Consider the following 144,179-nt stretch of genomic DNA (forward strand, 5'->3'; position numbering starts at 1 on the left):
TGAAAATTCTTCTAAGCTTTCGAAGGTCCCACTCGGGTTGTAAGCCGATGCCTTTACTTAGGGATTCCTAAGAATTCCACTAAGCGTTTGGAGGTCCCACTCGGGTTTTAAACCAATGCCTCTACTTAAAGAATCCTGAAAATTCTTCTAAGCTTTCGAAGGTCCCACTCGGGTTGTAAGCCGATGCCTTTACTTATGGATTCCTAAGAATTCCACTAAGCGTTTGGAGGTCCCACTCGGGTTTTAAACCGATGCCTCTTGAAGGTCTCACTCAGGTTTTAAACCGAAGCCTTTTGATTCATCATCATCGTTCAGGTACTGTATGTAGTGGTAGCCCCCAATCAAAAGCTTTGTTGTTTGAAACTTGAAATTGCATTGAATGAGCAAAATACTACATCTGAAACGAAAATGGTAAATCTTTAAGGATAATACTTCTTCAAGTGCCTCGCATTCCACGATCGGCCAAGTTCATGCCCGGTGGCCATATTCTTTAGTTTGTATGCTCCCGAACCGAGTGGCTTAACTATCATATATGGTCCTTCCCACGAAGGACCTAGCTTCTTTTGGTTGCGACGATCTGAAACCAAAGTGTTCCGTAGAACCAAATCTCCCGATCGGTACTGGCGACGCCTAACTCAAGAGTTATAATGCGATGCTATTCTTCATTGGTACTGCTGAGTTTGGGCAATTGCTTTTGTTTGGACTTCCTCCAATAAGTCAAGATTGTCTAATAGCCCTAGTTCATTCGCTTTTTCCTCGAACTCCCTTTCTCGTATCGTCCCCGCCATTACTTCCACAGGTGCTAGTGCCTCAAATTCATACGCCAATTTGAATGGAGTTTCTCCCGTTGGGGTTCAAACTATGGTTTGATATGCCCAAAGAATATTTTGCAGCTCTTCAACCCACAAAGCTTTGTCCGATTCGAGTCTCTTTTTTATTTCGTCTAACAATGTTCGGTTCGTGACTTCTACCTAGCCATTGCTCTGTGGGTATGCCACCAATAACATTCGGTGCTCGATCTGATAGGTGCTGCAGAATTGCTCGAACTAGGGATTGTCAAATTGTGTTCCATGATCGGTAACAATGACTTTTGGCATCCCGAACCTATAGATTATAGACTCCAGAACGAACTTCTCCACCTTCTTCTTAGTGATTGTTGCTAGAGCGCTTGCCTCTACCCATTTTGTAAAATAAACGATTGCCACGATAAGATATTCCCGTCCGCCAGAGGCCTTGCTGAATTTTCCCATAATATCAATTCCCCACATTGCAAATGGGATAGGATCAAGAATTGACGTTGGGGTTTCTGCCGGCCTCTTTGATACCGTCGCATGAATTTGACAATTGTTGCAAGCGCGAACATACTCTATTGCAGCTTCTTGTAACTTTGGCCAGTATAGCCCAAACCTGAGGATTTTGTGAGCTAGGGCCCGACCGCCCATGTGTGCCCCACAAATCCCTTCATGAACTTCTGCCAAAGCGGTTCTCGATCCTTCGAGACCTAAGCATTTGAGGAGAGGGCCAGCATAAGATCTTCTGTATAATCTTCCGTTTTGCATAGTAAATCTTGACGCTTGTACCCGAATCATCCGGGCCTCCCTAGCATCTTCTGGTAATTTGTCGCCCCGAAGATACTCCATGATCGGGTCCATCCAGCAGCGCTTGGCTTCGATATAAGATATCTCATTTCCTTGATTGCTCAGAAGGGCTAACTCCTTTATATAGACTGAAGGGTCTAGCATCTTTTCCTTGGCGTTAGCCAATCTTGAGAGTTCGTCCGCCATTGTAATCTCCTTCCTCGGGATCTGACACACCTTCAGATCTTTGAATTCTTTTTGTAATGCCCGCACAATTTCTTGATACTTTTGTAATCGGGGCTCCTTTACGCCGTACTCTCCTTGCACCTAATTAACTATAAGCTGCGAATCACTGTAAATAGTGACATGAGCTATTGCCAGGGCTTTTGCCAAGCGGAGTCCGGCTATCAAGGCTTCATATTCGGCATCATTGTTGCTTGCTTCAAATGCGAATCTTAATGCATATCGAATGAGAAAACCTGCTGGACTCTTGAGTAGAATACTTGCTCCAGCTCCATGTTTATTGCTCGAACTGTCAACATATACCTCCCACATGGTTGGAGTATTCGGTTCAGTTTCTTCTTCCATTGGAGTCGTGGTTTCCACGACAAAATCTGCTAACGCCTGAGCCTTGATTGTTGTACGAGACTTGAAATTCACTTGGAATTCACCAAGCTCTACTGACCATGCTATCATCCTTCCAGACAAATCAGGCTTATGAAGAACTTTTTTAAAGGAAAATTTGTTAATACCTCTATCGGGTGTGCCTGGAAGTATGGTCGCAGTTTCCTGGCCGCCATCATAAGAGCCAAAGCCTACTTTTCTATCTAGGAATACCGCATTTCGGCATCAAGGACCACATGACTAACATAATAGATAGGACATTTTTTTCTTTCCTTCTCCCGAACTAGAACTGCGCTTACAGCTAAGGGTGAAGTAGCTAAATAGACCTACAAAGTTTCTCCTTTTTCCGATCGGGACAATAGAGGTGGCTTACCGAGAGTTTCTTTCGAATTCTTGAATTCCTTTTGGCATTCGTCCGTCCATCGAGCTTCCTTGCTTCCCCTTAAATCCTTCAAGGCTTTGAAGAAAGGTAGACACTTTTCTCCCGACAACAAGATGAAGCGGTTCAACGCAGCTACTCTTCCTGTCAAGCATTGCACATCCCGAATGGTATTTGGGGGTTCCATGTTAATCAAAGCTTGTATTTTGGCTGGATTAGCCTCTATTACCTCTTTGAGATATCATGAAACAAGAACTTTCCCGAGGATACGCCAAACGCACATTTCTCCGGGTTCAGCTTCATTTGGTATTTCTGTAGCACCGAAAATACCTCTGCAAGTCAGCAATGTGCCCTGAACGTGCTATGCCCTTGACTAACATACCATCTGTCACATCCACCCAACCGGTACCCCATTTGGAATACCCGGGATGTGATCCACAGTCCAAGGATCAATGATCTGAGGTCCATGCCTCCCACATACATGGTCACACAATCATGAACAGTAATAATCAATGGTAAAAACAGTTAATACTAAATATCATGAATAAGATAAGACTAAATAAATCAGAGTGCGGAAGGCAATAACATTAAAGCATAATCATAAGGGTGAGAGAAGGTATGATAACCACTCTCTCAGAACACCGGAAAAGAAGTGTGATAACGTCAAATACATGTCTAAGTGTCAAAAGATAAACTCAAAGATAAGTTAGTTACAAGACCAATGGTTCCACAAATACACCAGGGGAATGGGGCACTATGCTAGGGTTTCTTCTATACTAATAGTAGTCTCCTCAACAGTACGGATGAAGTAAACCCAGCGCTGCCGCTCCCACACAACTGTGGGGCTAACCCTGGTGCGAATAATAATCCTCCTCGGCTCCAATATACGAATCCTCACCGACGCCACTACCCGGAGGGTAGTATGTGGAATCATAGTCCGCCTCATAGGAGGTGCCATCGTAATCTTCGGTTCCTAGAATGTAATCTAAAACATTTGCACAAAAGGAATGAGTTCGAAGAACTCAGCAAGGAAGTTATTCCATAATTAGAAATCATACACATTCAGAACATATAATAATGCAATGTGATATGGAACATATGATGCAGATATGAGCCTAACTCTATGAATGTTGGTCTCTAAGGTAGACATGCTTTAAGTCATAGCACCGTACTTCTCTGGGTCGTCAGTCACTCTCCCATTTCCATATCTTGGGAATGCCCGGGGAAGATCGGTAAAGTCATCAAAACCATGGTAAGGGGAATCGGTCACCGCTCTCTCACATCACCATTTGGTCAAGTATTTGGCGCATGTCACGGTAAAGCCTAGCCCAATGCAAGTCATCTACTCAGTCGGTCAAGTCAGATTTAGATACGTCCATTCCTCGCCCCCGGCGATCCTTTCCGGTATCCTTCACACTAGAGTCAGCGAAATCCCGGATTTTGGACTCATCAACCCTATTGGTCATCCACATATAGTAAACGGGAAGCTCTCACGTCCTCTCACGGATTGGTTACCGGTCTTGAGCGCCCGTGAGCCCAAGTCTATCCATATGCAACTCTACCAATAAATGGCCCCTTTCGGGTATCCGTAGCATGGTTTATGTCCCCTATCGGATTGGCTACCGGCCTAGAGCGCCCATCCAACCATACACTACCACGGGTTGTTCGGTCTCAATGCCCTTCCGATTCGGGTCTGACACGACAAGGATGAACCTAGCCACACAACTAGACACTCCTATGTATATCATCCAATAACTCGGGAGAGTGTCGATAGGCACCATCGGAGAATATCCCATACTATTCCCTCCGATGCCCAAGGACAGATGTGTCAGTAGGACACCCTCCAATCCCAAGTCATACGTAAGCAATCACACATCGGATCTCATCATTTCTCATGCATCCAATGCATATTCATAATAGTACTCAAATCATGATATTGAAACGAATCATTATAAACATAAGTAAATCAAAATGATAGAGTAACACAACAATTGTATAAAGATTTAAATATTACTGTTCCAACACATATGTATCAGTATCATAATGATTGAAAGAAATTTAGGGACTTCATTCTTGAATAAAGCATAGTTCAATATTTGATGACTTATATGTTTATGGATATAACCATCCTTACCTTGGATGAGTTGATGATGAATTGAGAATACCAAGAATAGTCCAATAGAAGTGTTAAGGCCCTAAACAAACATCAATAATAAGTTAGAAAAGAAGTCGGGAAGATCGGATGTCATTTGAGTCAAAACTGACCAAGGTTGCTTTCAGCAACAACTTTGGTCGATGGTTTTGGTCGATGGTATCGACCAAAATGATCGACCAAAATAGTCCTCGGGCAGAATAGTGGATTTTGGGGATTTTGGTCCGAAATGAGTCTTCCGGTGTTCGGATCAATCTGGAACTTGGAGGCATACTTAGCAACAGTAGTAGGACACTATAAATCAAGGAATTAACCCAATCCAATGGTCTAATTAAAAAGCCCCAATTTGAGCTATCAAGTTCAAGTGATAAACATCATGACATGAGTTGGAATTGATTGCATTGATGAGGAATAGCATGCAATAGCTAGAGGAACTAATAGAAATTCGATTGGAATCATATGGCAATGTTAAACATGAACATAACACACTTTATTGCTCAGTTTGATATCAAATGGTATGATGTTAATAGGTAAAGCATGGAATACATATGCTAGGCATGAGATATAAGCATTAGCATCAATGAATGGCTAAGGGAATCATGGATTGAGCATGAGTAGGCACTTGGAGTGGTGGTTGCAAGGTTGCAGCACCATTCCAAATGTCCCATCAGCAAGATGACAATAGAAAGGAGTAGAAAATGGTAGGGTAGAGAGTGGAATGAAGAGTCTTACCTTAGTGTAGAAGATGAATGCAAGAATCAATGATAAACTAAGTGTCTTTGATGAGATACCCTTCACACTAACCAAGGAGCTGCTTTGGGAAGCTCTCCCCACGTTCCCAGGTGAGAAAAATGATTGCAAAAGGCTCAAGGCTCGAGGTCATATTAAATAGAAAAGGAATATTCCATGGAATCATTAACTTGGCAGACTGGGACATTTTGGTCAATGCTTTTGGTCGATGGTATCGACCAAAATGATCGACCAAGATGATTTCAGCAGAAAACTCAGGTTTAGAACAGCAACTTCAAGTAGGGATTTGAAAGGCTATACAAGGTCAAATTGAGTGAGGTTTTCTTCCACAATTCAATCAAGAAGTCTAGTTTCGGGGAATACCTTCGGATTGTGTACCGGAGGTCATTTGGTACATCAACCATATTAATCTTCTCCGATGCGCAGACTTTCCTTAAACACTGACAATGCATTTAAGCAAGGGGTATCATTGTCAATGTCCATGGGCTCGGTCTCCGAATCATGATCATCAATCAGGATGGTCCATAGATCTCTTCTTCCACCGCTTCGGGTCCTCGGACCCTAATACAACAGTGGATCCGGGTCAGGGTCAAGGTTAGAATAGGGCTGGATATTACACCATCTACATAAGCCTCCATATTCTTCCCGATCAGGTCTTTAAAAATCTTGTTCACTGCTCTCTGATAGGTTGCTCCAGCGTTCTTTAAGCCAAACGACATAACCTTGTAATAGAAACTTTCACGATCGGTCATGAAAGCAGTAAACTTTTCATCCTCCTGATTCATAAGAATTTGGTTGTATCCCGAATAAGCATCCATGAAACTCAAAGTCTCATATTCTGCTGTAGCGTCTATCAAAAGATCTATCTAGGGGATGGATAACAGTCTTTTGGGCAAGATTTGTCTATCGACCAATGGTGTGTTAAATCCGAGAAAATCTTCGATTTAGGGTTTTTCACTCTCTATTTAAACCTACTTCGAGTTTCTTAGTTACGGCTGCCTCCTAAACACCCAGAGAACGTGGGAAGACTTTCCAAAACTCTTTTCGGTGATTTCAAAGATTCCTCTGCAGATCTAAAGCCTCTCATCTCTGATATGCCAATTAAAGGTTTGTATTTCTTCTGTATTATAGATTATTCTTTCTCCAATCTTGTTCTTGATTGAGATTAGGAAAAAGATGCTGCATTTTTGCAACCATCTATTCCATGATCTCATTCTATTCCTTGAGATCTATGATCATCATTGTGATCTTAACCCTAACCCGGAACTTTTCTTGAAACCCTAACCCTTGTTCGATCTTTTTGGAAACCTTTGGTAACCTCCCATGTGAGGGTAACCACATAAGTTATATTTATGTTAATCTAAACTCTCTTTCAATGATTTTCTTGATAGCAATTATTTCCCTTTCATCTTGTAACCCTAGCCTGTTCATGAGAGCCATAAAATTGAAACCCTAATTTCTTGGTTCAAATCAAGAACCTACCTTTTGACCTTGACTTGATGATTTTACCTTCCTATATAGTTCTAATACATTCTAGGAAGTCCCCCTTCGAATTTCGGATCAATCCGACTTCAAATGAAGAAGTTATGACCAATCTAGTTTCTGCAATTCCATACTGACTCGGTTGGTCGATTGCTTGGTCGATTGGGTCAGTAGACCAAGCACTCGACCAATGATGTCAATAGCTTCATTTTTCACTTAGTTTGATTTGTTTGCTCTCTGATCTTTTAGGTATCTTTCCTAATGTTGTATCTATGATTGTTAGGGGTTTATTTGCTAAGTTTGGAGTTGCTCTCTTTGATCTTTGGATTATCTTCGTCGATAATCAAGGTAAGGACAGTTATTTCATAATAACATAGATCACATACTCTCTGGTTTCTATTTTAAGAAACTCTGAGTTTATTTACTGTTCTTGTATTTTATACTTCTGATGTACTACTGTAAGTACAGTAGCACTTCACTTATGTTTTCTTTTTCATTATTCAAGCTTATATGAATTGCTTATTACTATATTGTTTAATGATTAGATTATGCTTTTATATTCTCTTTTATATGATGAAGTGTTGATTGGATATGATATGATTGATCTGAGAATGTGTTTGATTAAGTATGGTTTGGGATTGAGAGGTGTCCTTTTGACACTTCTGTCCTTGGACATTATCGGAAATAGTATGGGATGTTTCCAGGGTTGCCCATTGACTCTTTCCTGAATCATTGATTGTCATACCTAGGACTGTCTAGCAGTGTTTGGCTAGGATGTCCCCGTTATATCAGACCCGAATCGGAAGGGTATTGAGACCGAACGACCCATGGCAGCAATGGGGATGCATGGGCGCTCAAGACAGGTAACCAACTCGTGAGAGGATGGGAATCACATTGTGGGGGACATTTATTGGAGGGTTGCATATGGATAGACTTGGGGTCATCGGCGCTCAAGACCGGTAACCAACCCGTGAGGGGACATGAGAGCTTCCCGTTTACCATATGTGGATAACCAATAGGGTTGATGAGTCCGTAGTCAGGGACTATTAGGACTCTAGTGGAAAGGATACCGGAAAGGATCGCCAGGGGCAAGGAATGGACGTATCTGGATCTGACTTGATGTAACTGAGTAGATGACTTGCATTGGGCTAGGCTTAACCCTGACATGCGCCAGTACTTAGACCAATGGTGATGTGAGAGAGCGGTGACTTAACCCCCTGCCATGGAATGTCCCGAGGGATGCCGGACCCATTACCAACAGATGATGAGCGATTTGAGACCTACCCAAAGAAGTATGGTTCTATGACTTAAAGCATGTCTACCAATAGAGACCAGCATACATAGAGTTTAGATGCTTACATACATTATCCGTTTCATATTGCATTGCATCTTGTTATGTTCTGCCGCATGTTATTTATGTTGTTATGAGTTAACTTGCCTTACTGGGTTTCTTTCGAAACTCACTCCTTTGTACAATATATGTTGTTAGACTTCTCTGCAGGTTTGGAATACTATGATGGTCCATATAAGGAAGCGCAAGGTGAAGAAGATGAAGACTGAAGAAGAAGAAGAAGAGCCGACTGAAGATGTGAAATAGTTTTCTCTACATTCTTCTAGACTTTTACTTTACTTGTATTAGCTTAGAGCTTAACCTTAGATGTCGATCTACCTTCCGCATATGTTTGTGGAGTATATTTCCGCCATACTCTATAGTTGTCTTTTGATTTGATATCTTGTTAATTCGCACTCTAATATTCTTAGTGATCCTTCTAAGATCTTTTCTTGAATTTTATTATTAACTTATTAGAATACAATGATTTGTTCTTGCTTTTGATTATGTTATTGTGCTAAATGGATATGATCGTTCCTAAACTTGATCTTTTGGGCTGTGGATCACTCCCCCGGGTAATCCAGCTAGGGTATAGGCTGGGTGGATTTGGGCGGGATGTGACAGTAAGAAAACTAAGACAACAGTAGTATGATCATGCAAATCCGAATAAAAAACCAAAGATCATGCATTCTAGATTATTAGAGAATCAATCATCCTTACCTTAAATAACTTCGACTAATTCCGGAGGATCAAAGAGGATAGGTCCGAGGTTAGCAACCAAACCCTAAACATGCATAATTCAATCATTAAGAACAAACCCTCTGTCACATCCACCCAGCCGGTACCCTACCTGGCATACCCGAGTGTGTGATCCACAGCCCCGAAGATCAAGTATCGAGGTAATCAACCTCCCACATAGACAATAACATAATCATGAACATAAATAATCAATGTGCAAAAGATAAACAAAAGATCCAAATAAGGAAATAATAAATCATATGAAATCAGAGTACAAAAGACAATCAGAATGTCTAAATCAATAAAGTAAAGTGAGGCGGAATCTCACTCCACAAACAGCGGAAAAGTAGTTCTAAAAAGAAAAGGAAAAGGAATAAAAACTAATCCCAATTACAGGTATAATAAGTAACTAAATTGTTCTCAATCTTATAGACAACATCTCTATAAGTATAAATATCAAAAATGGCACAAGGGCGCTTCCACTCTATGGTCGGACTAAGCATCGTACGCAGCATAACCACCCGCGGAATCTTTAGTGTAATTGTCGTAACCGCAATCACCTTCCTGGAGATATGCCTCTTCTCCTTGCGCTTCTTCATACAAGTAGTCATGATACTCAGAACCTGTAGGGAAATCTAACAATACATTGTACAAAAGAATGAATTTCAAAGAAACCCAGTAAGGCAGTTAATCCATAACAACATAAATAGCAGGATTTCAAAGCAGAGTAAAATGCTATATGATATGAAACACATGATGCAATATGATTCTAACTCTATGTATGCTGGTCTCTATTGGCAGACATGCTTTAAGTCATAGCACCGTACTTCTTTAGGAAGGTCTCATCACACAACGCTTTTTGGTAGTGGGTCCGGCATCCCTCGGGACATTCCATGGTTGGGGGTTAAGTCACCACTCTCTCACATCACCATTGGTCTAAGTACTGGCGCATGTCAAGGTCAAAGCCTAGCCAAATGCAAGTCTCCTACTTAGTTACATCAAGTCAGATCTAGATACGTCCATTCCTCGCCCCTGGCGATCCTTTCCGGCATCCTTCACACTAGAGTCCTCATAGTCCCTGACTACGGACTCATCAACCCTATAGGTCATCCACATATGGTAAACGGGAAGCTCTCACGAGTTGGTTACCGGTCTTGAGCGCCCATGAGCCCAAGTCTATCCATATGCAACCCTACTGATAAATGGCCTCTTTCGAGTATCCACAATGTGATTCCTGTCCTCTCACGGGTTGGTTACCGGTCTTGAGCGCCCATGAATCTCCATTGCTACCACGGGTCATTCGGTCTCAATACCCCCTCCGATTAGGGTCTGACATAACAAGACATCCTAGCCAAACACTACTAGACAGCCCTAAATATGTCATCCAACAGTTTAGGAAGGTGTCCAAAGGGCATCTCCGGAAACATCCCATAATATTCCCGTAGTTGTCCAAGGACAGAAGTGTCAAAATGACACCTCTCCTTTCCAAACCATACTTAATCATACACAAACATAATTCCATAACATCACATATATGGTAACTTCTTATATGGAAAGAAATCAATAATAACATCCAACTTGCATATATTTGGTAAGTAAATCATACATGAATCAATTAACATAAACAAGTAATGCTACTGTAATCAAGATAGTGCATCAGTAGTATATCATTGTAAAAATCTAATTAAGGAAATAAACCAAAGATTCAAATATAGAAACTAGATTCATGCCATCTATGTAATTAAGGAAATAACCATCCTTACCTTATATAACTCGCAAAGGATCTTGGGGAATCAAGTAAGACCTTGACTAAACTTGGGAAGAAAGTCCTAAACAAGTATATATAACATATTAGGAAAGATACCTAGAAGGAAAGATATCAAAACATCAAAAACAGACCAAATATGAGGTTGCTGTACTCATTGGTCGATTGGATTGGTCTACTGCCTCAGTCAACCAATGAGTCGACCAATAGAGACAGTGGCCTTCAAAAATCAGAGTTTCTAGAATATGAAACCGAATTTGGTGGTTCAAAAGGGTACTAAACAAGGGGGAAACTACAATGGAAGTATACTAGTATATAGAGGACTCCAAAACACTAATCAAATCAAGTCTTCAAGTTACAAATTAGGAAACAAAAAGTTACCATAATTAGATCAATCATGGTTCTTGAAGAATTCGTAGTAAAATCATGGACAAGAACAATAAGATGATGGATCACTGTTTGTGATAAAGGAATCATGAAAAACATACATAAATCTTCAAGAAAATTAGATCTAAGACTGAAGAACATCAATCTAAATAAGGAAAGTGAATGAATACAAGCTTTCCTTCAAAAGCGAGTGATGATCTTGATGAAGATCATCCACCAAGCTTTAGATCCTTAGGAAAAGAGAGGGAAAGAGTATAGTGATGGTTGCAACAGAGATACAACATCACTACTATTGTCCTCAATTAGAAAAGGAAAGAAAAAGAATGAAGAATCAAAGATGAAACATAGAAGAGGATGATCACATACCTTTTTGTGTAAAAGCACGAGTTTTGACGAAGATCCGTCAAGATAATCACCAAGGACGCGTAGGAGATGACTTGCAGAGGGCTCTGGTATGTTCCAAAGAGTTTGGAGGCAGAAAATACGAAGTAGACTCGAGATTGGACTTAAATAGAGCAAGCAAAGACCTAATTAGCAAAATCAGATCCCATTGGTCGATTGGATTGGTCGATTGGACTTAGTTATATCAACTTAGATCCAGATATTTCCATTCCTCCCCTCTCAGGATCCTTTTTGGTATCCTTCTCCCTAGAGTCAGCATATCCTATGGCTACAACCAACTTGGACTATGGACTCATCAACCCTATTGGTCGTCCACAAATAGTAAACAGGTTGCTCTCATGTCCTCTCACAGGTTGGATACCAGTCTTGAGCGCCCATGAGCCCACGTCTACCACTGCAACCCTACCAATGAGTGGCCCCCACAATGTGATCTATGTCCTCTCACAGGTTGGTTACCAGTTTTGAGTGCCCACAAATCCCCATTGCTTCCACAGGATGCTCGGTCTCAATACCCTTCCGATCGGGTTTGATATAACAGGGACATCCTAGCCAAACACTTCTAGACGTTCCCTAGGTATGTCAACCAGTAATTAGGGAAACGCCAAGGGGCACCATAGGAAAATGTCCCATACCACCTCCACTGGTGTCCAAAAACAGAAACGCCGAAAGGGCATTCCCCATTCCCCAATCACAACCTAAGCAATCACAATCATAAATCATTCATTCACAAGCACAACTGATAATACAAAACATAAGTAAATAATCATTCATACATGACTGAAATAATAATTGAATCACATAAACAAGTACTACTGTAGTTGAAGAAACTACAGCAGTAATATAATTATAAGAAAGCTAATACAACAGTAGTATGATCATGTAATCCAATTCAGTTACAAGTAGACATGTATATTAGGTTTCTAGGGATCAACCATCCTTACCTTAAACAATCTTCGAAGAATTTTTGAGAATAAAGAAGAGAGGTCCAAGACTAGCAAACAAACCCTAAACAAGCATATAACAGTCATTAGGAATAAGCCCAAAAAGATTAGAAGTCAAATGGATCAAATTGGATGAAGAAACAAGCTACTGTCAGCATTGGCAGCTTGGTTGGCAGCCTGGTCCAGTCAACCAATGGAATAGTACGGGGCAGAAAACCTAAATTGATCATAACTTCTTCATTTGAAGTCTGAATGCTTCGAAATTCGAAGGGGAGTTCCCTACTAAGACTATCTATGAAGGTCTAAGCATCAAGTAAGGTCAAAAAGATAGAATCCTAATTGAACCATAGAATTAGGGTTTCGTCGTATACAGTCCATGGATCTCATGGAAAGACTGGAGAGAATAATGAATCACTCTAGGGAAAGAAGAATAGAAATTCATAATCAAGAAAGGTGTTGGGGAGGATCCAACAAATAAAAGATAAATCATGGTTATCAATTGGTTACCCTTTCATGAGAGTTACCCAAAATTAACTCTCAAAATAACCCAAGGTAGGTTCACAGAGAGAAATAGAAAAATAGAGATCAACCCAACAATCATGGGGATAAAGGGAAAGGTTGTAACAATGGTGTGAGACCTTCCCCACAATCATAAAGATAGGTAGAAAATTAAGGAAAGAGAAATCAAGATCATGTGTAAGATCAAATACAAGGAACATCACCATATGGCTTCAAGAACATAGAGTGAATGGGGGATTCACTCTAAGGCTAAGAGGATTAGAGAAGAGGCCATTACAGTAGTGTAATACCTTCCTCATAATCAAAAGATTAAAAGAATAGAAGAGAGAATAGATCAAAGAAGAAACAATTCGATTACTAACCTTTGTAGAAGAAGATTCGATGAAGAAACTCAAACAGATACTTGGGGATCTTCCTTGGCTTTGAAGAGGAGGTTCTAGGGTTCTTCCCACGTTCTCTAGAGGTTTAGAATTGATAATGAGTGAAAAACACGGAGTTCCCTTTTAAATAGAACAAAAACCCTTTAAAAAAAATCAGAGTTTTACATTTTTTACCTTATTGTCACTGTTGGTCGATTGGCCCAGTCGACCAATGTTGACAGTAAGCCCAAAATAGGGAATTCAAGGTCCAAACCTCAATATTTTTGAATGGGATTCTCACAACTCATCAAACAACTTACCTAGCATGGAGGGATGCCTTCAAACCATGTTCAACTAGGCTTTAGGTCCAACAACCAAGCTTTCCTTCATCAATGTGCAGTTTCTTCTCCAACTCACACAAAGCTTCCAAGTATGGAACACCATCATCAATTTCCATGGGTTTTGGGTCAAACACCATGTCTTCCATTGAGATGGCCCATAGTTGCCTTCTTCCTTCACTTTGGGCCTTCGGACATACAGACAACAGGGTTTCTAGGTTAGGGCTATGGCTGGATTTCACATTAACCCTCTTGGTCATCCACACATAGTAAATGGGAAGCTCTTATGTCCTCTCACGAGTTGGTTACCGATCTTAAGTGTCCATAAGCCCAAGTCTACCACATGCAACCCTACCAATGAATACCCCCCACAATGTGATTCATGTCCTCTCACGGGTTGGTTATCGATCTTGAACACCCACAAATCTCCATTGTTGCCATGGGTAACTCGATCTCAATTCCCCTTCCGATAGGGTCAGATATGACAAGGGTTTCCTAGCCAAATACTTTTAGACATGCCCTAGGTATGTCAACCAGTAGTTAGGGAAAGAGTCAAGGGGCACCATAGGAAAGTGTCTCATACCACCTCCACTAGTGTCCAAAGACAGAACAGCCAAAAGGGCGTTCCCCATTCCACAACTACAACCTAGGCATTCATATCATGATTTCATACATATCACATTCACATTAACATTCACATCATAGTCCAAAATCACATTCACTGTCGCATCCACCCAGCCGGTACCCTACTAGGCATACCCGGGTATGTGATCCACAATCCCAAGGATTAAGTATCGAGTAACCATGCCTCCCACATATGCGATAGCACAATCATGAACAATAATAATCAAGGGTAAAGCATATAATAAAAGAAATCATGAATAAGATAAGAACAGATAATCAGAGTGTGGAATAAAATGATACCAAATATAGTCAAAAGGAAGGAAGTGAGCGGAAGTCACTCCTTCAGTACACAGCGGAAAGTAGATCGATCAAAGTTTACATATCCAAGACTTCAAAAGAGTATAACAATAAAAAAGCCTAAGCTAAGGTCTCCTCGGTCTTATACAAGATATCCTCATAGTTATAAACATAGGAGACCAATCACAACGTTTCCCACACTAAGGTCGAGCTAATCCTGGTATGGAGGGTAACCACCCTCGGGATCTTCACCATGACTTTCATAGTAGCCAAGACCTCCAGAGTAGTATGAGGAATCCGGGTCCGTCTCCGAGGAAGGAGCCATCAGCTTCTTCGATACCTGCAGAGTAATCTAACTAAAAAATTGCACAAAAAGGAATGAGTTTGAGAGAACTTAGCAAGGCAGTTATTCCATAATACATAAGTCATATGATACATAACATAACATGATGCAAAATGATATGAAACAAATGATGCAAATATGATTCCAACTCTACATATGCTAGTCTCTATGGTAGACATGCTTTAAGTCATAGCACCATACTTCTTTGGGTAAGTCTTAGTCACTCAGCACCGGTTGGTAATGGGTCCTGCATCCATCTCGGACAATCCATGGCTGGGGTTTCGGTCACTGCTCTCTCACACCTCCATTTGGTCTAAGTATTGGTGCATGTCAAGGTAAAGCCTAGCCCAATGCAAGTCATCTACTTAGTCGTATCATGTCAGATCTGGATACGTCCATTCTTCCCATCCCGGGATCCTTTCTAGTATCCTTCACACTAGAGTCAGCGTATCCGACTCTCTCAAATACAGACTCATCAACCTTATTGGTCATCCACAAATAGTAGACGGGAAGCTCTCACGTAATCTCACGGATATGACTCACCGATCTCGAGCGCCCGTGAGCCCAAGTCTAGCTATTTGCAACCCTACCAATGAATGGCCCCTTTTGGGTATCCGCAATGTGATTTATGTCCTTTTAGGGATATAACTCACCGGTCTTGAGCACCCATCAAATCACACTACTACCATGGGTCGTTCAGTCTCAATGCCCTTCCGATTCGGGTATGATACAACAAGGACATCGTAGCCAACACATCTAGACAAGTCCTATGTATGTCATCCAATAATCCGGGAAAGCGTCGATGGGCACCTTCAGAGAACATCACATACTATTCCCTCCGATGTCCAAGGACATAAATGTCAAAAGGACATTCCCCAATCCCAAATCATACTTATCCAATCACATTCTTCAGTTTTATCATATCATACATACATAATACTTCATCATATTGAAAAATAAGTGATAACATCACATGATCAATCATATATGAAATTTGACAAGAAATAATAATCATGATAAGTAAGAGTATATAAACATGATACTACTGTTATAAAGTACTTACAGCAATCACATGATGTTTAAAATACTTCAAGGAATGTAAATCTACCACATTTCCAACATAGTGGCAAGATTCACACAAATCATTTAATCGAATCGAAACTAATACCAAGGTCAGTTAGAATAGTCCCCAAATAGTGCTTGTACCCTAGACAACATATTTGCAACATTAGAGAAAGAAACAATCAAATCGGAGTTCAAATGGAGCAAATTGAGCAAATACAAGGTTGCAGTACTCAGCTGGTCGATTGATTGGTAGACTAACTCAGTCGACCAAGCAATCAACCAAGTGAACAGTGTGGGGTTGAATAGTGAAATTTGATCCAAAACCTAGCTTCCGGGGCTCGCATCGATCTGAAACTTGGAGGGATTGATTGCAACAGTATAAGAACACTATCTAACAAGAAATTAACATAATCTAATGGTCTAATTAGGAATACCCAAATTGAAACCCTATGTTCTATATGCTAAACATCAAGAATTGAAATAAAATTGGTTGCAATAGCAAGGAACAATGGGGAATCAACTAAGGGGATGATAAGAAGTAGATTAGAATCATAAACTAACAACAAATCAGACCTAGCATACATATACAAATCAGTTTAGGTCAAAGAAACAAGTTGGAATGAAGAGAATCATGGAAATGCAATGCTAATGATTAAAATGGTAGCATAGCATAGCAATAATGGAAAGAAACTAATGTAAATAAAAGGGGAAACACATGACTAGGTGTTTGCAAGGTCGCAGCACCTTAGTCATGGTCTCAACAGCAAGAAAGATGAGAGAAAAGGAGTAGAATAGAGGATGAGAGAGAGTAAACATACCAAAGAGAGGAAGTTGGAGATGAAATGCAATGATTCTTCACAACTACCAAGAAATGGCTTTGGGAAGCTCCCTCCTCATTCTCTGGAGTCCAAATGATTAGGGTAGGGTTCTATTCATGAGGTCCCAATAAGTAGGCTTAAAATAATCAAGAAATTTGTAATTTTCGTCTTTAATAACCAGTTGGTCGACTGACTGGTCGATTGGGTCAGTCGACCAAGCAGTGACAACAACTTCAAACAGGGAATTGGAAGGCTAGAATGATCCAAATTGAGTTGGGTTTTCTCCTACAAGACCATCAACAAGTCTAGATTAGAGAAATACTTTCGAAACAAGACTGGAAGCACATCAAGTACTTCAACTAAGCTTCCCTTCTTCTAAGTGCAGTTTCTCACTGAACACTAACAATGTATCCAAGGAAGGGGCATCACTGTCAATGTCCATGGACTCAGAATCTAGGACCAAATTTTCAACTGAGAGGGCCCACAAGTCTCTCCTTCTTCCACTCCGGGTCTTCGGACCTACAAACATCAAAGGTTCCGGGTCAGGGTCAGGGTTAGGATAGGGCTGGGTTTCACATTCACACCATTCAATAATCAATTCTAATATGTAGATCTCATTATGAACATGCTACTGTAGTTACAGAAGTAATATAATGTTAAGAAAGTAAAACAACATTAGTTAATTCATGCATTCGAATCATATCATAACAAGCATGTAAATATGCATATCATGAATGAATGTACTCACCTTGAATTCCAAATCTATAACCTTCAAGTGAGAGAATAGAAGACAAATCCCAAATCACCTAAACAAGCTTGAACAAACATGTATAGACCATAAGAAGTAATTCCAAAAAATTGGAGTCGAAACGGAGTCAAAATAGGGAATTTTGCTGTCAGCAACTCCTTTGGTCGATGGTCCTTTGGTCTATGGCATCGACCAAGTAGACAGTGTACGGACAGAATCTCCAATTTTTTATTGGAAACTCGACGAAACACATCAAAACACTCCGAAATTATCAAGAAAATTCTAAAACAATATACTAAGACTATCTATGAAGGTCTAAACATCTAAAAATGTCAATGTAATAGAATTCTAATAAAACCCTTATTAGGTTGAAACCGCGGATCATCACGGAAAGGCTAGAATGAAAGGGGACTCATTCAAAAGGAATAAGAATAGTAGATCATGCATAGAAAATAAGTAAGGAGAAGGTCTAACACAATTAAGAATATAAAACTATTGAAAGGGTAGATCATGTTAATAAAACTAAATCAAATACATGGAGAATCACCATATGGCTTCAAGGGAGAACATAAAGTGAATGGTGATTCACTCTAAGACATAGAGATCAGAGGTGGGGTCATTATAGTAGTGTAACATCTTCCTCATAATCCAAACGACAAGAGAGAACAGTAGCGAGAGTAGGTTAGAGAAGAAAGAAACAGAATACCAACCTTGTAGAAGAGTAATCAAAGAGAGACTTTGGTTGAATGCTTGGGGATCTTACTTGGCTTGAGGAGGAGGCTCTAGGGTTCTTCCCATGTTCTCCAATAGTTAAAAGGCAAAAGAATTAGGTTTAGACCGAGGTTACAATTTATAGGGGATCCAAAATCCAAAACTTCAAAAAATAACAAATTCTGTTTCCGAAGTTCCTTTGGTCGATGGTGCTTGGTCAATGGTATCGACCAAAGGGTCTCCTTTGTCAACTTGCTGAATTTTGGATTTGCAGGGTCAAAACCAACTTAGGGAAAGGTCTGACCTGACTTCTTAGGATCTTCCAATGATATCCATACCGAACTCAGGGTCCCACTTCAAAGTTAAACATCATTCAAGTCACTTCTTCATCCAAAACAGACAAGGTGTCCAGGTTAGGGTTTGGGCTCTCTCTCTCTCTCTCTCTCTCTCTCTCTCTCTCTCTCTCTCTCTCTCTCTCTCTCTCTCTCTCTCTCTCTCTCTCTCTCTCTCTCTCTCTCTCTCTCCTTAATTGTAATTGTTGTGTGACTAAGGTAACATATCTACTGTTTGACTACAGGCAACTAGATGACGAGTTTTTATTTCTCAAGAAGCCATGGGGATAGAAGCGACCTCCTCACAACCATTTTCACCCACACATTTCCTCTATTGCTGAGGTTACAGATGGGGAGACAATCAGAGTTGAGATGGTCGATTGGATTGGGAGACATATTGGATACGATGATACTACCCTGGATTGGCCATAAATCTCTTTGAAGTAAGTAGCCTTTTTCCTTCTCCTTTTTAAGAAAATTTAAATTTTCACATCACCCAAATGAAGATTAGATACATTGAGCTTGATCATACTAGACAACTTTTGAATGAAAAATCAAATGATGGATAACCAAGTCTCTTCCAAACTTATATCACCCCACTCAGACTGATTAAAATAGTAAGTAGGCACATGCATATTGGTGAGGGTTGTTCTGAGAAGTACGACATTATATAGCTACATGAGAGACAATCGCCTCTAAGCTTCAGCCTATGCAAGAAAAAAATCTCTAGAATAGTATGGAATCTAATCTTTGTTCCTATTTTTTCGTGACACTTTATGCTTTTATGCTTAAAAGTACTTCACATCTGGATGGTGATATTACAATGTCGCTCCAACTCAGCTGCCAAGTGGAAGATTTCATGGTATTGTTACATATCTTTGCTAAAGGATCTACCACTAGAGCAATTTGTGGCACCATCTTCCAGGTTTGATTATAGGCAATGCATTGAGTTAAAAGAAAAACAAAATTTCCACAATGCATCTAATAGACTCCAACTTGCCTGCTTTGTGCTTGATCATTGCGGAATACGGATTATGCAAAAATAAAAAATCACTTTAATTATATTACTGTGAATGCTTATCAAGTTTTGTCATAGCTATTAAACATTTAAACCTATTAAGATGTTTTCAATTCTTGTCTTTCTCTTTCAATTCTCTAGCTGTATCAGGTTGAGCATGAAGACACTGGGGAACGACTGAAAGTGGTTTTTTTTTTTGGTAATTAAAAGAGGGGATGCAGTAGCGGCAACCTAGCGCCCCCCGCTACCCCCCTACATAATGTTTGGACTTTTTATCGAGTGCGACCTATGCAAGCATTAGCCTTGTGCACTACCAGCGCAAGCATTGGCCCCATCCAGGAGCCCCACTCACGCCCAGGCCAAAGAGCACACAACTGTTCAATGCAAGAAACAGAGGAGCAGAGGGGATTCGAACCTGGAACATGAGGTTTACCAAACCACTTGGGAGTGAGCTTGGGACCACTAGACCACCACCCCCGGTGGTGGGAACGACTGAAAGTGGTTCAGTGATAAAAAAAATTAGGGATAAGCTTCTGGAATGAACTGGTGTAGATTAGTCTAAGGTCTATATGTTACATCGCTTTTATTTTATTAGGTTAGGAATGTTTGTTAAACCTAAATAAAATTAGGTCAAGATTGCGGAGTTTGGACTGGCATTGGCAGCTGATGAGCAATGTTAATGGGAGCAGTAAACCATTTTCCTCATTTCTTTGTTTTTGTAACATCCACTGTTTGTACATATATTAGAAACTTTTTCTGTACATGCATACCTTACCTTAAAAATTGTTCTAAGCATTAAAGAATCAAACCTTCCAATTTAGAACTTGAGAGAACTTCCATTCTTGGATCTAGTGCTTCACCAGACAAAATTTAAACCAAATTAGGTGGGTTATTCAAAATCCAACCTACCCTCTTGCTTTAATAATTACCAATCTTATTGGTTTTCCTATCTGGGTTATAAATGCTATTGTATGTTGATGTCTCCGTTATGAAGTCAATTTGGTATCTATATCTTTCTTACGCATATTTATTTTTGGGATTTCTTCCTTATTTCTAATATTCTGTTGTTGTTTATGAAAAATAACAAAATGCAACTCACTAATTATCATATTTGTTGGCAAGCATGTATAATCGATATACATTTAACAAGGGAAACTAGGTAGACTTTTATATAGAATTATCAATATGAGTGCATGTGGAATAATTCATTTTTGAAGTTCAACTGCATACATGTGTACAGTCCTTATGTTGTGGGACTTTGACCTTATTTTTGTTCATAGGTGGACAACTGAGTGAATGTTTCCGACCCTATTATCTCCATGGGTCATTCAATTGTCATAGAATTTAGATGTATGTTTCTTTATGAGGTGAAGCTCTATAACCTCTATAAATCAATGATTTCAGATGTAAATCTCTTATTATCATCATAATACTATTATAAAAGCATGAAATCATCAAATGTAAACCTCTTGTTATTATCATACCACTATTATAGAAGCATGAAATAAAAGGGCGTGGCTACATTGTAGTTTCCTTAAATAACCATATTTGTTTAATCAATTAGACCTTTAAGTCGCCAATAAATGATGCAAACAATTGTAATTTTCATTCATTAGTCACGAATAATGGTTACATTTTTTTCTCTCTCAAAAATACCCTTAAATCATTAACTAATTGAATGTCATAATGATTCGTCTAGAAATTGTTAAGCCTCTAGACCTATAAGATAATATGCAAAATAGTATTAGACGTGGCCCGACCGCTGGGGTCGGGAGGCCACTTCCGAAGCTTAAGTCAGTTGCTGAACTGATCACAAAAGGCTCTGGTCAGTTGCAGAGCATAAACTAGAATGGAAAATAGTAGGGAAACGATTCAAATACCTCTGGGGTGAATAGATCGTCTGTTTATATAGATTTTACCTCCAGTTTTCGACCGTTGAGTGAATTCTCGATCTCTTCAGACCGTTCGATCGTAGGGTTTTGCCCTAGATATTCGGGGGGTGATGGGTGTTACCGATCCCCGCACGATTCCTCTCTTGCCTTGATAGTAGTTGCTTCCTACAAGTTAACTTTGCCAACTTCAAGATTCGGGGGATCGCTCGTGACTGGTAACACAGGTGCGACGCCCTCTCGATCATTTAAAATTAGGTTAAGGTAAGTTCCAATCGTGGTCCAATCAGAACAAAGGGTGTGAACCCAATTCAATGGGTTCGGTGCAATTTTCCGTATCACATAAATATATCTATAATTGTAATATGACTTATATTATTTGATAATTAATTAGTATTAAATATTAATCACATATTTATTATTTAATTACACATAATTTAACAATAGGATCTAAACGTAATCAACTTAGACTACATGGTTGTTCACCTTACCAAATAAAACCATCCTGCACTAAGGCTGTGAGGCATACAATATAACAATAAATAACGAATTAAGATTTCTTTCAAAATAATTTTACCGATTTTTAATTTATAGACCTCTTCCCTTACTGTAACCTTTTCTATTTTACCATTAAATTTCTAGCTCAGTCAAAGGATTTTGCCGTTTTCTTTAAAATTCTCACGGAGTTCTGCATGAATGCTCAATGAAGTATGGCATGTCCGCTAAAATTTAAGTAAATCAAAATTTGAATCAGACCATTTCCATTGCTTGCCGAGACTTTGGTTTTACAACTCTTAAAATTCTTGATTCGTACTTAAAATCAGTTTATATTGAAAGATCACAAAACACGCGGATTTGTACGTGAGGGGTTTTGTTGGTACAAAGACACTTTTTATATATATAAAGATACGGAGGTTACGTATGCCGCATTTTTACCTGTAAATAATAAAGAAGTGAGAAAAAATTGAGACTTATTCGGGGATAATTCGGGTTTAAATCGGACCGGAATCCGGGCGTGTGCACCAAAGTTTTCCCCGAGAGCTTGTAAAGTTGTAATGCTCTCTGAGCTTACGCACACCTCAACAAGGAAACGTGAAAATTAAATTCACCGCGATCACACTGTATCTCATAATCTTCCAGTTTCCTTCCAAAGGAAGGCTTTGCGAAGGTTTCAGCTCTACCAATGGCGGAGAAACAGTTGATCGTGGCCGTCGAAGGTACTGCTGCCATGGGTCCTTTCTGGCAGTCTATTTTCACTGATTACCTTGAGAAGATCGTCAGGTTCGTCTTAGTTTCTTTCTCTGGCCCTTTAATTCGTCTTCTGCTCTTCAATTTTATAGTTAGGTTTACATTATGCTTGGTCACTCTGGTTTGCGTAATTGCTGGGTTACCTTGATTTGGAGAAAACGGCTTTATATGTCTCTTTTTCCTCATGATTTCTGTGAAATTGGGATTTCTTGACAATATGTCATCATCCAAGCATCCGAGGATTGAAGATATGATTTCATTTTTTAATGACACTGGAATTATTATTCATAGAGTTTTGGCTAGTGGCAACAATGGCTGGTGTTTGAAACAATATTTGGTTATTAAAACCATAGCATTCTGTGGTGCTGACTCGCTCGGCTTTGGCTTTTGTCTGAGAAAGTATTGAATCTCTTCTGAGAATGTTATAGATGTTGAAATCAGTGTTTTTCCGTGTGCAAAAGTTTCAAGGTTGTGTGTTTTTGGGGGACACACAAGGTTGTGCTTATTTGAATGCTGATTGATTTATTGTCAGCGTTGGGACCAGGCTTTTTACAACATATTGTTCATCCATAGGTTTTAACCTGTGAGTTTTCATATATTATTTTTATAGCATGTGGTTCCAAAATTTCGTTTTGGGTTGAGAATAACTGAGGTAGAATTTATCTAGTGTTACTCATTGATTCAAGAGCGAGCATTACTCCAATCTATTTCACCAATTGAGTGATGAAATGCTGCCACTTATTATATCACCGCGTTTTACTGATCTATTGATGTAACCCAACTCTAGGATTAAGGATACTTTGATGTAGCACCCTAGAATTTAGGGTTAGCCTATAATCTTCTAATTGAAACAGCAAATAATCACCAAAATTCTAATGGGTTGCCTTCAGGTAACAAGGAATCCTGTAGGAAGAGCTATGGAAGGGTTTGAGAGTTATTAGGATTTTAACAATATCACATGGGATGATTTGGGGAGACTAAAAATTATCCTAGGGTTGATGGGGGAAGAAGAATGAGATAATTTGGATCGATGTGGGTGGGTTTGAGATACCTAAAATTATCTGAGAAGGGAAAGGAAGCTTGCGGTTGGGTATGGAGTGTTCAAGGGATGATTTTGGGTAGGTTCCTGGAGATCTTGGATCTTGGGCAATCTTTCTTGAATCTTGTTGTTCTTTCTTTTTTCTTTTCGTTTTTGCTTTTCAGACCTGCCGCAAGTTAGAGAAGGGGAAAGGTTGTGGGGTGTGGGGGGGGGGGGGGTGAGGGAGAAAGAAGGGGGAGAGGGGGTGCTGAAGGGGTTGGGGATGGGTCTAGAGGTGTCAGTCTGAAGGGCTACGAAGTGCTTGGCTGCCAGGGGGTGGGGAGAGGGGGCTTCCTAGGCTGCGGAAAAAAAGGGAAGAGGAGGGGGAGGGCTGTGATGGAGAGAAATGTATGAGGAAGGGGGCGGGGGTGGAACTTACTTGGTAGGCTGCTGTTGATGATGAACTGCTGCTGGAGCTTGAAGATGGGAGGGAGAAATCTTGAATTCTGCTGTGGCCTTCTCAAGAAAGCCACGACTTGTTTCCACAAGAGTATTTATTCATTATTCAATTCAGTCTTAACTTTTACAATGAAGGGTATGACTTATTTATAGCCTTACAAAAAGAAAGAGAGAGTTAGACTCTATTTGGGAAATAGAAATAGACTCAACAAGGGTTTCCTTTATAAATTAGGATACGCTTTCCACTTAAGTAAATAACAACCACATAAACAAAGGAACTTAACTTGAAATAAAAGACCTAATTAGCCACAAGGATTCTTGTAATTAAAATAGATTCCAAGTGTTACTAGAACTCAACCGACTAACTCGAACAAAGAAATAAAGATAGATCAGGACTCTAACAATTACAAATAGAAGTCTGAAATCAAAATATTCAACCAACTAAAAAGGGAAAATGATCAAATTGGCCCTAGAGGTGTTTCCAGCCCTAATGGCACCATCTTGGTTGGGCCTTGCGGCCCAAAGAGGGTGGGCTTGGCCAGGGGGAGGGTTTGTGCTTACATCATTAATAGTTCATCCTTCTTACCATAATTGAATTAATGCATTCAGTGTTGGTACTTCTGCAGGTGCTTTTGTGGCAATGAATTGGCAGGGCAGGTATTTTTCAGTACTGAAGATATTCTGTACAACTTTTGCAATGATATTAGTAATACTCTTTGAGTTTTCGAGTGGGCAACATAGTCTTTTTAGTCAAATGAATTTACTGGTTTGTTACTTCCTGATTAATAAATTATGTTATCTGCTTTTAAAATTCTAGGAACAATGTTTTGAACACAAATAGCAAAACAGCTATGGTGTAGGCATGAGTACCATATGCTTGGATATAATTCTAGTGCAATTCACAGATAATTGGCACAAGTTTCATATGAGCATGCATGAATTATTTTGTTTCTTATTCATGTAAAATTTAAAAACAGTATTATAAAAATTCAGCATAATTTGAGAGATGCAATTCAGTGTATGAATTTTGACTGAAATTTTGCAAATATCGTCGAAATCTTGGGTTTTCAAAAAACCGAGACGAAACATATGGGTAGAGATATTATTACCCGGTTTCAACGAGTCTTGGTTGAAATTTCAACCTAGACGGGTTGAAAGCTGGTTTTGACCCAAACTTGCTGGGCCACAACCTTATATTCCCTTTTTTCGATCGAGTTCTGCAAGTTTTAACCCCCAACTCCCTTTTTTTGTGATTTTTTCTGTTTTTAAGCCCTTTCTCACTTGACCTGTAAATGGATAGCAGAATCCGCTTCCAAATTTGCATTCGTATTTGTTTAAGGGTGTCTGAATCCGGAAATTTTCTTACCGAAGATATCCATATATGTTCAATAAGCAATCGGATTTGGAGTCGGATAATTGCTTATCGGATCGGATAATATGTGGATAAAAATTTCTCCGGTTAGAGTAAAGAATTAAACATTTTTTTCTTTGAAAATGACTGATAATTGAATTTGGAAACCGGAAAATCGAAAATCAGAAATTATCCGGTTAGAGTAAAGTCTTAAACATTTTTTTCTCTAAGAAGTGTTGATAATTGGATTCGGAAACCGGTAATCGGTAACTGGAAAATCATAAATCGGAAACTAGAAATTAACAAAGATGACAATTAACAGGCAATAATCGCAAAGTTTATTGTATTAGATTATCTTCGGATATCCGATAAAGTTCCAGATTTGAATTCAGATACCTTCTGAAAATTTCCAATGGATTCGGGTTCCGATAGTGGATTTACTAATCGGATTTGGATTCGGATAGTGATGTATCCGAGCTGAATATGGTTTGTTTACATAATTACATGTCTATTTCTCACCCATTTCCTATCACTCCTCTCATGTATACTAACACTTGAATGATAACTTTTTGTTGTTTTTTCTTTTTTAAGCAAAATAACAGTTCCATTGTGTTCAGTATGCTTTAGATAGGTTAGGCAAGAAATTAGATGAAAAAACCATTAAAAATGGCTGAAACTTGTTGTCAAAACTACCTGCGAAAATTCCCTGATTTTGACTGAAATTTCGTGAATTTTGACCATATCTCGGTTTCAAGGCTGGTGGAAACCTGCATTGAAATTTGAAACCGAGATTTCGAATTGCTGAAGTCATAAAATCTTTGAGTTTGGGATCGAGTAGAGCCAAGGACTTACCGAAAGAGAATCACAAACACCAGACAAAGCTAAACAAACAAAAAAAGGAACTTGCTGAATCCGCTGATTCTTGGAGAAAATGAGTCGCCAAGGTTTGATCTCCCATTAGGGAATGGGAGAATTGCTGATTCTTGAAGAAAAGAACTCAGACAAATATTAATCTCCAATTAGGGCTTGAGAAATGGGGGTTTGGGATCAGGTAGAGTTAGGGACTTCATTTTGTAAATTTGTAAAACATTAAATCCTTGAATGTAAGAATAAAAAGTCATACTTATAAATATACTCCCGCCATTTGATTGTACACTGTTGCATAATTTTTCGAATACGTGGTACAATCCTGACGGTCGGCTGCAGGCTGCAGCAAATACAAATCCGGTTGAAACCTGCCTTGAAACTAAGATCTCGAACCTTGGTGAAGTAATAAAATCTTTGAGTTTTTTCTCCGCCTAAGAAGAATTTATTTGTTTAAGATAAGATGTATATATATACTATAAGCATAGTTGTCACGGCGACGAGGCGATGCAAGGCGGTTTAGGCTAATTGAGGCGATGAGTCGACGAGGCGCCCTCCGAGGCACTTTTGAGGCGATTGAGGCGTTTTAAGTGAAATTTTTAGTGTACATCTCATTCACTCTAAATCTATCATATCTTATACAATAAAAAAACTAATATCAGACTACCTCAAGTCATCCAACATACTACAAACCACACATAATAGGTCCTAAATAAAAAGTCGCAAGAAGAAAGGAAGAGAAGAAGTTGCTTGTCACTGGCCACTGCTTGCCGGAGTGTCGCTGCGGGAATGGAAGAGAAGAAGAGAGGAAGAGAGAAAGAGATATACTTTCCTCGTTTAATTCCATAGAGACTTGTCTATATGTTAATAATGTTGCTGAAAAACTTAAAAGAATATACTAACAAATCCAACACCGGCTATGTGGATTTTCAGTAGTGTGCTTAAACTCCCCTTCTACTTACTAGAAGCTACATTAACAATGGGAAAGAAGTAGAAACCCATTTTAATTCAAATTTCTATATTTCTGTGCACAAAGTGGAAACAAGTTTTTACATGGTAGATGCTGCACCTATTGACTTCTGTACATTTTATTTTTCTTCAGAAGTATATCTATGCTTGTCACTTGTTCTGGTAGACCGTGATCCATAGTTTCCTTTCTGTTAATTCTTTTTTGAGAAATGATTCTGGCATTCTCCATTTCAAGAAAAGCTTGACCTATCAGATTGATGCTTCCCCATCAAGAAATTCTGCTGAAATTATGTTCTAATCATTTTCATTCAGTTACTCTAATATTTTTCTGAATACTCCGTGGAGTGTCTTAGGGCCATTGATGAAGAGCAGCCAGGGTTTCAGATTCCTCGCAAGCTTCAACAGATGGAGCTAGGATGGGATTAGTCTCTGCTGATCCTGATCTGAATTGAGCAGGATTGGCCAATACAACTCAACTGACTTTTGTCCCAACAATCTTGCCTACATTAATCCTTTTTCTTTGATCAACTTCATTTAAAGCTGTACATGTTCCTTTCTAAAAGGGTGGGCCTTGGTGCAATGGTCGGTGGACTATAGTTGTAGCTAGAGGTCAAGGTACCGAAACAGCATCTCTGCAAAATTTGCCAGGGTAAGGCTGTATAGGAAAATGCCCCTCACCCCCAGGGCAGACTCCGCTTGTGTGAAAGCCTTCAGCAACGGCTTCGCCCTTTTTCTTGTTAGTGGTTCTAAACTATGCGTGTCTTTCCTCACCTCTTTTCCTACAGTAATTAGTGGCCTATGGCCTACCCCTTGCCCTTTAGCTCCTTCAATCTATACCAAATTTCCCATCATTGTGGAACATTCAGAAGCCTCTGTTGCAGATGTCCATGCAACCTGACTTCCTGTCTTCCTCTTGTCATTTGTTGAGATATTCCACAAGGGTTGTTGGTTTTCCCACTGACATTTCCTGCCATGCGAAATCCTAGCAATAGAGTTGGCTTAGTATGTTGTTTTATTTTATTTCTTAATTAAAGTGGATTGTTTATTTTCTTAGTTTGATTAGGTAAGTTGTTTGGTCTTTCATTTTTTTGCAAGAACTGAGGAAGTCCTTGCCTTATTTTTCTATTGGAATTACATTGTAGACTATTTGATGCAGAACCAGCCCCTAATTAGAGCTGAGATTTGGTACTCAGCATTTAAAAGACCAATTGAAAACCAGCAGCACCACAAGTCATACTCCATTTTTATATGTAGTCTTTTAGCCTATTAGTAATTTCAGTTTAGCAGTTGCAAACTTGTGATTTGCTCAAACATTAGATGGTGTCAAGTTGTATTCAGCCAACAGTCAGTCAGGCGTATACTTCACATTTGTGTTGCCTGTTATTCCCCCCCTTCTAGTTACAATACTCTTGTAAGTAGCCCATGATTTGGCTGATTAAATCCTATTATGAATTCTTAGTTTGTTGAGCCTTTAGAGGAGTAGTTGTTGAGCCCTTTTGGGGATCAGTTCTAGGTTCTATTCTCATTAGAATTTCAGTTGTAACCTATTTAAACCACACAACTTAAAGGGAAGATTTACAGTTGAATTCAGTTTGTATCAGCATTGGTTGACTACAGTTTAGGCTTACCCTTGGAATCGAAGCTCCAAGGTAGGAAGACTATTAGGGTTCTTTGTGAAGTCAAGCCAGATCCTGCTGTGGCTGAAGATTCAGCCTTCAAGTCTCATCTGGATCCTCTATTATCAATTACAAGTCTCCACGGCTCTGCATGGGGTAATCTTGGAGCCTATACCCCATCCCTTCTCCTATAATATTTTTTTTTTGATTTTTTTGGGGACATTAAAGCACTGATTCAATCTCATTGTCTTCCACAAACCGAAAACCACCATAACTCATCACCCAACCATTAATCACCTTCCTTTCTGCATACCACTTCAATCTGAACCCAAGCTTCATGTCTCCATTAAAATACCGATGACCTTGCATACCTACTGTCACGACCCTAGTTTCTAGGGCTCGGTGGGCCCAATATCACCTTAACCATATCAGGGCACGTGGCAGTTTACTTTACCTGATAAACCTATCATCAGATTATTACCATAACAATATAGGAACAGGAACATGGGTAGAAAGGAGGAAACTGAAACACTCTTAACTGATGGCACTTGTCCTACACTTACGCAATATATGCAAAGTGCTAAAGTGTTAGTTTGAATTACCACTATCCTTGTACGTTCCTTAGAGCTGGATATAAACATACATCACAAGATAAGCTTCATATTTTACAAAACTACGTAAGAAACCACAAAAAAGAAACCATCACCTTTGTGTCAACTCCGCTGCTGTTATTCTAGACTTGGGCATCTGTTGGCATTAATAATAATGAGCTTCACAAGTCCAATAAGCAATATGCACAACTATAAAAGCAACACGGTTGGACTGTGGCATGGATTGTAGGATTTGCACCATACGGGGGTTACGGATATTGATGTGGCGGAGTTGGGGGGTCATTTGTTGATTCTAGTAGTCTGTCTGCTATGGAATAAATTTTGATTGAAACGGTCGACTGAAATCACTGCATTTTTGGAAATCGAACCAAACCTTCAAGATTTCGACCGAAATTTCATTAGTTTCAACACTCCAATTTTTTTTCCTTGGTTTTTTTTGATTTCTATCCCATTTTTACCTAATTTTCACAACTCCTTTGCCTTCAAACACCTTTTGCTCATCTTTTGCCTCCAAACACCTCTTAAGCCACAACAACTACAAAGGAAACTTCGGCGGCAGTAGAATGTGATGCTTGAACCATACCCAATAGTTTCAAACTTCCATTTTTTTTATTTTTGTTTTGTTCATGCCTTAAATGATCTTGTATTGCCTTGAAGCTAATATTTATTTAGTCTAGGACTATAACCTATAATTGATGTTGTTAAACTTTTTTTTTTTTTTTTTTTGGTGATTTTAAAAATTATTCTTTAAATCATGTATTTTGAAAACATACATATGTATACGTGATATATGGGCTTCAATTTAATATATGTGAGACACTATCATTTGATCTAGTTGGTCATTTTATTTTGTTAACTTGTTGTATATGTAATCATTCTATTAAACAATTCATATATGCTGATGATTTTATACTTGTATAAAATATAGTTTTTATTTGTCGGAACCAATTATTTGTTACTATACTTGAATGATAAATTTTCAATAGTTATTTTTGGCAAAATACTAGTTCCATTGTGTTTATTATGCTTTAAATAGGTAGGAGGCAAGGAATCAGTACTAGGATGGAAACTTAGGTTTTGGTGTAGGACAACCTAGACTAGGGCATTCTACAAGACAAAGGATCCTAAATCATGAAGGGAGAGGGTTTGCACAGCACACATTGGATTCCACACTTTGAGAACTATAAGAAATTAAAATTCCAGCAAAGAAAAATATAACTACCATGCCAAAAAAAAAAAAAAAAAAAAAAAAAATCAAACGTAAAGCAATAGGAAAGAACAAAGTAAATCTATTCATTCAATCCTCAAGACTATATGATTGGAAGAGGGCATTGCATCCAAAGTGTGAAATAAAATTTCAGCAACAAATGATACGCTTTATTAATCCAATGGAGTTCAAGATACATAAACAATATTAATTTCCCCTAAACCGAAACTAAGCCCAACCCCAAACACCAATAAGACTGACAAATAAATCTGAGGAGAAGGGGGAAAAAAAAGAGAAAAAAAAAAAAAAAACTGTAACCAGCAGCAGGTATAGAATGGCAGAAATAAGAATGACGTAGGACAGCAAGGCAGCAAATTAATATACTAGGAACTATAGCTGTTGTGCTAGAAACAGAACATCAGTACTATTTAGCAGCAGACAATAAGGAGGCATGGAAAACAGGGAAAGAATAGCAGCAAAGCTGGGATGTCGTGGGAGATTTTTCAGAGAAAGAAACAGAAAGGGCTAAGATAACTGTCGATTCTATAAGAAGAGGTGAAACAGAAGGAGCAAAGAAGTAACGAGAAGAGAGGGAAGAAGAAGAAAGAAAGAAAACTTTCCTGCAGAGACAGAGCTGCCGTGGGGATAGGGAAGTAGGAAAGAAACATTTTCCAGGACAGAAAATATGGCTTCTTTGGAGAAAATAAGAGTAGATCTTTGTAGAAGAGAGAGGGGTAATTTTCTAGTGGGCAACAAGGGTGAAAGGAAGAAAGATAACTTACCTGGAGAGAGAGAGAGGGAAGAACTGGTTCTGCCAGGGGGGAGAGAGAGCGCGTGAGTTTCTTCTTCTTCTAATTCTTTTCATTCCTCCATTCCTCTTGTGGATGGTTACATACTTAAATGAAATAAAAAAATGCAACTATCACAATTACCGCCAATAGAATAAAAGCTAATAACTCTAAACTGTCGAAAGAAAGTCTAAATTACCCTTACAAAATAAAATCTGAAAGAATATGGATACTAATATATATATATATATACTAGTAAAGTAAGACACGTGCAAATGAACATGGCCATATGAGAGAGAAAAGATATCGAGTCAAAAAAACAGAAAGAAAATTTTTATATTAAGAAAGAAAATTGAAATAAACAATCAAGTAACTGTAGTCAGCCCAGTTTCTAGTTTCTACTGGTTTGATCAACCCCACCATGTTACTCTTAGTTGCATGTTTAAGGTTGCCATCATGATTTCAACAAAAGGATCCATTAGAGAATTTTCCATCTACTGCCTCCATGGGCCTTTTGGTTAAATTCCAAATGTTTCTTTTCCCTTTCTGTTGCCATTTTGATACCCTTACATCGGCAGCAACAGTTGCAGTCTGGTCAAGCTCCTCACTGCTCATGCTTTCTGAATGACCTTGAACTCGAAAACCATCAGTGCTCCTGTATCTACCAGAACTCGGTTCCATGGGTTGTACTTGAGTATTAGTACCTGAATATACAGTTGTCTCTCCGTCTGGGACCATAGTTGTCAAGGCGTCGCTTAAGCGTCGCCTAGGCGTCCGGGCACCTTCAAAGCGCCTCAAATCAGTGTTGCCTCATTTTCAGGCAATAAGGCGACTGCCTTGGGGTATGAAGCATTGCCTAGGCATCGCCTCAATAGCCTCGGACACGTTATACCCCAAGGCGTCCGCTTTTTTTTCTTTTTCAAATCACATGAAAGATGCCAAATCGAAGGCATATATTGAATTACTTATTATATTCCAATTGTAAAGTATCTATTGTTTGAACCTATATGCACATTTAGAATGACGCTACATGTGATCAAATGTTAAAAAAAGAAAAAAAATAAACAAACTCGGAAGAGAATAAGCTTTTGACTCGAGTCTCACACTCTCACTCTAATCAATAATCTCTTTCTCTCGTCCTCTCTTCCTCTCTTCTTCTCTTCCATTCCCGCGATGACACTTTGGCAAGTAGTGGCTAGCGAAGATGACTTCTTCTCTTCCTTTCTTCCTGCGACTTTTTTATTTTTTTTTGGATGAATAAATAATTATATTAAAGACAACAAGCAATACAAAGCCACAGACCAAGTAGCACAAAGTACTCAAGCAGGGGAGGTAAAAGATGAGCGGAGATCCTAGAAACTAACAATTAATCTATTTCGGGGGAGTCTTCCACCAGGGGGATGGGGGATAGACAACAATCTGGAAGATACATCAAAGCAGATGGCGTTCCAAATCAGCTCCGGAGAACGAGATTTGGAGGTCCATCTTCTAATGTTACGCTCCCACCAAAGATGGTGGATGGTGGCACCGAAGACTAGCCTGTCAAGGCGATCGCAAATAGAGTGACCGGCAAAGTTCCTCAAAATCCATGACCAATCCCTAGCAAACCCAAGAGATTGACGAACGCGAGGCCAAATGGAGGAGAGGGCTCTGTTCCAAATGGAACGGGAAAGGGGGCAGGAGAAGAAAATGTGCTCAATGTCCTCAGAGGCAATCCAACAAAGGGAACATGGAGGGTTGGCGGGAATATGGCGGCTAATGAGAAAAGATTGGGTAGGGAGGGCAAGATTGAGGGCCCTCCAAAGGGTGAGAGCATGGCGGGGAATGTGACCTTTGAACCAAACCAACCGGGACCAGGGGACAGGGGTGTGATGGGATCGAAGGAGGTTCCAGGCGGAGGCCGTGGTGAATGATTTGGTGGGAGAGGGGGACCAAATAGTGATGTCCGAGGGGTGGCTGGAGATAGGTGGAAGGGTACTCCAAACTAGAGAGGCTGGGATGAGGGAGCGGGATCCACGAACCGTTGGAGATGAAACTATCCAGGGTGCAAGTTTTGGGGATACGGGTCTCGAAGGCAGCACGAGGACCCAGGAGGGTATAGAGAACGCCCATCGGATGCCAGGGGTCTAGCCAAAAGAGGGTGGAAGATCCACTAGAGACTTGGATAGAAATAGCAGAGAGAATGCGGGGGCGGAGGAGAAGGATTTTCCTGCGACTTTTTATTTAGGACCTACAATGTGTGGTTTGTAGTATGTTGGATGACTTAAGGTAGGCTAATATTAGTTTTTTTATTATATAAGATATGATAGATTTATAATGAATTTGAGTGAATGAAATGTACACTAAAAATTTCACTTAAAAAGCCTTAAAAGCGCCTCGAAGGGCGCCTCATCGACTCATTGCCTCAACTAGCCTAAACCGCCTTGCATCGCCTCATCGCTGTGACAACTATGTCTGGGACAGGTTCCAGGTAATTCCCCCCAGGATTGTCAGATTCCACATCTTCCATTGATTCATCAGAAGTGCTTCCTGTTAGGGTTAGGGTTTAAGCATGAGGTTGCTTAAAGCATTACACCTTGAGTATCTAGTTTTTAATACCCAGACCGCTGCTTCCAGCTAGTATTTATAGAATAAATACTGAATTCTATTGGTAATTGGACTCTCCTACAAAGGCCCATTACATCGTTAGATCGTAACTAATCTGATGGCTCATATTAGAACATAAGTTGATTATGACCCAAATACCTCAGCAATAAGTTGGGTATAACTTGAGTACCTCAACCTAAGTTGGGTATGACTCAAATACCTTAACACTTCCTTCTAGCAAAGAACCAGGGGGAGGGTGACAATTATCCATTCCAAACTGTGTCTGTGACATTTGTTGCATCTGGTATGGAGAAGGGTGACAAAGAATCATTGCTTCTCTAAGGTTTGTGAATCGGTTGCAAAAGGAAGAACGATCACTATGAGAAATCAGAAACCCTAAAATATATGATAAGTTAACCTAAAAAGAGATTGAGAGAGATTGAGAGAGGAGATTGAGAGAGATTAATACCTTGAAAACACTTGACAGCCCGCTTTCTTTTCTTGGCACATCCTTTGCAATGCATGTCGACCTTCAAACTCGCCATTATCAATCCATCTTCCTTCTTCCCCCCATCGTCCTTCTTCTCACCATCGTTTGGCTTCTCTGTAATGAGAGAACAAATACATAGATTCAGAGAGATCGAGAGGGATTCAGAGCGAGATCCAGAGAGAGTTCGAGAGGGAGAGGGATATAGGGAGCGAGAGACTGAGATTGAGAGAGGTCGTCAGAGAGAGTGGTGATTTAGAGAGAGATTCAGAGAGAGTTCGAGAGGGAGAGGGATATAGAGAGCGACAGACTTTGAAATAGATTGAAAGAGGTCGAGGGAGAAATCTGGATTAAAATTAAGGATATATTAATAATAATTCATGACTACAATGTCCAAATTGTCCTTGCAAAAATAACTAAAGACATAACAAATAGTACAACATTATTGGTATTTAGAAAAATAATAAGGACAGAACAGGACAGAAAAAGATTTGCGAAAAAGGTAGAGTACATGCTTTTATTATAGTAGTATGTGTATATATATATATATATATATATATATATATATAAATATATATATATAAAGTGCATGTGGACCAGCGTCGTAAGGGTCCAGATGACCCTCTCTAGTAGCTGAACCACATGGAAAGATTCCCCTGCCTCTACTCTGGTAGTAACGAGTGGTGGGCGGTCATGGTGTGATGTCCACATCAATCCTCCCTGCCTGCGAAGAGTTCACCTCTGGTGAATGAGAGCTTTGGTAGTACTTCAAGAAGTCGGGGTCCAATCGCTGAAACTCCTCTTATGTGATCCAAGAATCATTGCTCGCCGATTGTTTGCGCCATCTAATCAAAAACTCGTGTCGTCCTCCATGGGTGGTGGGAATGACTTTCTCATCTAGCACATCCTAAATCTCCTCAGGTAAGGTGGTAAATTGGGGTAATGGAGGGGAAGTTGTAATGAGGCCAAAAGGGGCTTGCTGGTCAATATCAAAAGGGGACTCTCCAACTGCGGGTGGGTATGGTGAAGGGTAGTGGGCTGGTCATGGTAAGGTCTTCAACATTGAAGATGTTACTTATCCCCATATCAGATGGTAGTCAATCATATAAGCACTTGTGCCAATCCTCTTAATTACCTTGGATGGGCTTGCTTCACGAGCATGAAGCTTGCTCGCTTTTCCTCTCACAAACCTAGCCGGGTGGATCCGAACCATTACCAAGTCATCTACTTTGAACTCCTGTAGTCTTCTGTGAACATTTGCACTATACTTATATTCCTCATTGTGGATTGTCGTATCTGTATCCACTGTGCAAAAGACTCGACTGACTCACTAACTCTAGTGCTGACTAGGGCAGGTGTAAGATCTATGGGAGCTTCTAGGTAGAAAACCTAAGCAAATCTCAAAAGGAGACAGACCAATGGACTGGTTCTTAGACATATTATAGGGAAACTCGACATGGGACAAAATATGATCTCATGTACCCAGACTCTTACCAACTAGACATCTGAGAAGACTACCTAAACTCCTGTGAACAACCTCGGTCTGACCATCGGCCTAAAGATGGAATGCTGTGGAAAATCGGAGTTTGGTGCCTAACATGCGCCACAAGGTGCGCTAAAAGTAACTAGTAAACTTTACATCTCTGTCAGAAAATATGGTGAGGGGAAGGCCATTGTACTTGAAGACATTATGAAAGAACAACTTTGTCACTGCAAAGGCATCCGATGTCTTTGAGCACGGGATGAAGTGGGCCATCTTTGAGAAGCGATCTACTACCACAAAGGTAGAGTCATTGCTTCTCAAGGTCCTCGGTAAGCCTAACACAAAGTCCATGCTAAGGTCCTACCATGGGGAGTGAGGAATGGGTAAAGGGGTATACAAACCCGTGTTCTGCTTGTGCTATTTTGACAGGCACGACACTGGCAAATGACACTTGCTACATCTCTCTGCAAGCCAGGCCAATAAAATCGGTCCTCTACAAAAGGAATGGTCCTATCTCCACCAAAGTGTCCAACGGCTCCGTTGCTGTGCATTTTCCGAATCAGATGGTTCTCCAAATGAAGTCCTAGGATTAGATGGTCTCCCAATAAAGTCCTTGGAATGCATAATCTGTGACCTCTAAATAAGAATTTGTCTCTCACATAGAAAAAAATTCGAGGGAAACTTAAGTTTCAACCAGGTGAAAATGGGAAACCTAGGTGGGAAACTGGGAAATTTCGAGGAAACTTATGACTTTTTCGTGCGAGTTTTGATAGGTTGTAGGGAGTATTTTAGGGTGGGACTTTGCATTTAAGCTAATTAGAGTATAAGAACACATTGGCACATGCATTTTGCTAAAAATATCAATGTAGATATGTCATTCAATGTACATAACATCAATGTAGAGTTGTTCGAGAAGTACACTATAAACTTAACTAGTTAAGTACATAACATTCAATATATAATTTCTAACTTCAAAACATCAAATACAAAGTAACTGGCAATAGAAGGAAAGTACAATTTAGTGCTAAGAGGAGTGCCTCAGTGGATCCATCCTATGAGCTAAGTAGTACTATGCCTGTAACATCTTCTCCTCCAACCAAAGAACATAGACATCCCATGACATTTTATTCCTATGGGTGTCAAAGTAATCAACAACTGTTACTTTATAAGTCTGGCCATCAACATGCCTAAGATAACCAGTCTAAGGGAATACACAATTTGGATAGGGTAGTCTTAATGGAGGGCGTATTTGTCGTGATATTTGGGGACACATGAAAGAAATAAAAAAATTGAAAATTTGTGAAAGCTACGAAATTTGCAGGAAAAAGTCCCAAGTTTCCATGAAATTTCCCATGTTTCCCATGAAATTTGGGGATTTTTTTTCTTCTTATGAACAAGGTTTTGACATGTTTCGACGAAATTTCGACGATTTCGATCGAAACTTGGAAATTTTTTCCAGTCCCCTAGTTTCGTTTCGAGGTACCCAAAATGGGAATGAAATTTCCTAGGTTTCCACGAAATTTGGGAATTTTTTTCCTTCTCATGAACAAGGTTTTGACATGTTTCGACGAAATTTCGATCAAAACTTGGGAATTTTTTTGGGTCCCCTAGTTTTCATTTTGAGGTACCCTAAATGGGAAATTTTGGTTGAAAATTTGCAAGTTTCGACTGAATTTTGTTCTATGGTCTCAAGGTATAATGAAGATGTGGCTCGGGTGGGTCATTGCTAAAAGTAGTGAAGATCAGTCCAAAAATAGGGCAAACATGATACTGATCCTTCATATGCTCAAACCCAACAACTTGCACACTTAGACTGTGCAATAGGGACTTCACATGACTATAGCCACTATGCTGCCACAATAAGGCATTCACTTGACTAAAGGCATCGGTGGCTTTGTTTTTTGTTCTTGGCTTGTGCTTAAGTATGAAGGTGTACTCCTGTAGAAACTCAACCCACTTGGCATGCTTAGGGTTTAATTTCTTCTGGGAGCTCAAGTATTTGAGAGCCTGGTGATAAAAAAATAAGACGAATTCTTGCGGTAGCGGATAATGACACCAGTAGCTCAAAGCCTGTACTACCGCGTAAAACTCTTTATCATATGTCAAATACCATAGCTTGGCTTCATTTAGCTTATCGCTTAAATAGGCATCAAGGTCGGACTCTTGACTAAGAACTCCTCATATACCTACCCCTGATGTATCACAAGCTACCTCAAAGACCTTGGAGAAATCTGGTAAGCGCAAGACTGGGGACTCAGACATCAGTCTCTTGATCTCCTGAAAGGCTGTAGTAGCACTCTTAGTCCATTTAAACTCCCCTTTCCCAATGCACTCTGTGATGGAAGCCATAGTGGTACTAAACCTATGGATGAACTGCCTATAGAAAGTAGCCAAACCGTGGAAGCTCCTAACCTCATGAATATTGGTTGGTTCTGGCCATTATACTATTGCCCTAACTTTCTCGGCATCAGCTGATACTCTATTGTCTGACACAACAAAACCTAAGAACACCACCTGGTCACTGAAGAAGGTACACTTCTTAATATTAACATAAAGCTTCTCTTTCAGAAGCGTCTGGAATACCTGATGTAGGTGATCAAGGTGAGCTTCTTGGGTCTTACTATATATAAGGATGTCATTCGAGTAGACCACCAAGAACTTATCTATAAAGGGCCTCAACACCTCTGCAATGATCCTTATAAAGGTACTAGGAGCGTTAGACAGCCCGAAAGGCATGACCAGCCACTTATAAAGGCCATCTTTAATCTTGAAGGCCATTTTCCACTCGTCCCCTAGTCTCATCCGTATCTAGTGTTACCCATCTTTAGGTCAACCTTAGAGAATATGCTAGCACTAGTCATCATGTCAAGCATATTGTTGAGTCTAGGTATGGGAAACCTATACTAAACGGTGATTTTATTTATGGCTTGGCTATCCACACACACACGCCTAAGTATCATATTTCTTTGGCGTGAGCAAAGCGAGCACAACTCATGGATTGAGACTCTCTTGGATGAAACCCTTTAGGAGAAGGTCATCAACTTGACGCTTCAATTCAGCATGCTCTTTAGGGTTCATACAATAGTGAGGTAGATTTGGCAGGGATGAGCCTAGAACTAGATCGATGGCATGCTTAATGTCGCGCATAGTTGGTAGCTCATCCGGAAGTTCCTCTAGGAACAACTACTCGAATACCCTCAATAAAGGTTGCACTTCCCTGGGTGCCTTAGTGATTAGACGTGATGTCTCTGTATTACTCTGTTTGGCAACTAGGACATAGATTACCCGTGTTTCTTTACACTCCCTTTCAAAGTTCTTCTGACTTAGTTGAGCGTTTTCTTGGGTGTTTGTTTTATAGTGCTTCCTTTGTTCTCTGGGACTTTAATCTCTTTAGGGGCGCAAGGGGTCAACTTAGTTTTCTTCCCATTGAACTCAAACACACAGATATTGAATCTTCCATAATTAGTGACATCTAAATCATAGATCCAAGGTCTCCTTAAAATGATGTGGGCGACATCCATGTCTAAGACTTCACACCAAACTTTATCCTTATAGCCTACAAAGTGTAAGGGGACTAAATATCTCAACCTAATGGGATGGAGGACTAATCAACTTAGTCAACCTTATAAGGCTTTGGGTGAGCCTTGGGTTTAAGCCCCATGTGAGACATAACATGTTGTGCCACCAACATTCGTATGACTCCCACCATCAGTAGCAACTCGACAGTTCTTTCCTCGGTGGCAAGTATAGGTGATAAAAATATTAGTATGCAATAGTCTTCTTCACTACCCTTGGGTTGCGAAATCATACAATGCACTGCACCCAGACGAAACATGTCAATAGCCTCAAGGTCGTCTTTTGATGGGGGTTTGTGGGGTCATATGTCTCACTAGTCCAAATTTAGAGGTGGAGACCTCTCTGTCAGTCTACTCATAAGAAATATCCTTCTGGAGATGATGATCCTCATATTCACCACTCTGACCATCTTGAGGTCCGCAATCCTCATGATCCCCATGTAATGATTCGGTTGGGGCACTCTCTGGTAATGTGTCCAGTACCTTGGCACTTGAAACACCTCACTAGGCTAGCTCCCAAAATACCCTTACCCTACTGTTAAATGGCTTGGGCAGGTTAATGGGTGCTTTGGGGGCGTTTGTGGAAGGTTGAGGCCTCCTGTAGCTCGCATCCCCTGTCAAGGTGTTCCTTATTTGGAAGGGGAGTTTCAAGGCCTTCTCAACCTCCAAGGCTATCCTAAAGGCTTGGGGAACATCACATACCACGTGGGGTGCTATGTGTAATTGGAACTCAGTGTGGAGTCCAGTTAGGAATCTAGACAAAGTTTGCTCTTGATCCTCACGAGTATGGCTCCTAATCTTCAATTCATTGAATTTACTAATGTACTTAGTGGTTGATGACCTCCCTTGCTTAAGGGCATTCATCTCATTCAAGAGTTGTAACCTATAGGTCATAGGTAAGAACTCTGCCTTGAGCCTTTCTTGCATTTCAACCCAGGTAGACACTAGTTCTTGTCCCAAGTCATATGCCTGAGATTCTAGATGGGTCCAAAAGTCCTGTGCCGCTCTAGTTAACTTCATGTTAGCAAACCTGAAATGGACCTCTTCTGGCATATCATAAAAGTCAAAGAACTTATCCATCTGCCTAATCCAATCAAGTAGGATTTTGGCATTGATCTGACCATCATAGGATGGTGCACCTACCTTAATCAGTCTCCTGGAGTCGAATCCTTTATCATAGGGTTCAAAGTCATCATCACTCCTCTATGGAGGGGGATTCCGAACAGCTCGCTGCCATCGGGATTCATGAACTCTACCTCTTCCTCACCTCGGAAATTCCCAAAGACAAGGTTTCCTTCTAAATGGTGATCCTGTAAGTCATGGTCGGTGTGAGGGTGCTCAACGGGGGTAGTCTGCGTAGTGATCTGAGGGAGGGTCGTCTCCATAATAGTAAGCTGTTACTGAGGGTCGGCTTATTGGACTGGAGGTTGTTACTCTGTGCTTCTCGAGCTTCTCTGCTAGCTTTCAATTCAGCCTGTGTCTCCCTAATTATAGTTGCTAGGTCCAATGTGGGGTCCATGTTGCGATATGACTTACCACTGCTAGTGGTCATGCACAAGGTACCAAATACGGGAGAAAACCACAGCAAGGACAACCTATGGTTCCTAAAATATGCACTTTTTTTGGGGGAGTGGGGTGGGGGTAAGAACTAGAATACTAACTTGATTTAAAGGTTCCTAGACACTCTAAGACGCAGAATAAAGAAAATTCAGAATATTCTAACCATGCTCAGATACCAGATTGGTGTAGGACAGCCTTAGACTAGGGTATTCTACAAGACAAATGATCCTAAATCATGAAGGGAGGGGGTTTGCACAGCACATATTGGATTTCACACTTAGAGAACTATAAGAAATTAAAATTCCTGCAAAGAAAAATATAACTACCATGCAAAAAAAAAAAAAAAAAAAAAAAAAAAAAAAAACAAATGTAAGGCTTTAGGAAAGAACAAAGTAAATCTATTCATTCAATCCTCAAGACTATATGATGGGAAGAGGGCATTGCATCCAAAGTGTGAAATAAGATTTCTGCAACAAATGATACGCTTTATTAATCCAATGGAGTTCAAGATACATAAACAATATTAATTTCACCTAAACCGAAACTAAGCCCAACCCCAAACACCAATAAGACTGACAAATAAATCTAAGGAGAAGGGGGAAAAAAAAGAGAAAAAAAAAAAAATGTAACCAGCAGCAGGTATAGAATGGCAGAAATAAGAATGATGTAGGACAGCAAGGCAGCAAATTAATATACTAGGAACTATAGCTGTTGTGCTAGAAACAGAACATCAGTACTATTTAGCAGCAGACAATAAGGAGGCATGGAAAACAGGGGAAAGAATAGCAGCAAAGCTGGGATGTCGTGGGAGATTTTTCAGAGAAAGAAACAGAAAGGGCTAAGATAACTGTCGATTCTATAAGAAGAGGTGAAACAGAAGGAGCAAAGAAGTAACGAGAAGAGAGGGAAGAAGAAGAAAGAAAGAAAACTTTCCTGCAGAAACAGAGCTGCCGTGGGGATAGGGAAGAAGGAAAGAAAAAATTTCCAGGACAGAAAATATGGCTTCTTTGGAGAAAAAAGAGTAGATCTTTGAAGAGGAGAGAGGGGAATTTTTCTAGTGGGAAACAAGGGTGAAAGGAGGGAAGACAACTTACCTGGAGAGAGAGAGGGAAGAACTGGTTTTGCCAGGGGAGAGAGAGAGTAGCATGAGTTTCTTCTTCTAATTCTTTTCATTCCTCCATTCCTCTTGTGGCTGGTTACATAAAAGAAATAAAAAATGCAACCACCACAAATACCTCCAATAAAATAAAACATAGTAACTCTAAATTGTTGAAAGAAAGTCTAAATTACCCTTACAAAATAAAATTCTGAAAGAATACGGATACTACCAGATATATAAAGTGGCATGTGGACCACTGTCCTAAGGGTCCAAATGACCCTGTCTAGTAGCTGAACCACATGGAAAGGTTCCGTCGCCTCCGCCTCTTGGAGTAACGAGTGGTGGGTGATCGTGGTGTGATGTCCCCATCAGGTTTCGACCAAAATTTGTACCATGATGTTTGCATGTGGGTACGGGGATGGATCAGGTGCATCATCTGTAGACTCTTCTTTGGGTATGCAGCAAGGCCATCAGACCCAGTTATGCCTGTTCAGCTGTTATTGTCGGGTTACAGTCAATGGCCTAGGCTGAAATGTCTAGCTTATGTTAACAATGCCACCTAGAGAAGGGTAGTGGCGGAGTACTTGGAGAAGTATAGGCATAGCATCACATGGGCTGCTTTTGTCCAATATTCAGAGTACTGCGCATCTCAAGGGATGGATCCACCAAGGCACTCAATTTGGAATTGAGTGAAGATGTCAGCTGGGAGTTCTTTTTGGTTATTGTAATTTTGTGTCAAACATTTAAAGTATGCAATACAATTTGTTCAATTTTAGATTCTTTTAGTAAAATACCTGTACCATTGTATTCCTTATGCTTTAAATAGGTAGTATGCAATAAACCAGATAAAAAACCCTGTAAAAACCCCGCAAAACCAAGCATTGGATCTATCTAGGAAAATTCCCAGGTTTCAACCGATATGGTCTAAATTTCAACGCTAAATCGGTTTTGAGGCAAGTCGAAACCGGCTTCAAAACTGAGAATTCAAACCTGGCTTGGAAGTGGCATATTGTTCCCTACACCTTGAAGATTAATGGCCTGGGAGATTCGCAGGCATACCCTGGAGTTCTTAGGATGGTTGTTGGTAAAGCCAATATCTGACCCTGTCCTGACCTTCTTCAGGTCAAGATGAACTGACTTGCCTGTTGTTGAAAAACCCCAATAACAGCCTGTTGAAATGCACCAATTATTGCATATAAACACAGTGTGTAGGCTTCCAAGATCTTGTGTTCTGATCCTTCCATTTGGTGCCTTTTGTGTCTGGTTACAAATGATTTTGCAATTTCTGTTTACAATTTGCTCCTTACTGGCAATTAAATCTCCTTATAGTGTAACTTGAGTTATTCCTTGATTTGATGCTTATTGATATATACTATTTCTCAAATGAAAAGTAATTTGCATTTTCAGTGGGTGATTTTTCCGCCACCAATGAAACATCTATAAAACTTGACTGATTTAATGCTTCAATTTTTTCTTATAGAAACTAACTTAGTTCCTGATAAACATTTTTTTTTTAATTCCAAAAATAAGATATATGAGAAACTATTGTTTTTCAAGTCACTGATATTCTTCTTATGCTCTTAACTGCAGAAGCTTTCTGGTACAACTTTTGAGCTGTCAATGGTCGTGTTGAATACGCATGGTTCATATAGTGGTATGTCTTCGGCCAAGTCTTCTGGACTTAAGCCTTAAAATTCTCTTCTCCTTAAATGTCAGTTGTATGAATAATGGTAGGTTGCTTCCTTTTGTGCACTGAAGTTCTACTTTTTTTCTGAAGTGCCTCCCCCCCTCCTCAATCCTAAATGCTATATTTCTTGAATTTGTCCTTATTAGTACAGGCAGCTGCAAAATTACATCTCCCCCTTTTGCATATCATAGTTCTGTCAGCCAAGGTTGTCAAGGTGGCAAGGCAACCAAAGCGGTTGGGCTCTGCCTAGGCAATTAGGCGACAAAGCTGCACCTAGCCGGCAATAAGGCGACCAAAGCGGTTGGGTCAATTTTTTTCAATATGACTATTTTTATGCTAATAAATTTCTATTATAAACTGAAGAAACATTCAAGAATCACATTCATCTAAAAAAAACAAGCATTAAGAATCATAATTATGGAAGATTATTAAAAAAAAAGCACAAACATAAGTTCATCTCATCAAACATCATAACATATGACTATACGGCTTTGTAAAATAAAATTTGATTTTTAAAAAATAAAGAAAAAAATATTATCATGTGCAAAATGTCAAAAATGTGACTGTTTTGGTGTTTAGGTGGCAATAAGGCGTATAAGGCGACAAAGTGGTAGCAATTAGGTGAAAAAGCAAAAAAAAAGCTGCATGTTAACAAAGCGGTTCAAAACAAGGTGGTTGAAAAACCGCATGCCTAGGCAAACGCTTTGACAACCATGTTGTCAGCTGAGGCCAAAATAATTTTCTTGAAAGAGCAAGAAATTTTGCCACATAGAAGGTTGATTAGGCAATTCGTAGTGTTGATACTTAAATAATGGTCTGAATTGCCCATGTCTGAAAATTTCAGACCCAAATTCTATCATTTACCCTCCATTGTAATGGTGTCCACCATGGTTGTCAAAACTTTCACCTAGTTGCGCCTTGACGGCCGCTTAGGCCCATCTTTGGATCAAGGCTACCCGCCAAGGCGCCCAGAGCCATCTTTGGATCAAGGCAACTTGGTGTCGTCTTGTTGCATTGCTTGCTGTCACCTTGGTTTTCATTGCCCTTTGTCGCCTTACCTCGCCTCGCCTTGTCGCATTGATAACCATGATGTTTATGCATCCTTCAATGGTCCTCGCTACCTCTTTGTGGTCTTCAATTTTTCAATGCATTGTTTTGCAACTTGGTGAACTCAATCTGGGTTGAAATTTGAGATGTGTGCAGGGAAGAAAGTTTCTAAATGTTGAATCCAAAATATCAGTCTCTTAGTATTTACGTTAGTCTTTCTTAGTTTATTTCTTACAAAATGTTTGACAGTTGTATTCATAAGAATCACATGCGGTATTCGGAATTTGAAGTTTTACGCTTAAAAGTTCACAAAAGGTTGTATTCACTACCTAATACACAAGGCTACCACGTTTAGCAGGTTTTATGCTTTAAGTGTGTAATTCAAAATGGCAATTTCCTTAATCCTTTTGATATGGGCATCTGACATTTAGATGAAATGTTCTATTATATGCATGGTGGGAGATCCCGCTCTTGAGCGAGATCTCGCCATCTCGGTCGAGATATACCATTTTTTTAGCGTAAACTTGGTGGCCCCATCTTAGTGGGTTTTATGGCCCTTGTTGGGCTGAAACTTGGTATTTAGCCTATTTAAGGCCTTTTGAACAATTGGTGGCATTGGGTTTGTTAGAAAATAACTCTAACTATGTCTTCTAAGTCCACCCTATGTGTAAAATCGAAATGCTGTGAAATGTAAAGGTTAAACAACATTTGATGTAGAGATATCAAGTGATTCAAGTTATCAATTATCAAGTACCAAATACATTATACATCAAACTATCAAAGAACTTAAATGTCTTCAAAATTTTACAACCATAAGAAGTTTTAGTAAGTTATAAATCATAATTCATAAGTTCATAAGACTGCAAGAGTATCTCACTCAGCATTCTGCATCAATTGATTCTGAATGGTGGCCACATATGACTCCCAAGTCAACTCATCATTGTAGTATGTCGCATATTGGTTTATATGGGATCAATATGTCTCAATGTCAGAATACTGGAGGAATAACACTTTGGTGTAACAGTCAATCGTGGGTGGGTGAAAGAGCCATTGCTGCTCTTGTTGTTTGTGCTGCTGTTGAACATATAGGTAGGGGTTTCTAAACCAATTAGTTAAGAACCCACCTTCACTCCCATATGTGTACTCTCTAGGTAGTAGGGTCTTGAGGAATAACATGATCTCCATAAGAAGAATACCAAGTGTAATCTAACCATAGTTGTCACGGCGACGAGGCGATGCAAGGCGGTTTAGGCTAATTGAGGCGATGAGTCGACGAGGCGCCCTCCGAGGCGCTTTTGAGGCGGTTGAGGCGTTTTAAGTGAAATTTTTAGTGTACATCTCATTCACTCAAAATCTATCATATCTTATATAATAAAAAGACTAATATCAGACTACCTCAAGTCATCCAACATACTACAAACCACACATAATAGGTCCTAAATAAAAAGTCGCAAGAAAAAAGGAAGAGAAGAAGTTGCTTGTCACTAACCACTGCTTGCCGGAGTGTCGCTGCGGGAATGGAAGAGAAGAAGAGAGAAAGAGATTAGGGATTAGAGTGAGAGTGAGAGTGTGAGACTTGAGTCAAGAACTTAATCTCTTTCAATTTTGTTTGTTTTTATTTTTATTTTAACATTTGATCACATGTAGCGTCATTATACATATGCATATAGGTTCAAACAATAGATACTTTACAATCGGAATCTAATAAGTATTTCAATATAAGCCTTCGATTAGGCATCTTTCTCGTGATTTAAAAAAGAAAGAAAAAAAAGCGGACGCCTTATTGCCTAAAAATAAGGTGACGCCAATTTGAGGCGCTCCGAAGGAGCCCAGACGCCGAGGCGAAGATTAAGCGACGCCTAGGCAACGCCTTGACAACTATGAATCTAACTTGGTGCTGTGATCCCCGTATAGGTACTCCAATGACTACCAACTAGCCAAACTCTACTGTTGTGAACCACTGTGACCATGATCTAGGCTCATAAATTCCATGTTCAATTCAAGATCCTACATGCTCGCATCATCATTCGTTTGTCCCTGGTTTGATTTGCTTTTCCTACTCCTACTATAAGTCTGGGTGATAGGGGAACCACGGCTTGCATGTGTTGGATAACTCGAACGTGGTGGAGGTGACTCCCTTTTGTTGACCTTGACTTCCATCCGCAACGCCACTAGCCTGACTGCCTCCATGACTTGATGGCTGACTTGGAGGGATGGTATCATCGGCATCATCTGGACTCCCACTACTAGACACTATGATGTAGACTTGAATACATATTTAAGAAAGAAGAAGCCCATTGGGTCAGGCCCATCAAAGTCCTAAAGCTATCACCCAAATCAGCCCATGGCTTTCATGGGCTAGTAACGAAATAGAAATTGAAGTGTTTGATTCTTCTGTATATTATTCAGAACTTTACAATCAATTTATATGCAGCTGCCATCTATGAAATAGGAAAGAAGCTATACAGCTGCCATCTATAGAATAGGAAGATATACCTAGAAGATTAGAATAAATGAGAAATCTACCTAGAATAGAAGATTGCAATAAATGAGTAATCTACCTAGAATAGAAAAATACAATAAGAAAAATACCTATAATAGAATATTACAATATGATTTACTTAGATTAAAGATACTAATAAAATATTATGATATGATTCTAAGATTTTCCACACTCCCCCTCAAGCTGATGAATAGGCATTCTCCATTCCCAGCTTGGATATGCAATTCTGAAATGCTAAGCTGCTCAATCCTTTAGTAAGTACATCAACAAGTTGACTATGTGTAGGCACATACGGCGTACAAATCAGTCCGATATCCAGCTTCTCTTTGATGAAGTGTCTGTCAATCTCAATGTGCTTGGTTCGGTCATGTTGAACAAGGTTATGTGCTATACTGATTGCTGATTTGTTGCCACAGTGGAGTCTCATTGGTCCACCCCATTCAACCTTTAGATCTTCTAGGATAATCTTCAACCAAAGTAATTCACATATTCCTTGAGCCATTGCACGGAATTCGGCTTTTGCACTTGACTGGGCCACAACATTCTGCTTCTTGTCACAAGATTACCACCAAGAAAGGTGCAATATCCTGTGGTTGACTTTCTATCTACAGTTGACCCTGCATAATCAGCATCAATGTATGCTTCTAGTATCATTCCTTTATTCCTTCTAAATAAAAGGTCTCTCCCTAGCGTCCCTTTTAAATATTGTAGCACACGGTGAGCTGCATGCAAGTGAATTTCCTTTGGACAGTGCATGAATTGGCTGATTACACTAATTGCATATGCTATGTTTGGCCTTGTGTGAGACAAGTAGATTAGTCTTCCTATTAGTCTTTGATGCATCTCTCGGTCCACAACAACATCTTCTTCTGCATTCCCAAGTTTACTGTTGGGATCTATTGGAGTGCTTACTAGTTTACACGCGGTCATTCTTGCTTTATAAGGAGATCAGTGATATACTTTTGTTGAGAGATGAAAATGCCTTGTTGAGAGTGAGCAACTTCAATGCCAAGGAAGTATTTTAATCTTCCTAAAGTCTTGATCTCAAATTCCTTAGCCAAGTATTTAGTCAAATTTTGCTTCTCTTTTTCTTCATTTCCTGTCACTATTATGTCATCAACATACACAAGTAGTGCCGTGACTCTCCCTGATGATGAGTGCTTGATGAACAATGTATGGTCTCCTTGACTTTGCTTGTAACCCATACTAATCATGACTTTAGTAAATCTGCCAAACCATGCTCGCGGTGACTGTTTGAGTCCATATAAGGCCTTTTTTAACTTGCATACAGTATTAGCAGCTAAATCCTTCTCATAACCCGGTGGATCCTCCATGTAAATTTCTTCCTTTAGTTCACCATGCAAGAATGCATTTTTAACATCAAACTGTTGCAAGTCCCAACCATAATTTGCCGCCAAGGATAGTAAGATTCTGTCAGTATTTGTTTTTGCAACTGGAGCAAATGTTTCAAGCTAGTCAATCTCGTAAGTCTGGGTATAGCCCTTGGCTACCAACCTTGCTTTGTACCTTTCTAAAGATCCATCTGCTTGATACTTCAATGTATAGACCCGTTTGCACCCCACAAGTTTCTTCCCTTTTGGTAACCTTACAAGTTCCCAGGTTTCATTGCTTTCTAATGCTTCCATCTCCACATTCATAGCTTGCTTCCACTCCTTATTGGATAAAGCCTCGGATAAGGTGTAAGGAAGGGCAATGGTGTTTAGACTTATCAGAAAGGCTCTATAAGATGGGGAAAAATGTTTAAAGGACAAGAATTGGGCAAGAGGGTACATGGGTTTCATTGTGCATTCTCTAGTGCCTTTCCTAATGGCAATAGGAAGGTCTAGTTCATTACTATCTGTGGGCACATCAGATTTGGTTTGTAGTGAAGGATTAGTCATTTGCACCTCATTTCAGAATTTGGGTTGGAGTCTTGAACTTGCACTGATTTTGGAACAAGATTCTTCTTCCTTGAGAACACCTTTCCTTTGCCAAATCTCACATGCTCAATATCAGAAATAGGCTCTTTCATTTCAAAGTTTGACATATGTTCATGTTGTTCACAGTTTGACACAGGTGAGTCTGACACAAGTTTAGGTTGTTTATAGTTTGACTCAGGTGACATAGTGAAGTATTTGGGAGTGAACTCTAAGTCAAGTAAGAAATTCCCATTCTTATCTTCCATTATTGAATGCTCCCCCTGAAGATGAGATGTGGAAAAATAAGACTTATTTTCGTGAAAAGTGACATCAATGGAAACATAGAACCTTTTTGAAGGAGGGTGATAGCACTTGTAGCCCTTTTGAGTGGAGGAATATCCTATAAATAAACATTTGAGTGCTCTAGGATCTAATTTACCCCGATGTGGTCCATGAATATGAACAAATGAGAGACACCCAAAAATTCGAGGAACAAGGTTATTTGTCGTTTGTAGGTTTGGGTAAAACTGGGAAAGGACATCCATTGGACTCTTGAATCCTAAGACTCTTGAAGGCAGCCGATTTATGAGATGAGTTGCTGTGAGGACTGCTTCCCCCCAAAATGACTTAGGCACATTGTATTGGAATAGGGAGGCTCTAGTTACATCAAGAAGGTGGCCATTTTTCCGTTCAGCTACTCCGTTTTGTTGTGGGGTATCAATGCACGATGACTCATGTATAATTCCCTCCCTCTGAAAGAATGGAGTTAGAATTTGATTGAAATAGTCTTTGGTATTATCAGATCTAAATCTTTTTATACTAACTCCAAATTGGTTTTTAACCATAGAATGGAAGTTGGGAAGAACACAACTAACGTCGGATTTGTTTTTGAGTAGAAAAATCCATGAGACACGAGTGCAATCATCAATGAATGACACGAACCACCTAGCCCCATACACATTAGGAACTTTAGAAGAACCCCAAATATCACTATAAATGAGATAAAATGGGATGGAACTTCTTTTCTTGCTTAAAGGAAGTGGTACACGTTTGTGTTTAGCAAGCTCACACACATCACAATGAAACTCATCAACATGTATGCCTTGAAACAAAGAAGGAAACAAAAGACTGATTACCCTAAAGGAAGGATGTCCAAGTTTGTGATGGTAAAGCCATATTTTTTCTTTATTGGTTTGAGAAGGACTACCATTAGTAGCATGTGATTGGCTTGGTGCCTCAATGTAGCAGAGTCCATCCCTTTCTTTAGCATGTCCAATCGTCCTCCCCGAATCCTTATCCTGAAATACACAATGACTATGGTGAAAGACTACATTACAATGTAAATCTTGCGTGAGTTTCTTCATAGAAACTAGATTTGTAGATAGTTTAGGAACATGTAGGACATTTTTCAAGGTGAGGGATGAGTTGAGCTTAATATTTCCAGTTCCAGCCATAGTAGTTAATGTGCCATCAGAAGTAGCTATCTTTCTATTGCTTGGACAGGGAGAATATGTGGTGAACAGATTTGGTGAGTGTGTCATGTGGTCAGTTTCACCTGAATCTATGATCCAGGGGCTTGGAAGAAAATTACTAGAGACATTTAATCCAATTGAAAGTGGAAACTCACCTGAATATGCCAAAGAACATGTACCTGGTTTTTTGTTAAGGTTGCTCAAAAGAGTTTTTACACGCTCTATGTCCTCCTGATTAAGGCTAGCAACCTCTTTATTAGTGGCTTCAGGTTGCTGTGCAGATGTAACATGTGCCTAACCAGTATTTCCAGATTGCTCTCCTTTGTGCCCCCACTCTTGGCTAGGAGGTTTACCATGAAGTTTCTAGCATCTTTCCCGTGTGTGATGAGCTTTCTTGCAGTAGGTACACCATAGATTGTCTCTGTTTTGCTGTTTGGATTGTGCCCAGTTTTTCCACTTTCAGTAGCAAATGCCTTGTCGGTTGTGGGAGTTGAATGCTCTCCTCCTTGAGATACCATTGCTGAACTATCAACACTTGTAGGCTCTAACATCAGTCCTCTTCTACTCTCTTCCCCTCGAACCAATGCTACAACTTCATTGAAACACGGCACGTCTGGTTTTCCGAGAATCTAAACCCTTATTTGGTCAAACTTAGGATTTAACCCTACCAAAAAATCATAGACTCTATCTTGCTCAATATATTGCTTTACTACTGGTAGCATCCTCAGAGCACTTTGTCTTGATGACTCGGTAATGATCCTACTCTTGCCACAAAGCTTTCAGCTGGTTGGCATATTCTGTAACTGTCTTATTTCCTTGTTTGGCTGCTACTGTTTTACCCTTGACCTCATAGACTTGGGCCGCATCTCTTGCCTTAGAATACGTCTGTTGGATAGCCTCCCAGATGTCTTTGGCAGTTGCCAAGAACATGCATGTATCACTGATTTCTGGAATCATAGAATTCCACATCCATGCCATAATCATAGAATCTTCTTCGTCCCATGCTTCATATTTTGGATCTCCTGGTTTCGGTCCAACTCCAGTCAGGTGGTTCGTCTTTCCTTTGCCCTTCAGAATGGTCCGAATGAGTTTGGACCATTTTAAATAATTTTTTTCATCGAGCCTGTAGGCAGATTGAACATTCTGCAATTCTCCATTCTGCAGATTTTTGATTGTCTGATCAAATGCAGTCCCAGAAGTAACCTCTCTTGGTTCTGACATACTCTTTGTAGTTGCTTAGAAATAGTATGTGAAACAGTACCAAAGATGTAGTAGAACGACAGATAAGACGGAGAAAGAAAAAAACTGTTTTTCAGGTAAAGGAAAAAAAAAAAAAAAAAAGAAAAGAAAAAAAAAAAAAAAACAGAACAGAGCAGAATAAAGAATGGCAATAAAGGCCAAAGGAAGAATAATCTCTATGTGGCGGAAACACCCAGAGATTAAAGGCAATGAAGGCCTGAAAGCTGGACAGCAATCCCAAGATTGGTTGGCTCTGATGCCATGACGAAATAGGAATTGAAGTTTTTGATTCTTATGTATATTATTCAGAAATTTTACAATCAATATATACACAATTGCTATCTATGAAATAGGAAAGAAGCTATACAACTGCCATCTAGAGAATAGGAAGATATACCTAGAAGATTAGAATAAATGAGAGATCTACCTAGAATAGAAGATTGCAATAAATGAGTAATCTACCTAGAATAGAAAAATACAATAAGAAAAATACTTATAATAGAATATTACAATATGATCTATTTAGATTAAATATACTAATAAAATATTATGATATGGTTCTAAGATTTTCCACAGCTAGGACTATTTTAGTGGGTTAAAGTTAGCCACATATTTTGATCTCCATGGTCTAGACCTAAGCCCAAGTTTAGTCCTTGAAAAGTTAATAAAATGGGTTTTGCTTTGAAAATAAAAGAACTCATTGTCAAAGAAGTTTTTCTTTGTCAAGAGTTAGAGTAGTAGTTAAGTTATTAATAGGTAGGTGGTGTTAGCTAGTGGTTGGATGTTACCATTAATGTTTATGTCTCTTTAGAATGCGATATAAGGAGACTTATGTAAGAGGTGAGGAGATAACTCATCAATTGAAATCAAATTGCTCTGTTAGCATTCCTTCTCTATGGAGAATCCTTCTGTTTGATTAAGGTAGGTTGGTGTCCGATCCAATCACTCCACTTTGCGGTGTGATGTCTGGGTGTTACATTGTTATTCTCAATTCCCTCATATTGTCCCTTCAATTTCTTCATCACAGTTTTGCCCATGTTTTGAAGATCTATTTAGCCCGTATTGTTATACTATTATCCTTATAATACCACTTTAGTTTCAACCCTCTTTCACTTCTGAATTCTGTTTCATCTTTAAGTTTATCAAATCTAAAATTGATTCCCTGTGAAAGGTCCTATTTGGCTACTGTTTTGATCAATCAAATACAGTACTACATTACATCACCTCAGGTGATGCAACTACTTGGTCCTGCTGATGCAACTACAACAGGCTGACTCTCATCAGAAGACATGTGGTCAGCCACATCATCTGGGCCCATGGCAGCAGGCCAGCAGCAATAGTAGGATCCGGCTGCTCCTAGCCCGTCCAACACTGGGCCACCTTGATCCCTAACCCACTGATATATAACATCATCTTCCTCATTCTCTGCGGGGGGCTCATGGAATATATCAGTTAACTCAATTGGTTCCTGATTTTTGTCATCGATATTGTATGTTCTCTACTCTCAACCTCATGTTGTAATGCACATACACTAAGTCCTCGAGCATTTTACTCCCCAATCTGTTCCTTAACTTACTATGGATGAGCGAGAAGGTGCTCCAGTTCCTCTCGCAACCAGAGGATGAGCAACTCTGTGAGAGTACTTTAATTGATATGCCCTTGAGATTTGGCGAACTAGTTCCATATAACACCCACCAGTCAGCTACATAACCAAATATAAGAATGCATTAAGCAAGTATATCTTCATACTTATATAACTTATATGTTATAGTCTTATGGACTTATCAGTTATCACTTAGAGAGTCATAGTAATGGACTATTTATCAAGATCATTTTTTGGCCTAGTTGCAACCGTAGAAGGCTTTCCAAACCAGAGGCATCCCTGAACTCCCTGATCTATACACTAATTGTTCAATTATTGTACTTTTACTACTATATATGTACTAATGCAAGAAGTTGAAGAAACAATTGAATAAGTAATCACCTCTCCATTGATTGTCCCTTGCATGACGGGATTTGGCACAAGCTTCTCCACCACGTCTTGCACTGCATTCATCAACCTTACATTAAGTCCCATATCATTCTTGTAATGGTACTTTGGGTTGAGGTAGTAAGCTTGTATTGTGGAAATAAAAAAATTTATTAGGCTGCGTTTGTTTGCAAAGGTGTGGTGGAAAAAAAAACATGTGGACCCCATGTGTAGTGGGGTGAGGGAAAAGAAAAGGAAAGGAAAGGGTTTTGTGGAAAAGTGATAGTGGTGGGTCCCACTTTTTACTTTTTCCAACTTTCCCACAAAATCCCATCAAATATGTGGGGTTTTAAAATGACTTGGGGTGGGAAAGTTGGGCTGCCACATCAGCAGACAAGTTTCCTTGATTCAAAGAAACTTGTCTCTCACTTTCCACCCCAAGCAACCAAACAATCTACCATCTTGGGATTTAATGGAAAAGTAAGAAATCTACACTTCTTTCAAGAATTTTTCCACCCCACCTTTATTCCAGCAAACAAACGCAGCCTTAGTGATTTGGTTGTTTACTTGTTTATAAATTATAAGTTGTAACAAATTAACAATGTAAGTTGAAGTATACCAAAAAAAAACTTAAAGACTTAAAAGTGACTAACCAACCAAGTGCAAAGGATGCATCAAGTGCGTCTCCCATCTATCATCGATGATCCTTTTGTAGGATTTGAAGGAGGCAGGGGCAGCAGCTCTAACCAACTCTTTCATTTGCTGAAGGGCAGCATATATGTGGGGGCATTGTGGGCTTCTTCTCCGAATCCAGCATCCTTAAAACAAACACAATAGGCTCTAAAACGCCCACTGTCCTATTCAGCTGCCTCCAAAAGGAATCATCAGCAATGGTTTATTTGACTACTACTACATCAGGATGGCTAGATCCACGCCAATTATACCATTCCTCACTTGCAAGCATGTGCCGTAGACCCACCACTTTCTTCTGGAAGCTTTTTAGAACTACATAGTTGGTGGAGAATCTAGTCAATCTAGGCTTGACTAGATCACCCTTACAGTGGTTCCTCATCATCTTCAGCATATAACCATGGTTATAAATTAAATTGCTGACCCTTCTAGCCCTCTCAATTACAACATTGATTGGCTTTCTCTTCCCCAAGTCATTCAACAAAAGATCAATCGAGTGTGCTGCACATGGTGTCCAAAAGAGGTGTATCTTGCTGCTCTTCTTCTTCACCAACATTTCACCAGCTTTCTTGAAATTAGCACCTCTATCTATGACAATTTGGACAACATTGCTTGGCCCTACCTCGAGTACCGCTTGCCTAAAAAGTTTGTAAAGTTAGTTAGCATCTTCGATTTTATTTGAGGCATCCACTGATTGAAGTAAGGATGTCTTTCCATTGCAGCTCAATATGAAATTAATGATGGATTGTATAGTAGGACCAGTCCATCCATTAGCCATCACAGTAACACCATATGTTGTCCATCTTTCCTTCAATGAACCAATGTATTCCTCCACCTCTTGCTTCACCTTTGGTAGATATTTATTCATTACTTCCTAAGCTGTTGGGCCTTTAACCCCATTACACCTGTCATAGCAATTGAATGATCATCCCCTGATAGTATGGTGTTTTGGTTACATTGGCTGCCTTCTTGTTGTAAAGCATGAATTTGCTAATCGCCAACCTAGCTTCCTCCTCCCTACTGCCTTCTCTACCTCTAGCAAACATATATGGAATGCTTCTTTGATAGGTGTCTTGATGCCTAAAGAGGGAGGGGTCTTGGTCAAATGTGGCATCATAATGTGCAGTCTTCCTCCTCCTTTCAGTCCTCTCACTTCCCTCACATCCATGAAAACTGTGTCTAGGTGGCATGGATGCCCTTGATCCTGAACCACCTGCTCCTCTTGTTTGTTCATATTGCTTCACATTCTCAAAATGTAAGGATTATTTGCTAGCTTCCATTGCAGCCTTTATCTGTCTCCACTCGGCTTGTGACTCAATACCCATACGCTTGCTTCTCTCCTCATCATCGTCTGAATCCTCATCAACATCAACATAAGGTTTGTGTAGCACTGTATCCTCAAATTTCCTTTGCTTTTGTGCCATCTCATCCTTTCATTGTCTCCCTCCCTTTAAAGTTGCTGCAATTGCTTGTTGCACTTCATAAGGAACCTTGGGACACTTGGCAACATCTTTGTAGCCCCCAGCCAGGTGTTGCTTTAATCTCGCTGAACCACCAGAATTCAAGGTCTTGAGGCAATACTTGCATTGGGATTTTTTCTTGTCGGCAGTAAGTGGATCCCCATGTTGCCAAGCAATGTCATGAGTCCCACTACTAGTGCCGCTACTCCTACTAGTTGCCATTTAAGCTACAAGTCTACAACACTCAAACACATACATGAATTTTCCCAAATAATCATGTTCCCAAATAATCATTAGAATAATTTGTAGATAATAAAAAACATGTAAAAACAATGTATAAAACAACAAAACACACTTTGTTCTGAGATAACATATATATACAATGCTCAAACAGACATGTTTGTATTTTTAAAATAAACTACATAATATGAACATCATTTAAAAAAAAGAAAAAGATAAATTTTGAATAAAATATTATTTTTATAATAAAATATTAATTTTTATAATTAATTTATTTAATTATAAAAAAATACAGCATGCATGATAATCAAAATATGACTACATCGAGTTGTAGCCCTCTCAATGTAGTTTAACATAAGTGATAATCACATTCATATCATAAGTATTTTCTTATATTTTTTAATTTTAATTTTTTGGATATTAAAATTTTTAAATACAAAAATTCTAAAAATAAATTAGTAGCAGAAAATTAAATTTGTTTCCATGAAAGTGTAGATCAAAGCTAGTAGATCAACATATATTTATACTAGACTCATACACCCATTGTAGAACATTCTATTTGAAAAATTCAAATTTGGGGAATAATCTTACTTTTGTTAAAGATCTAGTTGAAATTGGCTTGAATGATGATAATTTGATGTTGTAGATGTGTTAAGGATGTTTGGAAGTTGAAATCTAGTTGAATCCCCAAAAAATTCCTGCCAAAAATCAATTTTCTGGCGAGATTGGAGAGTTCAGCGAGAGAGAGGTGAGAGCTGCCTCTCTCGCACGAGATAAGGGGTTTTAAAATCCCCTAAAGCATGTGGTTGGGCCCATGCTAGAGAGATCTCACCATCTTGAGGCTAGATCTCGCGTCTTGTTGGGCCAAAATAACGAGATATCTTGCGAGATCTCCCACCATGATTATATGTGTGATGACATAGAACCTAAATTAGTGCGTTGTCGTAAGGAAGAATGAACAAAAAAGAGAAGAAAGAAGCTGAAGAGAAGAAGACGGGACATGCATTAGAGATGAAAATACAAGATACCGACCATCACAATTAGTGATGGGGTCATGCTTCTAGAGATATGAAACTAAAGCAAAGTACAATGAATTTTTAACCAATGGGATAGACTTGGGTTCAAAGAGGGTTGGAGGATTCCCTTTGTGCTTCTAGAGGAGGGAGTTTGAAGGTCGTCTCATTGCCTTGGGAAGCTAATCCGAACCTCCTAAGGATATCACCTCATTGTAGTATTCCAAAATTAATACAGAAGTGGCTCTAGTTAAGAATGAAGCAGTAGAATTCCAAAGGCTCAGTTGGGGACCTTTCTCAATTTGAGAGAGAGGGTATTTAGGATCGTCCACCAGGTGTTGTATAATAGGTTTGATGTGAACATGGATTGACCCCCCGGGCCGAACCGTAAAGTGGGCCCCAAGAACTACCTAAGCATGCTGGCCAATCCACCCCAGGGGTATATTGGTCATTTTCTTGCCCACTATGTATCTAGCTGGAATCCCCTCAATCCAGGTTATAGATCTGTTTTTATTTATTTATTTAGGTTAGTTGTTTGAGAGTTAATAGTCCATTTTAATTTCTTGAGTTTTGTTTGACTTGGTCAATTGTGGATAAGATAAGACTCTTTATCCAAGAGGGTTCTTATCATTTAGGAGTTTGTTTTGATTTGTCTTTTATTTATAGAGTCCAATTCAAGGAGGCCATGTAATGAGGTGGGATCCTAATCTATAAGGGAACCCTGCCTATAGTCCAAGTCTTTAATTATTTAGATTCCAATCTAAGGTGGTAGGTCAGTAGTTGGATCCTTATCAATTAAGGATTCCCAATTTGAGTCCAGTTCTGTCCAAAAGGCTATAAATTGCCTAGTAGTCTTATGTAGTTTTTCAGTTATGATGATTAATAAAGTTGATTGTGTTGAGGATTTGGTCTCCTTGTTGGGTGGCCCTGGTTGAGTAATATTGTTCAAGTTTTAGCATCGTCTTCTTCAATTCAGCAGCTTTCAAGTGATCATCAAGCAGCCATTCAAGCAATCACAGCATTCAAGTAAGTAAAAGAGACCCCCCACTCCATTCCCTGCCCCCTTTCTTCTCTGCAGTCCCTCCCCACCCATCCCCTCTCTTGTGTGGCCCAATTGGACACCCCCACCCCCATCGTAACTCCTCTCACTCTCTTCCCCTTCTGTTCCAGCAAGCCCCACCCTCCCCTTTGCATTGGAAGGCCCCTCCCTCTTCCCCCTTCTTCCTGCTACAGCAGCAGCCCTACCCCCTGTTAGATCCTCCTCCCCAGCTCCTTAGACCCCTTTCCGCTCCCCTACAATTGCACCTAACCCTAGCATGTAGTCCTATCATTAATTTCACAATTGAACCTGATTCCTTTAGTCCAGAAAATTTCTGCACTTCATCTTCTTCCTTGGGAATTCTGCAGAATTTCTAAAACCCTGAAATCTGGACCAGTTTGCACATCTGGCCTTACTTTACGGTTCAGATTTATAGACACCAGTAATAAATTAGAAAACCAGCAAGGACAGAACGTGCTCCACCCCAGCTGAGGCTTCCCCAAAACCCTAAATTCTGAATTCTGAGAAAATCCAGAACCCTGTTCACACTGTAACAGAGTTTTGAGAGTGTGAAAACCCCTCTGAAACCCTAGAATTTTCACTTTTCTTTGCTGTAACTTCCTGGGCAAAGCTAAATCTAGGGAAATTACTTCAATTTCCTTAGCCGTAGATCCTGGTTTACATCAAGGCTCAGCCTTGTCCTTATATTTTAGGATTTTTCTCCATACCAGCAAGCAATTGCAAGCCTCTCACCTTCCAAATAGAAGCTTTAGGTGCTTATTATAAATTAATTGCACCCACACACTGTTTTTTCTTTTTTGAGTTATTAACTAAATTTGTTAAATTAAACCAGTCATGTTCGAAAAAAGTTGCTTGTGTGTCTTGTACTTTTCAATCAACTAACTTATGCTTGACCTTTAGGATCCACTTGATCATAATGCCCTTACGCATAGGGCTGAAAGGTTGATGATCAGCTATAGTTGATAAATACTCGTAAGACTTGTCTAATCTTCCATTATAGCTTGCTACATTTCCTTAGCTAAAAAGGAGTTTCAGTTACAGAAGCTGGCTTTTCCTCATCTCTTGGAGCATAAAGGAGAGCATCCCCTTCAATCTCAAAATGACGATGGGGAGAAATTGACGTGCTTCTTTGGGCAGAGTCTTAACAATCTAATGGTATACTCCCACAAGACCAAATGAGTCTCACCCTATTTGTCAATTACAGGATGAGTTGTAATCCCCACCCTTTCTAAGAGTAGGTGAGATGCACTTATTATCCTCTGCTTCAAAGAGGTGAAGATTCCTTCAACCTCTTTCTTAGGCTAATAAATCAGTCTTATGAAAGCTTGACATTCTGACACTATATTTCTGTCAATCCTCCATCTTACTGTGTACATATTTAATGCATCCAAGTGGTTGCATATCACCCAAACTAGGCAATTGTGCCTATTCACAATAAGTGGATAAAACTGACTGTGGAGGCACTAGTTAAGGATGGAGGCTGCATCAAAAGAGTATCCCCTTAGGAAGATATTGAGAGATTGATGTACACCGATGGTTTGACAACACGATCTGGTTAGCCATCTCGGTTGGCTAGAAAACCGAGATCTTGTGCCCTTAGGAAGATATTGAGAGGTTGATGTATGCCCATGGTTCAACAACTTGACCTAGTTAACCATCTCGGTGGGCCAGAAAATTGAGATTTCCCAAGATCTTGGTGAGATCTCACTGAAATGAAATAAAATTTCTAGACCAACTCGAGCCAACTCGGTGGCCCATCTTGGTGGGTTTTAGGGCTCTGTTTGGGTTGGGAATTGGTATCCAGCCTAATTTAGGCCTTCTAAACACAGTGGTGACCTTGGATTTATGAGAAAACAAATGTAAAAGTGAGTTTGTTCTGACCTTGAGTGTGAAATTGATGAGCTGAAGAAGTGAAAATGCAGACTTAATAACACAAAGTACACAACCATGACATAAAGGTCTAATTCCAGACAATGTATCAAACATTTTCACATGACAAGGTCGGTGTCGTTATAAGTTACACCATGAAAGTACAAGACTAACAAGGCTAAAATCAATGAGGCACTAAACAACTCATCTAACACTTGCTCTACTAGCACCAGCATCAGCACCACCTTCTAGGTCTTGCAGTTCCTTTACGTCATTGAGCTCTTGTCAACTGCAAATAATGTAAGTTTTCAACCATAGCCTCTTGTACCTTAGGAGGGATTCGGTGACACTTGGGTATATCTGCTTAAAAGTCCAATCAAGTGTAGCTTGAACCTTTCTTCAAGATTTGCTTGAAAACCACTTGAATCATTGCCGTAGATGCTGTAGGAAGGTTCCTTACGAAGATCAGGAGGTGTTCTGACCATTCAACCAAGACTTCAATGGAAATTCTGGCAAAAATGACTTTTCCAGCAAGGGAGGAGAGTGCAGTCGCAAGGGGGATGGGATCTCATCAAAAGTCGAGTCAGGCTGACTCATTCTCGATTGAGATCTGTTTATTATATAAAATAGGTTTGATCGGGATTTTGTATGTATTTCTCAGGTTTTACACTAAATCTCGTTCCAGATTTGTGAAAAAACGAGATGTCTCGTGAGATCTTGGCAAAACTTAGTAGAGATTGGGACGATATCGGTTGAGATCAAGTAGAATATCGGTCTTGACTGAGATTTGGGTCTTGTTTTCCTATTTTTCTTTGCTTTCTATCTCATCTCGGTTTGTTAAACCGAGATATGATATTTCACGAGTTCTTGAATCATGATAATTACATTTGTCCAATCATTTACAACTTGTGCCTACTGCACAATCTACTGAATAGTGGGCACCACACTTTCCATCACATACAAAGATTACCTCTAATGCACATACATAGGAACATGTGCACTCCACTTACAAGTGCCAATCATTAGCTCCATCCCTTAATACATACATCGTTAAAATTTCCTTGGTGGATGTCAATTGACCATGCCTCCCAACTAATGGAGTGAACCAATGGTTTATACTACCTTGGGAAGATACAATTGAATGCCGATCTACATAAATGCTGCAAACAATATTAAAGCAGTAATGTGACAGAAATAATATTTGATAAATTTAAATATCAACATGCAACCATATATATGCATTAACATTATTTCATTTTAAAATGACGATAGAAGACTGGTGGCTAAGCCTCATTGCCTACTGCCCAGTGAATTGCTTAGGGAGAGTGGTCTAACACAGCAAAGCTACCAACTCAATCATGCATCCTTAATCAAAATAGTGGAAAGGTTCTTGGCTTTTAATCTACTAATAGATACACAATCAAACATGCATTTACTCTTATTACAGAGAAAGCAATCCAGCAATTACAATTTGAGCATTGCATTAGCATACGTGGGACTGGGTGTCACATGGTTTTATCCACCATCTCATGGTGACAAAACCCATCTAAATCCAAAAGAAGCATTGTCCCTTTTTGGCATTATTATAAAAATAAATATTAAAGGGATAATTACTGTTGCCCCCCTATAGTTTGATTTTATTACTAATAAAACCCTGTTCTTTATGAAATTACTATTGCCCCCTTCCTTATAACGCTGTTAAGTAGCCGTTAAGTTTGAATATGTAATGTCTAATTTGCCCTTCATTAAAATTAAGAAATCAAAAGACGATGCTACCCCATTTATAAAAATCAGATTAAATGTCAATTTTACCCTAAACTTCATTTATTTTGAATTAATGAAATGGGTAAAATCCAAATCCGATTTGGTTTCCCACCTTCACTAAAACTTCATTTATTTTGAAAATATTTTAGGTGATATTCAGTTTCCAATTTGAGTTGAATTCGATTTTCCTTCCTCTTCGGTTTCTATTTGAGTTTTATTCAATCATTCTTTCTTTATTTGGTGGTTTTTTTTTTTTTTTTGAGAATAAAACAGATTATAGTTTTTTTTGTCCACAGTTAATTAAGGGTATTACTGTAACTTGACAAAAGGGTAAATAAGTAAAGAGATAAGTATAAGGGTATTTTAGGATTTTTGAGAAAATATAAAGATGCCACATCATCAGTAAACTAACGGAACTTAACGGTAGGGGGGCAATAGTAATTATAGACAAAGTTGAAGGTTGGATCAGTAATTTTGAAAAGTCCAGGGGATATAGCAGTAATAAAATCAAAGTCCAGGGGGCCAATAGTAATTATCCCAATATTAAATTATTTTTATACCTGGAAATCAAGGGGAGTAATATAATATCTTCAGCAGATATGGTGATGTAAGCAGGAATCCTCCCCCTACCGATCTCCTAATTGGGCCCTAAGGTCCAGCTAAAGTGGCACACCTACTGGGCTGGCCAAACCCTACGAGGGGCATAATGGTCATTTTCCCACTTCTTTATTAGTTAAGCCAGTAATTTTTGTGAGTCCAAATTTGATTTTACTAGTCTAATTGAGCTGGTTATGAGAGTTATGAGAGTCCTAACTATAGACCCAATTGGAATCTATTTTAAATTAAGTTTCCCTTTGGATAATTAGCTATTACTATGCAAGTTATTTTCTTTTATTTGTGGCTGTTATTTAATTGAGTTGTAACTTGTAAGGGGGATCTTATTCTATAAACGATTGTCTAGTTCAGTCAAGTTTTGCTTCCTACTTAGAGTCTAAGTCTTTCCATCCAATTGGAAGGGTATCCATAGCCCACCCTATTCCATTGTAAAACAAGTCTAATTGAATACAAGTACCGGAATTTGAGGGAGTTGAGTCGTGGTCTTCTTGGGAGGGCCACGATGTGATTAGTGTATTGCTCCTTTTCAAGCTTCTTCAAAGTCCTTGCAGTAGTTCAACAACTCCACAGCCCTAAACCAGTAAATCCTGCCCCCATCTCTGCCTTCTTTCTTACCTGCAACCCCCCCCCCCCCCCAAAAAAAAAAAAAAAAAACCCCTCTTTCTTGCGCAAGCCTCCCCAGCTTCCCCGACCCTTGTGGCAACCCTAGGAACAACCCCCACCCTCCCTCCATTTGGTGCCCTTTTTTCCCCTTTTGTTTCTTGTGGCAGATCTGAAAATTCAGAAAAAAGAAAAGAAAAGAAAAGAAAAGGTAAAGTAAAAAGAAGAAAGAAAAGAGAGAGAAAGAAAGGAGAAAGAAAAGAAGAAAACAGAGAAAGAAAAGATAGAGAAAAGAAAATGCCTAAGAATTTACCTAGAATCCAAGAAACCAACCCAAGATCCAGATCTACACCTAATAACCAACCCATCCCATCCTAAAACCGTTCCAAAACCACCCAGAACCTTTCTTTCAGCCGTAGGGTAATTTTGGGTATCTCAAAACCATCCCATAGGGATTTGTTAAAACCTTATTCATCTCAAAACCAACTTGTATCAAATCAGCTAAAACCTAACTTGTCCCTAGGATCTTCCCAGGACCCTAAAAAATCCTATAGTTCTTTGTAAAATCCTAAACTCATTACCATCTCAATTCCTACGACCCATTTAGATTTTTGTTAATCTCAATCTTCTTCCCAAAACCCTAATTTTCCCAAAATTAACCATCCCATCTAGGTTTGCTAAAATCTCCCATTCCCAGATTTGATAATTACTTTGCTGGTTCACAAACGAAAGGATTCTGGGCTAACCCTAATTCTGGGGAATCAATCACAAAACCCCTTACCCTAGAATCATGGTTTCATCATGTGCATATGCTGTTATAACATATAAATCAATTATATTTGAACCACTTAACATAGTTTTTTAATGTTAATTTTGCTTCCATGGTACATGTGTCCGATATGATTGCATCCAAGTCTCCACTGTAATAGAAACTAGGGTTTTTTATTACAGAATATACAAGAACAACCCACATTCATGAACATACTTATGCCTAGGCCAGATAAAGGTCACAACAGGGGAAGTAGCAGCATTCACACTGATGTATTTAGCAATTTGTGGCATCATAGAAATCAACATTAAGGCACTTCAAGTCATTTAAAAATCAACACTTCTTCACATCAAGTCATCAAAAATCAATATTAAGCCAATTTAAGTAGCGAAAAATTAATATTAGGTCACATAAAGTCGTCTGAAGTTAACATAGAACTAGAAGAAAATATAGCTAAAGAAGCAAGCTATTGGAAGCTTGAAACAATCAAAACATGCAGTTGGTTTATACTGTTGTTTGAATTGGTCATTTTCATGGTATGCTAGTCTTACATTTGGTTTACATATTTAAGAAATATGAACTTATTCATTAAGTAATCAGAGAGCTCTCGAATTAGAGAAATGTTCTTGTTATGTTAGAAGTTTGGTTGGTGAAAAGACGTCATTTTTACTTGAGAATGTTGTTATAATTACAAACCCAAACTAGTCTACAATAAATCCGTGATTGCTTCAACCACCTGCCTTTAATTGGTTCTTGTTCTTCATGCAGGTTGGTTGGTACAACGCAGTGGCTGGACGAAAGACATGGATCTTTTCTTACAGTGGCTCTCAGCTATACCATTTACTGGAGGTGGTTTCTCTGATGCAGCAATTAGTGAAGGGCTTTCTGAAGCTCTAATGGTGTGCAATATGCTTTCTGAATTACTTTTCTTTTAGCGAGTGAATCTAAGTCTTCCATTCAAGCAAAGATCTTATGCTGAATACTTTGAAAACTTGATTCTATATTTATTTGCAGGTCAGTTTTATTTAGGTATATGCAAGGGTACTTGGATGTTGGTGCATATGAACTTTTTTTTTTTTGGGGGGGGGGGGGACCACAATCAAGAAGAACATAATAAGAATAAGTCTGTGCTAGAATGTGTTGCCTGAATTGTAATCAAGGGATCCATGCAGGGTGTTAAACTGTATTTCCATTGTTGGCTCTGGAATATCAATTCTTGGAATAATTCAGTGGATTTCTTAGTGCCTAAAAATTTTGGTGATGATAAGATGGATGTGATGTGGGCTTAGTTAAGACTTTCATTATTGAAGTTTTATTTCTGAAAATCTGAATTAGGATGTAGAGGTTATTGTAAAACCTATCATGCTTGTAAGAGTGTCATAAAGATCTTGTAGGATTGATAAACTTTGAAACTACCATTTCTTGGTGGTCTTTGATTTTACGCTCAACCATGAATATCAGTAAGCCCTTGGCATATTGAAAGATGTATGTTAAGTAATTAATTTTGCTAACTCATCTAAATATATGTACGCATTGAGCAGTCTTTAGAAAGATTGTCATCTAGAACGCAAGGATATAGCCTTAGGGGATGAAGAATTATGTTGGCTTTGCGTTTACCTTTAGTTGTCTATTGTTGGACAGGTCTAGAAGTCATTAATATCTATCAGGGATGCTTTATTGTGTTTAAGAGGATCCTTATTTTTTTCTTTGGGGGGGGGGGGGGGGTTTGCGAAGGAGCAAGCGGACCTAAAATTTTTTTAGTGAAATTCACAATTATGATGCAGGTCCATCCCCTTATCAGGGTTTTCAGATTTGGTAGTCAGCATGCATAGTCCAAGTTTCGATAGATCACAAAGGGCTGAATTTTTGGTTATCTCAGTTTGGCAAGAAACCAACTTGGAACCGGGGGCTTAAAAGGCCCAGGTTTCAACAAGTGATGCAGCCCCAATTTAATAAGGGCCACTCCTTCCAAGATCTTTTAAAAGAATCAACTCATATGGGAGCAAATAGGATTTGTTGTACTTTCAGTTATGAGGTATAGGATGGATTATGGGTATGACCCCAATTGCATTTAAATTAGTGGCTTCTGAATTCCCTGATTGGGTTAAATTGGAATGTAGTAGTATCAAGGATGATGAGGGTGTTAGTGTTGGGGGAATCTAGAGTGGTGGAATATATGGTGGGATAGGCAGGTTCCTGAGATATGGGATGAAAACTTGGGGCAAAACTTGCAAAACTTTGATTTAGGTAATGATATATGGATATGATCACCCAAGTTTGGTTGAATTTGGATAGTAAAATTAGAAGATACGTACATTCTTGTTTTAGGTGTTTGGGAGAGTACAAAAATTGAAGAAATGTTTGGGAGAGTACAAAAATTGAAGAAAAAATTTATATCTTGAAAGCAGACGGTCATAATGGGGTCAAACTGGGTCTGGGTGGATGATGTACCTAAATGTGGGACAGATCCAATGGTTAGATTGGAATAGATTTGACATTGAATTTTGGGTGCGTTGGAAACTCTGAAAATTTTAAAAAAATTCTAGGGAAAAAATAAAGGTGTGAAAGGAGAAGGGTATTGTTGTAGCCTTCAAATTGTACCTGAATGGAGCCTTAAGGACGCGATACTTAGATGGAGAAGAAAGGTTGAACTCTGATCTTCAACTAGTTGCAGGACTCTAGGCTTGAGTTCACATTTAGAACCCTTCTCAGCGTTGGATCTTCAATTCCTAATTGATACAACCAGGACATACTAACAAACACATGAGAAATGACTCTTAGAGAAGCTCTTTTATACAATATTTAGATTTGCTCGTTCTCCCCATTGAGTGGAGGTTTATATACATCATATGTTAAAGTCCTAATGTGATTTGAACTCCAAGTTGGATCCTAACTTAAAATTAGAAACTAAGTAGCCTAAATTGATGTAGACTCTTGAAACTGTAATTAAACATAATAAAAATAATAGACACTAAATTTTGAGCCAATAGAATAGGTCCATGACTATTGACTACATAAGCCTATTAAACATAGGCCAAATGCCTATATGTATCAACCTTATGTTGATTTCAAAGGAAAATAGGCCAATTTGGTGTTCGATCTGCTTCAAAAAGTTTTGATAATATATTTGAAAAATTTGTTTGTGTTGATCATTATTTTGAAAATTTTGGTTGGTTTGACCATTAAATGCCAGTTATGACCCATTTAAACCAATCTCAACCAACCAATTCAGCGGTTTTGGCAAGTTTCAGCAAATTTCTGTAGTTTTGGCCTGTTTGATGGTTTTTTACCACTTTTGAGTGGCCATCGTGTGTTGTGTTTTACTCCCAAAAATCCCTGGCTTGTGTCCATTTTGGTTTCTGGGAGGTAGAAATCAGTGTCGAACGAGATCTTGTGATGTAGGTCCATCCCAAGACATGCCCCAGTTCAAGGAGCAAGGCCAAGAAGCAGCCCTAGGGTTGCTACTTGCTGCCCAGCAGCCCAAAGACGGCAGTCGAGCAATTAACAACCAGTGGGTCTACAGGCCTTTTCTGTTTGAGTCAGTCTATATTAGGTCAGGGCTATTAAGAGTAATGCACATTAATTAAATAGACCTTATCAGATACCTGGTCCACCTTAATTAACTAGTCCGTATCAGGGACCTGATACACCATAATTAAACAGTCCTTACGAAGGACCTTGTAATTAACTAAATTGTCCTGATTAGGCTAGCATTCATGGTAGAGATATATCAATTCAGTTTTCTATTCAAGTAAACTAGGGAAGCAATTCTAAGGTTATAAATGAGCCCCTATGCATGTAATAGTAGCTGAGATTTCAGATTAATAAGATTGAGCATTACAGCATATGTTTGTTTGCCTGAGAGAGAGATTGCTCCAGCAGTGCTGAGGAACCTCCAGGTGCTTGACTGATAGAAATTCCCCGCTGTCCAATTGAAGAAGCTCTTCGGCCGTGATCACAGTCTGCCTAGTTCTATCCCCCTTCCATATTAATCCACTACAATGTTTATGTTGAGAAACACAATTTTGGTAGAATGGCTTATTGATCAATGTGATCTCAAACCCTATATTTATAATTAAGCGGAAAGTACACTATTATATAAATACCCTTACTTGGGTAACAAGAAATATAAATTTACATGAATACAAACTCTAATAGAATTGGACTCATAGTAGAACTCAACCAACACTCCCCTTTAAGTTGAGTTATAGATATTAATCAATGCCCAACTTGCCTACAATAGAAAGGAAATCTCTCTCTTTCAAACCTTTAGTGAAAACATCTGCCACTTGGTCTCCGGACCTCACAAAAAGCATGCAGATAAACCCTTGTTCCAACTTTCCTTTCACAAAAAACCTGTCAATTTCAATGTGCTTAGTTCGATCATATTGTATTGGATTATTAACAACACTAATAGTAGCTTTGTTGTCACAATATAGCATCATAGGGTTTGTAACTTGGACTCCAATATCTTGTAGCAAGCCTTTCAACCATAGTAGCTCACAAACTCTACGAACCATAGCTCTATATTCAGCTTCAGTATTAGATAAAGCTACCACATTCTGTTTTTTACTTCTCTAAGTAACTAGATTACCTCCAACAAAGGGAAAATAACCTTAAATTGACTTTCTGTTTGGAGATCCCGCCCAATCAGCATCAGTGTATGCTTCTACTCTTAGATTATCAGTGGGTGACAAAAGTATTCTTTTTCCAGGAGTTCCCTTCAAATATTATAGTATTTTGGTAACAACCTTCATATGAGATAAATATGGATCATGCATGAATTGGCTCACTATCCCCACGGCATAAGCAATGTCTGGCCTGGTGTGGGACAAGTAAATAAGCTTCCTTACTAGCCTTTGGTATCTTCCTTTGTTCCCTGGTTCTCTCTCTTTTTTTTTTTAAAGTTTAACTCAAGCTTCAATCGGGGTATCAATTGCTTTACACCCGAACATTCCCACTTTTGATAATAAGTTTAGGACACACTTACTCTGGGATAGGAATATACCCTTCTTTGATCAAGGCACCTCAATCCCTAAAAAGTACTGTAACTTCCCTAGATCTTTAATCTCAAATTCTTTGCCAAGAATGTTCTTCAACCTTTGAATTTCTTCACCATCATTCCTTGTGATATAATATCGTCCACATTTAGTATCTGACTTCTTGACAAATAGTGTATGATCAGCATTACTTTGTTTGTACCCAATAGAAGTCATTGCCTTCAGGAGGCGTCCAAACCAACATCTGGATACTGTTTTAACCGATAAATTGACCTCTTCAACCGACAAACTTTTCCTGTAGTATTGTCATCGGAGAAACCATGTGGGATTTCGATATCAACTTCTTCCTCTAACTCCCCATGTAAGAAGACAATCTTTACGTCTAGTTGGTGCAGGTTCCAGTCTTTGTTCGCAGCTATAGACAATAGTACTCTGACGGTATTCAGTTTCGCAACAGGGGCCAAAGTCTCCTGATAATCAATCCCATAGGTCTGCGTAAGCCCCTTTGCAACTAGTCTTGCCTTCAAACTGTTGACTGATCCATCCATGTTTTGTTTAATCACAAACACCCATTTGCAGCCCACTGTTTTTTTCCTGGATGAAGAGTAACCAGCTCCCAAGTATCATTTTTCTTCATTGCCTGCATTTCCTCTACAATAGATGTCTTCCATCTCTTATTAGCTTAGGCTTCCTGCCAACTTGTAGGAATAGATATAGATGATAGAGAGGATATAAAAGCACGGTAAGAGTCAGATAAAGAGTCATAAGAGACATATTTAGCTATGGGATGCTTGAGTACAAGATCGACTCCTTTTCTCACAGCAATAAGAAGATCAGAAGAAGATACCTCAAGGGGAACAATAGAATCTGATTTTGGAGCAGGATACTGAAGTGGTAATGTGTCACCTTTCTCCACCTGCTTTAGTCGGTTGTAATTCTTCCTCTGATAAGTCTGCCCCTCCTTATTCTGGTCAATCTGGTTTTAAAGACCTCAATAGTGTGCCTCACAGCAGTGGTCTCCCCCTGGCTAGGTTCTTCACATGGTTTAGAAAACGAAGGGGGATAATTAAAGTCCTCAGGTATATTGGCCGAAGTCTCCCTCTGGTCAAGAAACTCTTCTTGAACTTTTAAGTTGTGTTAGTGTGTGATAGGAAGGTCTAGAGTTGAAAAGAACACCTCTCCTCTAGGACTCTCCCCCTGGGGAGGTGTATAGTAAGGAGATGACTTATTAAAAATTACATCCATGGATACAATGATTTTCCTGGAAGGAGGATGATAACATTTGTACCCTTTTTGAGTAGCAGAATACCCCAGAAATATGTAGCGTAGACTGCGGGGAGCCAGAATATTTTGGTAGGCTGTGATTCTGGCATAACACACATCCAAAAGTCTTTGGGGGAATAATAAAAAAAGAGGCTCCTTGGAGAATCTCATTAGGACATTTAAAACCAAGTATCCTACTGGGCATCCTATTCATAAGGTAAGAAGTAGTGAGTATAGCATCATTTCAGTATTGGTCAGGTACATTCATAGCAATCATAATTGAACGGGCTATCTCTAAAAGATGCCGATTCTTCCTTTCGGCAACCCCATTTTAGGCAGCCATATCAACACAACTGGGCTGGTGTATTATGCCAGAGTCAGAGTGATATCTCTGAAATTCACCATCAATATACTCTGTGCCATTGTCACTGCGAAGGATCTTTATAGTGGCATTGAATTGAGTTTTAATTATATTATGAAAATTATGAAAACATCAGAAAACCTTATTTTTTTTGTTTTAAAAGATAAATCTATGTAGAACGAGAGTGACAATCAATAAAAGTAACAAAATACCCATGTCTAGTTATAGACACATGTCGGCAGGGCCCCCACACATCAGTATGAATTAGCACAAATGGAATAGATTTTCTATTATGAAGAGAAGGTAAATAAGTAAAACGAGTCTGCTTGGCAAAAATGTAGGCTTCACAAAAAAATCACCCTTGTCACAAGAAGAAACCAAATCAGGAAATACTTTCTTAAGAGTTTTAGAGGGGGTGACCTAGCCTACGGTTCCATTGATGAAGGTCTAATATTACAGAATGTACCTGATTAGAAGATGTAGTTAGAGCAGAAGTAGATCCTCCAATCGGCTTGAGCAAATAAAGTCCATTGTCTAGTTTACTACGTCCATTCTCCTTCCCCATGACCAGATCCTAGAAGACACGGTAAGATGGGAAAAAAGTCACTTTACAATTCAACTCATGTGTAAGACTATTGATAGAGAGCAAGTTAGTAGAGAAAGAGGGAATATGTAAAACTTTAGACAAGAAAGTGATGGAGAATGCTGAATGATCCCTTTTTCAGCAATTGAAGAATAGGAGCCATCAGCAATTCGAACTTTATCCTTTCCAAAAGTTGGAGACTATTGTAAGAAAGAGGATAAACCAGTCATATGATTTGTGCCTCTTGTATAGTTGTATCAATGATCCAAGGAGTAGAAACTGAAGAAACTTGAAAGCCTTGTAAAAGTTTACCGAAGTAGCAAGGTAAGAGTTGGTATGGGTAGTAGAGGAGGTAGTGGTAGAGGTTGTACCGGCAGTAGAAGATTGTAGAATACATCGCAAAGTAGCTAACTCCTCCTATGAAAAACCAACGTCTGTAAAGGGTGTTGTGGAAACTGTCTTAGAAAGATTAGCCTTTGGTTTTCTCTTTCTTTGTGCCCTTTTTTCCTTAAAATCAACAGGTTTCCCATGTAGCTTCCAACAATTGGCAATGGTATGGTATGGTTTGTGATGGTGCTCACACTTGACAATCTCCTTAGCCAAATCAGATTTAATGCTAACAGACTGTAAGATTGATTTCTTCATACTAAGAGTATGAAGCATGGCTAATCGACGGCTTTCCTCACACTGAACAAGGGCATAAGACTGTTCTCGTGTAGGGAAGGGAGAACGACTCAATACTTGCACTCTGATTTGATCATATTCTACATTCAAACCTGCCAAGAAGTCATATACCCGAATTTTGTCAACATGCTTCCTATAAGTAGCCACATCATCTGGATTAGTGGGGTGATAGTCCTCATAATGATCCAATTCCTGCCAAAGAGCAACTCAACATAATATTGAGCCACAGTCAAATCCTTCTGCGTAATTTCATAAACCTATGCATCATTCCCCAATTGTCCATATGTTTTATTAGTAGCCTTCTAGATTTGGTATGTAGTATCAAGTAATAGGTATCCACGAGCAATAGTTGGATTCATGGAATTCAAAAGGAGTGACATAATAAGAGAGTCATTCAAGATCCATTTATCTTGTAAATCATTTGTGGTGGTTGGTTTGATAGTGGAGCCCGTAATGTATCCAACAAGTCTTCTTCTGGCAATAGTTAAGTAAGCAGATCAAGACCAGATCAAATAATTTGTTCCATCAAACCTTACTGAAAGAGGATGAAGAGTGGGATAATGTTCGGAGCCAGTGGAGGCAGTAGTACTATCGGTGGTTGCCATGCCTAAAAAAATGTCTGCAGTTCTTCAGTCTTCACCCTTTCAAAATAATTGAAACGTCGCAGAATGGAATAGGTGGACCACCCAAACACCAAGAGACCTAGAGACCCTTGAATATATGAGAAAGCACAAATAAATATATGCAAAAGTGCAATTAGACCCTTGGAGATATGTATAATTGCAGATAGCCCCCTGGAAATATGGATAATTGCAATGAGGCCCTTGGAAATATAGATAGTTGCATATAGTTCCCTGTAAATATGAATAATTACAAATTACCCCCTAGAAATATTGATAATTCCATATAGGCCCCTGTAAATTTCTGCGATGGTTGCAGAAGAAGGAAAGAGAAAAAAAATCTGCGATGGTTTCAAAAGAGAGGGGAAATTTTTTTTTTTCTGTGATGGTGTCAGAAAAAGAAGAAGAAACAATCAGAAGAAGAAATAAAGAAATTTTGCGATGGTTTAAGAAGAAGGAATGGCAAAAAAAATCAGAAGATGGGTTCGATTGTAGGCGATAGGAAGAGAAAGGTAGAGCAATTGCTTAAGAAGATGAGGATGCAGCGGATGGTTTGGCGATAGAGCAGTTGCAGCGGCGGTGGAGGTAGGTTTTCTCTTCCTAATCAAACTTAGGCTCTGATGCCATGTTGAGAAACACAATTTTGGTAGAATGGCTTGTTGATCAATGTGATCTCAAGCCCTCTATTTATAATTAAGTGGAAAGTACACTATTACATAAATACCCTTACTTGGGTAACAAGAATTAGAAATTTACATGAATAAAAACTCTAATAGAATTGGACTCCTAGTAGAACTCAACCAACAGTTTATTCTCCGAGTAAATTGGTAAGCCGGCAGCTGTTCCATTCCCGTTTCTTTCCTTTTATTTTCTATTTTCATTCCTACCGATTGAAGCCATTCTCAATGTCCGTAAGGTTCTATTCGTATCTGAATATTCAACCATTAGTTTCTCCCAAGTCTACAGATTCTTCTTCCTAGGATACACACTAGCACTCCAACCCAATTCCATCCCGCTTTTCACAATCCCTAAACTTATCTTTTGATGCCCTAGATCCCTAAAGCCCAAACCATAAGTCCAAAATTTGGATGGACTTATTCTGACAGTCATCCTTAAAGAATTCCCAGATTTGGAGAACACAATATCAGCTTTCAGCTCCACCTTCAATCCAACCCAAACAGAAACAGTGAGCAGTTCTGACCGATATTCTATAGAAACCCTAATATTTCCTAACAACTTATTCTTCTAAAACGTGGATTGGTGGCCCTCATTCAACTGTGTCTACATTATCATGATCCTGTGTTAGAAACCCAAGTGAAGTCCGTAGGCTGGGTAGCAAGCCCAAGTGCTGCTCGGCACATTAACTGATAAATAGCATTTCCCACTTAGTTCCCCCCCTTTCAAGTTAATAAATTGTGACTGGATAAGGGCATTTTAGTAATTCTTCCGGCCATTTTAGGACAGTATCATTTATTTGTTTCAGTCTTTCATCTTAAGAAGAGTTTTAATGAAGCAGCCCATAATGGGGAGTCCATGTTAGGTTCAGCTAATAAGAATCAAGTTGAGTCTAATTAGGCTTCTTGTTTCCAGTCCAACTGAACTAGCGCTTTTCATGTAACACTATAGTTTTGCGTCAGCAGAAACATACCCTCTTGTTCTGTCCACCAAAAGGAAATCGATTGAATATAGACTTCTCTGTTGGATGAAAATTTTCAGCCTTTGCGGCTTATTCTATTGTCTCTCATTACTGTTTGTAGTTAGAATAGTGATATCTGTTAGGGTTGACCTTGTTGATATCCCCTAGGGGCCTATCGTTGTTGGTTGCATCTGTGTCCCCTGCGGGGATCCATGGGGTAACCCCTTTGAGACTTTCCCATATCATCTCCATATGGTCTCAGTAATATATTATGGAGGGTAATATAAATTTTTTTTCTCTTGTTTGAACACATCTCAATGATCCAAATCTTCTGGGGAAATGAACTGATTCAGGTCACCTCACATTAATCAATTCAAAATTTCAGATATAGGAAACATGCATTAAACAATAATAATAACAAGAATAATCCTAACTAAATGGGTTGGTTACACTGTCATGTCACCCACTTAAGGGGGATGCCCTAGCTAATCCTTGCCCACTTATCACTACACCTGGGCCATAGTGTAGCGCGTTGCTTCTTTGTTGGGAAATGCCCTAGCATAGCATTTATCGTATAAGGTCGTGGAATCCATGTAAACAGGGTTTGGCTGGGCTTTTTTCCCAATGTTGGCTGCCCTGGGCTTGGGACCCGCAACAAACAATGACGGAGTCAGGAAGCATGCGCTAAACTAAACAAGAAATATTTACACATGGTGAGCCCCAAGTGTTGGTCCTCCTTCATAGTGGTTCTTCTTATGTTGAATTGTACTAATTCCTTGTGATAGTCCTTCATGTGAAAATCCGACTTCAATTAAACCTTGCACCCATCGTATAGGGAGTCTAACTGCAGACAACAACAACATCAGAAAGAACAACAACAAGAAGCCTTATCAGTTACCCCAACTGAATGGGGTTGACTACATGGATCCTTGCCTTCCAATCAGTTCTATTGAGGCCATACTAGATACAAGGCCTAAGCCATGCATATCCTTTCTCACAACTTGTCCTAAAGTTATCTTTAAGTTTGCCCCTAGCTCTTCTAGTTCCATCAGTCTAAATTAAATCACTTCTCTGTATATGGGCATTTAAAGGCCTCCATTGAGCGTGGCCGTTTTACAAAAATCGATTTTTAAGCCTATCATTTATCGGAGCTAGCCGCGAACTAGCTTTGATATGATCGTTCTTTACCTTATTCGTTCTAGTTTTGCTGCTCATCCATCTTAGCATCCTCATATTTGCTATGCTGAATTTATCAATATGATGCTTCTTAACAGCCTATAACTCAGCACCATACATCATAGTTGGTTGTACGATGGTCTTAAAGGAGATTCATTTGAGCTTTAAAGGAATACGACATTCAAACAAGACCCTCGACGCACCTCTCCGCTTCATCCACCCTATTTTCATTCTTGGGAAGCATCATCCTCTGTCACCTTATTTATTTATGATTGAGCAAGGTACCTAAAATAATCGCTTTTGCGGAATCTCCTCGTCACCACCTCATCATCCATTTGATCGACGAAGTTACATACTAGATATTCTTAGTTAATTCCAAACTCTCCATGATTTTAAATTGGTGTTAATCCCTACTTGTGCTTCATCTACTAAAACAATATCATCAGCCAAAAAGGACGCACCAATGAACCTTATTTTAAATGTCTTTGGTCAAATTGTCCGTTATAAGTGCAAATAGATATGGGCTTATAGCTGATCCATCATGTCACCCAACTGTAATTGGGAGTTGACTACTTTGTCTCCATCCATTCTTACACTCGATAAAGACCATATGAAGTGTTTTTCAGACTCTCTTTTTACCTTTCCATAAATCTCCTAATAAGGTAAATAGCTTCCATTGTAGATCTTCCTGATATATAACCAAATTAGTTTTCAGTAATAATGGTTCTTTTTATTTTTTAGTCTCAAATAGGTTTCAATTACTTTCTCCTATAATTAAATATTATGACTTGTCAGCTTTATTCCTCTATAGTTATTATAGCTTTTAATGTCTGCTTCATTTTTGTATTTGTGACCACAATGCTTCTCCTCCATTCATCTGGCATTTTTGTTGTGCTTATCATTTTATTAAAAAAATTGGTTAGCCAAGCTAGCTCAAAGGTTCTTAAGATCTTCTGTACTTCTATTGGGAGGGGGCTGTTTTTAACTATATTTTGCCCCCCCAACCTCTTTTTTTTATTTTTATATATGATGCTACACAGGCTGCTTGGCAGATTTAGTGTGATTGTTCTCCGTTTTTCGGCTTGGTTCACTTTAGCAATCCTAACTTGACTCGTATAGTGAAGAAGCATAATCTAAGATGGGTTTGATTGTTTCCCTTTTTCGGCTTGGTTCACTTTAGCAATCCTAATTTGACTCGTATGGTGAAGAAGCAAAATCTAAAATGGGATTGATAATAATTAATTATATGCACATAATTAATTACTTAATTTTCTTTATACATATTGCACTAAAAATCCATTTAATTATGTATTTGCAGATTATCCCCCTATAACATTATGTAGTTACAGACAAGTCCCTTTACTTTCCGATATATAGAGTACCATAGCGCACATAATTAATTACTTCCAATCTCAGCAGTCAAGTAAGTTTAGCACCATCCCCACCCTTCCCTGCCATTCTCCTTTTGTCCGCAGCCCCTCCTACCCCTCCTGTTGCGCGCGCAACCCTAGAACTCCCTCCCCCTTGCTGCTGTACCTAGCAGTGGCATTCCCCCTGCCCCACAACTACCCTAAGACATTCCCCTGAGCCCCACGACCTCCCCAGCCCTTCGCCATGCCCCCCTTAGCACTCGCAGCCTTCCCACCCATCCCTCTTACCCATGGGTCCCTTGGAACCCCATTACCTGGAGATCCTAAACCCCAGACCCATTAACCCTCCTTTCCCTCCCCTTTTGGTTGCCCCTAGTACTAGGTTATAGTCCTAACATTATTTTCCCATGTCTGCCTAGTATTCTTGACTTTGGAAAATACTGCAATTCATCTTCTTAATGAGGTTCTGCAGAATTTCTAAATCTCAAGAAAACCCCTATGTTCTTAACATCAAAGCCCTTCATTCACTGCACCTAGATTCTGATGTGCAGAACAGTAGCATTCTCAAGTCTGAACAGCAGGACAGCAAGGCCTAGCCCCGACTCCCAACCCTAACTGAAACCCTAGCTTGCCCTAGAATTTTAAATTTCAAATCTGAATTTTGAAATTCAATAAAATTCAGATCTGACTTTCATATTCAGCAGGCTTAGATTGCTTTAGAAACTCTAAAACCCTTCTAAAATTCTCCTAACCCTAGACCTGGTTTACATAGATTTGAGTCACAAAATCCTAGGATGCCAGTCCAGTCCAGTCCAGCCAACTGATAGCACATTCTATTGAGCTGCAAGACTGTTCCCTCGTTTTTATAATAATGAACTATGATTAAAATGTTCAAAGGATAGAACTACCCTTCTAGCCACAAAGAGTATCTGGTGCATAGGACTACTTTATCGCTGTAAACTCAACGTCATTATTGCATGCCTAGGTGACTAAGTGGGTTTCTTGTTTCCTAACTTCCTGAGCACCCCTCCACCTCTTGGGTTTCCTATTTGCCTTGATAACTACAAAAAGAGAAATAGGAAAGAAAGGTGACTGTAAAAGGACTACTTCCCCCCCCCCCCCAGGCCGAGTTTCCTACTTGTCTAGTTCACTGCAAATGAAAGGTAATTATACAGTAAATTCTGATTCCTCGTGCATTTAATTATTTCTAGATGTTTATATACTCCCTGGAATTCCATCGTGCTACAATTTAAACCTTGTTCTATTGGTTTGAGTCAGGGCCTCCTACTTTGTGAGCAAATTTTGCAATCATCTAAATAAAGGGCCATGGTTTGGCAAAGTCATTGGCCTTTTAGTACTCCCTTTTTTTTTTAGGGGGGGGGGGGGCTGTGCTTATCTATTGTCTCTAAAGTGATGTGAACCAGGATCTAGGGGTTCATAGAATGGAGTAATGCCCTGATCTAGGCTCATTCTAGGATCCTCTTCCCTGAGAATCAGCAGTCTTCTAGGGCTGGAATATGCTTCAATGGAGGGATTGGACAAATTCTAGTGGTGTAAGGGTTAGGCTAGGGTTAGGTTCGGCCAGGCTAGGGGTTTAGGGTTTCTATTTTTAAAACTTGTAAGCTTGCTCTTTTTAATAATTACAGATCTGGATTTGAGTTTAGGGTTTTGGGACTGTTAGAAAACAAGCATTAAATAATCAAAACAGCAGCTGAACTTGAACAAAGAAAAGAGAGAAGAAGAAGAAGAGGAGAGATGAAGAACTAGTGGAAGAGGCTCGTGATTCTTGCTTAAGAGTCTAGAATCACAGAGCACTTTTATTTATAGCTTCTAATGAATCTAATAAAACTTGAGAGACAAATAATTGTCCTCTAGAAGAAGGAAACAAAATATTACAGCTTTAGTAATTTCCTGACTCTTAAAATAGAAAGTTCTAAAAATAGAAACTACCACCAAAATAGAAACTATGCTTTTTAGAAACTCCCAAAACTTATGTAGCAAGACTCCTACAATAGAAATAGAAAGTAGAGTAGCATCACTAGCATATACTGTTCACGTGAACAGTAACACAGATTTTACTGTTCACGTGAACAGTAAAAACAGATTTTTTATTGTTCACGTGAATAGTGTCGTGAACAGTAAATAACCTAAGTGTATATGCTTCAATACTCCCCCTCAACTTGGAGTGTACACAAAGAAAACTTCAACTTGCACAATAAGAATAAACTTGAAAAGTAGCACCAATCTTGAATCGTGTAGCAATGGCAGATGTCGATAAACACTGAGAAAACTTCACCCAGGAGATAATAAAAAAAAACTTTAATTCTTCATTTCAATAGAACCATCCAATATTGAGAACAATCGACGATGTTGAAGACGAACAAAGTCCATAAGTATAGCAGGATCAAAGACACTATCCATATAATGCCGATAGTAGTGAAAATATCCACACTAGATCTTCAAAATTGTAACTTCATAGTCCATATAAATGCTTCACAAGAACGCAAGTAGTAAGTAGGCAAAAAGCATTATCCACGTAATGCTGGTAGTAGGGAGAAATATCCACGCTAAATCTTCAAAATTGCAACTCCAATGTCCATATAAATGTTTCACAAGAAGGCAAGTAATAGGTAAAGTATGGGTATCTTAAAGACAATATTGATTATTGTGGATCAAGTTGGTAAGGTAGTATGGGTTACTACGGACCAAGTAAGTAGGTAAAAGACAGTATGGGTTACTGCGGACCAAGTAAGTAGGGTAAAAGACAATATGGGTTATTGCGGACCAAGTAGGTAAGGTAAAAGGGCAATATAGGTAAAGATAGGTAATGATATTGTTGTAGAATGCCATAATTTGAGGCGCTCCGAAGGAGCCCAGACGCCGAGGCGACGATTAAGCGACGCCTAGGCAACGCCTTGACAACTATGGATTGAAGGTAGGGGGCTGTAGTTAGGTTCTAATTCTAAAAGGGAAATGGTTTGGGCCAAGGGAATTGGGTCCTATTGATCTTAAAATACCAGCTGCACTTCTAAATTAAGTTTTTTCAAATTTCCAAAGTGTAGCAGGCTTTAGAGAGCTTTAGAGAGAGGAAAAAATAAAAAAATAAAAAAAAAAGAAGAAGAAGAAGAAGAAGAACCCAGTTGGAGTAACTGCAGGCCCTCTGTAGGGAACCCACGACATCTCTTGCTTGCTTGCAACACTAAATCAAGTTTTTGTTCATAAATCATCTTGTTGTTTAGAAGGCTTGAAGGGTTATTTATAGCCTAGTGAATGAAATTATACTAGGGCTCAACTTTAGAAAATAAATCAAACTTGGAACTAAAACAAGATCTTCCCTCCCTGGAAAAACGAGATCTCAACCATCTCAGAGAGATCTCGGTCGAGGTGTGTGATTTTTTTGGTGTCAACTCGGTGGCCCATCTTTGTGGATTTTAGGGTCCCAATTGGGCTTAAACTTGGTATTTAGCCTGTTTAAGGCCTTTTGAACACACTGATGGCCTTGAATTTGTGAGAAAACAACCCTAAGTATGATATCCAAGTCTACTCATAGTGTGAAACTGAAATGTTGTAGGATTAGAGAATGCAAGGTTATACAACACGCAATATATAACTTTTAAGGGATATAAATGAAAAGCGAGTGTATCAAATACATCAAATAATTTGAATGTCATCAAAATTCCATCCATATGAGTCACAATCTCGACCTTCGAGAGTAAAATAATAAAATTATACAACCATTAGAACTTTTATGTAAGTCATTAACTCATAAGTTCATAAGACAAACAAATAATGATTGATCTTCCTTTGACATTGTAGATGTGGTAAGAGTAGTTGCAAGTGAAAATCCAGTTGAAATCTGCAAAAAATCTTGCGAAAAGTGAGAGTTCCAGTGAGATATGACGAGATCTGGGACGAGATATAGTGAGATATGGAGAGATCCCCCACCATGACAAACTCCAAGACTTTAACTTGCATTTACTTACTTTAAGAGGTCCAATTTTAATTCTAAGAGTAGATGTAGATCCCTTGCAAAGAGTAGGACAACTCTAGTAGACTCCTTCACATGCTAGGAATCCCATTTTGATCAATAATCTTTAATAACATGCAAAATAAGGACTCAAATTTAAAATAAAAGTAGATCTAAGGTCCCACAAACATGATGGACTCAATATGTCCTAATTTGGACTCACTGAAAATTTGCAAATATGACCAAAATACCCTGGAATTAGGGGCTGTAGGGTCTGGGGAGCAACCCTGGGCCCTGTGTTGCCTATGAATATGGTTCACATCACTAAGGTTTTGATTATACGGAGAGACCTTTTTCACTCAGATCTTTGTTAGGAAGCAGGGTTGAACAGTGTTGAGGATTGATGTGATCGTGGTTCCTCTTTGGATGTCCACTGTCAGAGGAATTTGAGTACTTGTGATTTTGAGTTGTCGATTTTTCATAGGAACTCTCTCCCAGTCGCTGATATTTCTATTATTTTATTGTTTTTTAAGAATTTTTCAAGTCTGCTGCTTTTTATTGGAATCGTTGTTCTCCATGTTGCTTACTATTTAAGCATTTGTTTGTTTCTGAACAGATGTTCCCTATGGCTCCAACTGGAAGCCAAACACAGCAAAATTTGGATGTGCAAAGGCATTGCATCCTTGTAGCTGCTAGTAACCCATATCCTCTGCCCACACCGGTGTATCGGCCACAAGTCCAAAATCTGGATCAAAATGATAGCATTGAAACAGAAAGTTGTCTTGCTGATGCTGAGATGGTTGCCAAATCATTCTCACAGGTTGTGCAATTTGCAGTGTTGTTACTTTGATTTGTTTATGATAGTTGTGATTCTAACTAGAAAGCTCGGATGCCTGTTCCTAATTGTTTGTTGCTTATACGTGCAGTGCTCTGTCTCACTGTCGGTCATTTCTCCAAAGCAGCTTCAAAAACTTAGAACAATATATAATGTGGTATGGATGACAGCTTCACTTGATTAATGATGTGTTTGTGTGTGGCAATGGCTGTGAAGGGGTATTGTGCTTTTGTTTAAAACCTGCAATTGTTTTTCTTCATAACCCTTGAAAAAAAAATCAGAATCTCCTACTGAGTTGTAGCTGCAAGTTAGAAAGTGAAACAGAGAGACAGAGAAGAAGAAGAGAGAGGAGAAGGAGGAGAAGAAGAAAGGGGCAGAGATGATTCTCTAGTGGTGTCGTCTCTGCCCTCTATTGACTTTATTTATAGCTGAAAAATAGAGACCTAAAACTGTCACAAAATCAATGGGAATCCAACCTACTAATTCTAAATACATTCCAGAAATAAAAACTGATTTTCTAGGATTGTAAAGACAGTTCCCAAAAAGGAAAGCAAATATGGAACTCAATCTATTGGTAAAAAGTAACTTTCTAATTCTGTGGAACATCCAATGCTTTCCAAAATTTTAATCACTTTTCCCCAAAGTCAGAACTTTCCATTTAGAGACAGCTTGCACTCCAAGGAACCACAATTTGGTTTCTAGACTTCCAACTCATCATGACTTGCTCCTCAAGCAACCATTAGGCTATCACGACCCCCCCTCAAGTTGGAGAGCATTGATTACCAACTCCTAGCTTGTGGCATCCTTCTACAAAGGCTTGACTAGGTAGAGACTTAGTGAAGATGTCTCCAACTTGTTCAACAAAAGAAACATATGGTGTAGCTACAACTCCTCGCATGACTGCATCTTGCACGAAATGCAAATCCACCTCCACGTGTTTGGTCTTCTCATTGAAACACTAGATTACTAGCAATATAGATTGCTACCTGATTATCAAAAAACATCTCAACTGGCTCTTCAACTTCAGTCCCCACTTCTTTGAGGAGAGACTTGACCCAAAAAAATTCAGAAACCGTATGAGCCACTAGCAGGATACTCAGCCTCAGCACTAGAATGGGCCACTATAATCTGCTTCTTACTCTTCCAAGTAACCAAATTCCCTCCAAGGAAAGTACAAAAACTAGAAGTTGACCTTTGATCATTTTGTGACCTTGCCCAATCTGCATCTGAATAAGCACACAATTTTAGGTGAGAATTTTTCTTGTACAAAAGGCCTTCCCTTGGAGCCTTCTTCAAATACTGCAAGTTACGCATGAGGCTTCTTAGGTGAAAGCATGAATTGGATAACAACACCTACAACATAGGACAAGTCCGCATGAGTCACAATAAGATATATAAGCTTCCCTACGAATCCGTCTGTACCTTTGGGCATTTGCCAAATCCTCTCCTTCATCCTTGGTGAGTTTGAGATGAGGGTCCATGGATTTATCTATTGGTTTACACCCAAGCATTCCAGTTTCGGTTAGCTGGTCCAGCACGCACTTCCTCTGAGAAAGACTGATCCCACGATTGCTTTGAAGAATTTCAACTCCAAGAAAATACTACAAATGCCCCAAGTCCTTTATCTAGAACCGTGTACTAAAAAAATTCTTTACCTCATCAATGTGTGCATTATCACTTCCATAAACAATTATATCATGCACATAAACAATTAGTACCACAATTCAGACTTTGTCTTTCTTACAAAGACAATGATTTAAGTAACACTAGGAAAATCCTACTTCAGATAGTATTGAACTAAGCTTTTCAAGCCATTCTATTGGCAACTGTTTCAACCCATAGATAGACTTGTGAAGTTGACATACTTTTGTGCAATATCCCCTTGAGCAACAAACCCAGGAGGTTGTTCCATATACACTTATTCGAGCGAGTCTCTTACAAAAAAGCATTTTTGACATCTAACTAATGAATTGGCCACTTTAAATTAGTCGCCAAAGACATCAAAACACACAGAGATTCAAACAAGCTATAGAGGAGAAAATTTTAAAAAAATCCACACCAGAACAACTCTGAGTATACCCCTTTGCAACCAGCTGCGCTTTAAGGCGCTCTACAAATCCATCAGACTTAATCACGAATACCCAACGACATTTCACAAGATCCTTACTTGGGGCAGATCCACAAGTGTCCAAGTATCTCTAGAGTGTAGAGCCTCAATTTTAAATTCCATAGTAGAGAGAGAGAGAGAGAGAGCCTAGAATATGTTGATGAATAGAAGATAGAGATTTGGTAAGGGTACGATATGGATCTTAAAATGTTGGGAGTAAGAATAGTTACCTTTACTCAAAGGAATGGGAAGATCTTCAGGATTATTAGATGCTGGAGGAGGATCTATGGTAGAAGTGATATCGACTGCTGTAGCATCTGATTGTTATTGTTCGTTTTGCTGATGATAGATTTGCACCGGTGGAAATTGAATTGGCACCTCATCTAGACCAAGAAGTATAATAGGTTTGTCAGGAGTGTCATAGTCTAGTTCTCTCTCAGGCAATTCCTCTGATCCCCGCTTCTCAAAAGGAAATAGTACAACCGCAGGTAAGGGGGGGGTCAAACCTATCATCTTCAGAAAACTGATTAGGAACATAGTACGGTGCATCCTCAAAGAAGGTGACATCTGTTGTGATAAATTGACGTTTGATCAAAGGTTTAAAAATTTTGTATCCTTTTTGATACCAAGAAGGCAAGAATAACTTTAAAAAAATGCACTTATAAGCTTTTGCTAAAAACTTATCTTTTGGTTGGGCAGAACATACACATAACATACACAGCCATAAACTTCAGTGGAGACAAAAAACAGGGGTAAGTCCGGATATACAACTTGAAGTGGTATTTTATCTTACAAAACTGAAGAAGGCATTTGATTTATCAAGGTACAAGTTGTACAGACTACGGACAACATCACACCAATATTGCTTGGGTACATTCATTTGGAACATAAAGGACCTTGCTGCTTTTAACAACCACCTATGTTTTCGCCCGGTTAGCAACTAGACGGATGAAGAGTACTTTTAGAAGAGCATAGATCAGAAATTGCATTTTGCATATACTCCAAAGCATTATCCGTAATTCCGTATGAAAAATTTTAACAAATGGATTAAATTGAGTAGAAATTTCAGCAAACACTTCATTCTGATCCTTCATTAAAAATAACCAAATGAATCTGCCAAAATCATCTACAAAAATGATAAAGTACTGAAAACCAAAATGATTAGGGATACAACAGGGTCCCCAAACATCTGAATGTACTAGGGTAAATAATCTTGTACTTTTAGGTTCTGTTCTAGCAGGAAGACTTGTCGTATGATGTTTACCTAGTTCACATACCTCACACTTTATTGACTTATCCTTACAAATAGGAACTACCAACTTAAGCACCCAAAAAAGAGGGGAAAAAAGAAGAAAAAAGAGGGGAAAAAAATAAAAGAAAAGGAAAACTAAGTTAAATTAACCCAACTCATTCTAATCAATTCCTGTTACTTTTAAGTGCTCATATAACCTCTGATACAAAATTTAATAACCTATTCTCTTACTCAAGTTATTATATTTAATTCCAGTACCCCAAAAACCTATGGTGAAAACACCCAAGTCTATTAACTCTAGTTTTATTCCAAGTGAAAATAGTGCAATTAGGTGCTGATCTGCATCAACCCGTATATGTTTGTAGTTGACTCTCTGAGGTTAGAAAATTTGATATCGAAGTTGATGTGAATCAGAATCAGGGCCGAAATAAGGCCTAGGGTAGCATCCCATGCCATATGGCCCTCTAGTACCAGCAGGGGTATTTTGGGTAATTTTGCAGTTTTCAGTTGAGTCAACATAGGGTTTCTTTTGATCCAATATGTTTGTGGGATCTAGATCTACTTTTAGTTTTGAGTTTGGGTCACTATTTATTAAGTTATTGAAGACTCCTAGTTAGGTTGGGATTCCTAGGTTGTGAGGGAGTCCAATAGTTGGTGTCGACTTCTTGCAAGGATTCAATCTCTACTTGTAGTTTTCAATTTGGATATCCATCTAAAGTGAGATATGAAAGTCCTTGCATGAGTCCTTAGTCCAAGTAGGAGTGTTAAGTTTGATTTTAGTTCTAAAATTGAGTCCTAGTGTGAGTTCCTTCTAAAGGCTATAAAAATAAGCCACCCTACATTGTATAATTGAGATTATAATTATTGAAATTGAGAGCTGAAGGCACAAGAACTTGAAGTCGTGCGTTCCCATGGAGGGACCTTGAGGCAGCCCCTGAATGAAGATTCTGCAGAATTATGAAGTCATTAAGCACCCTTGCCTCCTTTAATTAAGTGCAACTATACAAGACAACCCCAACCTAAACCCAGCCACTGCCCTCTTCTTCCTTTCGTCCGCAAGCTTCCTTCCCATCCTCAAACCCTAAAACCAGTATGAACAGCCCCCTCCCCCATCGCAAATCATCTTACCCTCTCCCCCAACTGATGCAGAATTGGCAGCAGATGCAAAAGAGAGAAAAGCTCAAAGCTCAAGCCCATTAAAGCCTAAGGACATGACCCAAAACAGCCCATGGCTTGCATGGGCTAGGACTATTGGAGTGGGTTAAAATGAGCCCATGGTTTCATGGGCTTGGATCACTTTAGTGGAAGAAGAATACCAGCCCACTATTTTGAACTAAGCCCAAGTCTAGCTTTGAAAAGTCAACAAAAGGAGCTAGTAGGTGGTGTTGGTTAGTGGTGGGGTATAGTTGGTGGATATTTCCATTATTGTTTTGACTAGTGGTGTTGGGTAGTAGTTGGATGTTTCCAATGTTGTTTTGACTAGTGGTGTTGGGTAGTAGTTGGATGTTTCCATTAATGTTTGTAGTAGGTTGTGTTAGCTAGTGGTTGGATGTTACCATTAATGTTTTTGTCTCTTTAGAATGCTATATAAAGAGACTTATGTAAATGGTGAAGAAACAACTTGTGAAATGAAATCAAATTGCTTGCTAGCATTCCTCCTCTTGGAGAACCCTTGTGTTTGATCAAGGTAGATTGGTGTTCGATCCAATCGATCCACCTTGCGGTGAGAAGCCCGGGTGTTACATGTTACTTTGTTGTCCTTATTGTTCTCTTAATTCTCTTATATTGTTCCATCCATTCTTCTTTATAGTATACAGCTGTTTTGAAAACCTAGTTAGTCCTTGTTCTTAAACCAATATCCTTGTTCTACCACTTCGGTTTTCAGCCTTCCATTATATCTGAATTTTATCTATCTTAAGTCTATCAAATCTGAAGTTGATTCCCTGTGAAAGGTCCTATTTGGCTACTGTTTTGATCATTCAAATACAATACTACATTACCAACTTTGCGGCATCCCCCCATCCCCTCCCTCAGCCCTAAAACTAAACCCCTCCCTTCCCCAACCCTAGGTTATTAATCCAGCCTCTTTGATCCTTGCAGCAATTTCTGGAAATTCCTGAATTTTTAAAACAGAATTTACCTAATCGAAAACCCTAGGTTTTCCTTAGCCAATACCCTTCCCCTTTAGGACTTAAAGAGTCTCCTCCCTATACCTTACCGTCGACCTAACTTACACCCTCTTTTCCCCTCTAAACCCTAGAAAATTCTGGAATTCGTCTTCTTTTTTAGAAAACTTTGAAGCCCTAAATCTCCATAATCTCTTATCCAAACCCTAAGGTTTTTTAGCATTAGCCTCCCTAACACCTATTGAACAGTCAACCGTAACATGAGCCTAATAACCCTAGAGACCTAATCTCTATAAAACCCTAGAAATTTAAAACCGTAGACTTGAATACCCAATTCTGAAATTGTTAGGACATCAAGATTTAGACTTGGTTCACTAAAATCTTGAACTCCTAAACCTAGCCGAATCTAACCCTACCCTTTTCCCAACCTGGAACCAGCCTAATTTCCTTAAACGTAATGTATTACAAACCCTAGAAGACTGCTGATTCATTCGAAGAGGATCCGGAGGGTGGATCTAGACCTAGTGCTTACATCAATCAATTACACCGTACATCCTAGTTCACATCATTAGTATCCCTTTTTGCTCCCATACCATAATTATCAAATTTACAAGTAATGCAGAAAAATTCCAGTGAACATTATTGACTGGGGAGGATGTGGCAATTTTTCTTGATTCCATGAATTATTAGGCAATTCTTAGTTTTGGATGCAAAAGTCAATCTGGTCTCTGGTAAATTCATGGGTGAATCATGTAGCTGAATAATTAGGCTTAAGAGTTTTTACCAATGCAATATGATGTAATTATGCTAGTAATGACCTAATATGAGAAAATAACTGTGACAAGCAATATCTAGGATATGTGTTCCCCCCCCCCCCCAAAAAAAAAAAATGCATTGTCTAGGGTATAATGTAAGCCTATTTGACAGACTGCTGTGTAGGGACCCCAAATTTTTTATTATGCGTGAAACCTAAAATGCTTGTCATGTTATTCCTAATTTGGTGTTTTAAAGTCTGCTACATTCTTGAAGGTTTATATTTAGTTATTTTAGTTTAAGCTTTTACACCATTTTGTCATAAAAAGTTGGGCATGTTGCTGATGTTTCTACTCCCAATGTAGGCAAAGCGTAATCCACGGGGTACAGATCCACCTGTTGATAATGTTAAGAATCCTCAATTTCTGGTTCTAGTGGCAGACAGTTTCATTGAGGCTCGTGCTGCTTTAAGTCGCCCTGGATTAACAAATTTATCATCAAATCAAAGTCCAGTAAAAATGGATACATCTTCAATTCCTGCGGTTTCAGGTCCTTCAACCGTGGTCTCTTCAGGTGGTTTCATGTGTTCTGTGATTTGTTTTCTTCTTAATATGTTGCAGATGGCTAGATAGGCAGAGTCCATGTTGCCTTTCCTGGAATATTTATTGATGATGTCTTGAGGCATGCGAGTCTCATAGCTTCATCTTCGGTGCCTCCAGTTTGTGTCAGGCATTCAGCATTCTTGTATTTCCCCCATCATCGCAAGATAGCAACTAGAGTATGGGGTAACACCCCAAAAACAGAGACTGATCAAGTGAGATCAAGGGCATCTGAAGGGCATATTCAGATCACAGAAAAAAACTTCATATACAGGGTTCCACCAGCTATACTGGGAGTACTCCTTGATGAGGATCCAGATTATGAAACTGCTCCAATTTTGCGTCATGCTCTTCTAATAAGTTGCAGAATAGGTCGTTAACATCCTAGCACCCTCACAGGACTTAAGACACCACCCAGATTCTTGAATAAATCTCAGAATATACCATCGTTGGCATGAATTAGATGCAGACTCAGACCTTGAAGATTCAGTTTTTCATTTATTTCATTGTCTGATTCAGACAACCAAAGTAAGCAGCAACTGTTGTCATAGCCTCAAGGTGAAGAAGGTAAAGAAGCAGAGAAATTATGGTGGAACTCTCAAAACTACAGTGGAAAATTAGCAACCCAGGCCTTAGATTAATGCTCTGATACCATGTTAGAAATCGAGCTCTAGGAATCAAATCAAATGCATAACTGAAGAAGAAGAAGAAGAAGAAGAAGAAGAAGAAGAAGAAGAAGAAGAAGAGTTCTGGATTAACTTCCTAGAATTGCAAGCTCCTTATTTGTAGTATTCAATTCTCCAATTACAATGTTGGAGGACAAGTAATTCTATCTTCTAAAAAGGGAAACAAAAAATAATTGAATGAATCGATAGAAGATTTTCTCCAATATAGAAACAAGCAGAAATAGAATCTCCAATTACAATGTTAGAGGACAAGATACTTTCTCCAAAATAGAAACAAACAGAAATAGAAAGTATGCAGAAAGGAAACTCCAGATTGCAATGATCCAATCTAGTCTGCAGCCATATCCAGACTTGTGCAATCTTAATAAAAGTAATAAAACTATTATGCCTTTACAACTTATGTTGGGGGAATTTATATAATTAAACTAATTAAACCAGTTAATTAATATATTTTCATACTTGGCCTGGACATTCAACCTTTAGGCCCATGAGTAAATAACTCTACAGACGAAGCCCACACCTGTATCTGTCAACTCAAGGTTGATATCGAAGGAAAATAGTTCAATTTGGTGCAGGCTCTGCATCACTTCATATAGGGTGGATGGGCCTCGGATGTATCTTCCACATCTGGAAAGGGTCTAGCTTTTTGTTCTCAAATAGAGTTACTCATCATAGAAAAATTGACATTAGCTAACTTTCTTTCTGATGAGCTTCCTAAAGGTGGTGTTCAGAGGCAGTCCCTGCATTTGTGTTCATCCTCGGTTATGTGCCTCTTGCTTGTTTGCTGGCACTTGTCGTGTTCTACTGTTGTACCATTTTCTTTGGCTTGGTAATGGAATTTGATTATCTCAATAAAACTACTCAGAATCGATTTGCAAGAGGTCGATGATTGTGTGAATTGCTCAAACAATCCCATTCAGCCCGTCTCACGGTGGAAGAATATATAGTTACTACTTATATTGGAATGAATGGGTATCATCATTCCGCTTGCTTTACGTACGTCTTGTTCTTTTCTTTTCAGTGAATGGGTCATTAGTGAACCGTCAACCTCCTCCTGTTGGGAATATTCCAACTGCAACTGTGAAAGTGGTAAGACTATATCCTTGATTTTGATTTATGAGCTGATTTTCTGATAAGGGGAAAAGTAGTTACATTCACTAGACTGGTAAACTTAAAATGAATGGTTAAAGTTCATTGGATTTGTCAACATAAAATGAATGTACAAAGGTTTTTTTTCTTTTTTCCAGGAGCCAAACACTGCAACTACCATGGTACCAGGACCTTCTTTTTCTCATATTCCCTCTGTTTCTCAAGGTGTTTCAAGCTTGCAGGCTTCTTCGCCATCTTCCACTTCTCAAGAGGTGATTGCAAATGGCAACGACAGTGTGCAGGAATTCAAACCTATGGTTGCTGGCATTTCACAACCGCTACGTCCTGTGGGTCCTGCTGCAGCAAATGTTAACATTCTTAACAACCTCTCTCAAGCAAGGCAGGTCATGAATTCTGCTGCTCTAACTGGAGGAAGTTCCATAGGACTGCCAACTATTGGGGGAAATCCAATGGCTGTGCATATGTCAAACATGATATCCAGTGGGATGGCACCATCTGCTTTGCCAGCAGCTCAAAATGTACTCTCATCTGGGCAATCGGGTATCACTTCATTAACTGGATCTGGGGCATTAATGGGAACTGCACAGGTTGCACAGAATGCTGCCCTTGGTTCATTTACTTCAGCAACTTCAAATGTATCAGGAAACTCAAATCTAGGGAATTCACAATCATTGAATAATCTTCAAGGCACTGTTAGCCTGAACCATGGAAATTCTTCAGGAACACAAATGGGGCAAAATGGAATTGGCATCAGCCAAAACATAATGAACAGCATGGGTCCATCAAGTGTTTCATCTGGTGGTGGCACAATGATTCCCACTCCTGGGATGCCTTCACAAGTACAGAATGGCATACAGCCTATTAGTGCGTTGAATAATTCTGCGGCTAACCTGCCTTTGCCTCAACAAACATCAGGTTCCCAGCCACCACAAACCAAATATGTAAAAGTATGGGAGGTAAGTGTCCTATTTTTACATGCTGACATGCTTTTACCATTTAACTACTAAATAAACTGCAACTTTTCACAATTTCTTGTACCCCATATATGACTGTAATTGAGTGCAATTAGTGTGATATATTGTTCTCTTTTCTTTCCCTTCTAATTGCAACAAATTTTAATTTTGTTATTTTGTTTAAGAAGTTTGTCGAAATTCGAATATATGGCAAGATCAAAGAATTAAGTAATGCAGTAATCATTTGAATATTGATACAGTTTGACATGTTCTGGTTTCGAGTTAACTGGTGCCATTGTTGTTTAGGCAACCAAGTGACATGGACAACCGGGGTGTTGGAGAGCTGTTTAACTTACGAAGTTCCCTAAGTATATAGGATATATAATATAGTAATGGTGACAATTTTTTTTTACTTATAAATAACATAGAAGACTTCTTATTGCATTATGATATGGTTATGCTATAATAATCTAATGTGAGCAAACCAAAATATAAAAGAGGCCAGTATGTATAATTTAAGCAACAAAAACGTAGCCAATAAGAACTTGAGGTGTAAGAACACTGATATTAGGCATGTTGTCATGAAGCCACATGACAATGGAAGGATCTAAGGTGGTTTCCTTTCCATGGATGGAGAACTTGCTCTCGCCAGGCCAGAAAACTGAGATCTCAACCGAGATGGTGAGATCTCGGTCGAGATATGGGAATTTTGTATGGGCTAACTCGAGGACCCATCTCAAGGGGTTTTAGGGTCCAGGTTGGGCTCAAACTTGGTAGGTAGCCTAAGTTAGGCCTCATGAACACATTGATGGCCTCTGATTTGTGATAAAACAACCATATTTATGAGTTCTAAGTCGACCCTAAGTTTGAAACCAAAGTGCTGTAGAATTAGGGACAACATGGTTTTGCAACATGAAATATAGAACCTTTGAGACATATAAATGAAAAGAAAGTGTGTCAAATACATCAAATAACTTAAATATCATCAAATTCCATCCATATGAGTATCACAATCTCGGCTCTTGAGATTAGAATTATAAAATTTTACGACTATTATAAGTTCTACACAAGTCATAACTCATAATTTCATAAGACAAGCAAAATGAGATAAAAATTCAGTCAAGCCCTAGCTTCACCACAAACTCTAGCATCAATTTCACCACTAGCTCCAGCAGCACTAGCAACACTATGACCACGACCATGTCCACGTCGTATACCCGCTACTACACGTTGGCCCTCCAACTCCATGAGGTGGTTTACCATATATTCCCTTAGTGTTGTAGATGTGCTAGGAGTAGTTGCAAGTGAAAATTCGGCTGAAATCCTCAAATTCCTCGAAAATTGAGAGTTCCGGCAAGAGGGTGGTGAGATAGATTGGTGATGACATCCGTCGCTCGAGATTAGGTGTCAAAAAGGGGGTGGTTGGACTAGTTCTTGGTCCAACTGAGATATTGTGGTTAGAACTTAACATCTCACGAGATTTGTGGGGAACTCTGAGATCTTGCAAGAGATCTCGTCTCGCCTTCTCAGGCTAATGAAATCTAGGGTGAGATCTCAAACCATGTCCCTTTCATGCATTAAACAAACTATGCTTTTTGGTGGGGTTTCTTAAATATCCAGCCCTATCCAATTCACATAGGCTGCTTTTCTATCTTGTAGTTCAATATTGACTGATAAATTCTTAAAAGCTTGAGGCTCACAAATTCAAGTAATCTCTAGCATTACGTGACCCATCTCTACTACTTGATGGAGAAAATACATAATTTTTGGCTTTATTTCAATCTCTAGTGGGGAGAATGAAGAATTAAGCTAGTTGGGTTACGAAAAGGATACAATAAAACCCTTATGTAACTTAGCATTTATAAGAAACATTGATGCAGGAGCTAGGACCCACACTAAGTGAAGGGCCAAGGAGGTAATATCACATCCCCCCAGCCGGTACCCTATTTGGAATACCCAGAGGTGTGATCCACAACCTCGAATATCAAGTTTAGGGCGATCATATACCCACATAGCACAATAATATAATCAAGAGCAAGAACAAATGGTATTCAAGTAATTTAAGAAAAAATCAAGTATAGATCTCAGAAGGATCACAAAAGAATATCAGAGTGCGGAATAAAACAAAATCTGAGTAAACTGTATAGCGGAATTAAACTCTAAATAGAAGCGGAAGGTAGATCGAAACTCTGTATTACAACTGAAAACAAATAAAGGAAACTAAGAATCGTTCTAAACTAAACATAAATAGTATCTATGTCCATCAACCAATATCCAGACTCAGATGTCTCCGCCCCCAGTACGGAACACTCTAGCTCCAAGGTCCAACTAAATCTAGTACGCTCCGTCCGTCATCATGTGGGTATGCTTCACTATATTGCTTGTAGTTGCTAAAATCTTGGAAACCATATGAGTCCACGTCGTGGCCTCGTAGTTCGTGATCTCGTAGTCATCAGTACCTACAACACAATCTAAAGAAAACATGTCCCCTGAAGGGTGAGCTCAAAAGAACTTAGTAAGCAGTTCAAACACTATTAACAATTATGACAGTCACAATCTCAAGAACAAGAACAAGGCATGAATGCAAATGATATGAGACAGTATGCAAGTATGCTTCTAACTCTATATATGTTGGTCTTTATTGGCAGACACGCATTAAAAATAAATCACCATACTTTGGGTATGTCTCAAATCACTCTCCCTCAACCTTCCTGGTTTATTGGGTTCTCCGCAGTAGTTAGGTCAAGGCGTCCTTCCCGGACATTCCATGGCTGGGGTTTAGGTCAACACTATCATTCACCACCACTGGTCTGAGTACTGGCGCGTGTTAGGGTTAATACCTAGCCCAATGCAAGTCATCTACTGAGTCACACCTACTTTAGGGTCAGATACGTACATTCCTCGCTTCCTACAATCCTTTCCGGTATCTTTCCCGCTAGAGTTACCGTCTCCTTCCCGGCTACGTAGACTCTTAACTCTATTGGTCATCAACATATAAAAAATGGGAAGCTCTCGTGTCCCCTCATGCTTCTCGCCTTCTTGGGCGCCCACGAGCCCAAGCTTATTATGTGCAACCCTACCAATGAATGGTCCCCACAATGTGATTCACGTCCTCTCACGGGTTGGTTACCGGTTTTGAGCGCCCACAAATCCCCATTGCTACCACGGGTCACTCGGTCTCAATACACCTTCCGATAGGGTTAGATATGATAGGGTTTTCCTAGCCAAACACTGCTAGACATGCCCTAAGTATGTCAACCAATAATCAAGAAAAACGCTAAGGGGCACCATAGGAAAGCATCCCATACCACCTCCACTGATGTCCCAAGTCAGAAACGCCAAAAGGGCATTCCCCATTCCCAAATCACAACCTAGGCAATCGCAACACATCATGATTTCATAAATATCATAACAAAGTCCAACTCACAATACCATCATTCATATTCAATACAAGCATGTAAATCACATCATGGATAGTATATTGTAATTGCAAAATTATAGCAATATAGAAAGAGTTCTAAAACAGTAGCTAACATATTCATGCAAATCTTATCATAGTATAGTACATAATGATGTCAATTGTGAATGAATGTACTCACCTTGTATTCGATTTGTAATCTCCAAGTAAGAGGTCAAAGAACAAGTCCAAAATCACCCTAAACAAACATGTAAAGAGTATAAAGAACAAACCCCAATGATCAGAGACGAAACAAAGCTAAAACGGAGAAAGTTCCTGTCACAGACCTCTTTGGTCGATTGGCTTGATCGATTCGGATCGACCAAAGGTATGTTTTACGGACGGAAACCTCCAACTTTGATCGAAAACTCTTCGAATGACACCAGAACACTCCGAAATTAATAGGAAAATTCTAAAATAACGTATAGAGACTATCTATGATGATCTAAACATCAAACAAGGTCATTGGAATAAATCACCTAATAGGCTTGATCTGCGGATTCACACAGATAGACTAGAATGAATAGGGATTCTAAACAAACATGTAAAGAGTATAAAGAACAAACCCCAATGATCAGAGACGAAACAAAGCTAAAACGGAGAAAGTTCCGTCACAGGACCTCTTTGGTCGATTGGCTTGATCGATTCGGATCGACCAAAGGTATGTTTTACGGACGGAAACCTCCAACTTTGATCGAAAACTCTTCGAATGACACCAGAACACTCCGAAATTAATAGGAAAATTCTAAAATAACGTATAGAGACTATCTATGATGATCTAAACATCAAACAAGGTCATTGGAATAAATCACCTAATAGGCTTGATCTGCGGATTCACACAGATAGACTAGAATGAATAGGGATTCACTCCAAAGATAAGAAAACAGTAGATCATGCTTAGAAAACAACCTAGGAATGGATTTAACATAGATTAGAATCATATAACTACAGTAAGAATAGATCATGGTCTCATGCTAGATCAAAACATTGGAATCACACCGTATTGTCTAAGGAGAGAATAGAGTGAATGGGGTTTCACTCTAAGACTATAGGGTTTGAGATTAGGCCATTATAGTAGTGTAATACCTTCCTCACAATCAGAACAAATAGTTGAAATAGTAGAGAGAATAGATCAATGAAATATAGGATTGAATACTAACCTTGTAGAAGAAGATTCAATGGAGGGACTCCGCTTGGATGCTTGGAGTCAACCTTGGGCTTTAGGAGGAGGCTCTAGGGTTCTTCTCACGTTCTCCAGAGGCTTAGAGGCGAAGTGGTATGAATTAGATCGATGTTTGAATATATAGGGTTCCCAAAACCTAAAATTTTCCAAAATAGTCAATTCTGCCCCGAGGGATGCTTTGGTCGGTTGCCTTTGGTCGATTGGGTCGACCAAAGGGTCCCCTCTTGGTAAATGTTGAATTTTGGGTTCCCGGAAGCTAACTCTACCACTTGGGTCGGGTCGTCTACCAACTTAAGGAAGGGTCTTATTTGACTTTATAGGACCTTCTGATGGGTGTCAACACCGTATTCTTGGTCCACCTTTCCAGTCAAATTTCATTCAAGACACCTCTTCTTCCAAACTCACCTGGGGTTTCCATATTGGGATCTTCATTATCAACAACAAGGATTCTAGGTCAGACCTAATGGGTTCAAATTTGGATGGCCCTCAGCTTTCTTCTTCCTTCACTTCGGGTCTTCAGATCTACACTAAGGATTTCCGGATTAGGATTTTGCAGGATTACACAGGTAAGGCCAAGGTAGGCCCCTAGGGTTGCCCAGCCCAACAACACTATAATATTTTTATTTTTTTATTTTTTATAAACCCATCTCATTACTATTATCACATCATTAGAGAACTATATGGAGGGCTAGGAAAACATTTGTCAACTGTATTACAAGTTATAGACAGATGTTATTGGACCCATCTAAGTAAAGACATGGTGCAAATAATTAACAAGTAGAAAGTTTGCCGCCTTGCCTAGGAAATAAGCAAAGCAATGACTAATGAGCTATATTTTTCATCACTAGTACCATACCAGCCATGGAAGATGTAAGCGTCAACTTTGTTTTGGGCCTTCCATCCACGAGGTGGAGAGTTATGCTTCTATGCTTCTAGTGGTTGACAATTTACTGAGATGGCCCATTTCATTCCTTGTAAACAGACCTATGATGCCCATCATGTTGTTAAATTATTCTTCAATGAGATAGTGATGTGAAGAACTTGCTCTCTACACTTTACCTTTTTTATTTTAAATAATAAGTATTTAATATTAGCGGAAAAAGTTGCACTTCAGTCATTCTCCATTACCCTATTGTTTGGGGGGAGGGGGAGAGGAGAATCCTATCAAGGATGGCATACTCTCCTGCCCAGCATCTGATGTGAACAATATCAAGGACAGCATACTCTCCTGCCTAGTATCTGATGTGAAGAAGGATCGCCTCTCTTGCCAAAACCCTGCCGTGGGCACCAAGGCCCCATCAAGGTGGTGTACTTAGGGTTGGCTGAGCCCTAAAAGGGGCATTTTGGTCAATTTTCTGCCCTAATCAACTGCTGAATATTAATTTCAGAATTTAGTTTTAATTTTCAGAGTACAGTTTTGCTTTAAAGTTTAGTTTGAATGAGTGGTTGAGTTCTTGTGTCTTAAGGAATCTTTCTTTTAAGTAGGATTTGTATAGATAATTAAGTCTTTTTAATTTCAAGATTAGTTCTTTTATTTTATGTGGCTGTTACTTAGTTGTAAAAATTATCCTAGCTTATGAAGGAAACCAAGTTGGTTTCTATGTCTTAGTTGAGTCCAATTAGAGTTAGATTCTTTCTTTCTTGATCCATTCTATCTTTGTAAAGATTTGTCTGCATTGAATAAAGATTGAAGAAAACTTGTGGGAAATAGGTTGTGATTCTCTTGGGAGAGCCACGGCGGATCTTTAAGCGTTGATTCAATTTGCAGCAATCATTCTTCAGCACACCAGCAAGCCATCTCCAGTGCCCACCTGAGCTTCCCCCACCTCCAAGGCCCATCGCAGCCCCTCCCCACACCCTACACCACGGCCCTAATCCCCTCTTCCCCACCCCTGTCAGCACCTTAGAACTCATCCCCTACCCCTCTTGACACACTTGAACCCCTCCCACGTGTTCCTTCTACCCTGCGGCACCCCCTTCCCCCTTCTTTTCCCTCTCGGCCCCCACTCCTTATTTTCTGACTTGCAGCAAGTCTGAAAACAGAAAAGAGAAAGAAAATAAAGAAAGAAAAGAGAAGAAGAAAAGGAAGAAAGATTCAAGAAAGATTGCTCAAGATCCATTCAAGAAATCCAAGAATCCTACAAACTTTTGATCCAACCTTCTTCCATCATTCCTAAAACCTCCTTACCATTCCTAGTTACTTCTATTAAACCCTTCTGTTCCCAAGATCAATCCCCACTATTCTCTTTCAATCCTTGGGTGATTCTGGATATATCAAAACCATCCCATAGGGATTTGATAAAACCCCATTTTCCCATAGTTGTCACAATGCATTGGCTTTGTGATATTGAACTTTTCCACATTAATTTTAGATTGATCCTTCTCACCCCATATCAGTTTAAGATAATTCTTACCCTACCATAATGACCCAAAGTCTCCCCATTGGAATTTGGTAAAATCCTACCTTTTCTCTAGCAACCCATCTCCCTTTCCATAAATAATTCTTGGTACCTTAGATCTGCCCATTAACTTTTGGAAATTAGTTGCTAAAAGGTTCTAGGCAAAACCTTAATTTTATGGAATTCATCCAAGAGACCCTAACTCTAAAATCAGGTTCACATCAGTATCCCAAATAGCATCTGTAGTAGACAAATGCTTCTACATCTTTTCTAATTAACTCACCAAGCTTCCATCGCAGCTGAGCTGGTCCTGTCTGTATTCCTGCCATGTAGTCGGCCAGCTGGTTCTGTTCTCTCAAACATGCCAAAATTCCTTGCCATATAGCAATGCTGCCAAGTGCAGAATGTTTCCTTTGAAGGACTTCACTTTCCAGGGCCCTGAGTGTTTCCATTAATTATATCTATTTCCACCTTCAAATCTGGTGTGACTGACAGACTCCTGAATCCTTGTTCAAGACAGATTTACAAGCCCCTCCTAGCATTTCCATTGACAAGTCCTCCAGCTCATCCCCATAAGAAGTCTTCCATTTGCTGATCTGACCACTCCTCCAAAAGATGCTGCTCAGTAAGAGCGAGCTCCATCGCAATGTAATGCAGCCATATGTGAAGGAGGCTTGATCAAAGAACAAGCTGTAGGCACCTTCACGCTCCAATCCACTTATATCTAGTCTGAGCATTTTGGTCACAAGCAAAATGAATAGCTCCACACTCAAGCACATTGTCCTCCTTTGTGGCTGCCACCACTTGCTCCTTTGTTCTAGTTTTATTCCTGGGAAATCCGTGATTCCTTTCAGTCAAATATGCTGAATTATTGCAAAAAGCTAGTCTTGCTACCACTCCAATTTTCTCCTTTGGGCTGACCACATTTTTACATTTGATGAAAAGATGATCCCTGCTTCCAATTCCAGCCCAGCATAAAGAACACTTCCATTGAACAAGGACATTCCTTTTGACCAAATGGTCTTTATTAGTTAATGCATCTCTATGACTCCCCTCCAACCTGTAAAGTAGTGTTTAGGAATATTCTCTGCAAGCCGCACTGCTCTCCAACAGTCGATCCCCTGTGCTCTCTGTTGGATGGATTCCCAGGCTGACCTTGATGGGGGGACAGAATAGAGATGAAAGAAGGATAAAGAAGATAGGGGGAAGAAGGGGAAATCTGAGAAGAATCGGACTTGAAGAGGGAAGAAGGAAAAGAGCGCTCATAAGAAGAAGAAGAGAAGAAGAAGAGAAGACGAAAGAGAGAGAGAGAAAGAGGGGGCTGCAAACGCACAAAGCTGAAGCTCAGTTCATTTTTTTTCTATTCCCCATCAATCTACTTTATTATTGCAATATAAGAGCGTATTTGTAGCTTGACTGGAAAGTTTTACAAAATTAGAAATTAAAATTTACAAAATTAGAAACTAAGTAGGCTGAAAATAGAAACTAATATCCTAGTAACTAGTGACAATAGAATCTTATGGAAATAGAAACTAATTAAAATTAGAAATTTCCAAAATAGAAATTAAAGGCAATAGAATCTTATGGAAATGGAAACTAAATAAAATTAGAAACTACCAAAACAGAAACTAAACTAACGTCCTAAATCTCCCAAGGGTAAAATCTTCATGGAATCTCATCTTGGGTCCCACAAGTCCTCTATAAACATTTCCAATATACCAAATAATAGGCTGTGACATTGTTCACGTGAATAATGTTTTGGCTTTCTTTCTTCATGTTTTCTCCCATTGTATTGTTGAGCAATGGGACCTTTTATCTAGACTAGTTGGCTGGTTTGAACTAGTGTCCACTTCTGGTTTGAATTGGTCATAGCTGGTTGCCTTGTGTCAATTCTCCCTCTCTTAAATGGGAGGGGGGGGGGGGAACTTGTCCTTGAGTTCTAGTGAAATAAGAACTGATGTTGTATGGAAAGTGCTTGTTCAAGAAGTATTTTTTTCCCCTTCTTTGAAGGTGTGCAGAATGGAGAGAGGTAATGTTTGCGGGGGTGATAATAATCACAGTAGTAGTCAATAGGTGAACAAAATGGGAGGAAGATTAGAGAAAGAAGAAGCAATAGAGAAGGCAAAATAGAGAGTACAAGAATTAGTAGGGAAGACATCATAAGAAGGAAATTAGAAAGGAAGAAAAGTCAAGAGCAAGCTTGATATAGTTAAAGAATCCAATAGACAGAGAGTTCCCCAGGTTTGGGCTTGGATACCAAATTAATGGGGTGCAGAATAGAGAAGAAAGAAGGATAAAGAAGATATGGGGAAGAAGGGGAAATCTGAAAAGAATCGGACTTGAAGAAGGGAAGAAGGAGAAGAACACTCGTAAGAGGAAGAGGATTGAGAGAGAATGAGGGTGGGGCTGCAAATGCACAAAGCTAAAGCTTAAATTCAAATTTTCTGTTTTATTGCATTAGTCTTCCTTATTATTGCAATGTAAGGGCTTATTTTTACCTCAGCTAATGCTTTACAAAAATTAGAAACTAAGTAGGCTGAAAATAAAAACTAATATCTTAGTAACTAGTGACAATAGAATCTTATGGAAATAGAAACTAATTAAAATTAGAAACTACCGAAATACAAAGTAAAGGCAATAGAATCTTCTGGAAATGGAAACCAATTAACATTATAAACTACCAAAATAAAAACTGAGACCCTAAATCTCTCTAGAATAAAATCTTTATTGAATCTCATCTTAGGCCCCACAAATCTTTAATGAAACATTCCCGATATACCAAATAATGGACTGTTACACGGTTCACATGAACAGTGTTTTGGCCTTCTTTCTTCATATTTTGTCCTATTGTGGCAGTCCCTATTGACTGGTCCTAATTGTGGAGCAAGTGGACCTCCTATCTTGACTAGTTGACTAGTTTGAGTTAGTGTTAATTGTTGGTTTGAATTGGTCCTAGCTGGTTGCCTTGCGTCAGACTTATTATTGATGACATCATAGCTGTGCCGTACGGCCGGTACCACATTAGTGAGGAACTTTTCCACCAACTTGTTCTTTGAGACCCTGCTTCAAGTATAATATTGTTCCCATATCTGTTAAGCAAGACTCGATTATTATGTCATATTTATCCAGCCACATACATGACCCTGTTCCATTTCCAGTGAAAGTAGGGAGTAAGGATTCTCTCTTATTTCTTTATTTCAGCACCTTCCTCCAAACCCAAGAACAATTCTAGGTAGGGCGCACTCTCCAGATGGAGTGTTTAAGATACATGCTATACACTGTTAGGCCCTTGGGAGTATGGCATGTGGGTAGGTTTCACTGCGAAATTTGTGAATTAGGGGCTGACGGGAGTGTCGAAGGTGGTGGCTTCGGTTTGTACAACGACAGTGCTACACCTCACGGTCGAAGATGATCTTGGAGGATGGACAGTGGGCTAGTGGCTAATATATATCTTTTGGGATTTGCTGGAGTAAATTAAGTTTGGCAACATTTGAATTGGTGGTCTTTTTGGAATTGATAATATAACATTCCCAATTCAGAGTTTAGGACACTATGAGAGGCCTTTGTATAATGAAAGTGACATCCAGTCCATCTACCATATACGTGACTATGATATCGTCAGCTTATGCAAGGTGAGGAACCACTGATGTTTATCTTTCTCATGATTGGCCTCGTGGAATTACTAACCAAAGAAACGGGAGGGAACTTGTTTGATACGAAACTTTTTTTGAGAAAGAGTCAAGAAAGAACACTAGGAAGAAAGGCTGCTATAGAATTACATGACAAATTGAAACCACCATACTGGTTTTCTACTCATCTTCACTTTCATTGTGAGATCCTCTGAGAAAAAGATGTTAATTTATAGAATAAGTTCATAGAATTACAATCAAAATAGAGGACCTAATCTAAAGTTCTAAGCAAACTCAAACAACCACCATCGCTGGTTGACTCTCTTTTCTTTTTTCTTATTTATAAACCTGAAATGACAAAAAAATGCAACAACAGTCCCATTCCCTCACCTAACCGAAACCCTAATATCCTAGGCTCCAAACCCTACTACTGCTAATTTCCATAGCTGAAACTATTTTACAGGAAGATTCTAATGTCTATACCCAGTCTCCTTTACCTGAAGCTTGGCTGAACCCCTTTAGGCCTTGACCTAACCCTTGTGAGCCCTAAAACCAGTTCAAAACCTCATTAAAGCCGTGTTATTTGCTGGAAGATTCTGGGAGCCCTTAGTTTTAGGGAAATTTCACAGAAATCCTGACCCTAAAACTGGGTTTGCATCACTCCCTCACCTCCCAAATCCATTGCCTAACCCTCCCTTCCCCTCCCCTTCTTTGCTCAACACAGAAAACCCCTCCCCCTTGCTGTTGCACCCTTGAGAGCACCCTCTCCAACCCCCCCCCCAACCCTAAAAACCCCTCCCCTACCCCCTGTGACATTCCCCAGCCCCTACCCTACCCTGCAGCTCCCCTGTTTCCTCTCTTCTCTCCATCGCACCCCTCCCATCTGACTTGTGGCAGATCTGAAACAGCAAAAGAAAAGGTAAAGAAAGAAAAAGATAGAAAAGAAAGGAAAGAGAGATTCAAAAGATTGCCCAAGATCCATCCAAGAACCCACCAACATGTAGGATCTCAATTTTTATCTTCTTGTCCTTCCCTACAATTACCTTCTAGATCAGAACAACACACATCAATCCTAGGAGCTTCCCACAACTTCTTTAGAAACCCACAAACATCCCATAATATTTAAGACCCATTTTCTGGAAGATTCTTGGCAAGCTCTTAATTTTAGGGAAAACATCCCGGGACCCATAACCCTAAAACCAGCTTTACATCAATAAATAGCTTCAATTGTAGATTTTCTTGGCATCAAACTGAATTGGTTCTCCATATAGTGGTTTCTTGTCTAAAATGGGTTTCAGTTACCTCTCCCATATCAGTTTTATGCTTCTGTAGTTGTTGCAGTTTTGAATACCACATTATCCCCTTTATTTGTCTAAATCAGGACCAGGATACTTCTCCACTCTTCATGCATTTTCCTTCTTCTCAAAATCTTACTAACTAGGTTCGTCAGCCAAGCTGGCCCACAAGTTCCTAGGTTGTTTTATACGTATTGAGATTTCATCTGGACCTAGTGCCTTGCCTACTTTTTTCCTCTTTTGAGCTGTTACTTTGGACATCATGAGTCTCCATGTGGCATGCATACGTACATAAATTGGCGCCATGGTGAATAGTGTAGTCTTCCAAGATACTTTTTAGAAAACAAAGCTTTAATGAACCAAATCAGATCTGAAACAAAGAAGAAGAACAAAGAAAGAGTAGAAAGAATATGGGAGAAGAACCACACAAAGACCTGCGATTCTGGCAAAGTAGCACTAGAACCACAGGCTTCCTTTATTTATAGAACTTGAATACTAAGTATACAACTTGAGAGACAAGAAACTTGTCCTCTAAAAAGAAAATAGAAAGTACAACTTTTGGATAGAATTTTCTAGTCTTCTAACTCTTAAAATCTGTCCAAAATAGAAAGTACAGAAAAAACGAGAGTTCTGAAATTAGTAACTAGCAGAAATAGAAACTATACTTTCTAGAAATTCCCAAAACTTGTGTAGCAAGATCCCTCCATTAGAAATAGAAAGTAGAGTAGCATATCTACTGATATTTTTGACAGATTTTAAGAGTTAGAAGACTAGAAAGGAAACAAGCACCATTAGCATAATACTGTTCATGTTACTATTCACGTGAACAGTAAAACAGCCCAAAACTTCCTGCTTGTACTTCAACAACACTGATATTTGAGTATGTTCATTTGGTAGGTTAGAAAAATAAACTTCCCATCTCTTCTTAATGTCCTCAGCCCGCACTACTACTTCACCATTTTTGCTTTTAATACACCTAACATGGTCGAAACCTACTACCAAACATGAGGACAATATGTACATCATATAGGTGAGTTCTTGCTAGACCTCAGTTTTGTGATCGGGTTTTTCTTTCTTTCGTTTTTTTCATCGGAGAATGTTCCATATTTCTTTATTTTTAAATTTGATTATTGCTATCCTTAAGTGCATTGATGTGTGTTCCCATGATATGTTATGGCAATGACATCCAGCTTGGTGAAGTTTCATGTCTGTTAAACTGGTAATTTTTCAGTTTCTTATTTTTAATATGTTGGGAAATTGTTGATTTGACAATATGATCTCTCTTCCCATGCAGGGAGCACTATCTGGACAGAGGCAAGGACAACCTGTATTTATCACTAAATTGGAAGTATGTGTTCACAGACCTTATCGAGTTGTTGTGTTCTATGATCCATTTAAAGGGTTCTGGTGAGGATTTTATGATGCCAGCTGTCTATGTGATGCACTAGCCCTTCTTTATCCGGTCTTGGGTTCAGTGCCATAGACAGTGGTGAAGTATTATATTGGATAACCAATTTTGGTTTTGTGCCAGAAAATTCAATTGTATAAGCTTATTTATAGCTTTGGAAACTAATGAATAGCTTTATAGAATTTAAGAAGGATCTCCATATGGGCTTTAACTCTATATTGACTTAAAAAATGCTTATCACAGAGTCCTTTAGGAGTTAATTTGGGAAATGTTAAAGAAAGAAACGTGTTTTCAACATGCATGTTGACATAGAGATAGAGATAAGCCTGAATGGTAGAGTGACTTGTGTAAGACCTGTGTGTGGAGAGGTTAATGAATTCCCGATTGCAATTCAATTACCTCAAGAATCAGCCTTAACCCCATATTTAGTTGCACTTTTCATAGACAGCCTGATTAGATACATTCAAGATCAGATCCCTGGGTGCATACCTTTTGTTGATGATATTGTTTTGGTAAATGAAACCAAAGCAAGCATAAGCACCTAGTTGGAAATATGCAGATCAACTTTGGAATCAGAACTTACTTAGAATAAGTTGAGCAAGAATTGATGATAAAGATATGCCACACTGAATTTTTAGCTACCTAAGTTTAATCATATTTTAAAAAAAAAATTAAAAAAGAAAAAAAAGAGGAGAAATAGGAGTGGTTTGCATATTGAATCTCAATAGATGGATGAAGTGGAGGGGTATATTCGATTTCCTTCAACCAAAACAAAATATTTATAGGATAATTATATGACCAACAATGATGAGTGAACCTGAGTGTTTAGCAGTGAAGAAACAATATATAAAACAAGGAATAAACACTGTTGAGCTACCTTATCTGTATCTCTGATACATGATAGGTTAGGAGAAAGTGATTTCTGTTTGCCAGGATATGGGCAATGGAGGCCTTTGAATGGCTGCTTCAGTATAATAGACAAGTGATTTGATTCAGATTGAAGGAGCTAAAGGAGTTAAGCATAGGCATAATGGCTCTAGAAGAAGTGGTAAGGATTGGCATGCATAGCTTTAGACAAGTAACCGGTAATGGATCTAATAGAATTAAATTGATAAATGGATTCATGTAATGGACCTGATTTAGTTGATATAAGGCTGAGTTGAGTTGGGTTAAGTTTATTGTGTTAACCTATTTTGACAAAATTATTCATGTTTTCTTTGTGCAAATGATTTTATACTGGAAACATGTTTATCTGGAAAATACAACTGAACAAACTTCAGTTGTTTTTTGTTCTTTTTCCCCATGGTTCATCTTTAATACATGGAAGGCATCACATTTAGAGCCAGTTTTTGACCTCAGTGATAATGGGCTAAAAAGAACATACCCATTGCATAAGGCTTCCAGCACTGCAGGAATGCCTTCACAAAATGGGTGTCCCAGACACAACCTCAATGCTTATAGATGCTAAGCAAAAATTTTGAATCTTTATTTTATCTCTTTTTAGAGATCTAAGATATTTTTTTTCCTGTGACAGGGCTACAGGAATGCAACGGCATCTGAGAAGTAAGTACCTGTAGCTTCTATGCAGCTTAAAGTTATTCTTTGGGTGAAAAAGAGTAGAAAATCTGTAGTTTTTCTGAGCACTTGTTGGTGATTAAATGAAGTAAACAATCCAGCATGGTTTTAATTATACCTATATTCTATGACTGTGTTCAATTGAAATTTATGACAAAAGGCATGCTAACACTTACAACTACTGTGGTGATTTACATGCGAAGTCCCAAATGAATACTTATTGATTGATATAGAGGTCTTTATGAGACTGACTACACTTTTTGAAGGTGCATATTGAGGTCATAAGGTGATTTGGCAGGGAGTTCTCTATTCCAGAAACTGTTGGTTTTTAAATTTTCTGTTTTTACACATTGTTTCAGCATAGTTATCAAAGTGATTTGGCTTTTTATTTTCTCTGTCTCTTACAGGAGCCCTGTCGCACGCTCATTAATGGTTTAAAACAAGCTCATTGTTTTCTCCTAGTCTACCTGGCTATTTCAGCATATTTTTTATTTATTTATGTGGAAATTTGTTAGAAATGAAGTCTTCTAGAAATATAATAAAATCCTGATAACAATCTAATACACTAATAACTAAAGGATCGTTCATTGAAGCAACTCCATAAAATTGAAACTTCTCTAGTCTAATAAAACCTCTCAAGATTTTACTGAATCCTAAAACTTCTCCGAGTTCCAGATCATCTTGACTACTCTACATTACTTGAAAAGGAGCCATTCACACGCAGCAACATTACCTTCAGCTTTAACTTAAGTAGAGGCCCCATGAAATCTGTCCATTATCATAACTGCTATCAGTGTCCTCCTAAATAGGTAAGCTCTGTAGATATGGGAAGCACTTGATTATGGAAATATTCCTTGAGATCATAGAAGAATTTCGGTCGAAATATCTACATTTTTAAAAACAAAACGAAATTCCAATTATTTCAGAGAAGTGTCAAATTTCGACCGAAATTTCGGAGATTTCTATCATTTGAGAGGTTTCGACCGAAATTTCGACCATTTCGACCAAAATCTCAACAATTTCAACATTCCAACTTGTTTTTCCTTAGTTTTTGTTGATTTCTATCCCATTTGCACCTAATTTCTATGACTCCTTTGCCTTCAAACACCTCTTTTGCTCATGTTTTGCCTCCAAACACCTCCTAAACCACAACAATCACAAAGGAAACTCCAGCAACAATAGAATGTGAAGCATGAGCCATACCCAACAGTTCCAAACTTCCCCTTTTTTTATTTTTGTTTTGTTCATGCCTTAAATGATCTTGTATTGCCTTGAAATTAATATATGTTTAGCCTAGGACTATGATCTATGATTGTGTTTTATTAAACTTATCTTTTTATTTATTTGCTACCATTTTTTCATTTTTTTTATTTTAATAATTATTTTCTAAAATTATGTATTTTTATTTTAAAGCAAATTGCACTGGCACCCCAAAATAGAGGCCTTAAAGCACTGACACCCCACTTTATGTTTAAAAAGCACAGAGACCCCAAAATTGGATTTTTATTGGATATATTTGTCAAATTCTTCACTGAAAACAGTTAAATCACTATTTATTTTAAAAAAAAAAATATCCCTATAATAAACAGTGTCTGAAAGGTTTTCAATGACAAATTGGACAAATATATTCAATGAAAATCCAATTTTTGGGTCTCTATGCTTTTTAAACATAAAGTGGGGTGTCAGTGTTTTAAGGCCTCCATTTTGGGGTGCTAGTGCAATTTGCTCTTTTATGTATATATGATATATATGCTTCAACTTGATATATGTGAGACACCATCACTTGATCTAGTCGGTCATTTTATTTTGTTGACTTGTTGACTATGTAACTATTCTACTAAATAATTCATGTATGCTGATGATTCTATGCCTGTATGCAATAAGGTTTGCACTTGTCGGAACCAATTATTTGTTAGTATACTTGAATGATAAATTTTCAATGATTTTTTTTTTTTTTTTTTTTTTGACAAAATACTAGTTCCATTGTGTTTATTATGCTTGACATAGGTAGTGTACAAGAATCCAAATCATTTTGAGTCCATATGAGTCCCAAAATTGAAGTTCCAATTTCTAGAAAAAAATGTCGAGTTTTGACTGAGATTTCGACCGAAACATTGAAACTTAAGCCTTTTGCAAAGTCGAAATTCCTGTTTCGGTCAAATTTTCTTCCTTGCTTGAGATCAGTAAATAGATGGCCATAGGATCTGGAAAATATATCTCCAATAAAGCTGCTCAACATGTAATAAATCCTCCAAAAGACTAGGGTGTCATATGTAATATGCATTGTTCACACTTTACTATGTATGTGTTTTGTACTAGAAACTTTGAAATATTTAACTATATCTTAACATAAATATTATGTGTCTTCATCCATTATTACATGATTGTTTGAGTTGCCAATTTTGTCTTTAGGCTCTCAAACAACCAACAAATAGTGTACTTCCAACTAGCAAAGTTCATTCCAAATTGGTTACTTTTTGTTACAATTTTAATTTTAAAAACGTTTATAACCACTATTACAAAGAACCAACTTGGTTTTATGCTAGAAGTATCTTTAATGGGAGCTATTTACCTTATTAGGAGACTTAAGGAAAGGTATAGAGTATAAGAAAGATATTCATATGATGTTTCCCAAAGAATTAAAATAAGGTGGATGAACTAGAGAGGTGCATTCAGGGTCTTGGGTGATCAACATAGTCCTTTAAAGCTCAAAATAACATTCTATTGGATTGTCATCTGACTAGTTATGTTGTATGACGTAGAGTGTTGGGTTGTTAAGAAATATCATATGGATAAACTTAGTGTAGCAAAAATGAGGATTTTAAGATGGATGAATGGCAAAAGTAGGAAAGGTAAAGTGAAGAATGATCATACTAGAGTTTGTCTAGGATTAGCTCAAATGATAAGCTATAAGCAATTTGATTGAGGTGGCACTGCCACATTCATCAGAGGCCTTTTAAATACCTCTATACGGAGAATTGACTTAACCCAGATCAAAGTAATTAGGAACCTATGGCAGACTTAAGACAACCTTTGGAGAAGTGGTGAGAAAGGATATGCATAGCACAAGCATCGTTCCTCAAATATACATGATTGGAAGGCAAGAATCTCCATGTACTTGACCCCATTTAGTTGGGACAAGGTTTGTTACTGTTGTTTATTAACCTTAAAACAAGCTTCGTGTAAAGTTCGGTAACTATGGCCATTACCTGCCGAGGTGGGGTTGACCCACGTTAGAAGGGCCTTCCTTGCCCTTGGTATCTAACTTTTCCTTTCGGGATTCCTTTCACTCTTATTACTTTTGCTGCCTTGCCAATTCATTGATGAAATCTTCAGGTAAAAAACTTCTTTGCCCACAGAAACAACAAAATAAATTGAAATTTACGTTGTGTCATGTAGATCGTGGTTGTCTCAACCTGGCTGAGACACCTTGAACCTTGTTTGTATGTTAGTTTGGAGCTGACAGGTTTTCAGTTTTCTTACATTCAACTTCAATCTACCCATTCCATTTGTAAATTCTGTTCTTTTATCATATGGTATTGGAATAGCTCCTATGTCAGAAATCGTTATGGTTTCTGTCTGTGCTCGATAAAAATCGTTTTTGTTCTGCTGAACATTGTCTAGCTACCTTTCTGAATATCAGATTCCAGAGTTGGTACCTGAAATGTAGATACACATAAGCAGTGTTGTTGGATGATTCTGAGTTTCTGACAATACGAACTGTTAACTGTGTATCATTGAGGTTTAGCTCCTCCTGGTTTATTACTGTTACAAATGCTATTAACTCTAAGATTTGGTATAATTAATAAAATGAATAAGACTCTGTTTTTTCATTTCAGTATTGCAGCGGACTGGCCCAACACGATGCAAATAGTTCGTCTTATTTCCCAGGACCACATGAATAACAAGTAATTTCTAGTTTTCTTTACTATATTTATTAATGGAAAATAGATAGCCATTCTCTTTTTTATTTTATGATCATGCTTTGTACCTATGTTGGTTTGCTCGTTTTTTGAGTTCTCCTTGATTTGAGATTAGGCAGTATGTGGGCAAGGCTGATTTCCTAGTCTTCCGGGCATTGAATCAACATGGATTTCTTGGACAGCTACAAGAAAAGAAACTTGTGAGTGATATTTATGCTTAGCTATTTTCTTAGCTTAGTTGAACTTCTTTAATTGTTGCAAATTCTGATGTTTGCATTAGTTATTTTATTTTATTTTCTTAATGCTTTTGTTGATGACTATATTTTCAGCTAGGTCATGTATTGTGTTTTTCTATTTCTTCCTTGTACAGTTCCCTACTAAGTCTGGAAATTATTGGTTGTAGCTGCACTAAGCAGATTTATATTAAATAAAGGGTGATTTGTTTAAATTCTGAAGCTCACCACTCTCAATTCTGGCTGTCCTTGGGTTTTAATGTCTTACATGGTATAAGGACACAATCAATAGCTGATTGTCAGATTCAATTCCTAGCTTTGAAGGTCTTCTCATGATTCTATTAAAATTTGCAGCACCCTTTCGCTGGAGACTGCTAGAAACTAATCTTTAAATGCATGTTTTCAATTGAAAACTAGGTTTCTTATTTTTCAATTGAAAACTTATCTTATTTATTTTTTTCCTTTTTCAATTCTTAACATCACTAACTTGTGATCTAGCCGTAGAATTTTATTTTCCTTTTTCCCTTTAGTGAATGAATAAATTAATTAAGCAAAAAGTTAAACCGGCACCACCTCCAAAAAGAAAAGAGACTGGTTTTTTGGGGTTTGCAAAAGAGCTCAGGGAGCTCAGCCTCAAACAAGGGAATCCTAAAGCGAAGAGGGAGGGTGAAGATCCCCCAAGAGGCTAAAATGTGCCTGTCCATGGAGAGATGGCATAAACTGTGGGGGAAAAGAAAGTTTTCCTTTAAATTTCAAAGGAGATGGAGTTCCAAATGTGATGAAGAAGTTTCGGGATTGGAGGTCGTTTTCCTAATTCTTTGCTCCATCCAAATACGATTTGTTGTGCACAAAAAACAGACTTCCCTATTAAGTAACTAGTGGAAGATCATAAGTCGTGTCTACCCAATGTTATTCCCTATGAAATGGAAGAATACTTATGGGCTATGGCTAGGTCTAAATATTTTATTGAAATTGTCAATATCTGATTCGAATGATCACGTTTGGTAAATTGTTAGGAAATGACAGAGGAAACTAAGAATTATATGACGATTTTAGGGGATGCTCACATAAACGCAAATTCAAACATATGAATCATTAGACTTTTGAGAATACAAATGAACACCTAACTGATAGGTGGGATTCACACCCTTTTTTTGTATGGTAGGCATTCTAACATTGTGAAAAAAATTGATACAAGATAATGACTTCCAGTGATTTACTTTCTTGAAGTTTCCACCCAAATTTTTGTTAGTTTTAAGAAGTTTCAACCCGAATGTACCTGTGCAGTTGTTCCATGGAAAGCTTAGTTAAGTTTGAGAGGTGTTTGAATCTCTAAATGTATGTAAGTGTTTAAATAAATCTGGAACAACAATAACAATAATAAGCCTTGTCCCAACTAAATGGGGTCGGCTACTGGATTATTGCCTTCCAATCAGTTTTGTTGGAGGTTATGCTAGATACAAGGCCTAAGCTATGCATATCTTTCTTACCACTTCTCTTAAGGTTATCTTAGGTTAACCCTTAGTTCTTTTAGTTCCTTCAATCCAGATTATATCACTTCTCCATACAGGGGCATTTATAGGTCTTCATTGGACATGGTTATGTCACCTCAAATGACTTTTCCTGAAGCTTGTCACTTATGGGAGCAACTCCTAGACCAACTCTAATATGACCATTCCTTATTTTATCCTTCCTAGTTTTGTCACTCATCCATCCTAGCATCCTAACATCCTAATTTCTGCTACATTGAGTTTATCTATATGATTCTTTTTAACAGCGCAATATTTTGCATCGTACATCATAGTTGGTCGAACGGCGGTCTTATAGAATTTTCCTTTAAGTTTTAATGGAATACGTTGATCACACAAGACCCCGGACGCACCTCTCACTTCATCCACCCTATTTTAATTCTTTGGGAAACATCATCCTCTATATCACCTATTTTGTTTATGATTGAACCTAAGTACCTAAAAGAATCACTCTGAGGAATCTCCTTATAGTCAAGTTTCCCCACCTCATCATCTGTCCGATTATGACTAAAGTTTCAAACTAGATATTTTGTCTTTGTTCTACTTAATTTAAAGCTTCGTGATTCCAAAGCTGCTCTCCATGATTCTAACTTGGACTCATTTCCTAATTTCACTTCAAGTCAGAATTTGGCATTTTGTATGAGTGAAATTTTGACCAATTTTGCTACATTTATTGTCTTGTTTCATTCATTTTGACAAAATAATCTATTCTTTGTATTTTGCATATGATTTCACTTTGAGGACTCAGAGAAATCCAAATATTTGATCAAATGATTGAAATTTCAAACATTGGTGGAAAGAAAAGTTTCTTGTAACCATTTTCCATCCTTGATGTTGGGTCATGTATTTTTATTTACTCACTTAATTGGTAGTCATTCCAGGAACCAAAGCTCTTAGCTTACTCATTGTTGTCAGTTTGCGTATATGTACTTTTTTGCATATCATGAACAGGTTACATACATGCCTTGGCTTTTGGAAGGAATTCATTCTGTGGCTACTAATTTTTCTGGTCAAGGGACTTTTACATATAATGAATATGTAGCCTTGGGAATTTGGATACTTGGGTCTGCCTGTGGGATAGTATGGTCAATTCTTATTATCTCATGGATACCGAAGAGAGTTTGTGTAAATAGGTTCATTTTCTCATGTTGAATGTGGGGTTTTTTGTGACACCAGTGTGCAGTCATCCAACTACCATCTCAAACCTTGCTGCTCTCAGTTTCTGACAAGGCCTGCCGCTTGATTGGAATGCTTTTCCCAGGGGTAAGATGAACTAAATAATTTATATTTTTTCATTTAATGATGGCGTAGTTAACTAGGCCGTGGTTTATTTGGACCAGGATATGGTCGTCTTCAAGCCTCAGATTTCTAGCCAGCAGCAGCAGCTACAACAGCAGCAGCAGCAACAATTACAGCAGCAACAGCAACAGCAACATCAGCAGCAATTACAACACCAGCAGCATCCACATTTGCAGCTACAACAGCAACAGCATCCACAGTTGCAACAGCAGCAGCATACCCAGCTGCAACAGTCACAGTCACAGCAGCAACAGCAGCAGCAGCAGCAAATGGTTGGTGCAGGAATGGGTCAACCATATATGCAAGGACCAGGCAGGTCACAATTGTTAACCCAGGGACAGGTATCTTCCCAAGGGCCGCCAAACATGCCAGCTGGAGGATTTTTAAGTTAATGAAGCTGTTGTGCATTAGGCAGCTCCGTTGATGCTTAGCATGCAACCCCCCACCCTTTTAAGGCTAGCAATTCCTTAATTCACTTGTAGGTAAATCGTAAATGTATAGTTTTTTATGGGGGAAATCTTCCGTGAATTTATTACTGGGATACGGCCCTGTAGACATTCAAAATGTCTTACGTTGGACAAAATAAATTAAATGATACGTTGCTTTGTTTATCTCCACATGGTATCGTCCTTTAGTTTTAGATAATCTTGTAGGCATGTTTTCCACATCTGCCAAATTTGCAGGCAGGTCGAACTTTGCTTGTTTCGGTATGAGTAGATTGAAAATACCAACGCCTCGTCCTTGAGAGGTAATGTGGGAGTTTCTTTTTGTTCTTACCCTACTTAACTATGTAAACTCCTTAATTTTATACATTTCACGGTGGGTAAACTAGAAAAAAACTATATATATATATATATATATATATATATATATATATATATATATATGGGATACTTTGGTTTTATTACTAATCAAACCTCTTTCTTTATGAAATTACTGTTGCCTCCTCACTTCTAATGGTGTTTAGTGGTTGTTAACATCAAATATGTAATGTCTATTTTGCCCTTCATTAAAATTAAGAAGTTAAAAAATATAGCATTACCCTCATTTTTAGAAACTATATTGAATGTCAATTATATCCTTAAAATCTTATATTTTACAATAAATTTTGGCTTTGGTGGGACCACACACTTTGTACAATGGTTAGCATATATTAGGAGATTTTCAATTTTCAACTTTGAATTACATTTGATATTTCCTAATATTTTAGTTTCTATTTTAAGTTTTATTTAATCACATATTTCCTTTATTCGGCGATTTCTTTTTAGAAAAGAAAAATCAAGTCATTTCTTTAATCGGTAGTTTCTTTTTAGAAAAGGAAATTTAATTTAAAGTTAATTTTTCTCCATAGTTAATTAAGGATAGTATTATAACTTGCAAAGAGTAAATAAGTAAAGAGATAATTGTAGGGTTATTTTTGGGTTTTTGAAAAAATATATAGATGCCACATCATCAGTAAATTAACTAAGCTTAACGGAAAGGGACATTAGTAATTTTACACAAAGTTAAATGTTGAATTAGCAATTTTAAAAAGTAGAGGGGATAAAGTAGTAATAAAATTAGAGTACAAGGGGGCAGTAGTAATTACCCCTATATATATTGTAGAAGATAGAGCTGCTGTTACTTAAACATATACTCTTAATACACCATATCATTCATTTGTATTTCCTACTCTGTATTTCCTTTACTGTATTCTCTATAAATACACATTGTAATATCTACTTAGATATATGAAAAATCAAATTCAACATGGTATCAGTTTTTGGTTTCGGGCATTTGCCCTAATCCTCTTGGAATGGCTTCCACACCCTACTCTGCAACTGCGATGGCCTCTGCAATTGCTACTGCACCTTCTTCTTCCTTAGCAACTGTGATGCCTCTGTTTCGTCGTCGATCGTTAGCATAAACATTGCTGCTGCTCTACCTCTAAAGCTTACTTCGTCCAATTTCCTTCTCTCGCGTGCCCAGTTCTTGCCCCTTCTGAGAGGCTACTATCTGCTTGGCTATTTGGATGGCTCATTTCCACGGCCTTCTGTGATCTTGGAAGTTGTTGACCCTGTGTCTTCTTCCTCATCGACAGAACTTTGGGATCACCAAGATCAGCTGATTTTAAGCTGGTTGATTGCTTCGGTATCTGAAAGAGTGATTCCACATATCGTTGCTGCCAAAACTTTGAGTGAAGCATGGAATAAATTGAACTGAGTCTTTGCATCTGGTTCAAGATCGAGGATCTTGGAACTCAAGAATCACTTTTTCGAATACAAGGATCGTCGACGATTGGGGATTATGTTCTTGAGATTCTTTCCATCGCAGATACTCTCGCTGCAGCTAATGCTCCTGTGCCTGATGAAGATTTGGTGTTAGCAACCTTGAGAGGGTTAAGATCAGAGTTTCATGATTTTAGCACTTATGTTCTTCGTGCTGACCCGGTTAGTTTTGACAATCTTCAAGGTCTTCTTCTTACTCAAGAAATTCATATGAAAGTTTTTGTTAATGCTTCAATGAATCCAATGTTGTCTGCTAATGTTACTGTTCGGAGTTCTACAACTCCTGTTAATCCATTTTCCATTGGTAATGTTCGGCATCCTCAAGATTCTTCACAGAGAGATCGTTTTAGAGGTCATCCATGGAACAGACAGTATTTTGGTAATTCTTTTGGTAGCAGGTCAGGATATTATTCTAATTCTCCATCTTCTAATTTTGGTGGTAATTCTCGAATTAGAAATCCTATTCAAAATGGTTATTCTGCTCCTTCGTATGGTTCTGCCTCTGGCAATTTTGGTGCCCTGCCTTCTTTTATGAATGAACCGAGAGTTGTTTGTCAACTCTGCAAAGGTGAAGGCCATCTCTGTGCTTAGTGTCCTCAACGGTTCAATCACCCGTATGTGGGTAAGGTTGTCTGCTCCTCTGTATTGTCTTCCTTGAATTCTGCGGATGATTCTTTATGGATTTTGGATTTTGGCTCTAATTGCCATGTTATTGCAAACCTTGCTCATCTAGCTGTTCAAGAACCCTATACTGGTTCGCAAAATGTGGTTGTAGGTAATAGTCATGCTTTGCATATTACACATATTGGTATGTTGATTGTTCAATGTGATGATCGGTTGTTCAAGTTATCAGGTGTCATGTGTGTTCCTCATATTAAGTAGAATCTTCTGTTTGTATCTAAGTTTTGTGAAGAAAATGGTGTTTATTTTAGTTTTCACTCAAACTTCTTTCTCATCAAGGATCAGTGGAGTCATCGGATCTTGAATCGCGGATTGATTTTTAATAGACTCTATGCTGTTAAATTCTTGATAAGTTCTCCTACTAGTAGCTGTTCAACCTGTGTTCAGCCTGCTGTTAGTACAACAAATGTTAGTTTCTCTTCCAAGTCTTCACTGTTGGGTTGTGTGTCTACTGTTGCTGTCACGGCTGAAGTTTGGCACAGACGGCTTGGTCATCCATCACCTACTAGGACTTCTTCAATTTACAGCAACTTGGTTTTTCCAAGATCTTCAGGTCTCCAACTTGTGATGCATGTAAATGCTCAATGAGTCATCGACTACCCTTTCATACTGCTGTTACTCCTTGTCGTGGTCCATTAGATATTATCCATAGCGATTTGTGGGGACATGCTCCTATTGTTAATGTTGATGGTTTTAGATACTATGTGATTTTGTGGATCAGTTCACCAAATATACTTGGTTCATCAAACAATCATTCACCTCGTTAGTCTTGAATCGAAAGTGTGGCCAGAGATGAGAGTGAGGCTCATGTAGTGGTGAATGGATGTGAATGAAAGATATGTGTTACTGAACACCCACTTGAATAAACCCATGATCATAAGCTTTTCACAATATTTCAAATAATTAACAAATTGCTCTAAATTTCCCACCAAACATTAACTTACTAGAAAATTAAGCAAAGATAAAAGATCATGCTAAACTAATAAGAATAAAATTATTCAAATTTTATAGACAAATCAAACAAAAATAATAAATTAGTAGACTTAAAGAAAAGGAGCCCTAAAATGTGGAGTTGATATAGAATGGTCAAACAGTGCCTTTACAATTAAAATGTGTGACTAACAGTTTCAAACACGAATTAAGTAAATAAAAAATTACAAATCTTACAAATTATCACACAAACAAATAAAGTCTAAACGACAACATTTGCTTATTGTTTGACATTATTTAAGATATCCTCTATTGACATCGATCTAAAGTTCAAAATTAAGACATTAAATAAATCAGAGAGGACACAATAGCTTTTAGTGAAGAACTACATGGATTTAAAACTCTAAAAAGGAAATGTGACTTACTTACTAATAAGTAAAGCCATTCTTTAAAACATCCAATAGTTTAATTGGAAAATCGAAAATTAAATTGTTGGATGGAAAGAACGGTTTCATCTCCTTACAGCCCTCACAGGTACTATAGTTTTTTTGATCGTCGTTCTCTGTCCTCTTGGTAATATACTCAACACTTCCTCTTTGGGTTTGTGGCGCGCGTAGAACACAACATTTTTCCTTGAATGCATATGATGAACAATGGGCACTGATAAGTTTTTATGTGATGGATGAATGGCAAGTAAAATATAAGCAACAATACATAAGAAGCAATGAATTAGTGAAGACTGAAGAAGAAGAAGTGAACCTGTTCACTGAAATCTTCAAGAATTCCATCATTGTTATGCTCTAGGTAGAGCTGCTTCTCTGGCAATCCTTTGGAGAAACCCTCATCTCTAGTGGTGTATGGGTAGGGAAAAAGAAATTTTGTTTTTAAAGTAAAAACAAACGAAAGATATGATATCTTAGGCTCTTCTTGGTATCAAATATCATTTCAATTATGATATTTTTTTCATTATTTTAAATTGTTTGGCATCTATTATCAATTTTATTTTTATTTAAAATAATAGAAAAACCTCTAAAATCCATAATACACTTTTTGTCTATTATGGATTATGTGAGAATTTCATTCTTTTCATTTATGTGTAAGTTTACTTAAAATTTTATAGTTAAAAATAGGGGTAAAAAAGTCAATACACATTCTTTTATAAAAACCATACATTTTCCCTCTTTTGTCACTTGCTCACTATCATTTTCTAACAATTTTTTATTTTGACACTAGACTTATTTTTCATTTCATAATTTATTTTCGAAAAAAATTGATCAAACCATTTTTCATTCTTGATCAATGATGAATTATTGTACTTATTTATTTTAAATAGGCATAATAGAAAATGAGAATTGATACCCAAAAGAGCCTTAATAAAAATCATACCCAAAAAATAAATTGACGGTCGACCGTCTGGTGCAGTTTTGCTGAACTAAGTTGGGGCTGGGACATGGCTTGGGTTTTTGGACTTTTTGGTCAACCCTAAACATTGTACACCTCATTAACATGTCCTAGGTCACTCTAGTAACATGAATTATATATAATTGATGCATTTACATATATGTGTATGTGAGAGTGTCCTAAGCTCTAATTCAGCCTAAGTCTTGATCTTCAACTTGATCTTCGACTTATCTTCGACTTGATCTTGTGTATCGGTCTTGATACTCATCTTGACTTTGATTCTTTGTCTAAGATGGTTGGATTTGACTTGAGCTTGAGCATATGGCTTTGACTTGGAGTTGGTACACTTGTTTCTCAACTTGAACTAAAACAATACAACTCAATATAGCCATTAGTAATTTATGTTTGTTATCATCAAAACCAATGGAGGCTAATGTGACAAATGCTGACATGGCATTTCCCAACAGTCAAGTCACTTCACAACAAAATTTTCTTGAAGAGAAAGTTGAATACCTCACGGATGTCAGAGTCTACATCAGTTACAAAGCACTTATATACTCTGACTTCGTTATGTTCTCAACTTTCAACGTTGGGACATAATGTTACGCCATAGGAACGTGCTGAAATTTTACTCCAAAGTCTTCCAGATTCATATGACCAAGTCATCATCAATTTAACTAGTAATACCCTCTCTGATTATCTGGTATTTGATGATGTCGCGACTGCAATTCTTGAAGAAGAAAATAGACCAAAAAGCAAAGAAGATAAACAGACAAGCTCACAACAAGAAAAAGCTCTGTCTATGACACAAGGTCAATATATGGAACGTGATTCCAGTGGGAGTCACAAACAAGGGAGGTCAAAATCCAGGGGTAAAAAGAATATCAAGTGTTATAATTGTGGCAGAAGGGGACACTTCAGAAATGAGTGTCGATTAAAAAAGGGTGTAAATAAAGCAGAAACATCTCAAGGGTGCGTTGCTGAAGGAGATATTCTTTACAGCGAAGCAGCAACGGTATCCAAGAATAGATTGGAGCTCATTGATGCTTGGATCTGAATTTGGGAGCAACATGGCACATGACCTCTCGTAGAGATTAGTTTCTCACTTATGAACTTATCTCTACAAGGTCTGTGTACATGAGAAATGATCATGTCTTGGAGATTTCTAGAATTGGCACCATCAAATTAAAGATGTACGATGGTATGGTACGCACTATTCAAAATGTGCGGCATGTGAAAGGCTTAAAGAAGAATCTATTGTCTTTGGAACAATTAGATGAAATTTGGTGCAAGACCCGCATCCAAAATGGAATGATGATGATCGTCAAAGGAGCGCTAGTTGTAATGAAGGCTGAAAGGAGCGCAACAAATTTGTACAAACTAATGGGAGAAACGTGTCTGGAGGCAGAAGCATCAATTGCATCAACCGGTACTGCGGAAGAGATGACGAAAGTGTGGCATCAAAATTTAGGCCACATGTGTAATATTTAGCCCTATTCTAACCCTGATCCACTGTTGTATTTAGGCCCGAAGACCCGAAGCGGTGGTAGAAGAGATTTGTGGACCATTCTGATTGATAACTTTGACGCGGAGACTGAGCCCATGGACATTGACGATGATACCCCTTGCTTAAATGCATTGTCATTGTTTAAGGAAAGTTTGCGCATCGGAGAAGATTGATTTAGTTGAACTACTTAATGACCTCCCATGCACAATCCGAAGGTATTCCCCGAAATTAGACTTCTTGATTGAATTATAGAAGAAAACCTCACTCAATTTGACCTTGTATAGCCTTTTAAAACCCCACTTAAAGTTGCTGAACTAAACCTGTTTTTTTGCTGAAAAATATTTTGGTCGATCCTCTTTGGTCGATGCCATCGACCAAAGACCATTGACCAAAGTTTCCCAGTCAGCCAAGTTAATGATTCCATGGAATATTCTCTTTTCTAATTATTATAACCTCGAGCCTTAAGCCCTATAGCAATCATTTTCACTCTTGAAAACGTGGGAGAGCTTCCCAAAGCAACTCCTAGGTATATATGAAGGGTACTCCACCAAAAACACATTGTTTATCATTGATTCTTGCTTCCATCTTCAACATCAAGGTATGAATCATCATTCTACTCTTTATTCTACCTTTTTCTATTATTTTCTATTCCTGTCTTGCTGATGAGACATTGGAGTTGATGCTGCAACCTTGCAACCATCACTCCAAGTGTCTACTCATGATTAATCTATGATTTTCGTAGCCACTATTGATGCTATGCCTCCATCTCAAGCCTAGCATATGTATTTCTTGATTTTCCGCTCAACATCATGTCATTTTGTACAAAACTGAGTTGTATGGTATGCTATGTTCATGTTTATCACTATTATTTGTTTCCAAAAGAGTTTCTATAAGTTCCCCTAGCTATTTCATGCCATTTCTATGTCAATGCAATAAATCCCAAACCATGCCATAATGCTTGTCACTTGAACTTGATAGCTCAAATTGGGGCTTTCTATTTAGACCATTGGATTATGTTGTTTTCTTGACTTATAGTGTCCTACTACTATTCTTAAGCAATCCCCCAAGTTTCAGATTGATCCGAACACCGGAAAACCAATTTCGGATGAAAAACCCCAAAATCCACTATTCTGTCCCGAAGAGAATTTTGGTCGATCCTCTTTGGTCGATGCCATCGACCAAAGACCATCGACCAAAGTTGTTGCTGACAGCAACTTTAGCCAGTTTAGACCCATTTCACATCCGATCTTTCCGATTTCTTCTCTAACTTATCATTGATGTTTGTTTAGGGTTTTAACAATTCTTTTGGACCATTTCTTGGTATTCTCAATTCATCATCAACTCAACCCAAGGTAAGGATGGTTATCTCCATAAACATTATAGGCCACCAACTGATGAATTGTGTTCTTACTTAAAGAATAGAATCTCTTGATTACTTTTAATTATCATAAGATTGTTATACATGTGTTAGGACAGTAACATCGGAATTCTTATACTCTTGTCATGTTAAATTATTATTGATTACTTCTGTCTATGATGATTCATTTCAATATCATGATTTAACTTTTATTATGAAGATGTATTGGATGCATGAGAAATGATGAACTTGAATATGTGATTGCCTACGTATAACTTGGGATTGGGGAGTGTCCTATTGACACTTTTGTCTTTGGGCATCGGAGGGAATAATATGGGATGTTCTCCGAAGGTGCCTATCTACACTTTCCCGGGTTATTGGATGACATACATAGGATTGTCTAGTTGGGTGGCTAGGATTGTCCTTGTCGTGTTAGACCCAAATTGGAAGGGCATTGAGACCGAACGACCCGTGGTAGTGTATGGTTTGATGGGTGCTCTAGGCCGGTAACCAATCCGGTAAGGGACATAAACCATGCTACGGATACCCGAAAGGGGCCATTTATTGGTAGGGTTGCAAATGGCTAGACTTGGGCTCCCGGGCACTCAAGACCGGTAACCAATCCGTGAGAGGACGTGAGAGCTTCCCGTTTACTATTTGTGGATGACCAATAGGGTTGATGAGTCTGAAATCTGGGATTTTGCTGACTCTAGTGTGAAGGATACCGGAAAGGATCGCCGGGGGTGAGGAATGGACGTATCTAGATCTGACTTGATACGACTGAGTAGATGACTTGCATTGGGCTAGGCTTTACTGTGACATGCGCCAGTACTTATACCAAACGGTGATGTGAGAGAGCGGTGACCTATTCCCTTACTATGGTTTTTGAGATGACTTTATCTAACTTCCTTGGCAGACCCAAGATATCTTGTATGATTAAAGGGGAGTGACTGACCACCCAAAGAAGTACGGTGCTATGACTTAAAGCATGTCTACCCTAGAGACTAGCATTCATAGAGTTAGAATCACATTTACATCATATGTTCCATATCATATTGCATTATGTTATGTTTTGTATCTGTATGATTTTAATTGTGGAATAACTACCTTGCTGAGTTCTTCAAACTCATTCCTTTTGTACAAATGTTTTTAGATTATCCTACAGGTACCGAAGATTATGATGGCACCCCCTTCGAGACGGACTTTGATCCCGCATACTACCCTCCAGGTGGTATCTTCGGTGAAGATCAGAGTGTTGGTGCCGAGGAGGATTACTATTCGCACCAGGGTTAGCTCCACGATAGTGCGGGAGCGGCAGAGCTGGGCTTTCCTTCATCCATACCATTGAGGAGACCATCATTAGGACAGAAGAAACCCTAGCTTAGTGCCCCATTTCCTTGGTCTATTTATGGAACCTTTGGTCATGTAACTAACTTGTTTTGGATTATCTTTTTATACTTGGGATTGTAATTAACTTAATCATACTTCATTTCCGCTGCTTTGAGAGGGTGATTATCATATATTCTCACCTTTATGATCACATTTATATTTTGACGTTATGTGCTTTTCTGGCACTCGATTTATTGAATCTTATCTTATTCATGATATTCAGTATTAGTTGCTTTTACCTTGATTATTATTGTTCATGATTATGTTATCGTGTATGTGGGAGGCATGGTCCCTTGATTCTTGATCCTTGGATTGTGGATCACATTCCTGGGTATTCCAGATGGGGTACCGGCTGGGTGGATGTGACAACATGTCAGAGCAAGGGTTAAAGGCTCTCGCAGAACGGAAATTACTCCTGGGCCTCACAAAGGTTTCATTACCCTTTTATGAGTATTGTGTTACAAGTAAGCAGCACAGATTGAAGTTTAATGCATTTGATTCCAAGAGTAAGAGTATTCTGGAATTAGTTCACTCTGATGTATGGCAAGCACCGCTTACATCTTTGGGAGGAGCAAGGTACTTTGTATCCTTTATTGATGATTATTCTAGAAGATGTTGGGAGTTTGCTATTAGGAAGAAGTCAAATGTGTTTTCAGTTTTCAAAACATTTAAAGTGTGAAATCTAGCCCTATCCTAACCCTGACCTTGACCCGAAAACCCTGTTGTTTGTAGGTCCAAAGACCCGAAGTAAAGGAAGAAGCCAACTATGGGCACCTCAGTGGAAGACATGGTGTTTTACCCAGAACCCATGGAAGTTGATGATGGTGTTCCATACTTGGAAGCTTATTCATAACTAGAAAGGAAACTACACCTTGTTGAAGATGAGTCAAGTTGATGGACTTAAAGTATAGTTAGACATGATTAGAAAGGCATTTCTCTATACTAGGTAAGTGATATGTTGTGTTGGGAGAAGCTCATTAGGTTTGGACTTGAGTTGGGCCTTCAATTCCCTGTCTTGGCCTTGCTGACTGGCTTGGTTGACTTAGTGGTCGATTGGGCCAATCGACCAACAAAGCCAGAAATCCGAGAATATCTTCTGTTTATGGTTTTTAGCTCTCTATTTAAGTGAACTTCATATTTCTTAGTATCCTCTGCCTCCAAAACTCTTAGAGAACATGGGAAGACTCTCTCAAAGCCTTTCCTTGGTGAATTCAAATAACTTTTGCAAGATCTCAAGCCTCTCATCTCCGATTCTTCAATCAAAGGTTAGTGATCTCTTCTGTGTTGTGATTTATTTTTACTACGTCTTAATCTCTGTGATGAGACTATGAAGATGATGCTGCATTCTCTATTAGCAACCATCACTTCATTGATCTCCTTCCATTCTTATGGTTTTATGACATTTACATTGATCTTCGCCATGATCCTTGTAAAACCCTCATAAAACCATGATCACTCTCTAGATTCGATTTCTTAAGCATGGTAGATCCGTTTTGCATGATGTTTTCATGTATGATCTCTTGCTTGTCATCTACTGGAATAAGATATGATCTTCTTTAGTTTTCCTTTGGATTCATATTATACTTTCATCAAAAACTAGGGATTTTTACCAAATTAGAGAGTCATGATTTCAAATTAGTAAGTAGTGTTTTTTATCATTGTTAGTGGCTAATCTATACTACTTTAGTGTTAGAATACTGTTCTAGAGGTTTCCTCCAAGTTTCGTAGAGTTTCGAATCTTGTAGATTGAGTTTCGGATCAAAATTCACATTTTTGCTTCGTCTTGACTCAGGTGGTTGATTGGTTGGTCGACTGAACCAAGGTACCACCCAATCGACCAAGAAAGTCAGTAGCTCTGTTTTTTGCTCGATTTGATTTGTTTGATCTTCGATCTTTTAGGCCTCTTTCCTAATGTTGTATCTATGATTGTTTAGGGTTTATTTGCTAAGTTTGGAACCTCTCTCTTTGATCTTTGGATATTCATCAAAGCTATTTAAGGTAAGGACAGTTATTTCCATAATTACATAGATTGCGTGAATCTTAGTTTCTATTATTGGATTCTCTTAGATTCACTACCATAAATGTATTTTCTTATTATTCTATTATGATGTAAGTACGTTGACTACAGTAGCATCATGTTCATGTATTCTTTTGATTATGAATACTTCATTCTTGTCTGTTACATATGCAATTGATCATGTGTATGTGAATCTTCTATATGATGAGATATCGGTTATGTATGTTGTGACTGATTTGAAATGTGATTGAATAGGTATGATTTGGGATTGGGAAGTGTCCTTTCGACATTTTTGTCCTTGGACATCAGTGGGAATAGTGTGGGATGTTTCCAATGGTGCCCTTTAACACTTTCTTGAACTATTGATTGTCATACCTAAGGCTCGTCTAGTAGTGTTTGGTTAGGAATACCTGTAAATCCAGCTTTTACCTAACCTTGACCCGACCCGGTCATTGTTGTGTTTGTAGGTCCAAAGACCCGAAGTGGTGGTAGGAGGGACTTATGGGCCCTACTGGTTGATGACGTAATGTCGGAACTCCAGTTTATGGACATTGATGATGTTGCTCCTTCCTTGAGCACATTAGCAGTGTTAAGTTAGAATCTGCGCACTGATGAAGAGTGAGACAGTTGAAATATCAAACGGACTCCTGTGCATAATCCGAAGGTACTCCCTAAAACTAGACCTCTTGAGTGAACTGTAGGAGAAAACCCCATGCAATTTGACCTTGTATAGCCCTCCAAGTCCGCACCTAAAGTTGCTGAACTATTTTGTAAAATTCTGCAGAAACATGTTTTGGTCGATACTATTGGTTAATACTATCGACCAAATGTATCGACCAACAGGTTTGCTGAACCCAGATTTAAAGATTCTTGGAATATTCTTTTCTATTTATTTATTCCTCGAGACTGGAGCCCTATTCTAACGTTTTTAACATCTGGGAACGTGGGAGAGCCTCTCAAGAACTCCTCCTTGGTAGTGGTGAAGCATCTTCTTCATCAATCATTGCCAACCACTCATTCCTACTTTCTTGTTCCACTTTAAAGGTATGACCCTCTCTCCTAATCACTTTCTCACTCATCTTTTCTCTATTTCACTGTTGGGACCATGGCAAAATCCATTCGTTTTTATGGAGGAAATTATAACTTTGGAGGTGAATTTGAAAAGATCAAACCATGTGATTGCAATACCGGCAACAATCCAGCCCAAGAGAGAAAACTCGATAGTCTCATAGATATCATGCAGCATTCCACTGGAAAATAAAACTTTCTCGAATAGAGGAACAGGGGTAAGAAGATTTGCACAATCAGAAGCCAATCTATCATATGAGAGGGGAGAGGAAGTAGATGAAGGACAACGAGGAGAATACAAAGTCTTCAATGTGTCACAAAACATAATGAAAGTCTCCTGTTTATGGTGAAAAACTGAAACCCAGAGATCACGTACTTCAGCTTCACTATGAGTCTGTGAAACAATGACTTGTATCTGATGAATGCAACAGGAAGAGATAAATAGAAGAAGCTCATAGAAGGACCCGCTCTTTATAGTTGCAAGAACATGCAACTTGCTATTTGTCACTGTGAAAGAAAAGCCACATAAGTATGATTGATAGGATGTTGCCGTATGAGGAGAATTCAACAGTATTGAACAATCTCTTGGTAGTACAGGATATGAAGTTTTGACATGGGAATGTCCGTCTCTTCTCATCAGCCAATCTTCGCTCAAATTAGGTTGGCAAAGAGAACCTGTTGAGTGGTGCGTGAATTGAATAGAGGTGATAAGACATACCTGCTGTTGTTGTGATATCCATGCAATTCTCATTTGACAAAATATAAATAGCAGCAGAAGATAGACTTGTATTGTGCCAACCATCATTAACCCAAGGTATATGCTGTTAATATTTGGAAATTGCCATATGGATAAGAAGATTTACAGAAAAGTTGACCGATTGCCATAAGGAGATGTAGCATTTGAAGCCACCTTTCAACCATGCATGGAGTCTGACTTGATGCAGGATTAGATGTGACAAGGTAATGGAGTTTCTTATTAGCTTTGTTTGGTGCATGCAATCAAGTGTCTGAATATGCCAATCTTTGATGGATGTAGTTGATGTGAATCAATTGACTTCAGAAGAAGCAAGACATGATTTTGATTGATCCCTAGCTGCAATATGTTTGCCACTTATTGCAGCTATGATGAACAATAGTGATAGAACTTTATGTGAAGAAATAATAAAGTTACTCATAGATGGAAACTTGCATGCAAAAATGTGGAAGATAGGCAAATATAGATCTATAGTGCAGATAATAATTCAGTGTTATGATCCTACTTAAGAATCATGAGAGAGGTTAAGGGTAAGACCCAGGAGAGGGGTTATTTTGTAAGGGAGTCTATTGGGATGAAGGTATAGGTCTTGTTAGGAGCATTAGGGGTAAAATAGTCCTACGATTAGGAAAGTAGTTCTGTTATAAAGGAAAATACAGTATGGTGAGGAGGATATGAAAAAGATATTCCTATTCTCTTAGCACTCTCTCTACATTTCTTCTTCTTCTTCAATCCCCAATCTTCTAAATTCCACTTCCAATCCCTTAAAATTTCCTCTGCTCTAGGTACCCGAAATTGGGTTCACAACAATAGTCTGACCTGCCGGATCCGACATGGCAGCAACACCTGAGTGGCCATCACCGCTGAATTTTCCTCACTTTGCCGGTGAAAATCCCATCGACTGGATTGTCAAGGCAAGATGTTTCTTCGACTATTATGGTGCCAACGAAGAACAGCGTCTCTTGATCTCCTCGGTTCATATGGATGGAGATGCTCTGCAATGGCTTCTACAGAAAAATCACATAGCTCATGGGGGCTGCTCTGCAGTGGCTTCCGCAGATGAATCTCAGAGCTCCGTTCACAACCTGGTCAAATTTTATAGAAGCATTGGAAGCTCGATTTAGCAAGTCAGAAGTCGAGGTCCTTCGAGGCAATGCCACGATGCAATTGCAGGCCACTTCCCAAAGTATCCCACTAATCGACAACCCAAGTGGGAGAAGGGGCATTATAATGGTGACTGCGGAGGAAGAAGCAAAGCCTAAATCAGTGAGTTGTAGGGAAGCGCTGAAGGAACCTCAAGTCAAATCACTGCCTAATGAGTTCAGTAATGAGAAGGACACAGATTCAAGTGTGGGGTTGAACATTCCCAAGGTTGATACAAGGATTTGCGACTACGAAGGCCAGTTGAGGAACTTAAGGAAGGAGTCACAAACCGAAACAATGGTGGTGAAGCATTGGTGCGGAGTTGCATAGAGGGGAGCGAAGACTCCGAAAGCAATGGAGAATGGAAGAAACAACATCAGTACAGAGAGATCGAAGGCTGGGCGTCACTCCCTCCGGCAATACCTCCATGGCTAAAGGTGAGAATCGCAAAGAGGAAGGGCTCGCGATGGCGCCATTGGAAGAGGTTACGTTGGCGAGTGAAAGTGCCCTCAACAATATCTCGCTTGACGACCATTCTCAAGACGGCGGCAATGGTGAGAGATGAAAAGATTAGGGCAAAATTCGCATGGCTGTTTAACAACGGAGAAGAAGCGGTCCAGCAAGTGACTTTGTATAGACCGGGGGCTCAAGACAAATGGGTGGTTCAGTTAGCTGTTGCCTTGGGCCAAATGTTGCAACTAGCCCAACTGAAGTGGGCCTCTTTAAGCCCAATTGAAGTAAGAAAACTTCAAGTGATTTACACGGGTTATGGGTTGATTTCTCTTCTTCCCCAAAATCAATACCTATGGCGCTGAGATTCACAAGCATGATGGAGGTGGGAGGAAATCGACCAGTAATGTCTACGTTCAATATGGTTTTGCCGATTGCCGGCGGACTCCGACCTTGGTGGAAGAGGTGCTAGCTTTCCAGTAGAAACTGCCAATGTTTGCAGTGGTTAGCCCTACCAATCATGTTCTTATTTCCCACCCTTCTGCTGCCTACGCTTCCCTTCACAAGTACAGCGAAGCGCTTGTTGGTCTTCATGTATCAAACCCCATTCATGGCAAGGAGGTTAGAGGAAACTCAAACTCTACAACTTCTCGCAGCCGCTAAACAGGAGGATCTCTTCAGTTTGCTCGCTAAATACACCATAGTTGAAGCAAAAGAACACTACGTGGTGAGTGGCAAGGTATGCAAATGTGGACTTGAGTGCATACGTTTAACAACTTTTAAAATTCTGCAATTGTTGAGACGAGGCTGCTACTCCAACGATGACATCAGTGAGGTCTCCTCCGTATGGGAGTATGGCACGCCTGACAGAAAGGAGGCCCTGTATGACCTGCAACTTCTTCGAGTCTATTGCATTCTCACATTTATGTATCGATCGGAAGACCAAGGAGGGAAGGTGCCTAATTGCATTCGCATCTAGATTGAGAGACCAACTGGGGAAGGAAGCTCTGATCATGGCTCTCTATAGCCCTAACACTTCGTCTCATTCTATGGTATCAGGTGATTGAATTTTAAGGCGTTTGTGGCTATCGAGAGCTTTGACAATTTTTGAAAATACTGCTAACAATGAGGCATGTCATAAGTTGCTTTCTGATTCAATGTTAATGGAGACATATAATCTATTACTTGGAAATTTTGTCATTAAATTTGTGGAATTTAGACAATATTGGTGTTGCCACTGAAGCTATGGAATGGAGTGAAGACTTTGCTTGAGGCTTTCCGAGGTAAAATTGAGTTGGGAATGCAAGAGGGTATGGAGACGTTGAAGGGAGCAGTTCACTTGAAGACTGAGCTGTATTCTAGAACATTCCACAACATAATAATGACTGTGCTCGGAAGGAATTATAGTCTTAGCAAGGGTGTGGATGGGTTAATGCTGTAGGAACGAATCAGTGGGTGGTTTAACTGGAGTAATAAATTCCCTATATATTCTAGGTGGGTCGGCCTTGCAGGTACCGAATCCTTGTGTCTATGGTGCCTTTTGTGAGCAAGCAATTCGGCACGATTGTTGTTCATAGGAATAAGAAGCTTGGAGTGCTTATGGGTATTTGGAAAGTCCATATCATTTTTGCAATTATAGCAGGATCTCTAATTGCTCTAGTTTTATTCAAGTATGGTTGGGTTAGTCAAGCTCCTGTTGGAGATGAAAATGAAAATGAGGTTGTGCAACTTCCTGTGGAAGATGGTGTTTCTTCATCATATTTTGCAACAAGTGCAATACTAATTACACTTGTGCTGAAGGAGAAGTATTTGAGAATTCTTGACAAAGGAAAGACATTAGATGCTACAAAGAAGTTGGTAGGGTTCACACCAACAATGGCTACCTTGATTGCTAAAAGTGCAGGTGGGACATATAGTCAAGAAAGGGAGATGGATGCCTTGCCAACTCAACTTGATGACACCTTCAAGTTTCTTCCTGATTTTCCTGTAGAATGTAGCACAGTGAATTTTCATGGAGTTCTACATGTACAAGCTATGGCCTGCGTGACTGAATTTTTTCGGCGTTGATTGCTTTACCCATCAATGGCGCTTGCGGTAGTTGTCTCTACACTAAATTGGGAAATTCTGCATCTGAACCTTGAGGACATGCAAGGTTCTCTTAAGGGGTTGGCATTGTTATGATCCTACTTAAGAATCATGAGAGGGGTTAAGGGTAAGACCCAAGAGAGGGGTTATTTTGTAAGGGCCTGTTTGGTTACATGAATCCAAAGATTTCAAATCTCTAGATTCATAAATCTGAGAATTATACCTGTTTGGTTGTAAAAATCTCTAGATTCACATTTTTACACTAAAAACGTGAATCTGTAGATTTATGGGTAAGGGGTGAAATCCAGAGATTTCAAAAAGCTATACATTTGCACATTCTCAAAAATCACGTTGATCAAATAATTTTTTAAGATGAATCTACAGATTTCATTCCACAACCAAACATTTAATTTTATAAATTATAACTCAATAGATTTGAAATCTATAGATTTGAAATCTCCAGACTCATGTAACCAAACAGGCCCTAAGAGAGTCTATTGGGATGAAGGTATAGGTCTTGTTAGGAGCATTAGGGGTAAAATAGTCCTACGATTAGGAAAGTAGTTCTGTTATAAAGGAAAATACAGTATGGTGAGGAGGATATGAAAAATGATATTCCTATTCTCTTAACACTCTCTCTACATTTCTTCTTCTTCTTCAATCCCCAATCTTCTGAATTCTACTTCCAATCCCTTAAAATTTCCTCTGCTCTAGGTACCCGAAATTGGGTTCACAACATTCAGCCTATAGCTTCAGAAATGACTTCAATAGAAGAGGACGCTTGGCTATCATGCACCATGGATCTGGAAATAGCGAAGATCTGATTCTATAATTGGATCAAGAAGAAACAGAGTTATGCCTTCTTTTCACTAGATCTCCGTTCTTTCTCTTCTCAGCTCATGTTGCGGATTTGCTTGAAGCTGATGCTTAATACTCAGCTGAAACCCTTTGTGAGTAAAGAATGTGCAGCAATTAGGGAGGAGAGAGTGAAGTGTGACTTAGTTCTTGAGCCGCAGAAATTGAGCCGCTTAAACAAACATCTAGATGAAGATTTCCACGATAGAGCAGCAAGATCCTGCATCATGCAGGAGAAAAAGAAGAAGGCGGAAGAACCAAGGGTAGGAGTTGCAGAGCTTCTCTCTTCTCAAACTTTGATGACACATAATCTTTCTAGTCACTTCTGCCTTATATTTTACTTGTCGTTCATCTATTACATAGAAATTTATCTGTGCTCAGACGCGCGCCACGAACCTAAAGAGGAAACGTTGAGTATATTACCATGAGGACAGAGAACGACGATCTGAAGAATTATAGTACCTGTGAGGAAAGTTTTTCACTTGACTATTATATCATTTACTTTTGTTCAAATATTTTATTTTCTACATTAATTTTTTTGTCATTTAATTTTTTATTAATTTTTTCTTGGTACCCTTTATATTTTTCTTCTTATTTAAATATGTAAAATCAAATCAAAACCACAAAAATTTCAAAATATTTATTTTTTTATATGGTAAAAAAATTTCAATCTCTTATATGGTAAAAAGATCTCAGCCTTTTATATGGTAAAAACCACGATCTTAGCAAAAATTCCACTTTTGCAGCTTCTTTAAAATGGAAAACTTAAACAACTCAATCTCTCTTATATGGTAAACACATGAAAGGTGTCTTGGAATGATAAAAGTTTAAGCTGATATTGATAATGTATATATGAGTTGAACTTATATCAGCATATCCGTCCCAATTTCATAGGAGTAAAGTAAAATAAAATTCAACTTCTTTTAAAAAATAATTCATATATGAAATAATTGACGGAGATTGTGGAGTAGATTCCTTATTATAATGGGTAGTGCCGTCAAACATTATAGCGGGAGTCTCCTATATGCAGACAATAAAACTAAAAAGATCTTAAGCTCGGATCTCTATCTCTCCACATCCTTCCACATCTTCCCACCAACTAGGTTATGCAATGGAACTCTTTAAGTGGGGTGAAACGAGTCTCATAATAAGAACACGATTGAATGAGAAATTTCGTCTTCATCTGGGGAGGTAGTGAAAAACCTTAACAGTCACTTTGATCCAAGTCTTGAAACCACTTGAAGGTCATCTTCTCCGCTCACCCCCAAAGGCCAACTGCTACTCGTCGGATCCAGATAATTGCATACAATATATACTTGAACCATGGAAGGATCATCACTTCTATCTGGTACTGCAAAAAGGTACCTCTCTCTCTCTCTCTCTCTCCGTCTCTCAAACGGAGTTACGGATGGAAATCGGTATAGACTTCCATATATAAACTCATGTTCTTGGTTGACTTTATCGCTATAATTAACTGCAGAGTTTGTTCAAAATTGTCTCTGAGATGTGCATCCTTTAAGCAAGAAACTTTAATTTAGGCTTGGGATCGACTGTAGGACCGAGATCCCTTCAGCTTGCTCCCTAGCTAGCAAAGAGCTCTCTAACTAATCAACTGCATGAACAACCTTCCATGAAACTTCTGCAACAGGTGCTATATTTTTGTAGGTCGGAGCTGATTGGTTAGTTATTATTGTGGCAACCAACGATTTATGATGTCTGTGGAAATGATTTGTGTTGGACATGGTGATCAAAATAATAAAAAAAAAATGGCTTTGTTTCTTATTTATAATTTAAACGTATAGTTGGTGCATTTAATTGATTAAAATATGATAGGCTGGAGGGTAAGGTGGCACTGATCACCGGTGGAGCCGGCGGAATCGGAAAGTGCACCGCCGAAGTATTCTGCAGGCACGGCGCCAAAGTGATGATCGCAGATATCGACGACGAGCTGGCCCACTCCGTTTGCCAAGAAATTGGTCCCACATCGGCTTCCTTGGTCCACTGCGACGTTACCAACGAAGCTGACGTCCAGAATGCCGTGGACGCTACGATCTCCAAGTATGGCGCGCTCGATATCATGTTCAACAACGCAGGCATCATGAACACACCAAAACCCACCATCGTCGACGACGACAAGGACGATTTGAGAGGATTTTCGGTGTCAACGTCACGGGAGTGTTCTTGGGCACGAAGCATGCTACACGTGTTATGATCCCCCGCAGTGGAGGCAGCCAAGGTTTAAAGTATTGGTATCGAGTATCGTATCGGTCAGGTGATTTTAAGAGACGTATCGTCCTGTATCGTGTATTGTATCGCTCTGGCTAATGCATTTTAGTGTAATTCAATGAGAGACGTGTTGGTGCTATTTCTGCCGATCGCCTTGAACTGAAGTTTCTCGCACCGAACTCCTCAGATCTGATTCGATCTGGTTTGCTCTTCGATCAATCAACCTCTCACTCCTGAAAGAAACTGAATTACAGTAAGAAACGGAGCCGATCCTCTTGATCGGCGTCTCGTCTCCGACGGTCTAGTCAGTATAGTGTCGATGGTGTTTTCAGAGCTCTACGGAGCTTCTAAAATGCTAGTCATGGAGTTCAATCAGAATGAGCTTAGAGTTCTGGCTGATTTCAGAGACTTACCTTCTTACGGATCTTCCCTCGCTTTTATACTGGCTTTCCCGCTTATAATACTCTTTCAATCATGGCCATCAGATCATTGCTCCTCTTTGAACGTCTTCGATCATCTTACCTTTATCTCTCAATTGAACCCGGCTGAGGTTGGTTTGACCGGTATGAACCGGCAATGGATATATTAGTTACAACATAAGCCCCCAAGCCTGCTGATCAGGTCGAACTTGTATGAGACTCTGGTCAGGAGGTTTTATCCTTTTCATCAAAATCACACAGTATTCCTTGTCCAGCTATTACGCCTTTTCCCCAGGTAATCCTCGATTTCTTCAAAACCTTGATGACGAGTTATCGTATCATATCATCATTATCTTGAAAATATGCTTATAATCATATCTCTCATGAAATCATGTCCTTTGTATTGGTTGAAATTATATTACTGTACTCAGCCCCCAAATTATCTTAAAACCGGCTGAAATCACTGTCTTGTCAGATCTTTTCTGAATTTTCAAATATAACTTTTTAACTTCCTTAACGTTACCGCCGCCTAATCACTGACTTCGTCTTTTTCCCATGCATTGCCATCATATTGTTCCCTTGCCCTTTCACACATCATCTTCATTCTTTTCAACTGCTGTTTTTCATGCGTTAGCCGATTAATCCCACGCGTCGGTTACGAAAGGTAATGACCATTGATTTTGGACCATCGTGTATTTCCCCCTCCTTTCAAGAAATCCTCTCTCATTCTTTATATATATCTGTCAACTGTCACCTTTTCCTTTCCGTACTCTGTTCTTCTTCGCGAACACCAACATACCTATCTGCTAACTCCTTTATTACTCCTTTTCAGATTTTACCTTTTCAATTTCCTTCTTCTTCCTTTCTTATCTCCGCCATGGATCCTGCTTCCAATCCTTCAATACCCAGTATCTCTTCCCAACCTGATATACCTCCAAACAGAGAGCAAATGAAAAATGTGTCTGGTGCTTCTTCCTCTTCTCAACATAATCCTTCGATCGGAAACCGGTCCCGTATGCTCATGACGAAGCCATCCTTCCTTATACTCCTGTCAACATGTCCAGAGAAAAAATGGACCCAAAGCATGCCGGTCCTGAATGGTATCCCACTAAAATAAAGAAATCCCACCTGGATTCTTATTTGGAAAGTTACCATTTTCCTTCTGATGCTAGAGTATGGGTTCCCGACTCCTCCGATCGTCCTTACTCAGTTGATCCTGGTGTTATCACCATCTACCTTGATCACCTTGATTCAGGTTCTAGAATCCCGCTGATTCCCGTAGTTCAATCTTTATTGGACTATTATCATGTCTATCCTTCTCAGCTTACTCCAAATAGTTGGAGGCTGGTTTACTGTTTTTTTGCGTTTATTCTCCAGATGAATCGTGTCCCGTCTGTTGATCTCTTCAGAAATTATTATACCTTGAAAGTATCCCACGAACACAGATATCTTCATTTTGCCAGAAGAACCTACATTTTGGGTGAACTGGGAAGAGAATCCAAAATTTTCATTGATTCTTCCATTCCCCATGACAATAAGCAATGGCGGGAAAAATACTTCTTCTGTGCTATTCCAAATCCAAACTTCCGGTCTCGATGGTGTCTTCATTCCTTGGAATCCTTATCTCCTCTAAAAGTACGTCCTGTGCTTACTGAATATGACCGAATAACCTGGAGTATGATTCCGACTGGAACTCCCATAGATGCGGCCAAGTTGAAGACAGATGCAGGTCTCATTAGTCACGGCCTTTTTCCAGGTAAAGATAATAACTGTTGTATACCTTTCTATCTTTTTGTAATCCTTACTCATTATCATATATTTTTGCCATCAGAAGTAATTGCTCGTCCCATCCTTAATGTTGCTGACCTACGGAGAAGTGTTTCAAAGGAAAAGAAGTCTGATTCTAGGGTTATTAAACCCTCCAAGAAAAAGAAAACACACTGCCCGTCATCCTTCGAAGAGAAAAACCGCTAAGAGAGATTCCCCTGATCAAGAGAAAACTACCCCGGCTCCAGAAAGTGCCATCAGAGAAGATGCTGATGTGCAAATTGTGAAAACAGGTTGCAAGTGAAATCCCTGGTCCCAAGATGAGGACCTCCGGAACCTCCAATACACCGAGATGTAGACTTAGGTCTACAGTCCGATCTCGACCCGAGGGGCCCGTCTGGCTCAAAGAAGAAGAAGAAAAGAAGAGAAGAAATTCATACTGCCCCCATAAAAGTTCCTACTGTTGAAGATAATCCATGTGAAGAAATTCCTCATGATACTTCCGTCTTCCCAGAAAAAATGGTTGAGGACGAAGGTCAAGGTAAGGATTTATTTGACTATTCTTCTGACCACGAAGAAAATTGCTGAAGACATACTAACACATGCAGGTGGTATTATTGAAGAAATAGCCGATCAATTATGTGATGAAAATGTTGATGTTCCTGTCTCTCCCTTGGATGTTGTTGCCGAGGATCGTGTGAATGAATCCGTTTCCGTTTTACCTTTATCCATCCCTGTGTTGGATGTTGCTGTCCCAGATACTGATGTTCTTGCTCCTCCAGATATTAATGTTCCCCCTCCTGAGAAAAGTGATGAAGATGTTCCTCCCTTGGAGGACAATAACCAAAATGTTTCCCATGGAATTCATGAAGTAGTTCTCCCAGAGAATAATCCTGTCCCTCCTGAAGCCCTCGTGGTAATTGACCCTCATGTCGGTCATGAAGACCAAGAAAATATCATCATGCAGACTGGTTCAAATGATGCTGCAGTGAATGTTAATCCTGAGAATATTCTTGAGATAGCTGATCTCCAACCAGCCCCTGATCAGGTTGATGATACCATGAGCAATGCTGATTTCGGGAATCCTTTCCACCCCGAGTGGTTTTTAAAAGAAAATCACACGACCCGGCCCGTAATTGGGAGGCTGCCAGAGAATGGGGTACAAAAGGCAGAATCCCTCGTGACAAGAAGAATACTGCACGGATGTCTGATTTTGATCTTTATTCTCATGGGTGGGGGTAAGAATTAGGCCTCTTTTTTTTATTTATTTAGAACTAATTTACTTTTGATCTGATTATTTATATTGTCTTTAATATATACGTATATATTGATTGATAAACAGATGTTTTGGAGCTGCCTTCAATGCATTTTCTGAAGTGTTGGAGAGAGAAAAAACTTTGTCTCAGGAAAATGATGAACTGATCAAGAAGAACTTCGAATTGGTTAATGAGGTACAGGATCTTCGAAGAAAATTGGGACTTCTTGGAGAGAGAAAATTAACAAAGTGAGTGAGTTCGGAGAAATAGATTTTGATGAATGATCTTGATAGTTTGCATAATGATTATGAAATTTGCTCGACCATTGTCTTTGAATTGCAGAAAGAAGTTTCTATGTTGAGAGAAGCCGTTTTGAATCATAGGAATGAGCTTTTTCAACTTAAAATGTTAAAGGATGATGCCCTTGATAGGGCCAAAATTGCCACAGGTGAAAGAGAAGATTTTAAAGGAAAGGCGACCGAGCTTTGGTCCGGTCACAAAGTATTGAGAAGGAAAAGAATGAACTCCGGGAGAAGTTTGATGAGATTAAGAAGCTAAATACTGCTTTAGAGTTGGCACAAGAATATCATGTGAAAGCTTTCAGTTCAATTCTGCTGGAGAAGTCTGCTTTGGAAGATAAGAGTAATGGTTTGGAGTTAAGGCTCGATGAGATAACAGCAGAAAAGAATAATCTCAATGCTTCCTTTAATTTGGTTTCTAAGGAGAAAGAAAACCTTCATGCACTCCTGGATGAAACTTTAAAATTCAAAACTTTGCTGCATGAAGACTTAGAGGCAGAGAGGAAACAGTTTGAAATTGAAAAGAGAAGAATACAAAATGAGAGCCAGATAGTTTTAAATTCGGTTACCTCCTCTATGAAGGAAGTTGGAGATAATCCGACTTTCCTAGGGTTTTGCAAAAATATGGTAAAGGACTGCTCTGACCAAATTTTTTCAGAGATCCTTAAGACTCATTCTGGTTTAGATTTCAAGTTGTTATCTCCAGAGTTTCTCCCTTCTAGAACCTTTTTTGATCTTAGGAATTTGAAGCATCCCAATTCTGATTGTTCATCAGAAGATGATTCTGATAATGATATGAGTGACTCCTCCAGCTCTGGCCCAGATCATTCTGCCAGTGGTTTAGATGATAATGATGATGATAACTTTTTTTTTTTTGGTAGGAATGATGATGATAACTTACCTGCTCAAGGAGATGAAGATATTGCTGCTAATGATGCTGTTGATGTTGATCCGTCTGATAATGCTACAGATGTTGATCCATCTACAAAATCACACATATGAAGAAAACACTCTTTTTGCTTTATGAACTTACCTTTTTCTTTCTTGCCTACCTCTTTTGCATATGAGGTTTTTTTTTTTTTTTTTTTTTTTTTTTTTTTTTAACTTGTTCAACTTTTATGTGAATGAAATTTTCTTCCCTCCTTCTATTGTGATTATTTTTATATTATATATACTGCTGAAATACCTCTGATGAAAAAGTATTTAAAAGGATTTTTAATACCTGATCAGATAGCTTGAGATGTTGATTTAATACCTGATCTAACTTTTGAACTTCAATTAATAGACTTCAGTGTAACCTGATCCTTGAGTTATTTTACTGATTAATTCCGTCGTACTCGATCCAAATGCTGCCTTAGAAAGATGGCTACTGGAGCCTGACTTCGGAAAGTTGGGATCATCCTTGCAAAAGGAATGATCCGTGATCAGCTTCGGAAAGCATGACCAGGCCTCGGAAGGCTGGCTACTTGAGCCTGACTTCGGAAAGTCAGGATCATTCCTCGGAAGGAACAATCCGGGATCACCCTTGTGAAAGGAATGATCCGTGATTAGCTTAGCGTGACCTGGCTACCTGAGCCTGACTTATGTAAAGTCGGGATCACCCTCGGTACGGAATGATCCGTGATCAGCTTCGGAAAGCATGACCAGCCTCGGAAGGCTGGCTACTTGAGCCTAACTCACGAAGAGTCGGGATCATCCTCGGTACGGAATGATCCGTGATCAGCTTCGGAAAGCATGACCAGGCCTCGGAAGGCTGGCTACTTGAGCCTAACTCACGAAGAGTCGGGATCACCCTCGGTACGGAATGATCCGGATCAGCTAGCATAATCACGCCTCGGAAGGCTGGCTACTTGAGCCTAACTCATGAAGAGTCGGGATCACCCTCGGTACGGAATGATCCGTGATCAGCTTCGGAAAGCATGACCTGGCCTCGGAAGGCTGACCACTTGGGTCTGACTTCGGAAAGTCGGGATCATCCTCAAAAAGAATGATCCTGGATCAGCATTGATATGGCTTGATCAGAAGAAACTGGTTCGCATAGATGCCTCTTGGTTTAATAACGAGAAAGAAACTTTGGATGACCACGTTTAATAAAATGCATTCTCCAAGAATACCAGAAAATTCTTTCTCTCGATAATATTTCTTAAGGTGAACTACATTCCACGGTCGTTTCAAACAACTTCCATGAGAGTCCTTCAGCCAAGTATGTGTTTTTGCTCACGAGTTTTGTTACCACATATGGTCCTCCCGGTTGCGAAAAGCTTTCCACATTTCCTTGGATCTGATGCTGATTTTTTCCTCAAAACCAAATCTCCTACTCTGAAAGATTTATGTTTGATTCGAGCATTATAATACGCTGCTGTTCTCCTTTGATATTCCATATTACGGTATAAGGCCTTTTCTCTGACTTCATCTAAAAATTCGAGGTTTGCCCGTAGTCCCTCTTCATTAGTTATTGGATCAAATCCTTCATATCTATTTGATCCCACCATAACTTCCACTGGAACCAATGCTTCTGATTCATACGCCAGTCTGAAAGGTGTTTCACCTGTTGGGGTCCTGACCGTAGTCCTATATGCCCATAATACATGAGGTAGTTCATCAATCCACAAACTATGCGCTTCATCCAGTCTCTTTTTTATCCCACAAAAAGTGTTCTGTTTGTTACCTCAATTTGGCCATTGCATTGAGGATATGCTACGGATGAGTGTTTGCACTCAATATGATAATCTGCACAGAATTCCTTGAATCTCTCATTGTCAAATTGTGGTCCGTGATTAGTCAGTAGAATCTTTGGTAGGCCATATCTGAATATGACATGATTTCTGAAGAACTTTTCAATTTGACTCGTGGTAGTTGTTGCTAAGGCTTCTGCTTCTACCCATTTCAGTAAAATAATCGATTGCAGCCACTACAAACTTTTTCCCTCCAGCTGCAATAGGAAAAGGTCCCAACAAATCCATACCCCACATAGCAAATGGGAGAGGATTAAGAATTGATGTTAGCTGCTCTGTTTGGCTGGCTCTCTGAATTGGTGCATGAATCTGGCATTGATGACACCTTCTTACATACTCAATTGCCTCAGATTGCATTCGTGGCCAATAAAATCCTTGTCTTAAAATTTTATACGCCAAAGCTTTCCCACCTAAGTGGTTTCCACAAATTCCTTCATGAACTTCAGATAAGGCATAAAGAGCATCAGAGGGTCCCAAACATTTCAACAGTGGCCCAGAAACTGTTCTTTTATATAATAACTCATTTTTTAGAATAAACCTGGCAGCCCTTCTTTTCCACGGTTACGGCCTTTTCCCTATCTTCAGGAAGAATACTGTCCTTCGGATACTGTATAATAGGATCCATCCAAGATATCTCTGCATCAATTTCCATTATCTCTGGCTCTGAATATGCCGGAATATCTAGCTCCTCATAATATACAGTTTGTGGAATAGAAACAGACTTTGCGGATGCCAATTTTGCGAGAGAATCTGCTTCATTGTTTTGATTTCGAGATATCCTTGTGACTGAGAATTGTGCGAACCACTCCTTACATTGTGATACCTTTTTAAGATAGCTGACCATTCGATCATCTTTCGCACCATACGCTCCCGTGACTTGACTGACTACCAGCTCTGAATCACTTTTTATTTCGATGCTTTGAACATAGAGAGATCTGGCTAGTTGTAATCCTGCAATAAGAGCTTCATATTCTGCCTCATTGTTTGAAGCATGAAAATTAAACCGAAGTGCATTTTGAATTACAAATCCGAACGGACTTTGTAAAATCACTCCCGCTCCTGATCCCTGCGAATGACTTGACCCATCTACATGTAAGGTCCACACAGAAGATACCTTACTAGAATCTTTTTCCTCCTCTGGTGATGAAATACTTTTAGCAATAAAATCGGCCAAAACTTGTGCCTTTATTGCAGTTCTAGGTTTATAATCTATATCATGTTCTGTTAACTCTACTGCCCATGATACCATTCTCCCCGCGGATCAGGTTTATGCAGTATTTTCTTTAAAGGCCAGTTAGTAAGAACAATAATTGGATGAGCCTGAAAATAGGGCCGGAGCTTCCTGGCTGCTACTATTAAGGCGAAAGCCTGTTTCTCAAATTCAAGATATCTAGATTCTGCATCTAACAATGTATGGCTTACAAAGTAGATAGGATTTTGAACAGTACCTTCCTCCCGGATTAACACCGCGCTTACCGCCGCCTTTGAAGAAGATAGATATATCTGCAAGCTTTCTCCGGGCTTTGGTCGAGATAAAAGCGGTGGATCGGTCAACCTCCTCTTCAGCTCCTCAAATGAATTCTGATAGTCCTCTGACCATTTGAATTCGTTGAGTGCATTTAGATTCTTCAAAGCCTTGAAGAATGGTGCACACTTATCTCCTGATCTGGATATAAATCTACTTAATGCTGCAACTCTTCCTGTTAAGCTTTGAATTTCTTTCATCTTCTTGGGAGCCGTCATATTTAAGATAGCCCCGATTTTTTCTGGATTTGCTTCCATGCCCCTCTGTGTGACCATGAAACCTAGGAATTTACCAGATGAAACTCCAAATGCACACTTCTCAGGATTGAGTCTCACTCCATTTCTCCTCAATACATCAAAGCACTCTCTCAGATCGACGAGATGATCAGATTTAAATTGACTTTTTACAAGAAGATCATCTACATAAACCTCCATATTTCTTCCAATCTGATCAGCGAACAGCTTGTTCATTGCCCTTTGGTATGTTGCACCAGCATTTTTTAACCCAAAAGGCATAACTTTATAACAATAGCTTTCCCGATTGGTCATGAATGCCGTGTGAGGTTGATCTTCTTTCTTCATAAGAATTTGATTATAACCTGAATAAGCATCCATAAAACTCAACATCTGCTGACCTGATGTGGCATCGATTAGCTGATCAATTCGCGGCAAAGGATAGCAATCCTTGGGACATGCCTTGTTCAAATCAGTGTAATCTACACACATTCGCCATTTTCCATTATGCTTTTTCACCATTACCACATTTGCTAACCACCTTGGACACTCGATTTGCTCAATGAACTCAGATTTCTTAAGTTTGTCCACTTCAACCTTAATTGCATCATGCTTTTCTGATGAGAAATTCCTTCGTCTCTATTTCACTGGTTTGATAGATTTATCTATCCATAAACAATGCTCTGCTACCTCTCTGCTTAAACCTGGCATGTCTTGTGCTGACCAGGCGAAGACATCTGCGTTTTGCTGAAGAAATTCTTTCAATTGCTCCTTGTCCTGATTGTTACGATCAGCTCCTATCATGGTCCCTTTTTCGGATTCTCCAAACCAAAACAAATTTTTTCTAGCTTTTCTCTTGGTTCACCTCTTTGAATTTTTTCCTCATCCCTATTATCGTAGAACTTCAACAAGTAAAGGCAAGTGCCTTACCTTGTGCTTTCGAATCCTTCAAAAAAGTTGTATAGCTTTGCCTTGAAGTTTTCTCGATCTGATTTGCATTCTCCAATGCCACCTTACGTTGGGAATTTGACCTTCAAATGTCTTGTCGAAATTATTGCACCAATAGTATTCAACGTTGGTCTCCCAAGAATTATATTGTATGCGTTGATAGACTTTTTATTAACAAAAATTTGGTAACCGTAGTTACCGTTTGTGGATGTGTTCCAAGTGTTATCGTTAGTTCCACGGTCCCCTCTACCGAAGTAGACTCTCCGGAAAATCCAAATAGTCTTGTGCTTGCAAGGTTTTATCTTGACCGTATCCAACTTCAATCGTTGAAAAGCTTCGTAAGACATGATGTCTCTGAGATGATCCTGTGTCTACGAGAACTCTATGAATATCTCTGTTTACCACCTCGATGACTACCACAACGGCGTCATCGTGTGGTTCTTGAATTCCTTCCATTTCTTCCTCCGTGAAGACTATTTCCTTCATCATTTTGATTCTTCTAGGAATAACATGAGATTCGACAGTATTCACATACCTGGCATGAGCCTTAGATTTTGAAATTGAATTTAAGTCCAAACTTCCCACGATGGTCATGACGGGGGACTGCTTCTATTGAATCTGCCGATTTTCCTGCTGTTTAGTATTTTCCTCTGGAGAGTTATACTGAAAATCTCCCTTGGCTTGTTCTTCTCTAGCTGGTGTTCGATTGTTCCACCTTCTCGGCTGATCAGCAACATTTCTTCTGTTTCCCCCATTTCTCTTTTGAACATACTGATCCAATCTTCCTTGGTTTATCAGTCGTTCAATTTCATTTTTCAGAATTCTGCAGTCATCAGTATCATGACCATGATCTTTGTGATATCTACAGAACCTATTCGGATTCCTTTCATCCGCCTTTGCTATCATAGGTAGTGGCCATTTCATAAATCCCTGATGCTGAATTTGCATCAGAATTTCCGATCTTCTTGCGTTGAGAGGAGTATAGTTTTCTTGGAATGGTTTGGGAATGTCCCTTCTGTATTGACGATCGGGAATATTTCTTGAAAAGCTTCTGTTGTTCCTTCGTTCTCTCCGATCTCTCGATCAGATTTCACAACTCCATCATCTTTCCTTTTAACTCCATTGCTATCGGTTTCTTTTCTTGCTTGGAGAATGTCTTTCATATTTGCATAGCGATTACAATGAGTCGTCAATTCTGCTATGTTCGTTGGCTTGTTCATGATCGGGAATTCCAGGAAGATGCTCATCTGTTAGGCCTCTGAACATAGCGTCATATGCCACCGCCTCATTCAAATTTTTAATTTGAATTGACTCCTGATTGAATCTCTTCATATAATTTCGAACTGATTCTCCCGATTTTTGGCGGATTGCAGCTAAGTTATCAACGCTTTCTTGCTTTTCATGCTACTTTGGAATCTTGACAAGAATACT

At 38.9% G+C, this 144,179-nt stretch overlaps 1 protein-coding gene and 1 pseudogene across 1 annotated transcript; both read left to right on the top strand.

The window, feature by feature from the left end:
- The first annotated feature begins 22,590 nt into the window (after positions 1-22,590).
- PFT1 (phytochrome and flowering time regulatory protein (PFT1)) lies at positions 22,591-114,274 on the top strand. Its single transcript, XM_089139380.1, has 15 exons — positions 22,591-22,869; positions 24,940-24,970; positions 44,100-44,163; positions 65,194-65,324; positions 81,702-81,905; positions 82,012-82,077; positions 88,524-88,731; positions 90,465-90,532; positions 90,691-91,509; positions 104,764-104,817; positions 106,412-106,440; positions 110,292-110,360; positions 110,491-110,575; positions 113,314-113,400; positions 113,478-114,274. The coding sequence occupies exons 1-15, from the start codon at positions 22,772-22,774 to the stop codon at positions 113,826-113,828; spliced, it is 2,364 nt and encodes a 787-aa protein (XP_088995506.1). The 5' UTR covers positions 22,591-22,771; the 3' UTR covers positions 113,829-114,274.
- Positions 114,275-132,663: 18,389 nt separating this feature from the next.
- Positions 132,664-144,179, top strand: part of LOC149028916 (secoisolariciresinol dehydrogenase pseudogene) — a 13,515-nt pseudogene continuing 1,999 nt past the window's right edge.

Source organism: Hakea prostrata, chromosome 1 (genome assembly GCF_041222555.1).
Source record: "Hakea prostrata isolate BN-2017 chromosome 1, UWA_Hpros_2, whole genome shotgun sequence".
Lineage (NCBI taxonomy): Eukaryota > Viridiplantae > Streptophyta > Magnoliopsida > Proteales > Proteaceae > Hakea > Hakea prostrata.

What these genes read in the sequence shown, in the direction of transcription:
- PFT1 (XM_089139380.1), top strand. Translation starts at nt 22,772, where the DNA reads ATGGCGGAGAAACAGTTGATCGTGGCCGTCGAAGGTACTGCTGCCATG. An exon ending in TACGCATGGTTCATATAGTG is followed by an intron (nt 44,164 to 65,193) that starts GTATGTCTTCGG and finishes TTCTTCATGCAG; the next exon opens with GTTGGTTGGTACAACGCAGT. An exon ending in AATATGTAAAAGTATGGGAG is followed by an intron (nt 91,510 to 104,763) that starts GTAAGTGTCCTA and finishes CTTCCCATGCAG; the next exon opens with GGAGCACTATCTGGACAGAG.